General features: G+C 41.5%; 5 protein-coding genes and 1 long non-coding RNA gene across 10 annotated transcripts; 3 read left to right on the forward strand and 3 right to left on the reverse strand.

Moving 5' to 3' along the window:
* Positions 1–3,127: 3,127 nt before the first annotated feature.
* Positions 3,128–9,568, reverse strand: LOC147050947 (immunoglobulin superfamily member 3-like). 2 transcript variants are annotated; one of them, XM_085920245.1, is made up of 10 exons: positions 9,476–9,568; positions 8,508–8,873; positions 8,015–8,434; positions 7,096–7,500; positions 6,520–6,885; positions 5,926–6,300; positions 4,677–5,057; positions 4,198–4,605; positions 3,672–4,067; positions 3,128–3,568 (listed from the first exon to the last, which is right to left on the reverse strand). In XM_085920245.1, exons 1-10 carry the CDS (start codon positions 9,543–9,545, stop codon positions 3,348–3,350), a joined length of 3,408 nt encoding a protein of 1,135 aa, XP_085776371.1. In that variant the 5' UTR covers positions 9,546–9,568; the 3' UTR covers positions 3,128–3,347. The 2 variants fall into 2 exon arrangements, with proteins under 2 accessions (XP_085776371.1, XP_085776370.1); XM_085920244.1 differs by having other exon boundaries at positions 7,096–7,503.
* Positions 9,569–10,740: 1,172 nt separating this feature from the next.
* klhl6 (kelch-like family member 6) lies at positions 10,741–14,384 on the forward strand. The gene is made up of 7 exons (XM_085920246.1): positions 10,741–11,117; positions 11,469–11,634; positions 12,107–12,556; positions 12,665–12,902; positions 13,291–13,493; positions 13,602–13,815; positions 14,080–14,384. The coding sequence occupies exons 1-7, from the start codon at positions 10,876–10,878 to the stop codon at positions 14,382–14,384; spliced, it is 1,818 nt and encodes a 605-aa protein (XP_085776372.1). The 5' UTR covers positions 10,741–10,875.
* Positions 14,385–14,954: 570 nt separating this feature from the next.
* On the forward strand, positions 14,955–20,169 carry LOC147050949 (CD48 antigen-like). The gene is given in 8 exon segments (XM_085920252.1): positions 14,955–15,033; positions 16,546–16,614; positions 17,614–17,670; positions 17,964–18,254; positions 18,555–18,803; positions 18,916–19,056; positions 19,173–19,225; positions 19,346–20,169. Coding segments are annotated over 7 exon segments (909 nt in total). The 5' UTR covers positions 14,955–15,033; positions 16,546–16,565; the 3' UTR covers positions 19,415–20,169.
* A 1,072-nt stretch (positions 20,170–21,241) lies between these two features.
* On the forward strand, positions 21,242–24,538 carry LOC147050950 (uncharacterized). Of its 4 annotated transcripts, none has more exons than XM_085920250.1 (7): positions 21,242–21,422; positions 22,001–22,291; positions 22,449–22,697; positions 22,784–22,894; positions 23,012–23,065; positions 23,184–23,324; positions 23,410–24,538. In XM_085920250.1, exons 1-7 carry the CDS (start codon positions 21,368–21,370, stop codon positions 23,892–23,894), a joined length of 1,386 nt encoding a protein of 461 aa, XP_085776376.1. In that variant the 5' UTR covers positions 21,242–21,367; the 3' UTR covers positions 23,895–24,538. The 4 variants fall into 4 exon arrangements, with proteins under 4 accessions (XP_085776376.1, XP_085776373.1, XP_085776377.1 ...); XM_085920247.1 differs by having other exon boundaries at positions 23,178–23,324; positions 23,410–24,537; XM_085920251.1 differs by having other exon boundaries at positions 22,784–22,888; positions 23,410–24,537.
* A 24,649-nt stretch (positions 24,539–49,187) lies between these two features.
* LOC147050951 (uncharacterized) lies at positions 49,188–52,868 on the reverse strand. The gene is made up of 2 exons (XR_015067290.1): positions 52,615–52,868; positions 49,188–49,556 (listed from the first exon to the last, which is right to left on the reverse strand). It is a non-coding gene; the product is annotated as an uncharacterized LOC147050951 (long non-coding RNA).
* Positions 52,869–55,513: 2,645 nt separating this feature from the next.
* On the reverse strand, positions 55,514–100,728 carry anos1 (anosmin 1). The gene is made up of 14 exons (XM_085920148.1): positions 100,481–100,728; positions 91,195–91,242; positions 76,027–76,089; positions 75,335–75,557; positions 71,174–71,358; positions 70,531–70,660; positions 68,294–68,499; positions 66,226–66,370; positions 65,082–65,234; positions 61,876–61,964; positions 59,653–59,824; positions 58,970–59,190; positions 57,872–58,013; positions 55,514–56,491 (listed from the first exon to the last, which is right to left on the reverse strand). Exons 1-14 carry the CDS (start codon positions 100,685–100,687, stop codon positions 56,433–56,435), a joined length of 2,043 nt encoding a protein of 680 aa, XP_085776274.1. The 5' UTR covers positions 100,688–100,728; the 3' UTR covers positions 55,514–56,432.
* Between the last annotated feature and the right edge of the window lie 9,448 nt (positions 100,729–110,176).

The following is a 110,176-nucleotide window of genomic DNA, read 5'->3' on the forward strand; positions in this document are numbered from 1 at the left end:
TGCATGGATCTATTTGATATGACTTGGTCCTTCCTACTGTGTGCTCCTGCATATTTAGACTAGGCAGGCAAATATAAGCAATCCCCTAACGGGCTGGAGCTGATTGGCAGGTATTTCAAAGTTTGTATTATTTCTTTTCCACTTCTCATGATGTTGCCATGACAACTTGAAGGTAACAGGAAATAGAGAGCGCAGGGATGGGGGTGGTGGTGGTAGGGGGGGGGCTGCAACACGAGAAGAAAAATCACCCATACAATAGCTGATGTGGTTGAACAGGTACAAAAACAAAAGAAACAGGACTGGGTAGAATGCAATGTTGAAACTGAAGCCAGGATAATGAAGAGCTACGGCATCCTTATCATCACACTGCAAGGCACAGCGTGTCAAACCTTCACACCATTCATGATTTAGGCCAGGGGTGTCAAACTCATTTTTGTCGCGGGCCACAACGTAGGGCCAATATGACTTTCAGCGCCTTGTATTATATACAGTATAGGCTACACAACAAAGTGAGGTATAACTGGTTTTGAAATCAGACACGAGTAAAAGACTGTTCCAATATTTTAAAAAGAAGAAAGGTCATAAAAATTGCTAATTATTTCTTTTTTTTTTTATTAAGACAATTTATACTTTTAATATTGACACATTAAGTCAATGCACAATTTGTCTTTATGGGCCACATAAAATGATGTGGCAGGCCGTATCTGGCCCCCGGGCCTTGAGTTTAACACAGATTATTTTGGGTGTTAGGGGAATAAAAATACCAATACATGGATGACACTAGCTAAAAAGGTGCTCTTTGCATTTGTGATAAGCAGTGCAGTGTTCTTCTGGCACAAGAAAGATATCTGTTTGCGCTGCCTGTCACTATCAACATGAAGATAACGTACATTTTTCACGGGGGACAGGACATGGCAGAAGCGGCTTACTGTTATCCGGGACACTTCACATCCACGGCAACAGCACAGCCAGAAAGTCACACTAATGTTCAAACATGCGTGAGAGATTCTACACGGAGCGGTGACAGGAATATGATAAGTGGACAAGTTCTGCTCTGAAACACTGCTGAAGCTGCTCCCCAAGGGGGCACTGTGAACCAACCAATTGTTCTTGTTTCAAGCATCATGGGCCCGTGCAAGCTTGTCGAGAGCTCACTTGACAAAGAGCAGAGCAGGCTATTACTTAATATTGCGCCATTTAAGTTGTTTTTATTTTGTACTCACCAGCTTCAGCCAGCAGCTGCTGGGGTGTCTCTGGGGAGAATAACAATAATGCAGCCTGGACAAGAGAAGACAAACTGCCCTAACTAGTTTAGAGAGTTGCATGCAGTCTGAGTGGATATGTGGGGACGAGGCAATCCTAATGAATTTTGGCTTGTATTTTTCTCCAAATGCTTTGACTGTAAGCGCTGGTGCTTTCTAAAATATATGCGAAGTGGCCCAACCACTTTGGTAGCTTACATTGTACGAAGATAACCAATTACAGATAATAAAAGATAATACATTTGAAAACATAAATACCCATCATAGCACCCAAAACATATATTTTACCACATCATGATAATTTGCTCCATAAAACTGTATTTTACAAATCAAATGCAATATTTTGCAGTCAAAGAGTGCTACAAGTCAAGTTCATGCTTTTTTTTTGTCTGCACAGCTATCAAACATTATATACAGAGGAATATTATTATCATTACCACCACACATCCAGTATTTTTTTATGCATTATTCAACTGTCAGGTGATCATTGGTGAAAAGCCACACATATTCATTTTGCCTCTAAAAAGTGACATTGACAGGCATCGCCATGGCAACTATTCCTCTGGTCAACTTAGAAATGAGTCTGACTGTAAGGAAGCCACTCGAAAAGCTGAGATGATTCACACTGGACTGGCAGACTCCATAGTCCAAGATATATTTCAAAAGATGAGGATTTTTTTTTCCCCTTCCTTTTTGTATGTGTACCTTGAGGTGAATCATACGGAGTCATCAGATGAGAGCTGTTCCCTGTATGAAAGTAATTTCAAGGCTTGGCCCGTTTCCTCAAAAGAAATAAATAGCTTCTATTCTAGTCTCACTCACAGATGGGGCATTAAACTTTGATAAAGCTGATGCAAGGAAAAACTAAGACCACTATATTTTTCTTAAACTCATCCAATTCCATTAAATGTGAACATCTGGTATGATGGAACTAAATGAGCATGTCCTTTATGAAATACCATTATAGTAGAAAATATACATTATATGCTTTTGAGAGGACATTTTTGCATTTAAAAAAAAAAAAGTTATTTTGTCATAATGTGAATTTAATTTATTTTTTTCCTACATTTGTGTTCACAGTGTTCTGTTTCAAACACAATTCATCAAGATGTAAAATTTTGTTGCAGGTTTTTTTTTAAATACCACATTGAATTCAGTGTAATTTGGATAGTTTTCTGTAAATAATATATAGCAATTAAGAATATGTGCCTTTCCACATTGCTTGCAAAGCTAATAAAAGTTGAAAGTAACAAATGCAGGCAAAGTCCAAAACTTCCCTGCGCCCCTCCATTTTCCCGTAGCTCGTTTGAAGAAAATAACCTGCCGAGTCATTCGACAGTTTGAAGATGTCGAATAAAAGTGGGCTAAGATTGTTTACCCGAGTGGAAATCCTTCAGGCGGGCATTTAATCTCACACTTCTTGTTTCATTTCTGATGTCGACTGTTGCAGACAGCCGTAACAGAGAAATACATTTTACTAGGAAAGCACTCGCACCCTCTCACGCACACAAATCTCAAAGTGCAACTTTGGTTTTTAAAGTTGAAACGCAAAAAAACGGCAGCTCTCCTTTTCCAGTGTGTGTTGTTAACAGTTTTTCGGGTCATATGTCGAAACGCCGTCTGACCAAATGTTTTGTACTTGCGGACGTGACAGATGCACGTCAATCCAGACCGCCAGACCACAAAGTCAGCACACATCCCAGTCAAGTTGGCACATCCTTCATTCAAAGCAATATTTCATTTAGACCGCAGATGCTTCTCCGCACCCAACAGATGAGCAAGGAGTCTGCTTTATAGTTCACGCACACAAATATGCATCTGATTATTTTGAAGTTTTCGACAAGAGAATGTGATATTTTGTCATTTGGCACATTTTTTTAATAAGTATGAAATGTTATGGCATTATTACCGCTTATTTGAGTACATTTCTTTAAAAATACTGTATAGATTTTGTCACATTTGCATTGGGCCCATTTTTTATACATTTTGTAGAATAAAAAAATAAAACAATTCCATTCCCCCAAAAAATTCTATCCATTACGCATTCAATGTGCTATACAAATATGACTATTGACATTATAGTATTTATTCCATCTCTTGCGATGTGACTTCACAATCGACACAGGGTTTTGTCTTCAGTTGGTGCTGCTCCACCCACAAAGACTGACCTGGTTTCTTTCCGCAGGTTTTGGCCCGACGCATCTTGAGCACCAGCACAAATATGACCAACAGTGAGCAGAGTACAACAGCCACAGGAAGGCCGAACCACATGCGTGAATGACATCCTGAGCCAGCTTCATGTTCTCCTGCAGAGACAGCAAAGTCACATGACTCTCTCGGTAATTTTATTTATATTCCCAGATTTTTTTGTTTCTCACAATTATGACTCATGATATCAAGTGAAGTTACCTTGCAAATAGACGCTGACATTGGAATAACCGGAACGCTCTACTCCAGCTCTCCTCCAGCCGTGGGAGAGAGAAGGAAGCCACTCTTCTACCTCACAGTAATAAAGACCACAATCCGAAAGAGTGGGCTTCAACACGGTGAGGCTGAATTGGTTGGGCAAAGCGTGACCAAATCTCAGTTGCTCTTGCCTCTTGAACCCAAAGTCTTTTAAAGTCGAATTTCTATACGATGTGAATACAGCGTGACGTTGGGTGTCTCTCTTCTCCTGCCAAAACCAGGTGACCTGGAACTTGGATTCCAGGCTGGATTGTTTGGTGATGTAACACATAATGGTGAAATCCTGTGATGTGCTCACGTTAAAATCCAACTCTTCTTTCATGATGGACAGGTTGTTTTCTGTCAAAAGGTAGCAGGAATGATAAAAGACGGTTAAACTAAATGGAGATTCATGTTAAATCTGCTGGGATAAAGTTTATCATTTATTTAGCCTAAAATAATCCAAAGCAGTAATAAAGGGTGATCATACCTGCAACGTTCACAGACAATATGATGGGACCACCGTCAACCGTAGCCTTCTGCTCCCAGTGGCCTTCATGCCTGAGTTGGAACTGCTCCACCTGACAACGGTAGGTCCCACTATCCCTCTCGTGAATTCTTTGAATTTCAAGATCGAAGCTGCTCCATTTGGGTCTGGAGAGACGAAGTCTTCCCTGCAGGCCGTTAAGACCCGTTCTCTCCGGATACCTTACTAGGCCCGTATGATCGAGCTCCAAAAGCGATACCGCAGAAAATCCAAGCCTGGTGTAGAACCAAGTGACTTTGTAGAAACAGGAATTACTGGATGCACCTGAGATCAGCTCACATTTGAGATAGACTCTGTCTCCTTCTTTTACAAGAACCTGCTGCTCTTTGCGATCCAAAAGGAGATCATTGGCTGGAAGACGGAGGAACCCTCGTTAATCCGGAACAAAATAATGTGGGTGCATGAAACAGAAAAGATCTCACCAGGCTCAATGAGTGTCAGCTGAACAGTTCCAGAGACTGGGGGGAGATGGTACCATTCACCACGAGGGTCTTGCAGCCACTCGATAACCTCACACACATAAACACCTTGGTCTGAAGTACGAGAATCCCGAATGGACAGCTCAAAACTAGGACCGTTGGTCTGCTGGCCGCTGATCCGCTGGTTTTGGTCCACGGTCGACGTTACTTGGGAGTTTCGATCCAAGCTCAAGATAGTCACATTTTGGGTCTGTTGCTGTAGAATCCAGGTGACGGCGTAGCGGGAAGATCCAGAGCGAGATGAAGTGACTAAGCATTTGATGGTGATGTCACTGTTGATATTTCTTGTTAAGGCAGGGGTGGGCGACAGAATGAGGTCACTCACTATAAGAAAGGGGAGTGAACGAAGAAGTTTTATCCAAAATTGATTTTTTTTCATCGCCATTGTCAAATTGACATCTGATGAAGTCATTGATACTTTTTAAATGCAGGAATATAATTTTAAAAATCACAAGAGTAAAGAATGCTTTAGAATAATTTATATGTAGCTGAAAAAAAATCCCTTTGCTCATCGTGCTTGCAGCTGCGACAGCCAGGTAACGTTTGCACAACATCCCCATTCTGGACTCACCACATGCTTAAGCATTGTGGGAATTTGCGCTGCTTGAAAATACCAGTAATCACAGTCCTCGTCGTGTTCAATGGAATAAGTTGCTTCTTTTTTTCCCCCATTTTTACCAAAGCTGCACATTCAGAAATAGAATACAATATTAATCAATTAAGCCTTCAAAATGATTAGGACAATATAAAGTCCCATCATTTGTGGAAGACATTTTCTCCCAGCTGTGCATAAAATGGTTGGTTGGGTTGTCCTTGAGTAATTCATCATAAGATAATGGCTAGCCTGCTCGTAGATGATAGTGTGCTCTGCTTTTTGCTGTCAAAAAGAGCATGTGTGTGCCATTAATCTGAGCAACAGAAAAGTAAATTATTCAGACAATCCCTCAATGATTGTGTTAACTATATCTGAGTTTCCACCAGGTCTACCTTGAATCTAACGTCGGCATGCTAATTCTCGTTAGCGTTTCTTCTCCCTTGGACGTCATTTGCCTCAAGTATTTTCTTCTTGACTGACATTTCACTCATTCAACAAAATCGAAAACCATCATTTGAGCTATTCATGTGGTCTTTTTAATCGATCTGCCTTGGTCATATCAACATGGATTCACTTTTACTGAGAGAGTTTACTGACCTGGGTTCCGCACCATGACCGTGAGCAGGTTGGATGGCGGTAGCTTCTTGAACACGTTCTTCTGGAAAACGGACACCCGACACTGGTAGCTCCCCGCCTCCCTGTGGCTGGCACCATTGATGAGAAGGTAGTAAATCCTCTCACTGGGTTTGTTGTCAACCTTAAGGTGGTAGCGTTGCTGCTCCCCAGACCAGCTAATGGCCCCATCGTAGTATACGCTCAGGATGTTGTCTAAGGCTGAGGTGCCTCGCTGCACGCTCCAGGAGAGCGTCATGGTGAGACGTGGTGGCCCTTTGACACGGCACATCAATTCCACGTTGTCTCCAACAGTCGCAACGCTATTGCGGCTGATCAGATTCACACCCATAAAAGAATCTGGAACACAAAGTGTTGGCGTTGGTAAGAATGAAGAGACAGGCTTCATGATCTGCAGTCTATGAAAACCTTGATGTAAACCATTAGACAGCACCAACCATTTGATGCTGTATCATGTCAGCGGGGTGCCAATACAGCAAGTAGATGACATTCATAAATCAACCCAGCATATTGGAGAGGTTGTCCTGGACTTGCGTGTGTTTGTGCTTGAAAACTAACCCATGGGGGTCACCGTCAACATGGTCGTCGCTGATTGGCTGTTGATCCTGCTGTGACTGTTCCATTCAGAAACCAGACAGTGGTACACACCCGAATCGTCAGGCGTGATTTCATCCACCTCCAAGACAAAGATGCCCACCGCAGGTCGCTTAACTCTGACTAGATTCGAGAGCTCGACAGCAGGCGTCTCCGTGACACCCTCCTGACTCAGACCGATGATGTTGGCCAACGTGGACATTGGCGCTACTTTGCGCTGCCAAGTGACAGAGAGCTGGTCCTTGAATCCATGCACTTTGCAAGTCAGAGTCAATGCGTCGCCTTCGTTGACACGCACGGTGTTTTGCATTTCGACCGAGAGTCCACTGGCTGCAATGGGAAGACAATTATACGTTGTGAATCCGCCGTAGTTGCATTTTGACAATATTTTGATTGGCTGCCACACTCTTATTCAAGATAATCAAATTGGAGGTCTTGATGTCCAGGATATTTGTGGCAAAGGTTTTATCATTGGTGATAAACTTCCTGAAAGCAGAAACAGCATGGGCCCAGCCTCTATTCTGGAAATAAAAACATCACCTGAAGCCGAGATGCTAACGAGAAGGGAGTTGGAGTCTTGGGCTTCGCCTTGCACAAAGCCGCCATGTTGTCTTTCTTGGGGCCACACTCTGCACATGTACCCTCCTTGGTCTTCAGTGCTGACAGGCTGTAAAACAAGATGGTAATCTCTGTCCCCGATCCTGCTGGCCCTGAGTTCTCCTTGCTTCTCTCGCAGACCGTACTGAGTGTTCACAGACAGAATGCCCGTGGGGCCTATTCGGGCCAACTCGACACCTGCCCGCAGCCAAGCTACAGAGAAAAACCTCTCCAGCTTCTCTGTGTCAACACTGCATGTAAGCAGCAGCTCCTGTCCCTCCTGCAGAGATGTCTGCTGAGCCGACAGTCTCACCACCACAGAGACCTTGTCTGTTACCAGCTCTGTTTCTGCTGCAAAAAAGAGGAAAAAAACGTACATAGCGACATGAACATCACACCACACATCCTGTCAAGCCAATGTACGTAGAAGAAGAGCACAAATCTAGATGTCAACTCATACAGGATGTCGAACAGATGGTGTCATCTATAGCCCACTGAAAGGTGTTCCTCACAGAACTGTCCCAAAACCATTGCTATTTAGCGTTTACATAAAGCAACGTGTTCTAAACGCCAGTGTATGATTTTTATGTAATGCATCTTTAACTTCTTTCTGATACTCTCAAATAAATATGGACCAGTCAAGAAATGAAATTTTATAACAATTGATGTCGTATCTGCGAAACAGACATGCTCGGTTAATTGAAGTCTTTATACTATATCGTCAGTCGGACATTTGTGAATTATTGTATGTGTTGGTGGTGTTGGCGAGTGCTTGCTCAAAAACAGCTGGGATTGATTTCAGCTCACCTGCAACATGAGATACGAAGTGCTATAGAAAACAAAAGGATGGATGTTTCGGTACCTCTGCCTTTGACAGCTAGTGTAGTCTCCTCTGCAGTCTTCTGCGTAAGCGAGTACCAGGACAGGTCTGGATCCTCGATCCACTCTTGAGCCTGGCAGTAGATTCGGCCCGAATCCGATGGCTCCAAACGGTCGATCGTCAGCCTGTAGGTGGCCTCTCCGACTTTATCCAATCTTATGAAGCCGGCTTTGTAGCGCTGTTGAAATTCTGGGCCAGGCCTTAATGTGAAGTCTCTGTCCAGGGAGACGATGAGCTTTGCATCGTCATCGGCACTCTCCTTGCGGTGATACCAGGCTACAGACAGGTGGGTATGCTGGATGGTGTTGCTGGAAGCTTGGCATGTTAAAGTGAGCGTTTCATCCTGGTTATAGCTCAGCGAGGTGGAAGTGGCAGACGAAACGCTCAGGGAGTTGTCAATCACTGCGGATACAAGAAATTATTGAAGCATGATCATTCTAACAATGACAGTATTAGATGGATGGCAATTGATTACCTTTAACAATGGTTTGTACACTGTAGATTCCATCATAAATATATTCCGGGTTGATCACCGCACAGTCGTACTCCCCTTCATCGTCTTTCTGAAGACTTTTTATCTCAAAGAGGACAGAGTTGGGTGATACATGTGTCAAAGTGATGTCGTTGCCTCTCTCGCGGTATATACTGTAACTAAAGCTTGGGTTTCCAGAGCTAATGATGTTCAGGACCATTGCATTCGCAGGCTTGGTGATGCGGAATTCAAATTCCTTCCTGGAGTTGACATTGGTGAATCCGCTCGTGTTGCAGGATATGGAGAGCAGAGAACCCACTACACGGTACAGAGGTCCTGCCTGGATCTCAGTCAGCACTCTGGCATTTCCTGAGTGGAGCACAGAAAAGAAATTTAAATAAATAAATAAATAAATAAATAAATAAATAAATAAATAATATATATATATATAGAGAGAGATAGAGAGATAGAGAGAGAGAGAGAGAGAGAGAGAGAGAGAGAGAGAGAGAGAGAGAGAGAGAGAGAGAGAGAGAGAGAGAGAGAGAGAGAGAGAGAGAGAGAGAGAGAGAGACTCACTGTCTACCCTATATTAAACAAGTAACAAATTATTTTGACAAAATACTCATGTAAAAGATAAATAGGGCATAAAAATATAAATCATATCTCATTTTGATTAATCAAATCCTGTAGTTAATAAAGTTTTTTTGATGAACAATCAGTTGAAAAAATAATTGAAGAATTGATTTAAAAAAATAATAAGTTTGAAAAATATCTGAATTGGACATATCTTTGTTTCAGTAATATGTATATAAGAGTTTTATATAAATGTTTTATTTAAAAAAATATATATATAATTATATTGATGATTATTTATTTATTTATATACTCACACTTTAAATAATCTACAGAATTGTCAACACGATTCCTCACTAGAGTCTATTCCAACTTCAGGGATGAAATGAAGTACATACCGTGGTGCAAAAGTGTTGCCATACACAGAAGCAAACAAGGAGTCCATGAGTAGAAAAGCAAGTGCAACATCCTGAATCAGCTTGTTGACTGTGTCAAAACATAACATATTGTGCCTGTATGCGTCCCCACATCACTTTAAGTGGCTTCTGCTTACTGTTAGCATCTTACAGGAAGTCTCAGAAACATCCTGCACAAAGCCACAAATTGACCACAACAATACGCAAGTCTGATTGTCACTCATGTCCCTTTCTAATACTGTACAAAAATCTGTCTAATGTGCTATTATTTGTCATCTGCATTAGGTTGGATTTTTTAAATTATTTGTTTTGTCATAGGCTTCCTTCATTACCTCAATGCTGAGGTGATAAAAGGCAGAAAATACATAAGTACATACATAAAAATACATAATAATAATAATAATAATAATAATCTGGAGTTAAGACTCATCAGATGACTTGAAAATTTAAATGGGACATTTTCAGCAAATGCTGCAACGATATACTTAATAATCTTGCAGGCTGTTTGTAATGACAACAGTGGCACTTAGTGGGCAAGGAAGTCAATCGCAGTACCAACAAAATACCCAACTGAAAGACATTTATAAGATATTCAGGTATCACAGTTACAAAAGTAATATGTACTTTATAATAAAAAATTGAAATGGATGATGTGACTATACCCCTTGTAACTGGAGCAGCAAATAATATATATTTTTCTCGAAGTAATGAAAACATTCTATGGTCAACAATGGTTTTGTTAAAAAAGACTAGGTCATGTAACATATCAACATTTAATCAGTTTTACCAATAAATAAAATACAGTATTTGTTTGTCACATTATTTGTCACATTCATCACTGCATAAAAAGAATAGTCTGCTTTTGTAATTTTACTCCTCTATATTATGCTTTATATTACAACAGCATCAAGTATTTGTTTTACTTTTATTCATCATAAGATATTGGTAAATTAATTAATGGAAACATTTAATACAATAGATTTGCCTTTATTATGAAGACAAAAGAAAAATAGATAACTATGTGGACTATAGAATAATAAAAATAAAATCTGATACTAATCGCATTTGACACACAAATTTAAAATATATAATCCAGGCTTTTGTAGTATACTTTTTAAAGACCTCTATAGTGTCTCGAATGATTTGTCCCCGTGTGTTAAACAAAGGGGGAATTTTTTCAACCTTAGCAGAGGAAGTGTCTAAAAACAAACATTGCAACATAACTAAGTTGGTAACAACAGAAATAGGAACTTTGCAAAGCAGCTGCAAGAAGCAGCAGCACACTTACAAGAAAACCACAGAGGTATATTTTGTGCATTTTTTTTCAAGCAGTGCAGGTGCACACCCGAAGAGAAGTTTTGTGCAGGGGCTTCAGAAGAAACATGAGCGACTCACTAGAGAGGATGACAGAGTGTCCCTTGTCTCTCGCCGAGGAGGACTCAGGCCCAGATAAGGAGTGCGGCACAGAGTACCGCTGGGAAGATGGAGGTCTGCCCGCGGCACTGCAGAGAGGCATGGAGGACTTGAGAGTAAACCTCGAGCTGACTGACGTGGTCGTGTGTGTTCAAGGACATGACTTCCCTTGCCATAGAGCCATTCTTGCTGCGGCCAGTCAGTACTTCAGGTAAAAGAAGAAGAAAAAAAAGGGGGAGGGGGTATAATAATAAAAGCTAAAGGCCCTTGCACTGTTTTCATGGTGAATCATTGAAATGATCACTAAACTAGGTCAATTCTCTAAGACCTGCTTCTGATTGGCCTGCTTAGCATACTTCACATTTATACAAGTGAAACTGTCGAGATGGAATTTTAGGAGAATTCTAGGGCCAATTCCATGGATGGACATGACTGCAAACTGCTACAATTCTGAGTATGGGAAAGGCCTCAAAAGTGCAATTTATCTGCTCAAAAAAAAAAAAAAACTGAGGACATGGCAAGACTCAGTCGGCAATGACTTGATGGATTTTGCTGTGTTCAGGGTCATGTTCTGCAGTGGTTTGAGAGAGAGTCGAGAGGAAAGGGTGGAGATGAAAGGACTGGACAGCGAGACAATGCGGACTCTTCTGCAATATACTTACACCAGTCGGGCCCTCCTCACTCACTCAAATGTGCAGAGTGTACTGGAAGCAGCCAGTCAGTTTCAGGTGAGCAATACCTAAAAGCACTACTGGAAGACAGTATTGTGATGTAAACACTTTCCTGTTAACTGTCAATTACAGCTACGTCAAAGGGTGAGCAATAACGATGTTGTAGTTGTTGTGATCAGCAGTGCGATACAATGAATAACTTCTTTAACCCTATGGCAGTTAATAAATGGAAATATGTTGATCAAAACCTTGTTTGTATATTATTACAAGATTTATAAAATACTACAGCTGTAAAAATGTATTTCCTTTCTGTCTAAAACAATATATTTCAAGCAATGCCGTAATTCTGATCCATCACTCACTCAGTTTTTACTAGTTCCCAACTGGTAGCGCAAGATCATGTTTGCAATACAAAAAAGGAAGTAAAAGTTTCATACTTGTGTAACAAAACAGGTTAAGTTAGGGCATTTTTATTTCTTTATCCTTTCTAAAATTGCTGTAATGTATTTGTGTGTGTTGTTTCTCGTAGTTTTTGCGTGTGGTGGATGCATGTGTTGGCTACCTGAGCAGATCCCTACAAGCGGATACTTGCATTGGCATCCTCAACCTGGCGGATCGCTACGACCTTTGCACTCTGAAGACCAAGGCTCAGGACTACATCGCCTCTCAGTTCTCCCAGGTGGTCGAGCAGCAGGAATTTGTGGAAGTGGCGGCCGAGTCACTTGGGAACATCCTGCAGAGGGACGATCTGGACGTGAGGTATGAGGAGTGTGTTTTCGAGGGCCTCATGCGCTGGGTGAGAGCCGAACGGGACGAGCGGCGCCACTTACTGGTCGGGCTGCTTTCGTTCGTGCGGCTGCCCTTGTTGGAGCCGGCGTACTTTGTGGACAAAGTGGAGGGTGATGAACTCATCCGCAGCTGCAGCGAGAGCTTTCCTCTGCTGCAGGAGGCCCGCATGTTTCACCTTTCCGGAAGGGAGGTTAGTATCAGCACATGGACGAAAGCAGGGGTGTGCAAACTTTTTCTTCCAAGGCTGCAAAGGAATTGTATGTGATCACAAAATTGTTCTTTATATTACTTGCTTTAGGTGGTTTCTGAACGAACCAAACCACGCATGCGCCACTTCCTGTCAGAGGTGTTCCTCATCATTGGAGGCTGCACCAAAGCTGACTGCTTCATTTCCACCGTCACATGTTTGGACCCACTCAGACGTAGCAGGCTCGAGGTTGCTAGGCTACCAGGAACAGTCATGGAGGAGGAGGCTCAGAACAGGAAATGGGTGGAGTTTGCTTGCACCACCTTTCGCAATGAACTCTATATATCTGGTGAGACTGTAGTTTGTATATTTTTAACCACTGCCACCAGAAACTGTTGATTTTCAAGAGACAGGACAGCCCCCACAAAACTGTCTGGAGATATTTTTTTCTTGAATTATTTGACATTTAAAAAAATAGTCAGCTTCCAACTTTTTTTTTTTTCAACGTTTTGAGGAAGGCTCTTTCGTGTTCCCAATGCAGAGTAAGGTCCAAAAAAAACATGGTGTGGTAGAGCTTGCACAAAACCAGAAAAAATAGAAAGCAAGCAGGCCCATTCTCAAACCAAACATCAGCACCTATTTGAAATTTTCTCTGGGTGAATGGACAAAAATTGCCACACACACTGCATACAGCATGTGAGGCACGTAAGTAAAATGTTTCTTGAATGCTCCTGTAGGAGGTAAAGAGACCCAGACGGATGTTTGGAAATACAACGGTGCTCTGGACAAGTGGATTCCAATCGAGCCTCTGACGATAGGCCGATGGCGGCACAAAATGGCCGTCCAAGGCGGGAGGGTGTACGCACTAGGCGGGTTTGATGGCGTGCGTAGGCTCGATTCCGTCGAGGCCTATGACCCTTTTCACAATCGTTGGACGCAGGTAAGCAGGGACTCAATTTCACTCTCATAGTGGCCTGAAGGAAGCAAAGTTAAATAATCCTGATCATGTATCTGAAGACAAAAAAATATAGCTTTCCTATCGGTGCAGGTGGCGCCACTTGCAGTGGGTGTGAGCTCCTTTGCTGCCGCGAGCTTCGACAGGTGGATCTACGTGATCGGTGGCGGGCCCAACGGAAAGCTGGCGACAGATTTGGTTCAACGTTGGGAACCCGGAACGGACATTTGGGAGCGGCGGGCGCCAATTCCCATCGAAACCAAGTGCACCAATGCTGTCAGCTTCAAGAATTGCATCTATGTAGTCGGCAAGTTTTGAGCCTATATGTAAACATTAGACCACTGCAATTCATGTGGGACAGGGACGGAGCCCTGTTGTACACATTTTGGGGGTATTGCCTTTATGAATAGTTTAAAGTCTAGATATACCCCAAACTATGATCCCAAAACACTTAAATACCGTTTCAAAGTCATATTGTTGTAAACAAAACAACATTGTACCTAAATTGAAATTTACAGAAAAGGCAATGTGCTCATTCAATGAAGGTTTGTCCTCCTCTTTGTCCCCACAGGTGGCGCCATGCACAGCATATATTGCTACACCCCTCAGTCAGACTCCTGGTCCGTTGTTACGGGTCTGGGGGATAGGGCTAGCTGCGCCATCGCTGCCTGCAACAACAGGCTCTTCATCACAGGAGGACGCGATAACAAGAACCACGTCATCTCCACAGTCATGTGCTGGGATGTGGATGAAGGAGTCTTGACAGAAGAATGTGCCTTGCCTGTGGGCGTGTCGCACCACGGCAGTGTTACACTGCTGAAGTCCTACACACACGTGCACAGAATGGCACCTGTGTCTGACCACCAAAGAATTTGAAACGAATGACATTGGGTGTCCCTTTAGCCCAGCGAGAAACTAAATCTTGGAGCTCCTGAACTCCACTGATTAACCCTTTTGTTGGAAAACTCCATGCACGGACATCATCATCTCGGTACCTGGGCTACGGACTTCAATTGAAGTCAAATCATTTCTTTTCACTGACATGTTTTGGTCTAAACACTGTTGTCTTCTGATTAATAGTCATTTGTGGATTATGAATTATTAAGCCGAAAAGAAACTTTTGCTAATTAAAGTACTTATATTGTTGTCCGTGAATGACAACATCCTCTGTGGAAAATGGTGAACTGAATCCGACTGTGGTTTGTGGACATTAATTTTGTTTGTGCTGTTCTGAGAAACCTGTTGCAATAAGTATTGCATCCAAGATGCAGATGTGTTTTTGTGTGTCTGAAGAAGAGAAGAGAAGAAAAGAAGAAACCAGGAAATGTTCTATAATTGCAACTGGTCCAACCAGTCTGCAAAATGTTGCATTTCTATTTTAGGTGCCTCAAACACCTTTCAGTGCCAGTCAACAAGGACCAGGAAAGGTGAAAGGCTTACCAAAAACTCAAAAGCTCAAAATAGATACCTGTCATGGTTAACCAATATAGTTTGGTTAGTGTTTTGTACCATCTCCTCGCTTTGGGTAAGTTCTGTCATTTCTTAATGTTTACCTTTTTTTACTTGATTACTATAAAACTGCAAATGTTCTCCTAAATCAGATGTAGATTTTGATCGCTTTGTTGATACTTGGACAACTGAAACAGTTCTTGTCTCATTTGCGGCAACATGATGTCATACCAGCAGACAGGAGTTCTTTTTAAATTTTTTCTTTATATATTAACCTAGCAAATGTTTTTTGCGGGCCACCTAAAAATGGGCCATGGGCCGTAATTGGCCGGTGGGACACAGTTTGGACACACCCACATTATGTAGACGTGCAGATTGGGCTGTGTTACAAAAATAAATACGAAAAGATTTGCACTTTACCCTGATAAATACTAAGAGGCAAAGGATTTGTTTCACTCCTAATACTGGATGGTGCCAGTTGTCCTGGTCAATCGGAGTCTATTTCTTTATTTATTGGGTCACACTGTAAATTCTGGCTATAGTTATTTTTCTTAATCTTGAGTCTTTGATTACAGCTCATGTGGTAGTCAATGTTCTTCATAGAGTGTGTTATGGTTTTACTGTAAGCGGGGGATTCTAAAATAATGTCCTCCTTCATGAATCTTCATGAACCTTTCTGTTGTGTTGTGCAGAGAGTTCATTCTCAACAATGATTTAACATGGTAGGAAATGTAAATATTAACATTCAACACTTTATTTCAACAAATTTCAACCTAATCCACACCACATTCTTTATAGAATGTTCAATATGTTATGGTTTTACTGTAAGCGGGTGATTCTAAAAGGGTGTCCTCCTTCATGAGGAAAATAAATGTCAGGAATCTGGTCCCACTGGGCAGTGGCGAATCCAATGTCTAAGTCCTGCTGGTCACTGTGGCAGATTGAATTTTAGGTGTATATTTAATTGTAGTGCGGGAAAAGGCCACAGAGACCCTAGATGGGCCTCGCATCTTTTTAGTGTTTTTATCAATTGAAACAACCTAACAAGAAACCAGGAAATAATTGCAGTCAGGAAGACTTGTCTAACCGGTCTGCATATATGAAAGCATTGGAGTTCTTTCTCAGGTGGTTGAAACATCTTTCAGTGCCATTTTGGTGTCTACCAGGTGAACACAGACAAATATTTGTCAGCCAAGAAAAATAAACCTTGCTCTTGATGTCAATTTAAAATTATTATCAAAATTACCACCTTTCATGGTTCATCGATGTCCATTGGTTTTATTTTTTAGTTTCCTCACTTTGGGTAAGTACAGCCATGTTTTCTATTTGTATTAAAACCTCTGCGGTACGATATTCTTAAGTCAAGCCAAGTCTATTTATTTAGCCCTTAATCACAGAAATGTCTCAAAGGGCTTCACATGTCCACAGCTGACATTTATTCTCGACGTCCCCTGATTTTAACCCGATGCGCACATATAAAAAAAAAATCCCTTCCTATTGCAAGTGACTGTGGTATGAATTTTACCAGAAATCACCTGTTAAGTGAAGGGTAGGCTTCACTTTCAAAAACTTTGTGTACTCATTTCAGGTGAAAGTTGATTGGGCGCAATGAATCACAGATATCTATGGATGTTTTTGTTCAGCAGTTTTGTTTCGGGTAAGTTCTCTAATTTCTCAATGTATTCTACTTGAATGAAAACTGTTAATATTCTTAACATTGTCTAAAATGGACAGTTTAAGTGGGTGTTTCTAAAATTGAGCCCAACATAGTGACAGAATGCTTTATCAAAATTATGACGACTGAATAAGACTGAATGAAAAGAATTTGCCTGCCTGTGCCTACGATCAAACACAAAAACATTACATAAGACCAACTCCGCTGCAAAATAGACCCATCTAAAATTTAAACCACTTTATGAAACCTAATTTCCAGATGCACTTGGTGGCGAGGCCAAAATGCCCATTGAGGTCATGCGTGTTTAACGACAGAAATAAATATAGTAGCTCACGCACGAATCGCTCACATTAGCACGAGACTGATTAACAATTAACAATCATGATAGAGGGATAGGAACAGAAGGCAAAACAGGAGTTTTACTAATTGTTGTCATCATCAGAGTAGTCATTGTCCTTGTGATCATCATTAGGGTCCTGGCTTTCCGGGCAAAATTTAAAGACGCATATACAGTGTTCCCTTGCTATAGTTGCGGTTCACATTTCGTGGCCCTGCTGTTTCACCAATTTTTTTTGCTTTTATTTAATTGATTTCATAGGAATGATGAATGGCAAAATGACTTTTTAGCCATAGTCATGCTCGTCCCCTTCTGGGGTCAGAGCACGCTCCTCTCATAGCTCGTATAGCACCTCGTATTTATTCATTTTACATTTTAAAAGTTAAATTTCTTAAGAGTACCAAACATTTAGGAAAAGGAGCTTGTAACATCGGAGTACAGCCGTAAATCCCCCCCAAATCTATAATAAAAATAATAATAGTAATAATAATTTCACTTATATTGGGCACGTTTTGAGACGTAATCCCCACAATAGTCAAAGGAACACTGTATACATAAAGAAAGAAACAAAACAACAGTTATTATCTTAATACAAACGCATTTTTCCACCAAGAAATTAAAACTTTGTATCTGGTTTCTTGCAGAATCTTTTGAAAATACAGAAAAAAGGATTCCAGGAAGTCAATGTTACACGCCTGACGGTATGTCACTTTTTGTAGAGTTAAAAACAATGACTACATTTATTCAAGTAACAATGAAGTTCATTTTCAGTCGAGTTGATGGTTGTAACACTTTTCTTATGTAAATTCCTCGAGAGAGCATCAAAAAGCTGCAGCTCAGGTTCACTGCTTCGATTCAATTACCAAATGATCAACACACTCTTTCCAAAATAAGATATAAATACTAGTTATTGTTTTTTTACTATCCTGCAACTGGCTGGCTGTTTCACGGGAGGAAACCATTAATGCCTGTCTGTCTCTGTCTTTCCATCCAGCATCCCAGGATCTGAAGTAGGTACTCAAGGGTCAAGAGATAAACTTTAAGCCATCCATCCCTGAAAAACCTGATCAAATTATCTGGGCCCATGACGTTAAAGGACATGTGGTAATATTTAACGACAAGGGTGAGGACATTTCTCCCTCATACAAGGACAGGATCATTCTGGATCACAATACTGCAGAACTCACCATCAAAAACGCCACATATGAAGACAATGGAAGTTATATCTTAAGGCGGAAAATAAACAATGAGAAATGTGACTTAAAGTACACAGTTGAGGTTATAGGTAAGTATATCTTTCCATTCATAGTAGGTTGATAGTTACTGTTAACTGTTACTTTTCTTTCATTACACTTTGTGTATTCTGGCCAACACCTTTTAAGTTGGGGACTTTTAGTAGCCAGGTAGTGGACTAGCATTTCATCCCCAAACTAGTTTTAACGTCTTTTTGTCCACAGTCACGCACAACTTGAAATGTGACCTTTGGTTCACAATTTTGTCTTGGAAGAACTAGCGTTGTGCCATTTTTACTGAACTTTACATTTGTATGCGTACCTCATAAATTTTATATGATGTTTGTTTGCAGACAATGTCACCAAACCCAACATATCCTGTAAAATGGTCGACCAAAACCAGGCATTCCTTGAGTGCTTAACAGAGGGCAAAATTGATCCTTTAATAAAATTCAAGTGGCGCTCACACGGAAACGAGCAAATTCAATTTTGTCCAATTTTGAAAATAAATCTCAGCGATGAACAAGATGCTTATCACTGTGATGTGAGCAACCCTCTGACCAATGAAACTGCTTCATTCCTCGCTAAGGACTGCGTCCTTAGTAAGTATGATCAACATAAATGCAACTGGAATGGTCAAGCAGTGTTTGGATTGAATTTGAATCATATTTTGACATTACCATGAACTGCTATGGATTTTTGTTTTCTGTGCAGACAAAATATCACAAGATAGATTTCCCATCTCTACTGATAAGACACCACTAATAATTTCCATTATGAGTGCCGTGTGCTGCTTCGGTGCTGTGTTCAGCTTCATTCTAGGATACATTTTTCGCGGGAAATTTAAATGTTCAGGTAAAGAAAACATGACACACCAGCCACAGCAATGTTGATTAGTACTTCAAATGATCATAATACAATTTACTGCCTTTTACATAAAAATATATTCACAATTTCTCTCATTTTTGCAGAACTTTTTAAAATTATACGAGCAAAATGTTTTGAAAGACAAGAAACCACAGAGGTATATTTTATCTGTCCTGTTTTTAAAGTTGCATTCTAATATGTGGGACTCCAGACTCCTATTTCCATGAAAGTGTTCTTTCTCTATACTTGTTTTTAATTCCTTCTGTTGCTGTTTTAGGTCTCAAGTCCCAGTACGGCCAACGAAATGCAAACCTTATTCAATGCCGCCAGTGAGACGGAAACATGATCATTCTGGTGTTTTTGGGATCTAGCAACGATGAGATGATGAATGAAAGCTAGATACAGATGGCGTCTTTAGCCTCATTGCTTACTGGTGTGTATAATCCACAGGCGAGGACTAGTGATGAACACCTCTCCCAGACACGAGAACTCGATAGTTAATAAAGACTACGACTTTTGACAGTGAGAACGTGAGGGGTTCGGGCCAAGCAAAGAAATGAAGCGAAATTACAGAATGCTGTAGAAACTGTCCAGAACTGGGTGACTCCATATTCTTGAAGGAAAGCTAAATATGTGAACTATAACCAATCTAAAAAAGCTGTCTCCTATGATTCACATATGTGAGCAATATAAGATATAATATTTATATTTATTCCCCATTTTTGTTTTTTTTAACCCCTTTTTTTGTATTGTGAAACACTTTTGTAAATTTTTTAAAGTCAAACTTACTTGCAGAATCATTCTCATTTATTTAAATATTTAAAATATTGTTTATATTATATTATATTGTAAATAAGTTTTGGATTTTTTCTGGTAGTTGTTTTGATTTTGCCTTATACATGATGATTGATGTTTGAGAAGATACTATGTCAGTGCATGTCGACAGTTTGGACTGTTTGAAAAGTGGATTTTGTGTTCAAATAGCTGACTATGAATATTCCTTGTTGCTCTTTTCTGCAGATTGATAATTGGCTGTTGTAAGCACAGTAATACAAATATGGTAAGACAAGTGAACAATAAAGTGTCTGAAGTGAATGATAATCCAGTAGTTGTTTTGCTTTGTATATGACTGCAATGCTTCTTGAAATTTTGGACTGTACGTATTTGATGTGTGGTTTCCAACTCAGCCTGTCCTCTATTGTAACCCCAAGAATTTTGTTTTCCTGCACCCTTTCAATTTCAGTCCCATCTATTTCTATCCATACCTTTATGTTTGCTGTGACTTTGCCAAATAATGTTAACTTGGTCATACATACATTTAATGGTAATTTGTTATAGCATAAACATAGTCTCCAGTGCAATATTTTAATGTTTCTATATAATGTCTCTGTATACATTTTTATGTGTACGGTTTGCTGTAAAGTGCGAATGAAAAACAAACAGCTTAAACTAACTCTTATTGGTTTAACTGTGTGAGTGAGAATGAGAGAAACTGCTAATTAATGTTTTTATGATTATTATTATTATTTTATTTCATTTTTTTGTGTGTTTAAATAATAATCACAAAGGTATCCCAATTCAATCGGTTTGGACAGTAAAAAATTACATATTAGTACATTAGGCACAATTATGCATAAAAAATGACTTGAAGTTAGGCACAATTACATAAAAAAATAAATCAAAAAAAGAGTTAAAGTTTACACGGTAACCTGTGAAGCGAAGAAGCAGGTTAAACTTTGCGTGGCACCATTAATTGAATTATGGGAAAATGGGCATTAACAATGAAACGGTGAGTACTTTTACTTGATTTTTGTTTTATTCAACTATTTATACTCTTTCAAATTGACAAGTACGTTTCTGCTATTTGTGGAAATACCATTCAAAATATCCAAAACTCATGGCATTCTGTTGTCAGTAGGGGTCAGTATTTATCCGCCTGTTGACATGAACATAAGCCTAACGTGTGTATATTAATAAATGGGCTTTAAGAAATTATAAAACGGCGCAAAAATAATATCCATTTTTTTATTTCCATTATATACCACACCCGTGTCTCATATTTGGCGTTTTTCAGTTATTAACATTCCGATGGGTGCTCTTATTGTGAAAATCGACTGCGCCTAAATTCAGGTGTCCTATTACCTGGGCTGCACAACTCCGGGGGAAAAATACACCTTAGCGTTTTTTTAAACACACGCTTAATGGTTTTGATTGCGCCTACAAAGAAAAAAAACAATAAACATTGAGTTACAATGAAATAGTTTTGAGGGAACGGTGAAAGTTCATTTTGTGTTTACTCATGGACTACCAACGCCTTCTGGTTTATTTCTATTTCACAAGTGCTTACAGTTTCGGTAAGTTAAGTCGTGATTTGTGATAATCAAGTAGGAAAATTCACAGGTTAGTATTGTATTAGCTATGTAGTGTGTCCAATTTTTGTTGAGTGTGCAAATAATTGTTTTTACTGTCAGGTGTTTGCAAAATGTTGCCTGCCTCTATTACTATGTAATACGTGGGGTCCAAAGTAATAGTACACAAGTTCATTTACCACTGTTTATGACAGTATCAAGGCTTCACAGCTCTAACTTGACCATGCCATTTTAAATAAAGGATCGGACAAAGAATAGAATAGAAAGTGGTTGGTAAGAAAATAAGTAAATTTAAGCAATGACAGCGTGATATAAAAATGCACTAATAAAAACAAATGTAGTGGAAGAGGTAAGAATGGATTTAAGATTTAAGATATACGAAAGTAGATTTAAGCAAAGAAAGGAAGAAAGCAAGCCAAAACGATTGTGAGGAAAGAAAAGACTGTAAAGAAAGCGGTCAGGAAGGAAAAGATGCCTGGAAAGAACATGGAAATGTGATAAAATATTTTTCACAGGTGTACATATTTTTATCCTGGTATTTATTTCCTCCCCTCTTCTCACAGTATGTGCACAAATGACATATTATGCACTACAAGGTGAAACGATCAACTTGGTGCCATCCATTTTCCGACAACCTGATGAAATTCTCTGGATACACGACAGCAAGAAAGTGGTTTTGTTTGACGGCATGGAGGAGTTTGTGTTCCCTCCCTACGAGAACAGGCTCACTCTGGACTGGGCCTCAGCAGAACTCACAATCAAAGACGCCTCATACGAAGACAGTGGAGACTATGAACTGGAAGTCGACATATACAAGGAAGTGCATCGTTCGAATTATAAATGGCAGGTTATAGGTCAGTATGCACATTTTAACACAAATATTGAGCACTTGCATTCCATCTTGATGAATAAATAGTTTGTATTAGATTTGAAATGATCAACAGAATAAGTCTGCCATGAAGCTTTGCAGTGAGTATTCATTCACTGTACACGGTATGCATTTGTTCCCAGACAAAGTAACCAAACCAAGCATATCCTGCGAAATGGCTGACGCAAACCTGGCGACGCTTGTGTGCTCAACTGATTCCAAATATCCCCGCTTAGTAGAATTTAAGTGGAGCTCAGGTGGAAAAAAGCAGCCCGGTCCCAATTTGACAATAACCCTCGAGGATGAACACGATGATCGAATTTACCGTTGTGACGTGAGCAACCCTCTGACCAATGAAACGGCCACGTTTGCTGCCAAGAACTGCTTCCTGGGTATTTATCACCCAATTGTGAAATTGAAATATTCATATGGTGTTCGAACATCATTTGAGTTCTACGATGTTTGTATTTCTGTGCAGACAAAAAAAATTCTGCTCGACTTGCCATCATCCTACCTGTCATTTTTGCTGTCCTCTTCATTTTACTCATCATGTTGGCCTGTGTATTCCGCAGAAAACTTCAAGGTACAGGTAGAAAAAAAAACAGAACCTGACATACTATCTCATGAGAAAGCTTGTATTTTAAAATTACAATCTTAGCGCACATTTCTGTAGCGACAAAGAGTGGTAATTTTTATGTTCTTTCAGCATGTTTTGAAAATACAAAGAAAGGTGTTTTTAAAAGACGGACTACAACGGAAGGTATGACTGAACTGTTGTAACTTGTTTTTATTATTGTGAGTGACTTAAGGTCACATTCTAATCGGCTGTTGTTTCGATTCACATCCGTTAAAGTTTATGTTGTCCTTACAAGTTTCAGGGTCCAGTCAAGGCGACGAGACCATGTACTTCCTGGGGGGCTCACCTACGCTTCCGTCCAATCAGAGGCTGCGGCCTTTTCTTCCAAGTGATTGGATTGATTCTGCTAATGGCAACGAAGACAAGCACGACGCAATAAATGGTAAAGATGATCATGCTCTGTTTTACGATCCATCTTGTTTTTGTGTTTTAATCTACTTTTAATTTGGATGATTTTTATGTTTTAGGGTCTAACAAGGAGATGACTGGGGATGAAGGTGTGGAGTCTGATGCGGCCACTGGCCTCACCACTTCCTCCAATCCACCTCATGCCCCGTTGACCTCTTCTGACCTGAACACTACGACTGAACATGAAGATAACTCATCTCAGCAGATCTCGGGTGACGTTTCAGTGGAAATCATGAGTGAAGTTGACTCACCTGAAGATGATAAGCATTCCACCAGCTCCACAAAGGAGATAGATTCACGAGAAGAAAAAGAAGAAGATGGTGGGCAGGAGCCATTTTCAGCCATTGCACAAGGGGAGTCGACGAGTGGAGGTGAGGACCAACGGGAATTGAGCACATCGGCCTCTGAGGACGAAACGCAGTCAGATAGTGAAGATGATGATACCATGGCAGATGAGGAACAGAGTGAGACTGAACCACAACAATCTCTGACTGAGACACCACACCATAGGAACAAAAATACAACTGAAACTCAGGGCTCATAACCTTTTTCAAGCAGGTTTGTGGTTGTACAATTGAAAAAAAAAAAAAACATCATCTAAATGAACTGACTGTCTAATATTAAAGTAGAGATGATCACACTGACAAATGCAATATAATTAAGATGTATATACAATTTAACATACTCAATAATTCAAACTGCCTCATTAGACTGATGTTAAATAGCTGCGTAAAATATGCTAACTTTAAAAAAATGTGTTTGAATACCAACGTTTTTAAATTGTAAATACTTTTTTTTCTACAAAATATTTGTCATTGACCAGCCAGAACCTGACACTTGGGCTGCATCAGATACTGTACATTTGAATTTTAGAGGGAAAGTCAAACATTTTCTTTATAATATGTTCTGGACAACCCCACTAGTTTACACAGTGTTGTGATTTGAATTGCGTTTGTGGAATATGAATTTAGCAGGGACATCCAAATGTGGACGATCATTTTGGCTTGTATTTACACTGTCGACTGAAAATGACATCATTGTGCCTTTGGGCTCAGGTCCAATTTGCACGCTGACCCCCTGAGTATAACTGTGGTGGCTTGGTCGTGGATTACTAATAAAAAAACAGACTGAAATCAGAGGCTCAATACTTTATAAATATTATATTTTTAAAAAGGTTCAAAACCATTGCACTTCCTTTTCTATTTTGAGATATATATATATATATATATATATATATATATATATATATATATATATATGTATGTATGTATATACTTATATAGGCGTACTGAAAGAGTACCCTGCTTTCTGAGAGCCAGATATCTTCCAATGGAGCCAACAAGTGTAATTACATAATTTTATCATTAGGGGGCAATCTTTGTCAACTTCAAGTTATAAACAAGTCTGAGTTAAGTTAAAGTTAAGTTAAAGTCTGAGTTAGAGAACATTGCTAAGTAAATTGTAAGAGTGTGATATCTAGTCAGCAGGCCTATAGAGCACCCTGGCTCACAGTAGTTGGTGCCACTGACATGTTTCATCATGTCCAAAGGGAGGTTACCTACTCTTCTCAACTGTAAGTGCAAGTCAGATCAACAATGTAATCTGTATTTGTAAATAAAGAAGCAGTTGGGTTGCACACACTGCTGTCTGACAAGCCTCTGCAGATTCTTCAAGACAGACCCGCCCCATGTGGGAAAAGTCACGCATGATTAGCTTAACCTTTGAGTCACCGAGGAGTCTGTGATCTGCTACCAGCTGACCTGAGGGATCAGGGCACAAGCGCACAATGAAGACTATCATGTTTCAGTGGTCAAAACAAATACCACGGGGATATTAGATTGAATTAGTTGTGGCTCTCCAGTTGAGAGTCACAATGTGGTTCCACTGAGACCCAGCGGGAAGGTTGGGACTGATTCCATCAGCAAAACCTTTCTTTGTCCCGATATATCGTCACTGTCTGGTGACATTGGTGTACAGTACACTATAAAAACTTCAAAACACTGTTATGAGTCTGTGCCCTGGGATTGGCCTGGCAACCAGATCAGGATGTACCCCGCCGAGACTGCTGGGATAGGCTGCAGCACGCCCGCGACCCTCGTGAGGATAAGCGGTTGGGAAAATGGATGGATAGATGTTACGACTAAGTATGCGCACATTTAATAATGGCTTCCTACAGGAGAAACTAGTGGGCCGCACATGGTCCTCTCTTATAAACTTAAGGTACAATACACCTTCCATCGCTTATTGTCATTATTGAAACGCGTCACTTCATATTAATATTCGGTTTATTAAAGTCAAGTGAAGGCGAAGAGCTATTGTCCTTAAAATAAAAGGAATGAGTGAGGTATGTGGGGCACGCAATTCTTAGGCCACACCAGAATAGGCTAACAGTAGTTTATACTTGCTATACTTAGTACTTATACTTATTTGCTAGTTTATACGTACTTGCATGCTCACTGACAATCCATGGTTTTACAAATCAAAATGATCCATTAAAAAAAGCACAGCGGGAATACAACTACTGACGTGCAATTATTTAGACATTAAAATGAAGTTATAATGAGCAGCCTTATTAGCCTCTCGTCATCATATAGTAGTGGCAGTAATAAGTCTTCTTGTAGCGGGTCCAATTACAGGTTCCCCCTTCTGATAGTTGAAGTCCTTAATGGCCTTGTTGCACAAATATAGTGTCAGGAAATGAAGAAAAATGGGCCACCATCCATGCCTATTTTATACCATTTTGATTAGCATCCTGCCTCGTTTAAATTGCCTCCCCAGGGGTGCTTACGTGAAATCGAACAATATGCTTGGCCTAACTTCTCATTTATTTTTATGCGACGTTCAGGCGGAGCCTTGGCATTGCTCCACCGAGGAAGCCTCGGGAGGCCGGACAAATCAATGAGTAACAACCGAATACTGTTCTTCCGTGGGGGCCCCCACTAATGTGCGACACGGCACGCAAGGCGCCTACTGTAATTATGTGGACAAACTAGTATGGTGGAGAAACTATATAATGGAATAATATCCCTTTCTGTGTCAATAAAGGTCCTCTGTTAAAACACATTATGTCCCTGGGCTGCGGGAGTAATGCAGTAAATGTTTGTCATTTTCATCATTATAACAGCATTAAGTCTCCCCTCCTGGCTGTTGACTTTTTATGACCCAGGTCATTGTGTACTGTATGATGTTTCCTCTTTCAGCGGGTCATCAAATAAATTAAATCCATCCACTGACATATACATTGGAATATCACGACAGGGTAGAAAGAAATTGAGTGCAGGAAGTAGAATGGTTTGACTGAAACTGATTTTAACGACATCCAATAGAAGGAGCCACGTCAAATGTTCTGGTTTTACAAAGATAACACCAAAGTTGTGATATATACAGTGTGTTATAAGCAATAATGCTATAACTATTATTAGGATAAAAATATTATGTCATCTTGCTGACAGGGTGGACAATGAGTGTGGACCTTTTTGGCTTATGACCTTAATAAAAATGAACAATTTGTGCATCGGTTCAGCAGAATGGACAGGCTGTTTCTAAGATGCAGTAGGATTCAGTTTGTTTTTGTTTTGTTGTCATGTTTTTGCATGCGTCTCTCAGAAGGTTGCACTTCAAAGGCTTGTCAGAGCTTTATTCGAACAAACTGCCTGTCAACAACGTACACTCAACATACACTCGCCCATGCACTTGCAGAGCCCAGTGCCGTTCTCTTGTGGTGGAAATTTAGAAGACTTGTTTAGTGGAGCACTTGCCTCACATTGTCTGATCAGAAGACTAAAGGCAATCCAAACAGGAATGAAAGTTACAATTACATCATCAGTGATTCGCTGGAAGGCTAACTTTAAGAAGTTGTTGGATTTTGTTAAAATAGGGTGGCGTAATTTGTCAAGGTGTTCGTGAGGGCCTTTATTTATTAAATGCGGATAAACGTTTATTTTGAAGGTACAGCTATAATTCGATTGTCATAATCGTTATGATAAATGGCAGGATTTTTTTGATTATGAGACACAAGGAAGCGCATTGAAGTCTTTTCATGACAGAAATAAATGCCCACTCTCCTAGCTGGATATTTGACAAGCTAACGAGGTAGCGGGAAGCCTATAATGTTTTACTTTTAGCCTGCCATGTCGACTCTTCTGGAACCAGATGGAATGAAACTAAGGATCTTATCCTAAATGATATTTTATCTCATAATCATGACAAAGAACACATGTCCAAACATTAAACAAGTTCTTCCGTCAAAAAGAAGATACTTTCCAAAAATAGATCGCTCATGTCATGATGCAGATGTGGCTGCTTCAGATTTTCATGCCAATCCAATGTTACCAAAACACAATGTACAACACCATTAACATGAAAGCGAAACGTTACCAAAACAAGATGTACTGTGTTGTGCTGGTGGTTCAGTTTGAACCACCAAATGTTCTCCATATGTCTGGCATCTCCCCTGACCCCTCTGATTTCAACAGGCTGGGGTAGATAGAGCGTTTTATTTACAGTATCACAACAGGAAGGTCACATGCATAACCGAAACGAAGAGAGATGAGCATCTCGGAATACTTCAGTTACTGCCAACAGAAGACTTAGAATGGTGTTTCATGAGGAAAGCACAGCTACTCTTAAAGATTTTCTCTCTAAGAGCTTCACAACAAAAATACGGTTGGAATGTCTCAGACAAAAGATAGCCGTATGGAGGGCTGTGTTGTCAAAACTATCCGGATAGTCTTCACAATACACATGCAGAGGAAACAGAAGCAGTGTAATATGCAGGGATGACCAGTAGGTGGCGATGCCACTTTGATAAGAGACATATCCTCGGTCCTACTAGCTATCTTGTCATTCAGCTCAGACCAGGTTTCCAAAATAATAACTAACTCTCCTGGTGGAACACTCGCAAAGAACAAAACGGACGAGAACAATGCTAATATTGTTTTTATTTCTTGGCATGCACCTGATTGCTGAGGATGAGGAAAGAAATGTTGTCCAGAGAAGATGAAGGCAGTAAGAAAACGAAGCATTAGACCAACTGGAGAATGAGGATACTAATAAGTGAGTGTCCGGAGTTAAGGTCCTATAGCAGGTTGACATTGGCACGTGTTTCTATCTTTCCACCTACTCATCCATTTTCTGCTTGTCCTCATTATGGACACTGGTGAGCTGGATTCATACCAAATGGATCTTGAGTCTTCAATCGTACGCAGGTCCCTTCTCCCAAAACAACATTTTTTGAATCAGTTTTTGGTTGAAAGCGGTAACCCATCCCCTTAAGGTTTACCAAATGGTTTGCATCTTCTCAGCTCGACAGCGTTGTCACTTCTGTTTCCACACTCTGGTGGCGAGTGAGTGATTCATGTTGACAGCAATGCGGACTGGGCCACCGATCAACTCAAAAAAAAAAAAAAACCTAGGTGAGATTTTATACACGCTTGAATGTTTACAGTATGAGTCTTGGTGTGCTACGGAACATTTGTGTCTGCATGTACTTTGGGATCTATCGTTCCACCCTTGGTGGGCCTCTCTCAGCCAGATGGATGGTCTCAACCACGTGTCAGAGAGGTGACAGCTGGCTGGCCTGGCCTCCCCTGGCCGAGGGTCTGGATCCTGTCTTCTGACAGCTCCTGATGGGTGACACATCGACTGCTCCTCCCCCAAAACCACACCCATGACGTTGCATCACAGAAACTACTGCTTCGTTGCTGAGAAATCAATAATGGGATTGTGCTAAGAGTAGTAGCTACCCTACCTGCGACTGAATAGTCACAGCATGTTTTGAAAACGTCATCAAAAACCAAAACTTTTAACAAGCTCTCCTGTGAAAGTCATAGATTAGACCTTCTTGTTTCACTTAACACTCAGCGGCCTTACTGCTTGTTCTCTGGCTCTTTGTCGTAAATTGATTTGACTTGCTGGAGAACTTCTGTGGCTGCATTAACCTGAGGAGTGAGCAAGGTGGCAACAATGACTTTGTAATGCCTCAGTCTATAGTTTCAGCTCCTTTGCAGCAAGATGGATGCAGAGCTGTGACTATGTCTTAGCAAGGCTGCTGGACTCCATGTTAATGAGACAGCTCTGCGGGGATGAGGGGGGAACACACACAGAGCGACTCAGGAGATGTCTGCCGGCCTCTCCAAGGTAATTCCTTTAAATGAAAAGCAGACCACATGCTAGTCATTGTTGCATCGATAGGGTGAGTATGAATAGTGACAGGGTTATATTTTCCCACCTTCCCGTGTGCTTATTATGGGGCTGAAATGAGGAGAGCCGGCGGTATCTTGTTCAGACACTCCCCCGCCGATGCACTCTCTCCCCCAATTATTCGGGATAGAAATGACTGTCACACGGGCAGCATCACTCAGTTTTGGTCTTATCACGGACTTTTTATCCATTTTCCTAGGTAGGAGTTACTCTAGTTTCTATGTGCAGCATTAGGACACTGGGAGGAGACTTGTTTGGAGGCTTTTGTTTGCTCACCTGGCACTTTAAGGGAGGATCATTAGGAATTCCCACAAGCCAGGTTCCAACATCAGATGGTGAGCGTGCCGAACGAGGGTTTGCGTCAGCCATTGCTATCAAACGAGTCCACATTGGGATTTGTAGCTAATAGGCTTTTCCAGATGTTCTCCCATGAATTTGATTGAATCCAACACCTTTTTCAGGCCACTGTCCAGCCATAAATCATACGTCCACGTGCTGCAAGGAGAGAATGTGCCTGGATGCATAAGTTACATGCTTGATTCATGAGCTCAGCGTGATTTTATCGAGGACTCACACGAAACAATTAGCTGTTACCCTAACCCGAAGGCCACAGATCTCTTAAAGGGGTTTTAAGTATTCCCTTTATAAGAGCTGAAGCCCCAACACCAGCCTTGGGGACAGCAGATCTTTATTAGAATGATTTTTGTTTTATGTGGTATTTTTGGATGACAGTCACTGCGCAGTGTTAGAAACAGTTCATGGCTTTATTTGGTCGTGCAAACAGAGCACAATTCCAACTGTCCGACTGCGGCGCTGAACAGATGTTCTGATAAAATGCTGTCATCCATCTAGTGTGAATGTACTGTGTGACCAAGGTTGTTAATCTCTTTACTACATCAGCCATTGGCCTCTGTCCAATTGCCAAGGCAGAAAGAGGTCTCACAGAGAACCTACCGTATATGCTCAAATAGTGGCCCAGCATAGAGCTGAGCATACTCAACTGCAATAGAGATGATAGGTGTAGCCAAAGTGAGATCCCAATTGGTCCATATCAACCACACAAAAGGAACCACTGCGGTGAGAAGTCATGAGAGAAATCTCCTAATAGGGTCCCTTAGTAGAAATGAAGCAAACTCATCACTCAGAGCTCACAAAAAGAACATCAAAAGAAGAAACTGAAAAAAAACAACTGAAGTCTCTGTTGTGCGGATGTGGCTTCACCACTGACCGTCGCACGAGACACCATACAATTTATTCACACAACACTTCAGGGAATGCTCATGTTTTAGCATAGCTAGTTTTCGCTAGCTAACTGATTGTTGTTGTGGTTGAAAGGGAGTAATTCACAATTGCGGCAGACATTCCATTGATGGAATGACGGTGACCAGTTCCTGTGGGGAGGGTTGACCCATGCCAAAGAACAAATGCAAACTTGGGCCAGATTTTAACCATGCTCAAAAAATCTGCTGAAACAGTCTCCACAAATCATTGTTCTCGGACTTTTTACATGATACAGTGAAGTTTTGGGGGTGAAAGGATATCAGCCGGTGCTTTTTATTACACGCGCTCCCACAAAATCTTATGAATCATCGAGGATCGTAAAATGAAGGGGATGGAGGGGGGTTGCTTCTAGAGACACTAACGTTTACGACACTGTTTTGCCAAATAGCTCCCCGCCCATGTGCTGGTGTGTGAATTTGAAGTTCTGCTTAACAGTGTAGCTGTTTTGACAACCAGAGATCATTTGTAGGGACTTCTCCATTATGGTCTTGTCAGCAGTATCCGCTTCCTGAATCTTCTACAAACATCTCCACTCATTATTTTTAATTCCTTTTATGTCCTAATTATAATAGATTTATAACTGTTTCAGACATGAGCAAAGTGGCTGGCTTAATTTTCAGTCACCCACACAGGTTATTGTTGCTATAATTGCCTTCTTTACTTTGCTTTTCCATCATTAGGTAATGTATTTTAATACATTCATATTAATTTGTCTAACCTTCATCCACCAATTTTAGTCAAACCAGAAAAAATAAAGTCATGCAATGTCACAAAGTAATTATAATATTTCAAACTTAAAAAGTTTTGGGGAGCGTGATGTCAACGTTGTGGGAGAACAAAATGATCTAAAATCAACTTTGTTAATATAAATGTGCTGAAGCACAGATGAGAGCAGCACAGTTTGAAAGCGACTGAGTCACTGTGCCAAAGCACAACGTGACAAAGCTGGCCCAGTGTCACTTTGCCCTTTTGTATAAAATAACATAAATGAAACAAAAACAAGGAAATGTAATTCAAGGAGACGAGTTAAAAACACATCAACATCCCTTATCCAAACTATGCACAACAAAGTCTGTTTGGAGTTATCCAATAAGTCTATTCAAAGAACTCAAATCGAGTTTGTGTTTGGATAAAATGCCAAAATGTATAAGGGAAAACAAAATTAACATATTTCTGTGGGCGGCCCTATGACTGATCGGTCGATGACCAATCTTGGGTATTGTAATCTTCCTTTCCATCCAAAAATATCTGAGATCAGTCTGCAGTTCCCACTTGCCAAACTAAAACTCAACATGAATAATTCCTTATGTTCAACTTTTTTTTTTTAAAGCGGGTGTATTGTCAAGGCACCTGCTAGCTTCTTTGCCAATTTGTTAGCTGTCATACCAAAGAACAAAGTCTTCTCCAAAGAGCTGGATAAACTTTTTTTCTTCCATCATACAATGGAGCAAAGCAAATGCTACATTTATGATGCCTGCTGTGTTGAAAGCTGTGCATGGTCAGTGCTGAAAAGAATTTTCCATATTCTGATGACGTGTGTGCAAGTACACACATGTGCAAGCATGAAAGTGTGATACTGGCATGTCTTGGATGACGAGGTTGGATATCGGACACTTTGAGGACATACTATAGTTCAATAGTGGCTGTAGGTAATCCAGTTACATGACGGCTGGAAGAGTGATGATAAATTACATATAGTACAAGCTAGGAGATAGAAATGAGGTCATGTGTTGCTCTTTCTTCATCAACGTGGAAAGTCTAAGACTTGCCGGAGGGTTTTGAGCTCACGGGAAGACCCGGTAAGTTTTAGGCAGCAGTTTCAGAGGCACATGGCAGCGATCAGGGCCGTGCTCCCGATACGCAAACGATACGCGTTTGCGGCTCATATTAGCCGGGCCGCGAGCCATCGAGGTTTTCAACACTTGTAAATTGAACGTGGACCGTAGCAAATCCATGAAGGTAATGCAAAAAGAAGTTTGATGTGCGCTTACCGCAACTAGGAACACTCTAGGGAATGACGCAAAGTTGCTTTCGTGTGAAGCAGCAGATTTTTGAACGCTACATTTCTGCGCCTCATAACCAAAGTGTGAACCATTTCGGTTGCTTGCAAAGATGACAGCGAAGGAACACAAAGAATTTGGAACAAACACTAAAGAAAAATTTGACTAAAGTCTGTGGGTTTCAAAACACAGTTTTTATGGGAAAACTTGCATGAATAAAAATGTTTTGCAAAATAATACTTTGCCTTATTTTCTGGTCAAACAGACTCCAAGACATTGTGAGAAGCTATAGTGTGAAGCAGCAAACTTTCCTTTATTGTGACTTCTACAATCATAGCAACCGCCATCACGGATAATCAATCACAGCATTTCAACATTTGTTAGCAGTTGTACTAAAATAGTCAAGACATGAATCAATACATATAGATGCATGGCCATTCAAGGCCACGTAGCTTCTTTTTAATCTAGCGCATTTCATACACAGGGTGCTGTGCTTCACATAGTTACAAAATAAAATACAAGATTTAAAGGACAAATACTTTCAGACATTTTGAAACAAACTAAAGAATTAAAAAGTAATTTACTAAAATATCTAAAAGAACATACGGCGCAAGAAGATGATTAAACAAGACGTGAGTTCTATCAGCAGATATGGATCTACTCTTCTGGATATTGATCGCCTTTTCTGTTTTACTTGGACATTCGCAACTAACTGCTTTCATTTACTGAATTACTGATATTGAAACACCATGAAAAGCCAATGAGGGGTTTATATTAGCATAATAATTCTTGTAGCTCGCCAGGAGTTGACAATCTAATATTGACTCGCTTCATCGGATCGAACTGTCTAGTCAAATTTATTGCAACAGCTCAGTCATTTTTGTTCATGATCCTCTGGACATGGGCCGAGTCCATCCCTAGGAGCATTCTTGTCTCAAACAGTACATTACGAATGTCTGTTTGAAAAGTTCAGACAATACATCACAATTTGTCCTTGGTTTACCTGGAGATCTATTTGACCAGATGCATTCTTGTCTCCAAGCAGATGTTTTCATCCTTAACAACAGCTCAGTCTATTCATACACGATTATTAAACAGTTTCTGTTCTAGGGGGATTTAATGTCATTGGGAATTGTTTTTGATGTCTTTAAACTGTGCTGTGACGGCAACAAAGGCTTGAGTCCTTGTCTTTGTTTTCTACTGATTAGATTGTAAACACGTTTTTTGCCTTTGTCACCGCGTGACAGGTCTTCATTGCCTTTGTTGACTTGTTAGCGTCCCAGCATTGGCTCTTTGTAAGGTGTCTCTGATGAAAACAAGGCTGCGTTTACTGTCATCTGCAGGCTTTCTGGGAATAAAGCAGACTTTTTTTTTCTTCTACGTCAATAACAAATGTATCTTCCTAACTTTAACTCTGCTTGTGGTCCCGCCAGCACATGTGCTTCCAAGATGTGAGCGCCTCTTTTTGTCTTCCTCTCGCTATTCATTCCAGCCTGTCCTTGTCCCTGTGTATCAGGCTTCTCTGCAAAAGAACTGATTCTGTACTTCCTCTAAGGTCTCCATGGTGACAGAAGGTGGCATTGCCAAGGTCTTATCTGTTTGGCTGCACCTTGAAGTTGCTGGATATCCTCCATGTCCCATTACATATGTGTTCTGGAATTAATTTATCTTTGAGATTGTCATAATGGGTTTCCATTAAGGTAACTCAAGTCTATTCTGGACTCACAGGCTCTGTTGCTGTTTGTCCATGTAGCAACTGTAGACTAAATAAAGACACTATGATAGAGGTTGTGTCCTGTGCCTTAACCCCAAACAAGCCATTTACTAAATCTACATTGGTGTACATTTGTAACTGACTGAACCCAACTACACTGTATATATAAATGCATATTTTATTTTCGGTGCATCCTTGTTTCTTGTCATTGCTGTATGCTATTCCCAAAGTCATGCTGTTAAAAACTAGAAAGTTTAGTGCTATAAGAAAATGCACGGTTCGATGAGTTTAGAACAGAAAATTTAATATTTGTTTATTTGTGTCATGTCCTCACCGGAGTCACTGTTGACTGGAGCCTATCTCAGGTAACTTGAGAAAGCAATCCTTGATCAATTGCAAGGTTTGTTTAGACAAACAGTTGAGCTCTCCATTTACAATGATGGAAAGTCAAGGCTTTAACGAATCGAACTTACATTTGATTTACTGCATGTTTCAAGAGATCCTGAACTGCGATTCAAACTCAGAACCTTTTGACTGTGCGGCAGATTTTCTAACCAGTCGGCTATTGTGCTGGATTATAAAATAAAAATCGCATGACAAATATTTGGTTTCTCGTAATTGCACTTTTGTTTGTACATTGTCCCATTAAATTCCTACTTTACTCAAATTGCTTAGTGAGACATGAATGTGACTCCTACCGGGTGTTAATGATCAGCAGCGAATAATGATTACGTTAAGATATAACCAAGCTGAGTCTGAACTTGTAACGTGCCGCTCGTGGACCTCACATTTTGCGCCTAACAGCTTGGCAAGGTTACCTTGACGTCTCTTCCGAGCCAGCAGCGAAGCCCAGAGCAGCTGACAATCATAAGATTATACCGTTATTTATTCTATACAAATTACTTGCACATGTCGAGCGCTGCCTCGCCCTCGGGGTTAAGACCTCATTGGAGCTCGTGGTGGGATGGAAACAGAACAGGTTGGTTGAGTAATAGATCTACTTTCAGTTCGCCGCCACTACGTTACTTACTAACGTTACTCACTAACGTCTCCCGTGCGGCGTCTGTTGTGTTATCTCCTGGCAAGATCCGAACACAGAGCCAAATGATTTCCAGAGATAGGCCTATTGCAATGTTTCTGCTTATTCTTTTCCGTTTTTGAGCATACATTTAATGTCAAGTTACAGTCAACACAGGAGTAACCGGACGGAGCATGCTCACATGGCAAACAATTACATTCAATGTCATTTTGGCGGCTTTGAGCTCAAGGGGAGCCACTGATGGATTGTGTTGTTTCCATATCAAAAGAAAGGCCTTGGCTTCAGGATCACTGCACTTCAATGGTGGGTGTTGGATGTGTGACTGATAAATGAGGAAAATGATAGGGGGAAATAGTCCTGTGGTGCTACAAGGCCAAGGTCCAGATGTCTTGTTGCTGACGCTTCGGGGGCGGGTTGCAAGACGCCGGACGGGCTGACACTGTGGCCTCGGCAGCACCCGGCGCGCGAGAAGATAAAACCTGCGGCAGCCGTCGGCATTCATCACGGGCCTTGTAAATGTCAAGGCAGTAACTCCTTGAGACGTTCATCGAGGTGAATCCAACCAAAAATTGGTTGCTACCCAAAGTGTCGCCTCCTGCATCGGCGACGGGAATCTGTTGTGTGGATACGTGACTTGAGCACACATTATTTGTTTTAACAGCCCCACGAAGGGTATTTATCTCCTTTACTTTGGTTTGGTGACCAAATAATATTTTTTTTTAATTTTATGGTAGAAAGTAAAAATCTATTCAAGCCATCTGGACCGGGAATGTTTAACACAATTTTTTATAATAATGTAAAAGACAATAAATGACGCAAACAGTAAAAAATGTCGACTCACCTTTGAGATTACTGGAAGGAGAGTCTCTACATATTAAAACTAATGGCAGTTAACATTGCGACATATGATCCGCTCAGATATTATCGTCATTTTTTTTTTTTTTTTTTTATGTGTGCTTGTGGCATTCAAATTGCAGTCAAAATACGCATATTTTGCTGATGCGTGCTCAATATATTTGGAGTATTCTGGAAAATAATTGGTGGCAAAACGTATCTTATTTTCCCTTAAGGGAAAAGGCACACGTTCAATAATACATAAAGTATCTGGATTGTGGCCCTTCCACTGAAGCCCATTCTTATTTCAAGCATTTTCTTTATAACAAGCATTCATTCAACGATAATTCATTGAACTTTACTCTTTCTCTGAATACAATAAAAGTGAACTAAATAGCCAAGTGAGACTTGTTTTCCTGTGAACTATGAACGTTTGTTCATTGTAAGCCATCTGTCTTATTGCTAAATCCCACTGCCCTTTCAAGTTGTTTAGCTCATTTCCTACGCGTAACGTGATTCCGAAATTCCGAGATATAACGATCGGCACTTTGATGTTTTGGTTTTTGTTTGGAAATCCAGATCCATTATAAATGGACATCAGACAAACAAACACATGGCAGGCTTCCCCGGACGTCCTTGGAGGCTCGCAGAGCTCCGACGGAGACAATGCTTCAGCCTTCATGAAAGGGAATAACGAATCCAAGAGCGTGTCATGTGCTCGCACTAGATCCACAGACTTGGAAAGAGTGCACAAAATACTCATTTCCCAGCATTTGGACTTGGAATTTTTTAACCCATTGCACAGGACATAAATCGAACCTTTCTAATCCTGTGATGACTTGAACACAGTCTAGATGACCTTTCTTATAAAGTCCTTTAAAGAAATATTCTTCCTTTATAGTCCTAAAATGTCTGTGGATTATTTTCATTTGACTGCACTGTGATTTTCACATTTGAGTGCCGCTTTGAGAGATGATTTCATGCGTGTGGGCTGTCCAGACAGCCTGGCTCGCACCTCTACTCCTTGCATTTGAAATATAAATGAGTTTCTTGCTGAATCCTTGGAGAAACAGAACTACTACCCGGTGTTTAAAAGAAAAACAACCTTAAAGATTCAGCGTTGAAGTGCTCTATTCTAACTTCGCATAACACTGGCTGGAGTCTTAGGGATCCGAATTTTTACATACTGTAACTTTGTCTTTTTAATTTTCTGAGTAATTAACACCCCTTGTTAAAGGTGTGTTGCAAAAAGCCAAAGAAAAATCACCTTAACTTCTTGGTAACCATTGGAACACGCTAGAGTCTAAAGGAAATGGGGAAAATGAAACTTTAAATTTGCTTCATGAAGCACTTGTGTGTGTGTGTGTGTGTATAGAGTCCTCTCGATGGCCCTCATTCAAGCTTCATTTTCTTATTACTAATAAATGTCTTCTTCTATTAATAAGATGAAATAAAAAGCCAAAGGAAAATTTTGAACTTAACTGTAGCTAACTTCACTGATGCCTCACTGAGGTTCTGGGTTCAAGTCTTAACTTCGGCCGGCATTTCCGGTTCATTGTCGACTCAAAATTGCCCAAAAGTGCAAATATGAGCATGGATGGTTATTTTCCCCTTATCTTACAAGTTTATAAGGTACCTAAGCTAGTTGGGATAGGCTCCATCCACTATTGTCGAGAGGATACAGCATTACGGAAAACGAATGAGCATTTACAAAGTACGTAGAGATGTTGTTAAACTGACAATATGAAAGAGATCATGGGCAGGCATTCCACATTCTCCCAACCTTAGACAACAAACAAAAAATAAATGTGTCTTTCATGCAATGACAAAAGGCTTAATGTCAATTTGGTCACTCTGGTATTTAAGAGTCTTCTTCCTCTTTATATTGCACAGGCGTCACTGCCGCAGCTCCTCCGCCCTCATAAACGCATCCAGAAGGGAATGATTACTCCTCAAGATGTGGAGATGCGTTTTTTTTGTTTTGTTTTTAGAAGCATGACAGCCTGTTCTGTCTGACAGTTCTCTCGATGTTGCGAGCCATCTCCATCACCTACACCCCACCCCCCACCCGCCATTTAGATCAGGTGTCCCACCCCCGCACCCATTTTTAGTGTTTGTGGTTACATGCCCATGTTCCTTCTTATAAGAACATCAAGAATGTATCATCAGGAATGCATTTTCACCCGACATAGGCGCCTTCTCGTACATTTTTCAGCAAGCCAATTTGTCCTTGGATTGTGAAACATCAAGGATCTAATAAATCAGGACATTTTTTGTGCTGATATTATTAGCGGTACGAAGTGTGGGCTTTTGGGAAAGGATTTTTAAAAAGATTTATGAGGTCAATCATAAGAAATAGTTTTATTCTCTATTTTGTGGTCATATTCTTTGGAAAAAAAGAAACGGTCCAAGATGCAGGTTTTCATTAAAAATCAGACACATGACTCAAGTGATTTGTTTGATGGCTCAAGAAAGCCTCAAAACCAGTCACCAATGAATACTTTACTCTTATCTTGTTTCTGTATCTATTGGAATCATTCAATATGCTGATGAAGTATGGTAAAAACTCAACAACGCAACAATGGACATTTATGATGTAGGGAGTAACAGTAAATTAGGGTTTGATTTAAAAAAAAAAAAAAAAAAAAAGGCATGCAAGGAACTTGACAGTTATCCAATGACTCGACAAATTTCTATTAATGTCATTCTTGTTGTCACTGAACTTGACAGCATTGAGCCAGTTTGGTTTTTGGGCTTGATTACCACAAAGATCTTACAGTTGAATGCCTTTTAAAATCAGTTGGTTTCTGGATTTGACTAAGGACCAGCATAGTTCATTAATTGCTCATTAATAAGTGCAATGTACTTGAGGACAAGTGGAATGTACTGCTTGGCATTCCCTCTTAACTGATTTGCTCGGAAAAGAAGTAACATTAGCGGTTGGGAAATTGAGCCTCATCCATGCAAACTTTAGCAACGGCACAATTCTTATTCCTTCTGCTAAGTTCGCTCTCTTTGCTTTTCCATCTTTCTCTGATGGGCACGCACTCATGTCCAATAACAAGGCGCTCTAAAACGGGCCAAGTATTTTTAACTGCTTTCAGAACAGTGCGATTGATGTGATGGGAAAAATACGCCATTTAACGATATACAGTATATTTCTACAAATGAGTACTGGAGAGTTCTCTGGATATATTTTGAACCAAATACCTGAATGAATTTTACAGGGTCTTCAAGGAGAAATTAATTAACTAAAGATCAGAGGGAGCAGGAGGAGTTTTAGCACACACCATATTCACTTAAATTGTATCAAAATGTATGTCTACGCATTTCACATCAACGCAAAACATTTATTTTCATTCTATTTTTGGAACCCTTCCACGATTCTCTCCTGTCAGCTTTGGGGAGGAATGCCTTGGCTTCATGGCTACAGACATCATGAGTTAAAACATGACAAATCACTTGCAGCGGTAAAAAAAAAAAAAACAGTCCAACGATGGGACTACGAACACGCCAGAGGTTTTATTTGATTGTTGTGCCGTTTCCAGGACTCCTCGAAGAAACTCACACACTTGCTCAGTGATATCCATCATTCAGTAAGTGTTTGTGGAAAGAAAGATGAGATATCTCGTGCAGGAAAACTTACTTTAGCAGACAATTCATGGATCTTTATTTTCCCAGCATGGGCCACAACCCAGATTGCATTGGTGGTGTTTGGCTTAAAATGAGGCTGGGTTTTGTTTCCAACAATGCAGTTTTTCTTTCCTGCAAAGAGGTTCCAGTGGGATTTTTTTTCACACTTACGAGCACCAATTTAGGCAGTGACCCAGTTTATACCAGCAACTAAAATACTCAGCAAATCCACCAGTATTTCATATCAGAGGTTAAGGTCGGATTAGAGGACCATTATTTCAACCCCGTTTAGAAGTGAAGTGGATCCTTTAAATCCAAATGGTTTTCCAGGGAAAAAAAAAAATCCATTTTATTTGCGTTTTTGAGGAAATTTGGTGCAAAAATTGAGTCAAGATCTCCTTGTCCTCCTGATTGTCGCCGTCCAAGTCTGTACAAGTATTTGATACATCCCACCAGACACTGGCACTGTCTGAAAAGCACGGTCGAATAACTGATGGCTCAATTTCCACGTCTCTGATCTGAGTCCACGTTCAAATGTGTTGGTTTCTTCTTTTCATTTTGTTGGATTCTGAATTATTAGGGCTGGAACCAAATCGGATATCCTCAGATTGAAACCAAGGCTGTACCAAAAGTACTGTTATGTCACTGATGTGCCAATTTGGATGGATGTCCATCTCTAGTGTCAGTTCTGTGATTGAAAGTTGAATAGTCTAGGGAGCACCCTGCCTTTTGCTCAAAACTAAACTCGGATAGAATCCAACTTTCTCGTGATCCTGCAAGGATAAACGTTATGGAAAATTGATGGATGTGTCTTTATTGTTCAAGGTTTGCTTTGCTGTAGAATTGTCATGCCGTGATTGACACTTTTCAAGTGGGATTTGAACGAAGACAAGGAGACCTGGAGCCAAAGGCAACACCGCAACATGGGGTGCATGTTTCAAATGAAGCGGCGTTACCGTGATTTTCACTGAGTGGTGGTGAGGTAAAATCCATAGGAAATAGAGTCATACTTCCACATGCTGTCAGTCAGGTCTTTATTTACCAAAAGAGTGATCGGATGGGAAATTTGTCTTTTCATTCCATGCGTGTAAGCTTGTCCTCACAAGCCAAACACACTCCGTGAGGTGGAGCTAGAAATGCAAGAGGCATGGTAGCTGCAAGAGCATACTTACTGTAATGAGAAGCAGACAGGGAGAACACTTAGTCGCCATTGTTTTCCGCCGGTTTCCCGTCTCAGCCCCGGTGGACTACACGGCCATGAATATGTAAATAGGGACGGTGCTTCCTCTCTCCATCAATCAACCCCCCCATCTGTTCAATTAGTGGAGATCTTTTACCTCGCAGCTGAGAAGTTCACCCTATGTGAATATTCCAACCACTGAATGAAAGCTGTATGAAAGACGATAAATACACCACACAATTCCCAATGAATAAATCAAATCCTGCTGCCTTGTTGAAAAAGAATTCAATTTTAATTCAATATTCCAGCTCAGATTTGGAGATCTTCTCCTTTAGAGTATGTGCCAGGAACACTTTAAGGTTTAAACCGAACCACTAACCCAAAGCGTGTGAACTTAACCCTACCTTATCTTAAACCCCTAATCTACCATAACCATATCCCCCAACCCTGGGGAAAAACCATAAACCCAAAAACAAAGCTGGCAACTTAACTTGCCATGATCACCCCCAAAGACAGTCTCTAACTCTAACCCCAAAGTCTAGCGTACTGTCACTCCGACCCTCCGACTATAACTGAATTCTTTTAAACCTAGTCCTAAACCAGACACTCTCTGGGTATGCCACAAATTCGTTTTAGAGTTTGCAGAACCAATTGGGTAGAAGTGAAAGAAAAACGCTGTTGGCAGAGCTGTTTGGCCAATAAGAGAACAATGATGCTTTTTTTTGCTTTTTTTTTTTTTCAAAACCACCGCAGCATCAAGCGGCAGGGAGCGAGAAAGTGTTTGACTCTGACCTATCTGCTGCGAACATAAACCAGACGCATCAGACATCGGAGTGCTATTCTTGGCAGTCCACACAGGTCAGCTCTGAAGAACAAATCAAGCCGCAGTTCTTAGTCTCTGCAATGATTGCTTTTTGAATTATGGACTGCAGCTTCCTGTTCATACTTTGATAGAAAATAGTTGTTTCCTAAAAGAAAGGTGCTACGGTCATAAAAATACAGAAGGTCTTTTCAACGACACATTTTCTTCCAATTCAGATATAGGAGGGAAAAAACTCTAGAATCGGATATCCTCAGATTGGAATCAGGTCTGTTTCAAAAGTGGATAAACAGATCGACTAGACCCTGTCAATGACAGCCTTACGTAATCTAATGACACAGATCAATTATTTCCAAGCACATCAATGTTAACAAGGTTTCTTAGCTGTGGTAAAGCATAATTATTACATAAAGTTATAAAAACGCATTTATGATGGCGCACATCTGTTATGTTTCATTACGTCATACTCCTCTTGATGACACTAACTTTGACACTGATCAAAAATTCATGTACAATTTAGCGCAATGATTTACTACCTAGTGTAACTTTAACTGTCTTTAGTGCATTAATTAATTATGAGAACGATGAGCATTAGTACCGGATGTGGTACCGACAATAGATAAATGGGTGGAGCACTTCAAGGGTGACTTTCGTGGGTCTTGAAAACACACTCAATTGAGCATACAGAAGGTTCTGCATGTCAGTCAGTTTTTTTTAGCTAGCACTCAAAAAGATCTTCACATACTTTTGGATTCCAGTCGTAAAACGAGAATACTAATCATTGAGAAGTCTGAAAGTATCTGTACTGAACTTTGGCTGAAATGAGCCTTTTCCTTTGTCTTCTTGATTTTTTCTTCTATTCATAAAAAATATCATTGTTTGGCACGCTGCTATCTGCTTCTTCGTGCACCTGCGGCCTTGTGTAACATTAGCCGCATTAATGAGGCTTCATATTCCCATGCACGGGTCGTCCCGTTGCTCTCTCATACAAGGCTTTTTTTTTTCAGTCTCTTCCAAAGGCATAAATCACCACGTAAAAGCATTTGAAAGCCAATCCCGCCAGCCACTAAAACGATGACGGTAAAATATCGTCGGAGCTGCAAAGGAATCTGCAAAGCATTAAGGCGCCCCGGTTAGCTCGGAGGCGCAGATGAAAGGCTCTGGCCTCATATTGAAAGAACTGCCAGGGAGGTGAAGGATTCTTCTCAGGAGAAATCAAAACCAGTCTTTGGCCTTTGGCACAGTGACAGTAACTCACCAGGCCGTCAATCCCTTTTAATCAAATTACTGTGATCTATTTTAAAAAACTGGATGACATAAATCGGAGGGATGACTTGTTCCCGCGATGCAAGGGCTGGTTTCAATCTGTGCGGGATCTCATTGTCTTTGTACGGTCGCTTTATTTACTGTGAACACAACGCTTGGATGTATTACTGGGGGGGGGGGGAGTTGGCACGTCAAGTAATTAGAGAGGAAACGCATGTAGTTCAGCTCTAATTAAATTAATTAAGCCGTCATTTCCCCTTGATGAGCTACGTCGATTTGAAAGGAATGGCGTGGTTTCGCAGAAATGATTGCACTTTCTCTCAAATCCTTTTGGATGGAGTCATCAAACATCGATCAATAATCCCCCCCTCAAAAAAAAAAAAACACCCACTTACATATACTGACACCAGAGAAAAAGGCAGCCGAGCGATTAAAACCAGACTTTTTATGAAGTGACTATTTGATTGGAAAACCAAATTACTCTTTCCTGTATATGATATTGAACTTTTTGTCTCTGTGGAGGAGTAACGTTGAATTCATAAAAATGATTTTTTTTTTAAATTTTTTTTTTTTTTTTGAAATCTTACTTTTTCTCTCTTCTATTGAACTATATAGCTCCGGCTACTTGTGTTTTTATTCTCAGGTGTAGTGAACAGTTGCTTATGGTGAGATGATTGAAGGAATTAACTGGGGCACTGGATTTAGATAAAAATGATTTCATTATTTATCACTTGACTTTCTGTTCCCCTTTTTGTTCTTGTGTTGTTATATTTTATTTTATTTTTGATTTTGTAACATTGATTACTTCACCTCGAGCATAGTTTCGATCCTGCTAGCTCAAGGTTGCCTTACTTCACTTTCGATTTTTTTTTTTTTTTTTTTTGACAGGCTTTTTAGTTTAGACTCAGCCTGTTATCATGGTTTAGAGAAGCCTACAAAGCGCGGTCTGCTCGGAACCGCACGAGGCGGGGCCGCTACTCACTTGTGGTTTTTGGTCTTCAGTTTTTGTTTTGTTTTTAGTTGGTTTTGTTTTTGTTTTGGGGTATCTGCGAGTAATAATAATTTCAAAAAAAGGCCTTGCAGTTTCTAACTGAACACCGCCGATCCCTGTCACAAGATTTGCATTATGATGGTTTAAAATCATTTGATCATATTTTTCTTTAAATTCACTTCTGGGGCCTTCAACTCCAACTGTTGTCCAAAAATAAGCCAATACATCTAGATCTGTAATCGATGCATTTAAAAATAATGGCCTTCACGTGTATAATAACAGTAGCACATAGCCAAATAGTGCACAGAGGACCTCACGATGATCTATGTCTGTAACTGGATTCATGTGTGCATGTAAGGTACTGAGTGAAACAAGGAGCCTTCAAAGTATGAGCCACCATTGTGTCGCACATGATGAAAAGCAGACTATCCTCAAAAAGTATCAGATAATTAGCTGATAATGTCATTCATCCAGATGACTGGGTGGTGTTTAACAGCCTCCGGCCCCAGAAAGTTGGCTAAAAGTAGAAGCTCGTCCCAGCTTTTGCATGCACGCCACATGTTTTCGCACCTCTCGAGTATTATAAACTGTCACGGTGACGATAACCTACTCGAAATTGCCAGGACTGTCCCGCATCTCACCTAAATCTCAGAAGAACAGTCACAATAACCTACTCGGAATTGCCAGGGCCGTCCCGCATCTCACCTAAATCTCAGAAGCACTCAACACCTCGGGACAAACGGAACCGTTTATGTTTATAAAACTGGATAAAAAAGCAGCGCTAGCAATGGTGCAAGGGAATTTATGATAGGATGTTTCCTCCACTTGACTTTGTGTTTGTGTGTTCACGCTGTGTGGGTGGAACGCTAAATGCATTTACATGTGTTCGGACTCACTCACACCGACATAAAAGTATCCCCGTCCTCCCTCAGGTGCGTCACGGCTCACATTGAGTTGCAAGATTTATCTGTTGCAAAGCATGATGTCTTCATAGGTATGAACTGATCACATTATTGGGGCATTAAATCAAATGTAGACTATGTTGCCAGCTCAGTGGCCTAGTAGTAGAGTGTCCGCCCTGAGACTGGAAGGTTGTGGGTTCAAACCCCGGCCGGGTCATACCAAAGACTATAAAAATGGAACCCATTGCCTCCCTGCTTGGCACTCAGCATTTAAGGGTTGGAATTGGGGGGTTAGATCACCAAAAATGATTCCCGAGCGTGGCGCCGCTGCTGCTCACTGCTCCCCTCTCCCCCAGGGGATGGATCAAAATCACATGGGGATGGGTTAAATGCAGAGGACAGAGCCCTTTGAGACTGCTTGTGATTTAGGGCTATATAAACTTGACTTGATTGATTGATTGATTGATTGATTGACTATAAAAAATTTGTTGCGATGGAAAATAAATTACAATAGTTTGTTTGCTTTGTCCCATTTCTTCCTCTAAAAGAAAATAATTGCTGCTGTGATATGGAACATCTAACTCACAGTTTGAGTAGTTTTACCTTTTGATCTCAGCTACTTCGACCATTCTGTGTCTATTCATCCAGTAACCCATTCCTTTGAATGGAATAAAATTCTTGCGTTGAAGTACACAATGGTGGCCGGATAATTTAGTTAGTATTAAAATTAAGACCGGTAAAGGCACATTCTGTAAATAGTACTTTGATCTCAACTATTTCAAACGTATACACTGTCAGAATCATTCAAAATGAATTGGGGCCCTTGCTTTGACAAATTAGAATAATGTTTAAAGATTGGAAAGTGCAGCACTAACAAGAAACTAAATCCTGTGGAGTCACTTTGTGGCGACTACAACCACTTGCTCACATCCATTTTTGGATGAGAGTAAGAAGTTTCAAGCGGCATGACTCACAAATGCAAAAATGAAACGAGGTGAATTTTCAATCTACAAAGGTTACTATTTATGGTTTTGGGGGTTAAGTGTGTGAAATTTAACTGTTGAATGACTCACACACTTTATATTTTCGATTCTTTTTTTGCTGAAATCTTCCCAAATGATGGAGTGCAGCAAGCCGTCGCTGGCAAACTCCAGAGACGTCCACGCTCTCACTGTGTTTGACATCATGTTTGTTTCTAATGAGAACCACATGCCCTCTGCATCGGCATTCATTTTCATACCAGCATTAAAATAAAACAAAATAGAAAAAAACTTGAAAGTTACTGATTTAAATATGTCCAGACGCCTCGGAATGCTACAAGGGGGGGGGGGGGGTGGGGGGGGGCTGCTCGTCACTGTTACGATCAATGGGGTCTGCGATTATCAGGTTTTGAAATACCTAATACATACCTAGAAAGCGTAACACTCAATAATAATTCATATGTTTTAAGATAAATATTTAAAGGGAGGAAGAAAAAAATATGACTAGAGAAATGAAGTGTCCACATATGCAGAATTATCACCTGCCACCATTTAAACTGCCTGTGATAAACCCAAATACATTTCAGATGTTCTGGTAGGCTTTTGTAGTTTTATGCTAAGCTAACGCTGACTGCTTTCAAACGGTTCATAATTTCATAGGCTTTACAAGACTTTCTATCTGTGAACTTCCAGATGGGCCTGCAAAGAATTCAGTTTTTACTGTCATGCAAGTTTCTTCGGAGCGACACCGGAAGGCGTGATGCTGAAACGCAATCGGCATGGAATAGTCGCAACTTGCCGTTTTTACAACCCCTTTGGATGGCAGGTGTGTTTCTTTTATGAACTTTCACACTTGCAGATGTGTTTGCTGTCCCTATAACTGGCAGGAAATGTCGATGATGAAAATGTCTACTGTGGATTACAAGTCAACTCAACCTCTTGACCTTTCCCTCGTCCCAAAGGCCTCGAGCTAGGCTCTTGTACCATACCCCCCACCCGCTACGCCGCGCATGGTGAACTATGAACTTTGTCTTGCCTCAGATCATGTCTTGCCTTGGTCTTAAAATATGGTACGAGGACCTCAAATGGCGTCCTTTAGTTGTACACGGATCACTGGCCATGCAGTTTAGTTTTACTTCAGATTTCAATAAATTTGTATTTTCTGTATTTTGCGTTCTGGAGTATGTCACATCTTTAAAAAAAAAAATCGTACAAAAACCGAGACCAGGAACAGTAAAGCTCGGACTCGCACCCAAAATCCCTATTCACTAATCATGGGTGTGTTTGGACATGGGCTCCAAACACGTATTGCCTCACTCTGAGTGCCACAAAAAAAGGAGTGCCAGTGCAGATGGAGAACAGTTCAAGCACAAGCCGCTGACTAGTTTATAACATTACTGCGTTTTGAAATTAACTCATTCAGTTCCAGCCCAGTTTCAAGAGATGGTTGACGTCTATGGTGGTTAATGGTAGTGAATGATTCAATGGGAGGCCATGTGCTCTGCCTCAACAAACAAAATCTCCCAGAGTTAATTTCCAAACGTATGTTTGCTGCATTTTGGGATATCAAGTCCGTAACGGCTCATGTAGCAAAAAGAGCGGGAACGGAAAGCACATCCAGGCTCCGAAGGTCCAAACTTCATTAATTAGGGGCAGGTCACATGGGTCAAAGTGTGTTTTTTCTCAGGAAAGCACATTAGGGGGATTAACACTAATCCGAGGGGATTATAACCCGTTATCGGGCAGATGGATAGTACTTTCCTAGAGGATCACCTCACTTTGTATGCCTGTGGTGAGGATGTTTGCTTTGGAATCAGGGATTTGGATAACGGCTCCTCTTGTGTCGTTTTCTTTGTCAACACAAACATGGTGGACCTCTTGCTTACCTTTGACCTGAGCTCTTAAACCACAATTGAGGGAACGTTTTCCTATCAGGCACCAGTTTAGTTTGTCTAAAGTCCTCTGAGGGCCATAACGCATTCAGGGGAAAACAATACGATCAAACTACACTTTTTTTTTTTTTTTAAATTATGATTATTATGATCATTTTGTAGGTTAAATGTTTCGCCTCTTACTTCTGAACTTTTCTCTGAGGTTTTATTGCTTTTAAAATTCCATGGTATGCTGGTTCAAATGTTCTATGGTCCACGGGTCATAGGTTTCCAACCCACGTTGTAGGTTGATGGATTGTGCGGTTGACACTTTAACCACAGAACTGCTTTTATACGACACTTATTCAAAACTGTGGTTTTCTAAATTGTCAATTTAATCCCTGAATGATTATTATAAATGATATAATTAGCATTCAGCAATTTCATGATGTCTTTAACCCTTCTGCTTGTCATTGGGAAAATAATTTATTTTGGTGATAATTCAAACATTGTGAAAGGCCCAATTTATTTCATATAGTATCTTCACTACACGAGCATAGTAATAATAACTGTAATTAATAACAACATTTCTGCAATGGGATATTTTAATGACCTAAAGTATAATAATAATAATAATAATAATAATAACAACATCATCATCATATGTACAAATAAAACCTAACCCATTAATAATAATAACAATACTAATAACTGATAATTTTTTACATATACTATTTTACTGTGTGCTTTACCAATTGATTTTCTTTTAAAAAATGCACCTCGTTTATGCCATGTATTAAATATTCACAAACCACTTTGATAGGCACACAATACGATAGTTGCCCAATAGAAACGCTGTATCCTCTTACTAAAATGTGTCAGGGTGTCTTTGTTCCACTTGACCTTCACATTTTCAACAGTATGATTCCCGCACAAGAGAAGCGTGATGTTGTGATATTCTGCCTCCCACACAACAGAAAAACGCCTCTTTCCCTGCAACGCAGTCCAACATTATCTTCACTGCCAGGAATCAACACCTCCAACAAGCTGTCTCTGGAAAGGAACACTTGTGCTGGAAAAATACTGTGTTTGGTTACATCACAGTATGATGCAAAAGAAAAATGATTGTGTAAAGTAAGTGGGCGCCTTATATTATATATGTTGCCTGCGTTTTATCCACTCGAAAAACAAAGAAGACTTAAAGTGTGTGATTTAGTGGATTTGTTTTGATCAATTTATTATTGAAGAGTAATGTTCAAAAGCAATTTCCCTTTAGTATCATCAGTCTCACGACTGAGTCCATCTTAAAGGAACAAATCGGAACGTGAGCACTGATCTTTTTGCCGATAATGCATCGCAGAATAACGTGTCAAGCGTATTCTCGGGTCCGTCCACACTCTCTCTGGTCTTGATTAGACTTGCACCGAACATCTTTTCGGGCCGACACAGAGCGCCTTTCATGTTGTCCCCCCGCCTGGTCCCACTCAGCAGAGCCTAAACAGAAACACGCCGCCGCCCCGGGCAAGGTCAGATTTCTCACCTAACCGCAGCATTAAAGGTACATTGCTCTCCCTAATGGTGGCAGGGAAGGAAGAGGAGGAGGGGAAAACATTGCAGTTATTTTTCATCAATCTCACAGACAATATATTCCATCTCATCACACCCAGAGTGGATGGATGGTAAATGGATGGAGTCCATGTGGTTGTAATCTGCAGGGAACGTCTGGCTCCGCTTTATGACCTGAGAGTCACATCAGCCTTTCAAATCATTCAGGTTATGAACAGTGTCAAGAAAAAAAAAAAAAAACAGACCTCCACCCAAGGCTAAACAATCCTAATTTGGATTAGCACCCGGTTGTGCTCCCATTGTTGTACTTTGGAATCCTCACTGAAATACTTTCAATGAATTACATTTTAATCCAACTCAAAAGATGTGTGGATTAAATTACATAGTCCATATAAAAACTATACCAGTATAAAATAATTGTATTTAATTATATTTCAATGTAACAAGTTCATTATCTATAAAGGTTTATGATTCATGCATTGTTGGCTTCATCAGGGATATTTTGTTTGCTACTTTGTTTTATTTATTTTTTATTCTTCATTTATTTTTGTAAAGTAATTAGCAGCCTTAGCGCTTATGCTCTTTGCAAAAACAAATGAAGAATTTATACCATATTCCAAAATTGCATACATACTGTGTGTGTGTATGTGTATGTATGTATGTGTACACACACACACACACACACACACACACACACACACACGCACACATATACATATTTTATATATAAAGAATTTTACCATGCTTTCATCACCAGACCTAACTAGCAATACAAGTTAATGAAAACATCGCCCAATGTCCCGAATTTTTATTTTATCCTCCACCTGAGTCTGGCATTCAATATACATTCACCATATAAATTTAGTCACATAAAGTTAACTTTGCATGACATAGTGCAAAAATATGAGCTCAAATCACTGTTCCATTTGTTGAACTTCCTATTGAGGAGTAGCGTTACAGTCATTGCTTTATAGGGTGGCCCGTGTTTGGCTAACGTCTATACACGGCTCATTGCAATGCTAATCCGCAGAAACGGCTGGCTGTGTGTGTGTGTGTGTGTGTGTGTGTGTGTGTGTGTGTGTGTGTGTGTGTGTGTGTGTGTTTTGGGATGTTGTGTAGGAGAAACGGCATAGCTTTGCTAAACGCCATTGAAAGAACTGGCTGCCTCTGTTCTCTACAAATCAAGCAGAAGGGATGGATGTGCGTGGCCAGCGGCACGCCAAACAAATAATCCAGCAATATGATGTGTTTAATTTCCAAAGCCATATGCCCTGCCTGACTTGTCCAATAGGAATGCAATGTCATGAAAAGTGAATAAGACCTGCTAACATTGCACACAAAGCATTTGCTTTCACTGACCTATTATGGAGTTGTTGCCCCCCCCCCCCCCCAACCCTTCCCACCACTACCACGCTCCTCCTCCTTCTTTTTCCTTTACAACTTCTGAGACTTGGACATCTTGCAACAAGCCTCAAAGCAGGCTGGATGCCCTTTTTGTTTGGAGCTTTTCACACTTGAGGGAAGTACTATTTGCTGTGTGCTGAGAGGGAACTATGTGACAGCAATGAAAAGAGAGCAAAACAGAGTTGGCCCACACAGCTGGGAGGAAAAAAAAAAGGGACTTGGCAAAATATTGGCTGTGCGCCGAGAAAAGAGAGCAGGCTTAGCATAAAACTACCAAGTAGAACTAATCATCTGTGACATAATAGAAGTGTACATAAACAAGATTCCAGACGACTGAGTGGTACCGCCCAAAACATTGGATTTCCATCCAATTCGGACCATTCGACCTCTGATGACCCATGTTTGAATTTACAAACAATTGTGCCTATTGGAAATAATGGAAAGTGAATTGATCTTTTTCTGTATTAAATGCTCAATGCTCCTTGTATGAATTTAGCAACTTTAAATGGTCTCACTGAAATACGGTGAAAGATAATGAAAAGAGACGTCAACATGTGGCCCTCCACATATACATGAATTTAACAAAAACACATCTTGGGGCCTTTCATACATGCGCAAACCTCTGGAAGCCCTATGACCAATGTAGAAATACAAGGAATAATAATCATTGGTTAGAAAATGTAAAGAACATTGGAATTGAAAACTCAACAGGATAAACTCCAACTGCTGCGTTTGGATACCTTTGCCGTGATTGCAAAGGATTCTGTTTAACGTCATCGTAGCGCTCCGTTGTTCTCGGAGGCTTCGTTTGGCCTCAGTCTAAATCCTCCTTGGTTCACGGTTTGGCGCCGCTGTTATGATGTTTGGACGCATGTCTAATCGAGCTCACTTGGATTGATTCCTGATGGCGTTCTTGTGTCGATGAACTGTATATTTTTTTAAAATATTTATACGTGGGAGGTGGGTGAACAACATAAAAAAACAAGACGTCCTCCCTGTGACCCAAATTCAGGTGCAGTGGCTTGAACCTCATATTTGCCAATTAAAACTCCTTTTAAGCAATTCTTGAATTATTAGTTCATGATGCAGAGTGACGTCTCCATGGATGTTGAAAACAAGAAAGCAGATTACATTACATGTCATATAAACACGTTGATTACCAAAAGGTTGAGACATGACATGTTCAATTGAGGACAAATATCGTTCATGTTCAAACTGCTTAACCTCAATGTTATTTGGTAACTGCCATCTTTTTTTTCTTTTTTTTTTTTCTTGTATTTAGCAGTCCAACGGTGGGTCATCACCCTTATTCTAAGAACTCTTACCATTCAATCTTCAATATTTATTTTTTTTCATTTTGCAACGCTCTGTTCATGTTGGAGCTTTTAAAAGGGAAATCAGATAGACAACATTTTAATTTATGCATATTGAGTCTCTGGAGTGCCTGCCCACACATCAAGTGCAAAATTAAACAAGTACATATTATATACCTTTTCTCTGTCTATTTCTGAAAACGCATCTTGCACCTCTCTTAATAATATGCAATGTCATTAAGTATGAATGACGCTCTCAAGGCACTCACATTTATTTGCTGATGAATCAATTTTGAAGTCGTCATTGAGTCATTGGAAAACCCCTCGCTGCATATCGGGCCTGGTGCGTGATAATCAGCTGTCACCGGGAATCCATATTTCAGGTGAGTCTTCTGGTATTGTCTGTGAAATGCAACTTTCTTTTTTCTTTCTGTGCATAGGCGTTTGTGTTGCTGCGCCTTCCTCCACGGCACGGATCCTTTCCAAATACGTCTGCTGATTAGTCATTTTTGCAAGCTTGCGTTTTCACACCTGTAATTTGACATGCGTTTCGCGTGCCATTGATTGTTTAAATGGAAAGAATCCGGTGGCTTTTCAAAATAAAACAAATTTCAGCCGCGCCTAATAAATGAACAAAAAATACACGAGTGATTTTTTTTTTTTTGTCATTTTATTGTATTATATCTTTTTTATTATTATGATTTCATTTGTGCGGTCCAATGTGGCTTGCAGTGGTTGGAGAGCTCTGTGTTAGGAAATCTGTTGAGTTGTGGTAAATGATGGAGTTCATTTAGCATGTATTATTCTGGCTACACGAGCACTGTATAAATAAGTTTTTTGGGCTTGATTGAATGCCTGTCTGTGAGGTAATGTGGCGTTTTATTGCTTTCTTGTATCTCGCCACAATGGTGTTAGTAAAAGGCTGGTTACTCTACAGTTGAAGGCCAGTTTGTGTAATGGGTACCATGGCAACAGTGTCCAAAAAATAGCAAAATAGTACATTTTTGACAGGTGAGCATAAGAGTTGGGCATGAATATAATGCTTTGTGTAGCAATGTGTTAATTGGGGTTTTATGTATTTAATAACCAGCATTTTTGGAATTTGACATCTCAAAAGGCCCAGGTAAGTGCTGAAAACCAACAATAGATCTCCTGCTATCCATCAGGCAGCACCATTTTAAAACTAGTCATGAGTGTATTTGTGGATATTACTGCATGGGCTCCGAAGCACGTTGGAAAAATGATGTCAGTAAAAAATAGTTTGTTGCCGGATCTAGAAACGTGAAGACGCCGCCATCCAAGGCGAAGGCCATAAATCATCAGCATCCACAAACGCCGCCGACGTCTCTCTGAGCCTGAGCTCATCTGAGATCCTCTGACATAAAATGGAAAAGTGTGCCTTGGCCTGAGGAGCCCACGTTTCAAATTGTTTTAGTGAGCGCCGGTTAAATCAGGCTTGTCAAGCGCTCCAGGCAAATGGGGAAAAGGACCATCCAGGTTATCCAGGCAATATCTCTTTGCTGTGAGTGTCTAGTAGGTAAAGTCACGTTCTTAGCCATCTTATTGGCAATAACAAATAACTGCAAAAAAAACCCATCAAGGCTTAGTCACGTTGATGCAGCCAACACCTTGAATCACGCTGTTTTCCAAAACATACATTTTATTGGGATCATTTTGGAATTTAGACCAAAAGAGGAATGTTATGGTTTGACTTTTCTTTTCAAATGACAATTCCTGTTTTGTTTGAGATCTGGCTAACAAAGGTTGTTGGTGTCAGAAGTGAACCATTAGCTTTTGTGAAGAGGCTTGCCTTTGGAATAGGGTGTCAGAAGTAGTAGGATGGTTTGCTGCATGAGTGGTCTTTGCTCAAGTACCTGGCACTCTGATGTCTTGTCACTGTCGAGTTTTTTTTAATTTTTAGTCAAAAGACCCAGATCCAGCTCTAGATTGAGGCTATTACTCATCAGAGCAGAGTGAAAATGGAGTGTGGGATAATTATCCATGAAGCCATCCTTGGTGTGCCTTTGCTGAAAGGAAAGTGAGTGCTGTAAACTCGGATAGCATCGTAGAGTTGTAACAAAGTGACAGAGATTCCTGGGCAAAATGGACAAGATTTCCTATTCAATAAACATAAAATAGAAATATTACAATGGATTCAGTTAAAATTAACCTTTTTTAAGAAAGACCAAAATATAACAAATATAAAATAGTGTTAGAGTCAGTGTATAGTCTTATCATATCTGAGGGACTGTGACTCACCTCAAGACGTACATGCTAGTTATCGTTCTCTGGTTTCCATGGCAATTAGTGTCTGAAGTGGAACAGAGACAGAGCATGTAATCACGAGAAATTAATATTACTGAGCCCTTTTGTATTGTGTTAAAATTGATGTTTTTCCAGCCACGAGAACCAAGATTCCAGTCTGGGTTGACACTCTTATTCCTCATAGTTTCGAGACTAGTGTCAGATGTGAGATGGTTCACCTAAGCGTGGGAATGAGGAATCTGTGTAGGATATTGGGCTCACCTCCAGTGGGAGGATGAAGTATTCCTCTTCACATTTTCAGAAATGGGACAGAAAAGCTACCATGTGCGAAATTGGTGTAACATATAGCCAAACATCCTCCTGATGAAACATATAATATTATGCACAAAAAGGTTTGAGAGCGAGAATTTAAAACCCTCCTAGACGACTTGAGCAAAACCTTCCAGAAGAATTAGTCACATTCAACCATTCACTTCTGCACTATAAAGACATGACCATGAGACACACAAGAATCCACAAGTGGCAATTTTACCACTACAATACAGGCAAGACTCTTGAGACTCAATTCCAAATTTTATTTTCTTGTAAACATTTCCACTCTCCGGGTTTACGAGGGCAAAAGGCGACCGAGCGTAGGAGGCATTTAGCACTTTTCAAACACACTGGGGCATTTTGATGAAAGGTTGCCGGACCTCTGCGGCGCTAACTGCGCTGGATGACCTGTTTATTTGGACTCGGAGGGCGCATGTCCTCGGCTCCTGGAGCCATCTGTGAATAAGATGCCACGGTGGGGTTTTTGTGAGCCAAAATAAGCATCAGTAACGGCCAAAGAGTTCAGCGCAGTGGGGAGGCATGTGTTTATTTACCGCTCACACACTCGGACTGAACAAACAACACAGAGGATCTGGTTAAGGATTATTTTATTACTTCGCAGTTTGTAGTTTCTACCATGGAAAAATAACATGTAACATAAGACTGTATTTACAATTCCATTTTTACAAAGTGTCTTTACAAGATTTGTGTTGCTTCCCGAAAAAAAAAAAACATTCAAAAGTGATACTAAAACACACAGAACATCCACATCCACACACATCCAAATCAAACTGGAATACACACATAAATAAATATAAACATTCACTGACTGTTCCACGACAAACATTTCTACAGCCAAGATGTACAATGCATCATTTCCACACGTTATAATTTCATTAATAAACATTACATAGTATTCCCAGTATAGTTCTTTGTTAATCCGTTAAAGGAATATCGCTAACATATCGAAAAAGGACCATTTAAATTTTTCTTTTTCATGCCAACAGAATGCAAACGGTCGCCATGCAAAAGCTCTCCAATTGAAGCGCATTTTTAAAAATCGAATGGACTACATGCAATGGAACTATGTGACATATTCTGGATTAGACAACCGTGACACCAAACATCGGTCAAAATAAATAGATCTCGTGCTTTTCTTCGCAAATCAACGACGTACATATTGGTTTTTCTGTGTTCGCCTCAAACTGTACGTACACAAGCTGCTGTTGTTGATGACTTCCATATTAGCTGCGTACTAACAAATACACAACAGTAGACTTTGTAGTAAAATTGTCAAAACTGTACACCGGTCTGACGTGGTGAGTCAGAGAGGTTCCGAAAAGGATGTCTTGTGATGCTTTCAAAGAAGAGGACTGTTGTTTCATAAATGGAAAAGGGAGTGTGGCGGGGGCGTCGGTTTTTGGGACAGTTCACGTTTCCACACTTTCTTTCCGGATAGTCTCTGACAAATGGGAAGGAAAGAACGACTGGATTTGCCTCACTTTACGACTCAGTGTCTTTCGACCGATGGTTTCTGGTGATGGGAATGGTGTTGCCGGAGTCTGGGCCCTTGGGGGCGGGAAAAAGGCACAGATTAAAGCTGTGAAATACGCGACACAGGATTCTTTTATAGAGAGGTTGAAGGACATCGGAGTGTCCCAAGATGCTATTGCACCGATACAGTTTGGCTATGAATCTCTTCAAGGCAATGTTTTCATCACACACAGGACTGTTGGTCAAGCTCTGACCTTGCGGGCTTATTCGTTTCCTGTTTCATGGCGTCGTTGAATTTCACTGCCATTTTCCACCCACACACAGTGAAGCAAAAGTCCATTTTGTCACATTTTAATGTTGTCCCATCTGTGTAGTAAAATGTTTCTCTACATTCCTTGAGCCATTTTGTGTTAGAAAAAACAAAAAACGTAAGGAGAAATGAATATATTAACGTAGCTATCATCCTGTCTCAGTTTACTCACAAATGCACTTTGTGTAAAACCTGAGCCAGTTTCCTAGAACTTAATCTGGGTGATGTGAATGACAGGTGAATACAAAGGTTAATTGTACCTTCTGCCCCTTAGTGGAAGAGAATTTAATTGTTCTGTCTCTCACTAATGGTCACTGGCATATAGATGAGTTATACTACATATACTACATAATACATTATTTGCAGTAAATAAATATTGTGCTGAAGCACAGTTAGCTTGTACCAATGGGTGTGTTAAGTACCAGTATCTAAAACTTCTACTAGTGTCAAAATAATAATAAAGTGGATCTACAAAGTTGTCATTGGATAGCATTCATGTGCTTTTGTTTTGTTGGATCAAATTCTGTTAAAATGTTACAATCTAGTGACCTCAGCGAGTCGGTGAGACAGTGTTGCCATGACGACACATTCATTCTCATAAAATGCCAGCGTACCATCCAAAAATGTCTGAAGTTCTAGTTAGAATCGATAAATTCAACATATTGCAGTTAGCATGTCACATTGCAGACTGATATATGTATAAAGTCTGACAATAAAAGTCTATTGTCACAATCGTTCATGGACGTACGCAAGGCTAATCTGATTTAAAGAGACGGGGCCTGTTGCAATGATTTGCGACGTCGCATTTTTTTGGCCTCGCATCAGACATGGGTTCGTATTCGTTTGAATTTTATATGACAGCTTGGAAGTCAGAAGAAGTACTGTGCTAATGAAAATATGGACATTCATGATAATATTTGCCTGTATTTTTTTTTTTTTTACCAAGATGTTTACGTCTGGTATGTAGTCTGTAGGTTCCGTCTCACTGCAATTCTCAACAACATAGATGATATAGAAAACGGATGAACGGTTGGTTCCCAAAAGGGCTAATCATCTTGTAGTGCGTCATTGATCTGATAATGTTGAAACAGCTTGAAATGTTAATGGTGGGAAGAGCCTGATGTGAGAAGTGAGCTCATACTTACGGTGTTGATTGACTGCTAATACGTTGGGCGTCTGGAAGGTCTTGACAGTGGCGGGGCCTTCCCCTCCGCTCGTTATTACTTGCACCTCCAGTCTGTAGTAGGTGGACGGCCGCAGGTTGGACACGACCAGCAGATTGTGATCCTGCCGAGTGACCGCAGAGACACGCAATCAGATGCAATTCAAACCAAAGTTGGCAAACAGAGGGGACTTAGACAAAAACAAATCACAGCTTTCATAAGGCCGCCTCGCTCTCGTCTCTGCAGCCGGCTCGATAAAGCGTGCGGTGGGTGGCGTTATTTATAGTCGAGCTCAGGAGGCTGGGAGGCGCAGATAGGCGCACCGTACTGTTGAAGGAGCCAGATGATGTCAAAAAGCCGTTTTCTCTTTCTCGCAGAGCATGAAAGTGAAAAGACGCAAAGGCAGATGAAACGATATGAGAGTGTGAGAACAACGCCGTCTCGGAGCTTTTCCCGAGCGTCTGTCTGCGCACAAGATTCATGAAAGGAAGGCCACGGGGCGTTAACCTAAAGCCAGCCTCGACACTGAGAAATAAAACACAAGCGTTGGGAGCTTCTATCTCACGGAAACACAAGCGACTTGTTTCACGATTCATCGTAGCTTCTTATCGGAGTTTCAAACACCCTACAGATTTCTTGATTAATCGTATTCAGCAATGTGATCAAGGAGTCTCTAGTGCAGATCATAATTTTACCGTATGCGAACATTACTTCTGCTCAAGGGGTTTGTGGACTGTTAGAATTTGCAGACTAGTGAAGTGATTCAAACGCTGTTTATAGATTATGATAAATTTTTGAAGAATCAACTTCCAGTAGTTTAAGACCGTGCGCTTATAATTAATTCATCATTCGGGGCTCGTTTCAAACCCATTTGTTTGTCTTTGGTTCAACAGTCTTGACATTGTGAGTCACTCCACAATTTTAAATACCAGTAAATCGGGGGATCGTTTTTTTTTTTTTTTTAATGATGCAACTGAGACTCCAACAAAAACTGAGTATATTGCTAACTTGTTGGGATAAAAGTGTTACCCTGGAAACTAGAGCTGAGCTATGTGACAATTTGGCGGTGGTATTTCTTACCGGAGGCAAGATTTGGGACTGGGAAATGATGCTGTTGGGCAAGCTATTCTGTCGACTCTCAGTGGTGATTTCAGCCCAGGTGACTTGAAATCCCGTAATGCGTTGGTGGGCCGCCACCCGAGACACACGCCACAGGAAGCTGCCGGAAATATTTCCTCCGTTGATGGAAAACGTTGCTGTCAGGTTTTCGGGCTTGGCCAAAACTTTGGGAAGTGTTGCAGCTGTTTGAGGAAAAAAAAAAATTAGTTTCTTGCCAAGTATTCAGTAGAAGATTGATACCATTTTAGGTCGGTATGCTATCTATAAAGCAAAGGGGAATCACTAAATTACATTTCAAACTTTAATAGCACCGCCAAGGACGGTGTTTTTTCATCCATATCTCTGACGACATTTTGCAAAACCTCCATCAATCAAATCTGCGATACATGTTTTTGTACACTGGCCTTGCAGGAGGTTTGCGCTCCACAGAGATCCGTATAAACCGACACTTGTTACGTGCCAGACTATTTCTTGGCTCAATCAGATTATTTTTTTTTTCCCCGGTGGCAAGAATCCCAAAATGTTGAAATCTTGTTTTGATAGTTTATGGATTTTATTTCATTACCTTGATTGAATACACTTGCAGAGTTTAATTGCTATATCAACAATAATCAGATGGCTTTGTCACATATCTAAATACTTGCCTCCCTCTCCCAGGCAGGGGATGTGTTTGTGAGTCTTGCTCCGGATGGTAGCGCAAGACGGCGTGAGGAAGGTGATGCTCTCCTCCTTGGAGCGTCTCTTGGACTTGAGCATGTGAACCGTGACCTTGTACTTGCAGGAGAACAAGAGGCCCGGGAGGTTGATGTAGTTCTCCTGAGCCAAGAAACACACCATTGAGTCCCGTTGATGACTTTGACATGACATCGGGGGTCACGTCCCACCGAGCCTCTGAGATAATTAAAAGCGCGGCGCCAAGACGGATCACATTCCCGCTCGGGCTCAGAACCTCGCTTTCATTTTTTTTTTTTTTCACTATGATAATTCGGTGGCCAGACCTGTTTGTGTGCCATGCCAAATAACACGCACTTTCAGGGTGTGAATTCTGGTGGTTTGCGTGATCAAGTGTGAATATTATCAAACCTAAACTTGGAGCGCAACCAAAACAAACGGACTGAGACCACTTGAACAGGTCGGTCTCGGCCCGTTTGTAATCGAGCCGTCAGTTTAGCTGAGATTTGAAGACAGCACAGACCACAAGACTCAAAATGTAGACTAGAAAGAATTGAAATGTCAGGAATGTTTTGGTCACATTCAGATATAGCTAGTGCTGCATCTGAATACATCACAATATTGTAGTTTCTTTTTAATAAAAAAAAAAATCCAATTAATACTGTAAAAATTTATCCAACAAGGAAAATGTATTTGGCGTAAACCTATTTCTTTTTTTAATAATTTTCAAATGTCTTGAGATGGTGAAAGGTTTTGGCTTTAACCTTTCACCATCCATCCATCCATCCATCCATCCATCCATCCATCCATCCATCCATCCATCCATCCATCATCTGAATTGCCAAATTGTAAAAAATAAAAATGAATGTGAAATATTTAAATCTGAGTCTATGGAATCTTTAAAGTGAGTTTAACTTTTTTTCTCTTTCTTTTAAATTAAGTTCTCCTAACTAACTTATTACAAAAGCAATGCAACTGCTTTGGTCCAGACCAGAGAACCAAATTATTATAAGCAGATCCTCAAACATTTTTTGAATGCAGCACCCAAAAAAGTGCATCTCTCATCTCCTTTTTACAGAAATATCGCTGACGTATGAATTATGATCTCTCATTGGACAAAAAGTGGCGCTTCAAGTTGAACAGGGTGCTCCCTGTAGAGGCGCCGTGTACATTTCTCTCTGATACCAAACAGCTTTGATTAAAAGTGAATGAGAAAGACGCTGCGCTCACATGAAAGCATACGGCTGGAATCCTTCCCAGCCAACCTATAGAAGCAGGATGTATATTTCCTAGCAACCACAGTCGGGCTCCCCAAAGAATGTGTTGATTGGCCAGGTCTCTGCCATCCTGTATCAGCCTGAGCCCAAACAGCACTCCCTCACCTCCCTTGACTCTCTAAAAAGGAAGCCTGGAGTGGAGGCTCCTTCAATGCTGTCCTCCATTCCCGGAACATTTGCTTTATTAAATGCCTTTTATTGGCCATCACCCCAATCGCCTGACCACAAGACTGAATTAGAGCGTTCACAACAACAGCCATTGATTTGCCGAGTGCCATTGGGCTTCGGGTTCATCGAGTGGAAGATTTGTCCAGGCTAAAGCATCAAATAAAAACGGGAGGGGTGAGGGTAGGGAGGCACGTGTTTTGCATCGCACAGAGCTGCTGATGAGGCTCTGCCTCAGCAAGCTTGGCCAAACTTTTTCAGCACAAGACGAAAATTAGAATTTGGTTCCTTTCTGGAATCCAAACAAGAACTAAAATGTTATTTGGCAATAATCTGCATGTCTGCTTAGAAATTGACCCACAAACCATTTTGGATTCCAAACCAAATTCTTTGGGAAACCCTGACTTGGGCTGAATTGATAGAACTCCAATTTTTTTGCTCCCAAATGGCACAATTTGAATATGGCAGCATCACGAGAATGAAAGCACAGATCATTAAATAAGGTCAAAATCTGGTACATTAAATTTACAAGGACCATTAAATAAGGAAAATGATTGGAGACGGCAGTCACTGCAGTAATGTTAACATTGCCGCATTTAAATGAGTAGGTGAAGACTCCAGAATAACTGAATAGATATTTGAATTATTCAGTAATGTTGACACTTTTTGACATGTTTATATCCATTTTGGACGTATGAGACATGTTCCAGGTGTCACGTTGTAAAAGGTGCAAAATAGCTGCCGGAAACATACCTGCGTTGAGGATTTTTCTGGTCCCCGCGTCTCGTTGTGGTGGCAGTACTCAGGCATCCATTGGACGTGGTAGCGGTTCATTCCAGGCTCTGGAATGTTAGATACGAGGAAAAATGTTGAAAAAGAAAAACACATCCAAAATCGCATAATAGTGTTGTTTGTAGTTATTTGTAGCACGGTAGAACTGGCAATCAACAGCAGAAAGCATTTTTACTACTTTTTTATAGCAAAAAAACATTGCTGTTTTAGTGCAGTGGTCTGGAAAAAAACAAGTAATTTGTCTGTGGGAATGAGCTGTTTTCACCGTTTTTACTTTTAATAGCGTAAATGCTTGAGAGATGAGTCAATAACAATAACTTTTCTATTGCCAGTCAAAGTGGAAGTGGCTAACTTAGAATAATTCTCTTTTTAGCAAGATGTCGAAAGTTGCCCCATACCCCAGTTTTTGCATTCTGACTATTTTAAATGAAACATACAAGATATTTCATTAGACGGGGTGAAATGATTAAATGACAACACTCCCATCTTGAGATCAAGATAACTTATCGCCCTCTTCCTGTTTTCTAAAAGCAGTCAAAACTTTTCCACTTAAAAACTTTGCCACTGATTAAATTTCTAAATCCATGCATTGACGCACCAAGCCTTTTTTTTTTTAGCCAAGAAAATGTAGTCCCCCCCAACCCCCCACCCCCCCTTTGTATGTTTTTTTCTGCAGCTGCGTTTTGGGAGGAATCTCTAAAAGGCCACTTTACACCATTCATTTGGCAGCAAACGCACACAGTTAGCAGCTAGCTAGTAAGCAGAGCGAAGCGTTTAACAGCCGAAAATCTTTCCAGATACTTCCTCCGGGACTTGGTAGAGACTTAAAGCAGATCTAACAGTACGTAAATAGTGGACAGATGCGCACGGACGACGGCGTAGCAGCTGTTTGCTATCAAGTTGGCAAAATGTCAGTTTGAACACCAAGTGACTAAAAAATAGGATAGTAATCCTTCTCGGTACAGTCGAAATGACCTTAATTGGACACATTAGCCTTCGTAAAAGAGCTCTCATGAGCTCATCACCGGCGTGGCCCTCCTCTAATGTTACCAAATTCATTATTCATTCAACTGTGTCGCTCCAATGTGTGCAAAAACGTGTCTGATTAATAATTGAACAACGCTGCGTTCGCCTTGCAGCGGGGCCGGGGTTGCAGCGGGGAGATAAAAGGGGCCCTTTGAAGGCTTAGATGCAGCGTTGGCACCCGGAGCCCTTTAGCTCTTTGGAAGCAGAAGAGAGGAATTACAGGGTACCAGGAAATAGAGGGGAGGGAAGAAAATAAAGAAGATATGGTGTCTGGCACTGAGAGAGGATGACATGTACAACAAGGAACGGGAAACGAAAAACAGGTACAAAACAGAAGCAGCTCTCGAGACATCTGCAGTGTTGTGGTTCACTCGGCTGACTTCAACTCCCAATCTGTTGTATTTGTTTTTGTGCCGTATGATCAGACGTGTCAAATTCAGGTCCTGAAAGTAGAAACCCTGCCGCAGTATGGTTTTAGCTACTGGTGCTAATCAACTGATCCGACAGGTTACCAAGATCTGATCTGAACTATTGGTTACCAGACGGCTCTGGCACCGTCCAGCCTTTTGTTTGGGTGCGAACCATATTATCTGATGAAGCATACCCTATACTTTGCTTTGGTGTTCAAGAGACAGCCCAAAAGCTGAGCATAGATTCAGTTCTGTCTCCGTATATGTCTAAAATGTTCCTTATGGATTTGGTTCCAGCTCCTTGTGACTGTGATATGACAAGACCTATACAAAATTCATGACTGGATAGCATCAGTTGTCATTGCCAGACTGACGCTGTTGGCATGTCGGGCAGACAGCGATATATTATCTGATCGAGTCCACAATGCATTCTGCTTTGCTGTTCTACAGACACAGCAGAAGCCCAGTGATTCAGTGATTGAGTGTATGTGAGTGTAAATGGTCGTCTGCCCTTGTCAAAGGTGTAAAATGCCTTTTGCCTGGGCTAGACTCCAACTCACCCATGACCCTGAGCACAATAAAGAGTATAGACCGGATGGATGGAATAAGTCAGAACAGTTGCTACCAGACTGCCGACATCGCCGCCGTCCTACAGCCTTTTGTCTGCGTGTTGGGCGGACAGCGATATATTATCTGAACGAGTACACAGCGCACTATGCTTCGGCATTCTGGAGACACCCCAAAGAACCGAGGTGCTTTGGATCACGATGAATGAGAGTTTAATCACGGTCCAGTTAACCTGTCCTTTCATTTTGTCTGTCACACAAACCAGATGTCCCCAGGCTACAACCATCTTTGTGTTTACAGTAGTAGAACCAGGCTTGCCGGAGCCAAAGACCGGGGTCATCCCTCAAGTCTAATGAATGGCAGCGGCACATACTGTACACTGCAGACGAAAAGAAACGAGGAGCCTGGATGAGGATTTACAGTGTTCTCTAACACAGTGATTCCCCGGCTGTGATTGATCGCAGTTAGCGGCGCTCCAAGCCAACCTTTGCGAACAGTTCTGGGCCGAGTCCATCTCCTCGCCTCTCTCTTCTGATTCAGCAGTTGGTGTCTCACCAGGCCTTTCCCTTCAAGCCAGGCTTTGCATTCTTGACTCCGGGATGTAGAGTTTGGCTTGGCCCATGACATAGATTAGTAACAGAACATGGAGCAGCCAATGGGATTTGACAGGTTACCCTGAGAGCGTTGCTTTCAAGGCTTCCATATTTCCACTCCGGTATTAACCCAAGACTTGGGAAATGGACGCCGCTGGGACAGGCATGTCTACGCGGGCAAGCCTTCCCGTGCCGTGTGACATCAGCTCTTGCAAAACAAAATGGAGCGCTACAGTGCCTAAGCGGGGATCTATTAAAGGCAGCTGTCAATAAATCCCATCGTACAGCTCCCTCTCGGAGTGTTTATTGTTCTTTACTAAACAGTGGCTCTGCTCTGCCAGTCCGTGTGCACGTTTTACACCATTTTTTCCCTCCCTTTAGCCCTCACACAAAGACACATTGATTCATTTAGTCCATCTAAACAATCAGGTAACGATGAAGAGATTCTTCCATTGTTTGGCTGAAAAGAGCCAAGCATAACACATTATTATGGCATTCATCATTCCAGACCTTAACGGGGTGCTAATGTGATTTTATTAAAGCCATAAATCAATACAGATTTTGTTCATACCTCCGCGGTTCTTCCAATAGACACGAACTTGCAGCTGGCCATCCTGGTAGAAGGGCGTGCCCACCTCCAGCGGGCCAGAAGGTCGCTTTGCCTTGGCTAAGGTTGGTCCAGCAAGGGGTATCTCTTCTTTCTTTGACTTGTGCCCTGATTTTACTAGGGAGAGAAATGAGAAACGTTTTCTGCTTCTGCAGTTGAAACAGCACATTGATTCTGTCATGGCCGCAACGTGGCGACACAAAGACAACACTTTCCTTGTCAAAATCAAGCTGCTACAACATGTTCTTTATGTGGCGGAGCTGGATAGGTACCAACAGGCTTGAGTCCAAATGCAGCCAACTTCAATGCTACATAAAAATGTGCATGCTTGTAGCACTGAGGCTTAGTCTGTCTGCTAACAGTTAATAAGAAGAATTTTGTGCAAGCGGAATGCAAACAAACTTAAGGAAAACCGACTTTAGCGACGGATCAGCAATATCACACAGAGCGCAACTTACCCGTCGCACAATAAGCCGATTCAGTTTGCTTTCCAAATGTCGCGCTAAATTTAGTTATTTCATGTTTTATAAATTTTCATTCTAGTCAAGCTCAACTATTTTTGATGTCTGATATCTCTTTGTTTTGTTCTTTCGTTCCCAGCTTTCACTCGGCTAATCTGCTGTTTGCTTAGAAATGTCAGTTTGTATTAAGCATGCTGGTCTCAAAGTAAATTACATTTCGCAACTATGGTGGGGGGGGGGGCGCATTAGGGGGTGTATATAAAAATATTCTTTACCAGACGTCTTCTTTCCCTCTGACACAAAAATTATCTGGTCTGGACTTGTGTTTTTTTAATGGATTGCTATTCTTAAGTTGACATGTACTATATCCTTTTATGCCGTGCCTTGCATTTGATTCTCAAGTTTCAATTTCTTGCAATGTCTGACTCTGGGCATAATCAATCAACTGTTTTATTGATTGTGTAAAATTAATTGTGAAGACCTGCTGGTTAATATGCAATCATTCTCGTTGACAGCCATATGCATGACAATGAGTGCAACCAATTTCTTGGACAAACATCAAACTCACAATGACATCGCCTAATGGGTGATAAAAGTCGAGCAGCTGAAAGAACAGATAAATATTATCCAAGTCCCGTGGTGTTTACCTGATTCTGAATTCTGGGTGGTGCTGAATTGCAGCAAGGCTTTGGGACTCTTCAGTCGCACCTGTCCCCAATAAGTCACGGCCTGCAGCTCCATAGTGTAACTGCTGTTGACTTGCAGGGCCTCCAGGTCCACCCAGCTCTGAGTCTGTGACGACAGAGGTTGGCATTTGAGTAGTGTCGCTGAAGCTCTTTCTCAAATGCTTGTCACCATCTGAGCTGAGGCTCAGCCTGTGCCAAAGCGAGGCCTGCGGGAAAGCCCTTCTTATGAAGAACACATGTGGAGGCCTCCTCGTGGTGAGGAGATAGCCACCGGGGCCTCGTGAGAGAGCCGTGTTGTCACAGCCTCCCAGGGTTTCCATCCCCTGCTTGGCTTTCTTGCATTCCAGCGGCAACAGTGAGCCTTGATGAGCTCTTGTTATTGACTGTGTGCGTGTTTTGACATTCTTGGGCCAGCAGGGTGCTTTGGAAGACCCCAAGGTGCCAAAGTGGAAATCAGTAGTACATGTGTCAATAGGTGTCTGATGTCTCGACTCTCAGTGCCGCATCTGCTCTTCATTTTGAAAAACTAATTCAGAAGAAGATTCTCTGCAGGTGTGTATGTGTTGTCTAGACTAGCAGGTTTTGCACGTCTATCCCTAATGAAATGATTTTCACGGGCGGAAGCGAGTGGAAGTCTTTGCTGCATCTGCATGTACTCAGGCACTTATGTTACATTTTTGGGGAATCAAATAGTCTGTAAGCCATTTATTTTAAGGGTAATGATATAAGATGAGTTTCAAATGAAACTGATTCTGATTTTGGGATCGCTGCAGTTTAAACAATTTAAATTGGCAGTTCTAGTTCTTTTAGAGGAAATGTCAATTCCTGGCAGGTTTTCGCTATTCACAGCTGGGTTCAGTCGGTTTTCTAATCTAATAGCAGTTGATTACTCTGTTAAAAGTCTGTACAGCGGAACCTCTAAAGAGTTTTACAATCAAACTATTGAGTTCCAACTTGTTCTTATAGCAAATATTTTATGACTTCGTTAGCCCAGGTTAGTTAGCTAAAATGCATTTGACGACGCAATATTCCAAACGATGTACAATGCAAACATTTCATTCCTAAAGTGGTTCGTCACAGTCCATTTGGTAGCCGCAACCAAGAATTCCAGAAAAAAATGAAGTGGAGTAACTTAGCAGAAATGTACACAGCATCTCAAAGGCTGTATAAAAATGTCAAAGAAAATAATTTATACTGCATGTAGCCATGGATTTATACTTCTCATTTACTAGACCGATTTCATATACATTTCAGCAACGCGGTTGTAAATTATGAGACTTGGCAAAGTTGTACAAAAACCTCCACAGTGATCGACGCACAATAGAAGGAGGAATGTGCTGAGGTATGAGCGAAGGATGTCTTTAATTTGAGAGGAGGGGGCGACTGATCTTTTCAAGGCCTGATCATTGAAGACAGTACAGGGGGTCCTCAGTTTACGATATTTTCATTCCTTTGGCGGCCTGTAGTCTCTTAGTCGTAGGGAAATATTACGTTATGAAAAACACTTGTAGGCATAAAATAAGTACGGCATTACTGTCATCGGCTACAAAGCTCCTATACTCTTTCCATCCTAGTTGATACAGCAATCACAATCACACCATTGTATCTGTTTACCATTTCTACTTGGGTGTTATAAGCGCAAATAAAATGCATCCATGTCATAAAGCCACAGACACCATGAGCAACAGAAGGGATAAGTGCCAACAAGACATACAATAAATAAAGTCAGAGAGCAATTTTTAGCATCCTGGTAGCCTCTGTGTCTGAAGTACAGTAAATAACGACCCAATCGTAGTGGAAAGAGTGAATGAATCACAATTAATGCGTCCTCCTTCAAAGCATAACTGGGTTGAAGGGCTTCTTCAATCAGTCAGCGGAAGGAAAAGCAACAAACAGAAGAGCTGACTCTGTTTGTGATTGATGACTTTGCATGCAACATTGGAGAATCCCAAGGAGGGGGACTTTGAGTGAGATAATGTCGGAAAGCGAAAAACGAAGCGGGGAGAAAGGACTGGGAGGGAGCGTTTACCCCGTTGGTGGTCTTTCTCCTCCTCTTCTTGGACGGAACCGTCGACTTGGTGGGCACGGTCCAGCTCCAGAACACTTTGTAGTGATGTATGGGAATGTCGGGCTCCTCTGGCAAGCTCCAGTTGAGACGAACTGTCACCAGGCCTTCATCACCCTGCGTCACGTTGGTGACACGCAGGCTGCTCGGGCGTGGCGGGGCGGACGGGTCTGGAGGACGAAGGAGCAAACGCTGTCACGGGGGTGACAAATTTCACACATCTGCAGACATTTAAAACGTCGAGGTTCTTTCGGGCGAGTCTAATTGAAGGTGGAGTTACATTTGCAGCCAGAACGCCTTTCACCACTTTGGCTGAGGAGGAGAGGGGTGACTGCTATGACACTTTGTAAAGTCATTAGCCCTCCGCTGACAATGCGCCGTGAGATGTTATGACAGGTGTCATATCACGACTACGACAGCACTAGTGGTCAGGGGTTAACAAACACATGGCGGCCAGCCTTGGCATCGCCGTGATGAACGTGCGAGCCGAGTCCGTGCGCTCCCGCTGCTGTGCCGCTGCTCACTTTTGATGTCAGAGAGAAAGCGGCGATGTCTCTTGCCGGCAGTCTCGTAAAGTAACGGACTACAAATACTTCATGATTGCACCTCAGTACAATTTTCATAGTCTGTACCTTAATTAAGATTTCATCTCAGAAATTTCTTTTTGCTACCTAAACACAGTAAATGTCAGATTTTTACTCAAATTATATGTAACAAAATGACCTTATAGTCTACCAATCTTTTTCTATTACTATACTAGTCCTGTATTACTATACTCAACTATTGCTTTCGGGTACTTTATACGAGACTGCTGCCTGTGCGGCTATGTCAGAAAGAGAGACAGATCAAGAGAGAGCGAGAGGCAGGGCCACTTCCCAGGCCCCAGAGCAAGGGATAATGAGAAAATGACTCCTCTCTCTCTCTTTCTCTCTCTTTCTCCTTCCCTCTGCCACCTGAAACACATTTAAGCCACTCCAAACACACACACTGACACATGGACTCCGCATACCAGCTGACGTTGGCGGTGCAAGACAAATAAGCCTTCCCTTCTTACAAATTGCCTTAACAAAAAAGTGTAGCAGGAGCAAAATTGCAATCAGATGATACGGGGCAGGCTATGTAAATAGCGACGCTGTGACCGAACGCCCGGGAACTCATCAGAGCCATGACAGCTCCCATCAATCTATCAATGTCCTGCCACTGATTGGCCTGATTGGGGATCACTTTCTATTCCCCCAAGCGGAATTCCTTTTTTCTATACCTGTGCCGCGCTCCGTCGGAGCACCATCCACAATGCTCTGTGGAGCACATGTATGATGAAGGATTGACAGTGCGGGTCAACACATACACAGGCAACACACGTAATACCAGACACATATGTATTTGACTTTGGAATCGAGTCTCTTTAAAGGACACGTGCCTTTGGATACAAAAATATTCACAAAAAAGCCAAATAATTGACAACCCTACCAAAACTAAAAGCCAGGTGGTTGTAAGATTATCCCGAGCTTTCCACTGTTCAACATTTTTTTCTTCATGAAAATTTGGTTGAGAAAGCAGCTCCTAACTCACAGTGCGCTACACTAATCTACGTGAGGTATCTAAATTTTAAAAAAATAATTCAGTGTGCAGCTCTGCCAACACGTCAAACAAACTTGTTCAGTGTCATAAAACGAGGCAGCGACATGACGCTAATCTCTAGCAAAGATCTACGGCAAGTAAAACAACGTTACGTCACTTCACTGGGAGCCAAGACTACACTTAAATTCATTTGGAAGCTGAAATATCCCGTCTAATTTAGACATATTACATTTAAGGAAGCGGGATGGAGGGGGGAAACCCTCTTGTAATTGAATTTGGTAATGAAAGGTTTTGAGCACTCGAATGACTTTGAGTATATTCAGTTTCACTTTGAATTTGTTCATCTCATTGGCAGTGAGTAAGTACCATGTGTACAGTTGACATGTTTTTAGACAGTGGAGGCCTAAACAGCAAATCAACATCAAAGCAGTGAGTAAAAACAAAAATAAATGTTTTGATTAGAAAAAGCAAAAATGTAAATCAAGCCAAAAGCTCCACCTGCTCCAAGGTCTTAAGCACAACAAATGGAGGTCAGTGGGTGTCAAGCAGGAACTGACACTTGAGTGCGTGAGACCACACAACCAGCACACATAAACATGCATGCAAATGTACGTACGCACCTCTAGCGGAGCGGAAGTGTTTACTTGGCGCAGTGAAGCCGCGGGTCCCGTGCACATTGACTGCAGCGACTCTGAACTGGTACCATCTGCTGGCTCTGATGTCGGCCAGTTGGACCCGCTCCTCGGCGGTCTGAGGGACAGATGGGGAGAGAGAGACCGGCAGGGGGTCAAGGTTTGCGTTGGGTCAGAGTCTCTGTGCGAGTTTGCTGCCACATCAGTCATCCGCGTGTTTCTCCTCCGTGAAACTTTCAAAAGACGAGGTGACTTTGAGGAATGGACGACTGTGTGGAGATGTCTGTCACCACGGCAATGCAGTTTCACAGCTGCGGCATGCTACGGTGACAAACTAACACTACCTTGAGTTTACATTTCAGTTTGCTACGGTACAGTTCAGTTCAAATCAGTCAACCATGGACAAGTTTGTTTTGCATAGCGCTCATTTGAGTCACAGGTGACCTGGAACCTATCCCACCTGACTTGTGTCGAGTTGCTGGGTACACCACCAGTCAGTGCCAAAGAATGGTTTGTGATTAGACATTTTTAAAATGGTAAGGCACAGATATAGAAACTACAAATGACAAAAAGACTGCCGGGACCTATATGCCATACGGGCCAGGGTGAAATGTCGGTAAAGACTTCGTACCTGTGCAACGGTCTCCCACTCAGTAGCATCATCCTCACTGGGGTGAATACCAAAGTTCCAGCGCCGCTGCACCACGTAGAGAACGGGTTCCACCGAAATGTTGAACTTGGAGGACCAGCGGATCTCCAGCTGACCCGAGGGCAGCTCTGCAAACACCAGCTCCTTCCTCGGCTTCAGAGGAACTCCTGCGGAAAACAGCGGTCTGGAAGTTAAACGTTGCGTTTTATTCATTTGCGCAAAACACACTTCAAAAATACATAAAACGCAGCACGGGCGTTTGAAAACGAGACATGATCTCACTGCAATAGTTGGGATCCACGCTGAGGGTCAACAGCTTCTTCTCTTGACTGTGACAGGTTGTGACACTTTTGGCCGCTGCGGTGTGTTTTAGTAGCTGCGAACGTCAAAGTTCACTCGCGTCACTGTTCTTTGCAATTGGCCTTTGAGTTGAAGCCGCAGAGTGGATGTGTATGTGTGAGCTTCATTAAGTGCAGGAGGTCAGACTAATGCTCATCCAAGACTGAATTTAGTGCTTCTGGAGTAGAAAATAGGAGCGGTGATAATGAGATAGTGATTGGACTACTTGGTCAATAAACTGTCAAGCACTTTAGAACGTTACATTCGAAACATATTGACTGCATCAGTCGGAACGATTAACAGATAAAGGAGAATGATGCTTTCCTGTATTTACTTCTCTGCACGTTGGTCATGGTCGAGATACAATTTTTTTTCTTGGGGGGGGCTGAACTATTGATCTGTCTGGCTTTGAGTCCTTGAAATGTTACAGTGATGATTACAAATCTGTTCAACAAATGATGGTGGCTACTCTATGTGAGTACGAAAGATAAAATAACCAGGCTAAGGTTCTTTTCATAACTTTTCAAACAGCAAGCCACTGTATGGTATCAGCTCAAAACTATTTTTTTTTCTTATTTATTATTACCAAGTCAAGCCACACTGAGACGAATAGGATAGTACCCGGTAGTACCGCCAACCAGTGACTTTTTTGGCCACAGTGATGTTTTAGCAGCTGCTCACTTGCATCACTGCATTGAGCCTTGGACACGCTGTGCGGAGAAAATGTGAGCTTCATCATGAGCAGGAGGTCAGCCATTAAGTAAAATATGAGAGAGACGGCTTTGGGATACGGGGGCAAGGACTGGACCACATTGAGAATTTACACCACTTATATCGTTTATTAGCTGGACACACTTAGAAATTGCTGCTACCTATTTTCCATAACAAGTAGAGCCATGTCGAGACAAGTTGGTAGTATCATGTAGTACCTCCAGAGATTTCTGGCCGCAGTGGTGTGTTTTAGCAGTTGCTCACATGCATCACTGCACTTGCATTCAGTCTTGTAAAATCTTTGCAGGGTAAATATAAGCTTTATTAAGTGAAGGAGATCGGTGTAAAGCTCATCCAAGGCTGAATTTGCTGCCATTAAGTAGAAGATAAGAGCGTCAGCTTTGCTGATAATGAGAAAGGGATTTGACCGCATCGCCAATAAGCTGTCAAGCCCGTTAGAACGTTATATTGGATCACTTGCGTCCAAGGCACGTTGGAGGCTACCGCAGCGCTTGTTGGTGGGCAGCGTGATCAAGACCGTGTTTTGACTTCACAGCATTTCATCTAATTGCATCTCATAAAATGGGATTGGATGAACACGCTGGAAGATGAAGAAAGGGCCCCTTGAGCGCCATGCGGTGTCTTTTGTTTAGTCGCTATGATAACAGCGTCGTACATGCGTACAGCTGGGGGTCATTGTTCTGCGGTTTCACAACTCGGCGGCTTGTGTGTTGTTTGCGTGCGCCGCTGGACCGACGTGTCACATTTCCTGCGCCACGACGTGCGCCTGGCTAACCGCAGCATTCCTCCCTTCCACTCCGCCTTAGCTCATCTTCTCACAAAGTCACCCAAGTCCTCCTGCTGCAGACACACAAAACCACACCAGCGCACATCTGTGCTCGCAGCCTGGCTTCTTCCGCAAAATGTGGGAGGGTATCAAATGCACTTTCTCGCAGCTTTGCGCCTTCCAAAGATAACTTTAGAGCCGGGCTCATTCCCAAGAATCACACAGCGTTCATCTTTCAATGGTCCCGCATGCTTACTCCAGGCACCATGATGTAACTCTGCTGTCCGAGGGCCATTTGGGTGGGGGTGGAGTGGTGGGTTGGGGGTCCATTCAAGTCAACCGTGCCAGCAATAATCATTTCCTCCACTAACACACAAGCTGCCGTTAGGACTGCGCTAATCACGGACAGTGAAAGACAAACACTATGTCGGCTGAGGATGGCAGATAAGTTAATAAACGTTCATTAGATTTCACTCAATTTAATCATTTGGACGTCTACATTTTACGCTCCATTTTTCCCCATTATATTCATGTGAGAGATGATCATTCGGGTTGCATCAGTATAGGGCACGGATGACTACAATGTAGCCTTTCACAGGGTGTGTGAGATTGAAAGTGTAAAGGCGGTCTGTTATAATGTTCCATCCAACACTTTTGATACCACTTTTCTGCATTAGAGCTACTCCCTGAGGTATACCCTTGACTGGTCCCCATCCAATTGCTTGGACCATATAGGAAAACAACCATGCAGCATTCATTATAAAGTCTTCAATTAACCAACCATGTGTGCATTGGGAATGTGGAGAGGCGCCATGAAGTAAATGTTAATCAGGGAAAGCAAGTGAGTGTTGCCAAAGAAAACATCTGAATATACATGAGTTCCGTGGTTGTGTGAATACTGCAGAGTGAGCTGTTGTGATGCACAGAATGATGGATAAAAACATCTGGATTTTGAACTACTGCAAAATCTGTATTAATCTGCCAAAGAGGCTGTCACCTTGGTATATTAGTATGCTAGCAGTTTTGTTAGCATTTACCTTTTGTGGGGGTGGGAGTTAAAATAGTTTTTTTTTTTTTCTTCTTCTGATAAAACAAACTAACAAAAACATGTAGAAAGCTCATTTCAAATATCTGCAGGAGTTTTTGTAGTTATTTTATACCATTGGTACATTCAAATTGTTTTACACCAAGCTATTTCAAATGAGCCAGAGTAACATGGAGTGTCATTGAGGTTTTTTGAGGTCTAGTAAAATATATTGAATATCACACATTCACAAAATATTGTATGTTTTTCAATAAAAACACGACCTTTGTTGGCTATCAAATGTCCATTGGGGGTTCCAAAATGCTCAGGCACACTTGGACACATCTGAGAATGATCTCACCAGGGGAAATGCTCCATTTCACTCTGCTTGTGTTTGCTAATAGCTTCCAGCATCATGGATCATCATGGCGATGAGTCCACGCGCATACACATCACCCGCTTGTGCACACACAGAAACAATTATACCCTTTAAACCATGAGCGACTAATTAGACCTTTGACACAGAGAGGCCACAAGAACAATTTCACTGGAACGTCGGAGCGTAATGTTGGCGTAATTTTGTGTAAACGCGGCGGCGACAGCTAGCTGTCACGTGCTCCCTTCAATGACGGCATCGGCGGGCCCGTATGTGAAGGTCTCCAAAACACATTGGATGGTTTTCATTGACTGGGGTCACTGGAATGTTCCAAGGTTAGCGCTCTTTTCATCTTTCCACATTAACATTCTGTTCACCTTTTGGGGGCATGACATCCACCACTGGAGCCTCTCTCTCTCTCAAGATCTTTTTACCATCTGCGTCCATACGCTCACATTCCAGATCACGTGCACTTGCCGGTCATTACTGAGCACAGGGAATATGTGTGCACTGTTGCCGCGGCGTGATTAAAAGCAGGCCATTGCAGCCGCCGTCCAAAGATCGATTGCCCGCTGTGTTTCGATTTGGCATTGAGTGACCGACGACAACAACAACGTGCTGAGAGCGGATGTGCGATGGTGTGTCAGTTAACAACTCAGCACCCTCACAACTCACTCAACCCACTCAAGTGACACAACTTAGCTGTTGGTCAATATGAGTTGACCATAGGCTCATGCAGTGATTACCATATTTTCTCAAATACTCAAATCTATATGCAATCAGTGGAGAAAAAAATAATAAAAACAATTCTGTTGAATTTGTATTAAATGTGTGCCACCAAACACGATGTATCCCACTAGACATGGTATGGATTTTTTTTTAAAAGGGTTGTTTGCTTTCACTTACCTTTGTACAGGTTCTTGGGGACCTGACAGGTGTGGCCACAACCATTGGAGCAGCATTTTTTGACGGCCGAGCACTCGCCGTCCTCCTCGCAGCTTTCCACGCAAGCCGCCGCAAAGCCGCTGGCCTTCTCCGGGGCGGGACAGTCGCCCTGCTTCACGCCCTCGATGGACTTGAGGAACTCGCAGCTGGTGAGGCATTCGTAGTGCTTCTTGGGAAAGAGGGGCTGGGAGAAGGAATGTTCTTTGGATTAAATCTCGATGGAGTAAACAATTTTAATTCAGACGTAGTAAACATTATAATTTGCATGAATCCAACCTTGACTAGTCGCTCATGACAATTTTGCTTCTTAAAACTCCTTCACTGCCATTGACAGCTATAAACGTCGAAGATTAATTTTAACAGAGCTGGCAGTGAAGGAGTTAACTTAAATTGTTTGCACAACAGGAGCTTTGCGATTATTTGCAAACATTGCCTGCTGAACCCTAACCGAACCGACTGCAGTAACATTAGTCCGCATGGAAAAATGATTCCTGCGAAACTTTGAGGCAGAGATTTTACTTCTTGTAATTCAGTTATGCGAGTTATTCAATTAAACGTAACAGCTCTACCTCAGGCTGTTCCTCCCTGCGCCTTGTGGCGCAATGTGCTCAATAAGGCAACACAACTACTGTTTATATCAGCGAGTGATATACCTCGCATAGATCCTGGCATTGGTTTTCCTTCAGGTCCCAGGATTCCTTGCAGGGCTCCAGGCACTGTAAAAAACAAAATCAAGAGGACAGGTGTCAGCGACATCAAAAGATGTTTGATTCCCAAGGCCACACACACGCTTCTTTTTGCTACAGATGCCCCGCATACCTTGAAGTCTTGATAAATAGTCTCTATCGTAAAGCAAACACGGTCGAGGTCGGTCTATTATGCGTGGACACGCCCTGTCTCTTGTAATCTAGTGCTGTTTGGATTCTTATTGATGTAGTCTCTGACAGATTCCTCCTTCATTCCTTAACAGCACAAAAAAAAAAAACCTGTCTGCACTTCATATTCTTCACTCTTCCACTTCACCTGCTCCTCATTTTCATTTCATGTCCGGACTTGCTTTTGTCCATATGGCACCAGGAGCAAACTCCTCCCCTTTTACCGGCGGCTTCAACAACACACATTGCTTTCAAGTTCTTGGGATTCCCACATGGAAGACATTGACTAAACAGTTGGCACAGGTGCAGGATAAAATGGATGTGGCAAGAAGCCATTTTGACAAACATAATGAGATGATAGAATTTAGAAAGGCGTTTGATATATCAGCTCACCCCAAATGAATCGAATTCACTCAGAGTGATTGTACCCAATAGAAGCTGGCAGATGCGACATTAGGGGAGGGTGTTCACATGGGACCGGGAAAGAGGGGGGAGAACCTTCTCTGGTGCCGAGGCCGCTGTGAAATCACACAAAGCGCTGCCAGACTGCATCTGCGAAACGACCAGAACGACCCAAACCGCAGCGACCGCAGCCAAAGCTACTCAATGCACACATGCCTCATCTTAGCATCTTACCATCTTAGCGATGTGACACTGGGACATAGCTGCACACATTCTTGATGTGTGACACTGCCATCATTTGAGATGGGGTGGAAATATGCTTGCTTTGTTCAAAAAAAACTTTTGCATTTTTCTGCCTTTTTATTCTTTTGGGGTCGCTGTTCGATGAAGTCAGCCCGACAATTTTCCATCTTTGGACATCGGATCGCTTCTGCAACATGATTGTGTAAACGGGTATGCATTTTTGACTACACACTAAATCTGAAGAGCATTTGTTTGAGAACTGCGCCCTGTCAAACACTGACAAAGACCACGATCCTGGCAAGCTAAACTAGGATGAGAAGCGTGTCTGAAAATAAATATGTACCTTGAACTCCTTGCACCACTTTGAAAAGAAATAATCCATTCCCAGAAGTTTTGGGGGGGATCAGTTGTAACTGGTAAAGCACTGAAAAGGAACTTTGACTCCAGATTTCCCAACTAACTGTTTTGTCACTTTCTGTGATTTTGTTTGAATGAGAGCGCCAACTGTGTAGACTACATTGACCCTACTGTTTAAAATTTCATATTTCATCGAGGGGTGGCGGCAACTCATATTTATGAGCCATTAATTCGCTCATTAGGCGTCTCTGTTGTTATTCTGCCATTGCCAGTGAAAAGTTTATTTGCTTTTTATGGAGTTGCGAAGGGCGGGCGTATGATGAAACATAAATCTGGCTTGTGGAGGAACGCGCTACGAGCCCACGCCTGTCAGCTCTCGGTTCCGCTCCACTCTCTATGGGCCAGGTGGTGGGTGTTTCACAGATGCTTTTTCAGAGATTTTTTTTTTTCCCCGTCAATATAGATATATGGTTTTTTACAATGATGTCATACATACAACGTGACGCAAAAGGACCAATGAGAGGAGACGTTACGACCTTGCAGGAGTTCCGTAGTAAACTGCCGTCTAGCCACAAACATTCAACACACCAGACATCAAATGTGCCACGCCCTCGGGGATTGGAAGGTTGTCGCAATCTGGCAACCAAGGCAAAACGGCGGCTGCATCTAAAGGCCACTCTGCCGGTAAGGCGTCCGCATTGTAAAGCCCAGTAAAGCCCTCCAACAAATCAGTGAACACACACACGTAAGCCCAAGGATCAGGCTCATTTTACTCATTGAAAGCTCTGAATGCATTCCTTAGCCTTTTTTCTTTGGGCTGATTCCCCTTCTGGCTCCTCACAATTACATCCGTACAAGTGAAAATAGATTCATCAATACCTCGACATGCTTGCGTGCCAAACAGGATGAATTAGCGGCGGATATAGCAACACAAGCCTTTTTTTAACCTAAAATGTCTTCTTTTAGTCTTCAGTGTAAAAGGTTCCAATGAAAGCACATACAATGGAACTCCAATGAAGATGAACAAGACTAATTGGAATTGGCACCAAACTGTACAGCATCATTCAGATCATTTTAGTGAGAAATGTGAGAAAGGAAAAATAACAGTTCCAAGTTAACGGTTAACAAATTTGTCATCATGAGGCGACTCAACATTAGAGCAAAAGAGACATCAGCTCACCCCACAGGTGTGCTTCAACCTGTCACATCTGTCAGCCGTTCCCCTATCCCCCCCCCACCTCGATCATGGCCCCCATCTACTTCCCAACATTTAAGGAGAGCGAGAAAGAGAATCGCGTCTCGACGACAGATGTCCTGCCAAAGCAAATATAAAAGACTGCGTACGGTTACAAAAGGTGCTGTCATCAATCAAGAGCCTGATCGCTATTTACATAGTTTGATGGGCAGTCTAATCCATGGCAACAGTGCCAACAACAAGTTTGGGAGAGGGCCACAACGCTAGTTGCCGCAAGCTCTGCACGCCCTTTAAAAGCATTTGCGCACAGGAGGAGAACTGATTGATCGGAGTACACTTGCAACATAATGTAAACTTTATACTTCAACTGCACAGCCTTTGACAAAAGTCAAGAGCCTAAATGCTGCGAAAGAAATGACAGAGCCACACAGTACAAGGGACATTATCGCAATAATTTCCCACAACACACCTGATACACAGGTGTCAAAATGTATCGATTAATCAACATTTGCGAACATCTGCCTTTACTTTGACCATTATTCCTTCAGATATTGCAATTTTTCAGCGGTGTTTTTACTAAACAATACCAAATAAGCAGAAATAATGGTTAACAGAGTAATCCAGGAAAATGTTTTATACATTTTAACACAAATTAAACCGTATCGGATTATTCGATTAATCGATGAAATCATCGATAAAAGAATTGATTCTAAGAATTATAACAGCCCTAACCAGATGACTTTCCATAGCCGCACACTAATGTAGTTGGGAGTCACTTTGGATGGCAAATCACCCGCTCCTTAAGTACCATCTGTGTGAACTGCTCAGTGGAATGTGTTTAATTATCCAATGGCATTATGCGCGGACAAATTTTACCCCTAAAAAAAATTATAAGAAAGAAACACTGTGTCTGAGAAGTAATCAGGCTCTGGGAGTTGTTTCTGTGCTCTTCAGCAGTTAAGTCTTGACAAAAGCATGTGTGTTGTTGTGTGGCTAATTTCCCTTTTGTCCTCTTATCTGCCTCTCCCCACCAGTGACACACTCTGCATGGTTAAGTAGGAACTTCCATAGTCGGCTTTCAATCCCCATTTCACGCTGTAATAAAATGTTGTGGTGGTGGTTAAGAGGGCAAGGGAGGGGGGAGGGGGTGATGAGAGAGTGAGATTGAATGGCCACTGACGTCACAGCCCATCTTCGCTTTGAGGCCAACTGAAAGGGGGACTAGGAGGGAGGGGAGAGAAAAAAAATCGGGGTGCGTTAATTGTGCAAGGAACTCACACGTGAGACAAAAATCTCAACTGAGTTAGGCCGTTTCACACTCCCATTGCTCACCTCCCATCTATTGACCCATCTAGGAGTCGGTGGCACACGGATATTTTCTTCACTCACTTTTCACTCTATTTCTCTTTCATTTGGCTGTCGCCGAGACACTACATCCCTCATTCCCCCCATTTAATCACCCTCTCAGGCCACGTCCGCTCTAATCCAGTTTTGAAACTCATCTTTCTTTCCCGGTTTCATCCTTCCATCTGCATTAAGCTCGTGTCGAGCAAACGAATGTTTCCAAGCGTCTCTCCAGAAAACGATACTTTTGACAACCGCAGGCTCGTGTTGCTTTTGCGGGTACATTTTCTATCATGTGATATATCTTTCAGAGCCACAGCCAAAGTTTTTTCCTTTGCCAGCTGCAGTATCTTTTTTTTTTTTTTGACCCTATGGCAAGTCACACTTGCAAAGGATATGTTACACACATGTTCTGGTGTCACTCACTGAAAGACGTTGTTCACAGCCAATGGAAAATCTTTGCGACTGATGACATATTTTGCAGCATTGTGTTACCATTTTGGCAGTTGTCGGGAGTACAACCAATTATGCAGCGATTATATTTTGCCTTTGTTAGCATTTTCCCCCCCTAAATAAACGTTTGCTTTGTTATAACAATACAAGCAAAATAATCATCCCAATTTGCGACAGGCAGATTGAACGAATGTTAAAACTAATTAGCGGAGGAATTCGTTATGTTTTAGCGGTGCAGCTGCAATCTCAGCATGCCAGTCACTTGTTCCATTTCTCGCTGAGAAGACACACTCAGCGGTTTGACTGTTTCTCTTTCAAACACGACAGGCGGCACGGTGCACTTCGAACCGCCTTTACACGATTCGTTCTCCATTTCCAACGTCAGCTTCTTGGTTTTATTTTTTTTACAGGTCAAAACACCCTGACCGGATCGAAAAGTATCGAGCGGCAAGTGTTCCTCAAGACGTGAATGAGTGCAAAAGGGCTAGCGGTGTTCCCGTGATGTCCCTCTGGAGTCCCGTAAAGTTTCAAAGGAGCGTTATAGGAGAGCGAGTAAATCAGCGAGGCGATATCGCCGCGTTAGAACGTCTAGACATCATTTCCTCCGCCTTACGTGATGTTCAAGGTCCACGAGATAGCAGCACTTTCCCGTCTGCGCAGGTGTGCGTGAAGGATTACGTAGGCTAAAAATGATTAACAGACTTGAGATGTGACTTTGCAATAGGATATTCAAAAGGAGCACTCGTTTCAAAGAGAAAATGGCTTTTCCAGCTCTGGACACTTGATTAGGTACACTCTACATCCAATATGTGTCGAAAACATTCTGCCATCCATCTATCCAATTTCGATGCTTATGCTTGTCTGGGGTGAATAACATGTCATATATTAAAAACCAAAACGTTCAGGTCCTGATCTGCAGATTGTATGGAAATGAGTCCAAAACAGATCCTTATCGTGTAGCAATATCCTGCAAGTCCCTCTGACATCTGAAAGGAGGCGTTCTTTATTGCTCAAGCAATACAAAATGTAGATAACTAGGTTTAATAAATGAATTCTCACCGAGGCCGTTTCCAATTTCCTCCTGATGACTAGCGGCAGTTACCACCAAATTGCCGAGTAAATTACGGGTGATTCGAGGAATGTTTGCAGTAAACTCTGCCGGCGTCATAACTCTACAATGTTTACACAACACGGACGTTTGGTCGAAAATGTCTAGCTCTTCAAACGGGTGTTGCTGGGCGGTGTTTTTAGGTGGTTGTAGACACGATTTGAAGCATGACTTGAATTATGCCCCAAGCACTAGGATATGTTTATCATTCTGAGGAATGAATCACCTTTTTGAAAGCCTCAACAACTTGAAAAACTTGTCAATATTTACAAACGTGTGTAACCTGGTGTATGTAAGAAAATATGGTCCCGTATAAAAGAACCCAGCTCAAAATTAAACAGGAATGTTAGTTTGAAGCGGAAATTTAGGGTGGATTCCAGGACCTATTCTTGGGAATTTGTTCAAACGAGCTTGATACATTTTTCTCTATGTTGGCTAATGTGGGCGGAGCAAGGCATCAAAGTTTGATGGTATTTCCAAGGCTTTATTATGTTCCAAGAAAACAGCACCTGGCGCAAGTTTTTAAGTGAACATATCCATCATAACAGAGCTGACAAAAAAAGTCTAAAAAAGACGCCTAACCAAAATTGAACAGAAAGTCAGCCATTTTGGGCAAACTGCATGGGTCTTACTTTGATGATTTCCAATAAGAGAATTCCCGAAATAAGCCCCAATCAGAAAGAGGTATCCTAGCTGGATGGGGGACACTCATTTCTGAAGCTTTTTTTTCCTGGGCAGTCTAAAGTTGTTGGATTATGACATTTTGAGGAGTTGAAAAGTTTCACGTTTGATATATTAGCTTCTGATTCCCATTTCACCAATTGCCAAAAAAATTTTGTGGATGTGTCTATCATAACAGTATTTACGAAAAAATCTCAAGGACTCATTCCCAGAATTAAACAGCAGGTCATCCATGTTGGTTAAATTCCAAAATTCTCACTAGGGAAGTTGAAATGATCCCCAATTGAAAGCAACAAACAAATTGATGACACGAAATTACTTGCTCTGCCAAATGTGGGCGAGCATGGCATCAAAATTTGATTGTCATCTTGAGAATTTGCCTCCGAAAAAAAAAAAGAGGCTGCGAGGGCCGGTTCGCCGCTTTAAATTTTTATTGACGTGCCAGAGAGGGCGCAGACAACAAAGAGGGCAGAAAGTGAAGTAGAGAAGAAGAGGAGGGGCAGTGACCACATGAATTATACATTCAGCCCACAATCAGAGGTGCCTGCCTTATTTATGAGCAGGAAAGCCCACACAGCTCGGCCCCACTGGCGCTTTGTCCCCCACTTAATACTTCACCGCGCTTAAGTTTCACCCACACACCTCCTGGGCGACTCCTCTTACCCCCATCTCGCGTTATCGCCAGTCGGGCGACAAGAGCTCACATCCAGTGGCCGTAACGAGAGCCCGGCTTATCACCTCTCTCTGAGCTCGGTTTACATTTCATGACAATTAGACTCAACAGGACGTATCCATCCCGTGAGGTCAGATCGATGATAAGGAGGCCGCTTGGTCTTCGGCATGGAAACGCCAAAGCCCATTGTGTCAGATCTATCCACGACACGTGATTTACGCTCTCCGAAACATTGCGATGATAGATGCATGGGAGCGAGAGATGAAAACGATCACGTGGAACACTTCTTCCGAGCCTGGGGCCATTTATTGCGACTGTCAGAAGGGCCGATAATGAACTGGCTTCATCCACGCGGAGTACCGAATAAATGCATCACTGTCACGGCAGCCGCTGAGGATTGAGCAGATGGCAAAACAAGATACACCGAATGGACATAATAGCCATTACGCCCACAGGAACTGAGCATGGGAGGAAAATAGAGCAGCTTCCACCCTTATCGCAAGACGTTTGACAAGAATTTGGCGTGCATGTAGAGCGGCCATTCATGCAGAAGATCATTTGTTCGCTTCGAGGTCACTGGTGCTAGATGACGGGGCCTGGCTTTGTTCTAGTTCAATCACGATAGGTCAGACTGTTGCGCAGATGTCCTGTAGGTGGCGCTAATGTGCATTGCAAAGTGGATGTCAATAGCCACGCAAAAGTTAATCCACGGTAAAAATCCTCCATCAATCGTCCAGATCTCCAGCTATGCTTTTCCTTTCAGATAGTTTCATGAAAATGTTCTCCAAGATAATAAAAACATATTCTTCCTAAGTGATTTGTGGTTGCCAGATGGAATGAAACTTAGTTTTTGATTGACACTGTTCAAGATAGGAATGGGCATACTAATCCGTTTACGTGATCCTGAAGGATTCTGCTCGATTGTCTTTTTTTGCTGAGACATCGCGACAAGAGTTCAGAACTGAAATAGATAGTTGTTTGCAGTTATGTCAAACCTCATTGTGACTTTTTTTGTACCCAAAATGATCTTCGTATTAGTACCTTAGACTGGGCTCGTTTATCTCATTTTGTTGTTTATATGCCTAGTACAACTCAAGGTACATTTACTTGGACAAATGTAATGATGACAACAAAATAGCTTAAACTTCAATTTAATGCCATTTTCCTCTATTTCTAGATAATAACCAAAATCACGTACATATGGTATTTGTCCTGCCCAAAATTGTCCTTTAGTGATACCAGGCATTAAAAGAAATTCAAGAAAACAAGACTTTTTCTCCATGACTGCATTTGTGCCCTGTGATGAACTGGCAATCACTCCAGAGTATAGTCTGACTTGAGCACAAAGTTAGCTGGGAGACTTGCCGACTCTCTGCGACCCTGAAAAGTATAAGCGATATACCAAATGGATGGATGGCTGGAAATTTTATTTCATACAAATGTTTATAGCGTGGGTACATTTCCAGGCAAAATGCATCATTACCCTGGAGATGTCCAGCGACAATCCCAAGTCTAGATAAATTGGATTTTTGAGTTGTGCAGAAAAACAGAGACATACAAATCATGCTGGTTAGAAAAACAACCCAGTGTGGTGTCCCCTGATGGGATAAAACAAACGAGACAAACTGTCATCCTGTCCTCCATCATCGAAAACGAAACGAGGCCCGAGGCTTCTGTCTGGGCAACAGCATGTAAGAAGGCATGGAACGCTGTTGGAAGTCGGGAGGGGTCTAATCCCACGCTGCAGACACATTCCATCACTATCTCCATTTGTTTATTCACGTCGCAGAAACACTTCGAATCCACTAATCCTACTTGTCCTCCCAAGTTGGGCTCCTGGCAGAAGTGGCAGCTCAGTTTGTCAGGATCATTGTCAGAGCGCTTCAATGCATTCCATTTGCTCAAAAGGTTGAAAGCGGTTCATTTTAAGAGCAGATAATCGAGCGTAATTTGATTTTTTTTTTTTAAACAACGAAAAGAAACACAATTAACTGAAGCCCCTTTCTAAAAATCTTTGACATTGCCAGTTTAATATCATTTCAAACATTACCCTTTAAAATAAATAGCTAGCATATCAAGAGAGCATGTATTCTACTCTAGGCACATGTGGTCAAGACTCTCCAGTAACAACCCAGGCTAAACTGGGATCCTCAGAAAGAAACAAAACTTATCTAATGAGGTCTGGTTTCAACATACTCCCCTCACACCAATAACACAAAAACTGCAAATAGGTGATTGTTAAGGATTGGTTCCACAGAAAAAAAAAAAAACTACTAACACTTTGTATTTTCTTGCAGTCGTGGATACCCTGTGGCACCACAGTGCCTCTCACATGTTAGTTTTGGTACTACATTAGATATTTGATTGTACTTGAGACTCACAATTGACGATGCCATTATGTCATCTGGAGTACACTACACATATTATAAGCAGTTGATGCCAGATTTGGTTGACTCGTCTTTTGTAGGGTTTCACATTTATTTGTAAAAAGGATGTGTACCCCAATTTTAATGTAAAGGCATAGCTGAGAATGAAGCTGAATCTTAAAGAATGTGACTTTTAAGTCATTCTGCTGCAACAATCAACCTAAAGTCAAGGGTCAAGACAGCTGTCGATGACAGAGTCTTTAACACACGCACACACTCACACACATTGTTTCCCTGATCCTTAAAGCATCCCACATCAATGTTCAGGGCTACAGCAGCTGGGATAAATCGGTGAGCTCGCATCTGCCAAGCACATCAGCTTTAAGATCCTTCCGAGCTAATCTTCCCTACGGCGAATGCGACCGTCGACGCTTCAGTGGCAAAATATCAACAAACTGAACTGTATATTTTTGTCACTGTAGCGTGCCAAAAATGGGAACCTGGACAAGGACGAGCACTGTCGCCATATGCGTCAATATTCATCATGCGAAGATGAATAAACACCCGGATGACAACGGATTGTCTGGGCAATGGGTCCAAAAGAGGATTTCACCGCAGCTTTCATTGTAATAATCCCACAACGGCATTAAATCCCTTTAGACATAGAAAATATAAGGAACGGGGTCATCTCAACGGTGTCTGTAAACACCCATGCATGTTGTTTGGCCCTCTGTTAAATAATCGATTTGACCAATGAAGAAGTCTGAACTGCAAACTGTGGTCTCATCATCGCTTTTTTTTTTTTTTTTTTTTTTTTTTTTTTGCTGTGGGGGGTTTCCACTTTCTGCCACCCACCATGTGAATAATGAGCTCTACATATAGCAGCCAATGAAGCGACCCCCTCTTTGGCCAATGAAACTTAACAACCATGTCCAGATCAGCTCCTTCCTGCTGGGACTGACCAGCCCGAGTTTACACTCCTGTGCCCACCCACCCACGCACACACACAGGCTTAAACTAACACAAATTAATCTGAGACTGGATTTGCATTGCATGTGTAAAGTACCCAATTTCGATTTAATGCCCGTATCCATTTTGTCCTGCAACTGGCAAAGTCAAAGCAGATACTGAACACAAAAACCCCAAATATAAATCAGTCTGCTTTCATGAAGGACTGAAGAATTCTAATATTTATTACTTTTGAGAGCCTGAAATCAGAAAATCGATTAATTTTGACACTTCAAGAATCCACCCACTCAGTGAATATGATGGGACACCACAGTGACAGGTGGCTCCCCGGTCCAGACAGCCCTAGGAGGTGTCGATGCCGGTAATGTGGGCCGACACGGCCAAGTGAGAGCGACGTCTGGGGCCCTGACTGGACCAAAAGGTGCTTTGAAGTGCGTTTAAGCACACACTTTATCACACCTTCGCACCGCGTTGCGGGATATACGACCGGGCCGCCAGAGATGACTTGACCACACAAATGTCTCGTAAACGGCGCTGACACACTTTCCAAGCTGCCAGGGCTGATTCCTTCTCAGTGGCTACTACGTCCCTTAGTTGAGAATAATTGAAGACTCTGCTCCTCGCAGACACTCAATAGAGAAGTTCAAGCTATTTATTTTGGCGTGAGAAGATGTGGGGGTTGGGAGGATGGTGGGCTTTGAGAGACACGTCCTGAATGAGACACAGTAGCATTCCACAGACTGTTGTTCAATATTAAGCACTTCCAAAGATGTTCTCACGGGGGTTTAGCCGGAAATTGTGCAAAAAGTTACACACTACCGAGCTCAAAATTCTATAGCCAGGAACACATGCCAGAAACATGGTGGACTAACTTCACTACAGATTTCATATTTTGCCACATTAATTTGAGCTCTTCTCAATATTTGAAATCACTTAGGGTTGGGATGTCTTTCATCAAAGATAACAAATCACCTACCATGCCACCCAAAATAATTAGATGCAAAATTAACAAAAGTCCCCAAATTATGGTGGCTCATTTAGTACTAAATTCAACATCAAAGGCTCTTGGGTGCACGTGAAAGCTTCCTATTCATAAAGTGGCATGGGAAGTTTTGGTAGAAAGTGGAACATATCCATGAAAACTGAGAGTAGACAATGTTCTCTTCTGAAGCTCACCAGCCCTCTCTCTCTGCAGACTCTTTGTAAATAAAATGCAAGGTACGGTAAAGTCATCATCCCTCAAGTCAAGGTTATAATACGAATGATGTTTTAATTCTCTTCATGGCGACACAGTATAACTCATGGAGAGGCCAGTCTCGCCGAAGAAACAGCACGCCACCTTTTTGTTATGAAAATGTCAAATAGATTCTTTATAAAGGACAAATACAGCTTTGGCCCTGACTTCCTCAGGAAAAGAGGTGGAAGCTGAATCGGACGTGTGCTTTTGAAAATATACATTACTTTGGCGCGGCATTCAGTTGCCTTGGCCAAGCGCTTTAAATTAGAAACAGCTAGAAGCTGTGTCCTTCTGCTCGTTGATTCACTTTGGCGCGACTTTAGAGACTAAAAGATTTTGAAAATGGATCTCAAAGTTGACATTTTTCAATATCGATCGCAGCCAATCAAAAGCGGGCTGTCATTACGTGCGTGCCGCTCAAGATAATTGGCTTGACAAAGCTTCTCCCGTGAGGTGTATAGTTTCTGTGACAAATTGCCAACCCAAATATGAGCGGTAGACTACACAAGATAAAAATGGCAAAATTTGTCCACGCTAACTGAGATTGAACGCTCCTGTGCAGACTGAGACTCCATTTATGGTCAGCTATTAAAAGAGGGATGGATGGACGTCGAGGCTAATATTCAACTCGCTGCCCCCGGAGACCTCCGGCTTTTCGGTCATCTCGAAGCAGTTGGGGAGACAATAGGTGATAGAACGAACTTTGTCCCCCTCGCTCAATGGACTTGTGACGGCACGATAAAAGACCCCAAATGCCAAATCGCTCCGCTTTGCAAAGAGAGCAAATTAGCATGATAATAGAAAACCGCTGCGACTCGCCGGACACCGCATGCGAGGTTGACCGTGATGACTTTGTGGAGGCGCGTGGAAACAGGAGGCTCGGGGTTCCTAAAAAGCTGAACAGATGGAGCGGGGAGGTCACTGTGTCTTTTGTCTAAATTATTAGGCAGCTTCTTCCTGACTTTTGCTTCCCTCTGTGGTGGCTGCTAGCTGGCCTGGCCTCGTGTCCCTTCCACCACCCCAGGGGAACCACCGGCCTTTGTCCCCTCTGTTTGACCGGGGGGCTCTTCATGAAGTGAAGAGGCTAATCAACGACTGCAGAGCTATTCACAGATTGCCACTGTACCGCATTTGTCACAATTGTTTGCAAACAGGCCCTCAGTGAGAACTCAAGACACTTAAGCGTGCTCCTGTTTGCTAACAAATATTGACTCCAGGCCCTGAATGAAGCCCTGGCTTGCATCCTGATGGGCCTGGGATGCAATTAAACCCATTAAAGCAACATTTGTAGAGCACTTGGTTATTTAAATGCAGTCACAAGTTACACACAAAGACGTGAAAAGCATTTGGACTGTTGCTTCGGTTTGGGCACCGTTCCGCACTTTGGATTTAGCAGCTTGAAAAAAAAAAAAAAAGGGCCCTTTCAAAAACAAAACTGCCGAATGACGAAGGAACGTCGAGTGCCAAGAGTCGATATTGGCCATGGGAGTGGAAAGCAAGGAATCGAGAGTCTTCACAGCGCCGAGGAGGTTGGCCTCCGCTGTTAACTTTAAAGTACTCAAGGGGACACAGTAGGATTTAAGAAATAAAAGGCCATTATTTGTTAAGGAGGCTGTCAGGCAACATGCTTTTCTTTGCTAAATTACCATTTTACACACCGATGAGGACATTTTATTGGTCTGCCATAACGCACTAGATAATGCAGACGATGCGTACACGATGACAGCACGTCACTGTTGTGGCAAAATTTCATTTGGGAGTCAGTGCTGGGAAGTAGCCACAGAATTGTACTTGGAAAAGCCTGAGAAAAAAAGTGATATTGAATATCTCTGGAATAATTCTTATTTATTTGAATAAATTGCAACAATAGTTCACATAACAAGAAAAATATATTTTCATAGCTTATCGGTAGTGCAGCATAAAATATGATGTAAAATTTTTAAATATTCCATCTTAAATAAAATAAAAAATAATAATAAAAAATCCCAAATCAGACTTAGTGTGGGAATTGCACCATATTGGATATAATTGACTTTTTACTCTTGAAATTTTGAATTCAAGTAGAGTATCTGAATCAGTATTTCTACTTTTACGACTTATTTTCTACTCAAGCACAGAGTGTGAGTACTTTTGCCTCCTCAGGTAATTCCAACGGTGCTTTTGCGAAGGAAGTTGCGCCGAGACATTGACTGTCGCCAGCTGTGAGGCCATGTTTAAGTAAGTATGCCCGCCACTGTGCCTTTTCCTGCATTTCCACTTAATTAGCATCATTTATTGAGTTTCTCAGCATGAATGCTCTGGAGAGACGCCAGTGAGGGTAAGAGGGAAATTTGTTTAAGGAAAATGAAATCATACAGTACACACTACAACTTTGGGTTTACCACATAGTGCGTATAATGTGACAATGCGAAATGCTCCGCTTATTTGTACAAGAATTTATTACAATTTCTTAACCCCAAGAAAATACACTGCAGTGATTTAAAAATATATGTATATATTTTGAATGAAATTAATCTTCCTTAAATACTTTTTTTTGCTTGGCAAAATGTGTGGCACATTTTTGGACTGTGTTGGGAAACTAACGTGGCTTTAAAATAGTTTAATTCAAGCATAATACAATAAATCTAGTGATGTATCCATTTTTGCATTTTGATTTTTGCACACCTCCCTATTGTTTTCTTTTACGTGCAGCAATGATGGTTTTTGCATAGGAAAGAAAAAAATATATTTGCACAAATTGGTGATGTGCAATTATGTCATTAAATCTAAAAGCGTTTTTGCAAAATTATGAAACTGACACTTTTTGTTCAACAAAATAAACACATCAAATACATTTTAAAGCAAAGCAAGCACATTTTTTGACACTTGCATGATGTTTCAATGTTACTTCACAATAAAGGTTTTATGATGGTGACACTTTCATAATTGTCAGTGGGAATACTGTATTGCAAGCAGGCAACGTAGTGTGCTAGTGATCAGCATGTCTGCCTCGCAGTCGAAAGGATCTGAGCTTGACTCCTGGCTCAGAAAGTGTGTGTTTCCCCCAGGGTATTCTGGATTTAATCCCACATCCCAAAACCATGCATGTTCATTGCCAGCTCTAAATTGTTCATAGGTGTGAATGTCAGTCTGAATAGTTGTTTTTGTGCGCTGTGATTGGTTGCCCTCCCGCTCCCCTAATGAAGACAAGCCGGAAAGAAAATGGATGGTTGGCTACGACATTCATGTAACAAGGGTGTTCTGTTCTCACCGCATATATTTTACACATGCCCCTTAGCTGACATGAATTTGTATAGACATTCATTTATAGTGTAAACTCTGCTCAGCCAAGGCGTTTTATTTTGAATCTAGGCGGGCCAAACAAAATTCAATTCTGCTTTCACGCTGTGTGAGGAGATGAGCGGCTCTGACAGCTCTAGTGGGCATTGTTCACGTTTCATAAGTTGGACCACGCTGTGTAGCGTTCTTAGTATTCTCGCTCAAAATGTCTCCGAGGGCCCTGTCAACAGATCCAGACGGGCCCTGTCAGCGCCATCTTTTCAGGCGAGCTGTCAACAGCAGCTTTATATCAGACTTCTTCGCGAACGAGGGCAAGAAACATAAACAAGCCCTGGTGGTGGTGGGGGGGGGGGGGGGGGGGTCGGGGGAGCTGTGTGGAGGGGCCAGGCAGGACAATGCATTCTTATCCACATTGTCAAATAACAAGAATCCAAAAAACTCAACATGAAATATTTGGAATCATTTGAAGTCTGGATGGTGAAGATTTTTTTGGTTTAGCGTCAAAATATCTGCGAGCGATTCCTGCAGGCGTGACTAAACTAGTCCTGCCGTGACTCCTGCACTTTATGTCGTATTATCCCCTCCAAGATAATGAGGCACGCACGCGTCGCGTTCATGACAGGAGTGAAACCACATTACCTTGGAGCACTGCTTGTGATTCTGGCACCACACCAAGGATCCGTTGTTCTGTGGAGAAAAGTAGCACCTGTCATCACACCGCATGGACTTATTAAAAGATTAAAATGCACTCACAATATTGCTGTCATAATTAACACATTCTTTAGGGCGCGGGCGCCCAAATAGTGGGTCGGGGCACAGAAGGATTCTGTTTTAAGTTTCAAGTCTTGAACATCAGAGAGTCACCCGATTCTTTTTTTTATGAGATCAGTATACCGACAGATGAATAGATAGATAACTTTGAACTGAAAAATGTTTTCCTATGAATTTGCAAGGAGGCGACCAACTTCTGGCCATCTCTGTGAACTGAAGTATATAATTCTTCTGCAATAGTGGTACCTCTCACTCACGAGTGTACTGATTTATGAGTTATTCCAAATACAAACCATCACTCTGATGATTTTTTTAACTTGAGTTGTGATTCAGGTTCAATCATCAAACGGTGGCAGGAAACAACAAGCAGCCTGTACTACTTGCAGCAGCAAGTAGACAGACAATGTAGCAATACTCACGAGCACATATTCTTTATCCTCTGTAAAAAAAAAAGACAGCAGCTTACAGAGTCCCTCAATTGTGCAAGTTTTTCTTTATTATGAATGTATTATACTCTGTCAGTTTTTTGTTATGGGTGTGGTCACAGCACAGATAGAATTAAAGTCGAAATAAATAAATCACTTTTAAAAAGTATGTGCTGTTTATCTGTACTGACTCTTAGAAATGTATTGCTCCATTTTGTTTCTACTGTCACCAGATTTTTTTTTTATAACAAAGAATAAGAACAAAAAAACGAAGACGACTGAAGACATGTAATTAAAGCCATGCCGCGCTTTAAGCCAAAGCCTTTTGTGATCAACTCCCATGCGGCACACACACACACACACACACACAGAAGAAGTGCTTTAAGTGTGTGTAACTCAAGCAGAAAAGTGGGGTCAGCACTCCAGTTCCCCGCAGGGCCAGCCTCTGGTCAGTTTCAGCCCAACGCAGCGACCTCGGCTCCTCTTACGAGCCGTTTGATCTCTCAACAGACGTCCCCGAGGTCACCGAGGCGGGAACTGATGTCAGTGTGCCTGCGAGGGCTGCAGATACCGACCATTTCCCCCTAATTGCGCTGGAAGTGCCACCTTGCGTTCGCGAGGGTGGGGTGGGGGGGCAACATTTGTACTCAGTCTTGCGCTGGGTGTTGTAAATATGTGGAGAGCAGCGGGTCATTTCCTGACTTCTATCACTGTGAGGAATGAGGCTGTCACTCTGGGCCCGGCTTAATTGCGTTTGCGTGGTGAGCGCTAAAGAGGCTTCAGATGGAGTGGGCAGCCGATGCACATGAAAGAGAAGAAAATAACGAGAGGGACGGAAACAAAACATGTTTTTGGCCTCGCCGGGTGGTAAACAGGCGCCGTAAGAGGATTTGCGGATGCATACGTTGAATTGATATTAGCGCAAAGCAGATTGAGAGCAGCTAGGGTTTTAGGTCACGCTTGTGTCTCACGATACAAAACTGTCAGGTTTCTTCCGTGAAAAAAAAAAATCATGGCATGAAAGTCAAGCCACACAAGAAGATGCAAAATTGTTGCTCAAGAAATAAGCATGAAGAGTCCTATTCTACTTACTGCCACAGTGAGGTGAGTCGTGTCAATCAACCCATTGAACATTTGAAGTGGACCAGCTGCCTAATCCAAATACAATATGAATAAACACAAATGACTTCCATATCAACAAATCCTTTCATGATCCATTCATTTTCTGTGGTCTTTCTCATTCCCATTTAAATCGGGTGTGTTGGAGGAATGAATTCTCATACATGCAGAAAAGTGACACTCGAGGACTGGACTTTGACACTGGTGCTCAGAAACTCAACTTCTCAACGCATTCACTACAGCAGTCCAGGTAAAAATGGAACTTTGACGTCTATAGGCGTCAATGGCAGTGAATGAGTTAATGAATTTGAATGCATCTTAAAACAAATCTAATTACAGAGGGTCCTTACTTTATATATACTGGTCCTGACATACGACGTTAGCATTGACTGCACAAGGCTGGTATGGCTGGTTACGTCACTGGCATGTGTTCTTAATGGTAATTACTTTTGTGCCTCAAGGTAATAGCTCTAAATCAGTGTGTTGACACCTCATTAAACACTTTTCATACATTAGTTTTTGTTGTCATGCGATGGTTTGATTACATGTGCAAGTCCAGGCAAGTGAGGAAATCAAAGTCAAAAAAGTCAAAGTCCGCTTTATTGTCAATTTCTCCACATGCCAAGGCACACAAATAAGTAATAATCATTCTCTTGCCACATAACACGAGGTCATTTGATCTATTGTTGAATAAAATTCAGTCGCTTTACCCTTATCTTCGTCTTATTTGATACGCCGGGAGAATAGGTCATAAAAACATGATGGAAATTTTCAAATTGAAGTCATAAAAGGACTTTCATTCCAGTTAATAGCCTGGATCGGACGTTCACTTGTGGACGTTCCGAGGCTGTGGGATTCAGCCAGACTTGAGAGGGTCGGCAGGCGCAAAGTCTGCTCAAGTTCAATGTCAAGTTCAAAGCCGTTTCCCACAATGTAATCCAGAAAGAAAAAAATCCCATGAGACCTTTGGAGGGAACTTATCATTAAAGGGTTTTAATTTGACATCCAGTGCCAGTAAGTGCCGAGCCTTTAGAGTCAAGGGTATTGGTCAAATGCCTTCAAAGGAATTTGTGATTGTATGATCATGTCTCTAGAGAATCTCTTTCATAAAAAAAAAAAGAGTGCAGATAAAAATGAAAAATGCATGAGTGAAAACGGCAAGGAAATGAAGAATCTTCCTTTCATGGGGTAAAAATGAGCACCAGCTCGGACGGGGCATGCATCAACTGCTTGTGTAATACAACATTCTGTTTGGCCAAGCGTTGATTAAAAAGTGAATTATTCCTCGCCAGTGCATCGTTCAGTTTGGTAGGGGGGGGATGATTAAATCGCTGTTGGTGCTCACTAACTTATGAGGAATGATCAATACAAGCGGTCTCAATCTGCTGTTGGTGGCAACTTGTAAATAAGACCCTGACATGTCGACTGGAGGCAAACACCTCCGCTGGTAATTTATTAAGACTGTCATGACTCTACACCACTTTCAAAATCATTCATCCATTGTTTTTTATTGTTTCTAATGACTTCCCTCATCCATCAATAAAGCAGTGACAGCACCACATCCAGGGATCCACACAGGATCTAATTTGGTTCCGTGACAGCATCCCTGAAGCAGAGAAACTCGGCAGGATGTTGACCCAGCTGTCCAGGGCTTGACCCCACCATGTCAGGGAACGACGGGGAATAATTATAGGTCGGGACTTCATCGCCCTGACTCACCATGACATTCCTCCATAGTATGAACACTACACAGCCGGGACGACTGTCAAGGACCCCAAGCGGTGAATGTTTTCCAGATATCTTCCGGTGTTATTTGGGGCGGTCAAGGAGATGGAGGTCTGGTAGTTTGTTTCTGGAGCTGGTGGACTGGTGTAAACAGCGCATTTATCACAGTGGTACACGGCAGCGCTTGTCAGCTGAGAAGTCAGAGCAGGTGGCCAGGGGCGTGTTGCATTGTCTCCACAACCGGACAAAACCTCTTTTATCTCCAGATTCTACCTTTTGAGAAACTGTTGGCTTTTGTTCCCTGCGGGTTTGAATTGAGTGACTCGGTTTACATTGGAAGGCCATTATTTGAATAGGATTTATGTTCGTAGGCGTTAGACTTCAGATTCTTTGCAGGAAGTAGAATGAGAAAAGGACTTGAAAGGAGAGCGGTGTCCAGTGTGTCCTTTGTCTTTGTTAGAGGGGTCCTCGGGCAACGCCAAAATAACACGCTTAAGGGCACATATGCTGCACCTAAATAAAGGCCCACAACTTTTAGGATTTGTGGAGCTTTGAAGTACTTGGAGGTCCATCTACCTATTATTACCCAGGATCCTTGTGTCTTCTGTCAATCAATTGGTTCTTTGGCCTTGCCAAAACTACAGACCACTTTTAATTGAAGTCAGTCATCTTCACAATGGATCAGACGGTCTTACTACTTAGCTACAACACAATCAAAACATTTCTCGGTTCTTCTAAGAAGGTTCGTAATTACTCTCATCACATTATTTTCCATCAACGTCCATGTAAAACAATATTACTCAGATTCAAACTGTTGATCTACAACTCATTCAACAAAATTAAGTCATCTGGAGTCTTAAAACAGTAACATAACAAATGTAAGTAATCTGAGAAAAACCTTTAAAAAGCAATCCAGATCCACATTGCTTAAATTGAATCAGCTTGTCCTTGAATTATACCAAGGAAGCTTCAGCCCAAATTTCCTTGGAATAGGCTCCTGATTTATTGAGCAACATCTGAGTTTTTTTAAAGATCATCATGCACACAGAACACCATCTAAGCATAATTAATCTGTCCTTGAATAAAAAAATTAAAAAAAGATACGGTACATACCAAATGAGTTTCACAAAAGCCTATGTTCAATAGTGCTGATCCAGGACATGATCAGAAGGCTTTGATATTTATTTGTCCTTGAGTCCGAACAAACATCCATTTAAATCTGTTGACAATTTATTGAGCTGAAAACAAATCCCATTTTCACAGATCACAATCAAACGTTAATCAGTTCATCCTGTGGTCCACCATACTCTTAAAAAGCTTCAGACCAAATGTCAATGAAATTCTTTCGTAACTTTTTGATCTCTAGATTTCCACACAATACGGATCCAGAAGACAATCAACCGCTATACGAAACTGTCAAGATTTCTGTCCTGAATATTAATGATAATATTAATCACCGGGCAGGGATTTGATGTTTATGAAGGTGCATAGTGAAAATTTGGAAAGAAATTTGTTGTAATCAGCACTAAGTAGAGTTTAAGTTGTCTCCAGTAAAGCTTCGCTGTCTAGTCGAGCGTTTAAATGTGACTCAGATTTACAAGCGCAAGTGCTATGCTTTAAAAATGGTTACTGGGAGGGTGGGGTGGTGGTGGTGGGAGGGGGGTTCTGAACCACATAGACCCCCATTCATCCGCTGTCTTCAGCAATGAAGACCTCCAGACATGAGACTAACCCTGGTGGAGGTCTGACTTAGACTGAAACCAATTTTATATCAAAGGCGCAAACAAGGACTAATGGTTCTTTCCGACGTGTTTTTATTTCTTTCACTTACAAAAATAAAACATTCAATTGAATGTGTCAAATTTTTATGGCTTTAACAAGCACTTGACTGGACACTCCTTGGTTTTTTTTTGTTTTGCTTTTGCTTTTCACATAAATAATCGACTACAAGGCTGACACTTTCAGAAAGCCCACTTAGCACATGCCTCCCAGCTTGCTCTCAAACATTTGGCTAATATTTACAGAATGCATGGGTGTTGCCCCACTGTCAATTATACCGGGGGTGACAGACTCCTAAATGCGGAGAGACGTGTCAATAAATCTGCTTCTCGCGACCGCTATGACATCACTAGCTCGTCTACAACGCTGGCAAGCGACGGATGAAGCGTACTCGAGACTTCGTTCTGACATTTAAAACAAAGATTCAGAGTTGACCGCATTGGGAAAAAAATTGGCATCTGCAAGTGCTAAATCCTCAGTGTCAGTCCAGTGAAGATGATTCAGAGAATGAAAAACAGATCTTTAAATTACATGTGAAATATCTCATTCAGCTAAAGCACGAGTGACACGTTCTATAGATTAACAGTGACATTAAAGAAGACAGATTGTGGTTGTTGTTTTTTTCCACAATTTAAAACAGTTCCAGTGATTATTGATAAAGAATAACGAACTGCAGAGCGATTAACTACGTGTCACACTGATTCTAATCACTTGATTTTGTGGAGCCGTTCCATTTCTTACAAATATGTATTCACTTTAGTTGGACTGGGGCAGAAATAGAAAAATACTCGTTTTTTTAGAAGGTGATAGGCAACAAATCTAGTTATGGTGTTAGTGGAGACTACAAGAGAGCAGGATATTTTCAGCCCTCTGCGTATAAATTGCAAGGTGTAACTTAACTGTATTAGCATCACAATGTTAATATATGCCAACAGCAGCCCTGTTTAGCTTCAAAAGATCACTAAGATGTATTATTATTCCGATTTGGCTTTGACATGATTGTGTTTCTGTGCCGTCATTTGACAATGCCAGATTGAGAAGCCAAGCTGCCAAGTCATAAGTCTGGTGGTTATTAAGGAAATTAGCCCAACTTGTTCCATAAAAGTGCAGCAGTGCAGAACACATGTTTAAAAATAGCCCGATAAAAGATGTACTTGTTTTTTATGTTCACAACAAATGGGAAAGCAGACTGCGCAAAGCAGACTTCTTCTGTTGGTTTAATGTGTAAAGGTGCTCCACTTCACATATCAAGTGACCCCCAAATTAAGAGCTTAGTCATTAGAGTAGCAGTCAGAGCAATTCGCGCGCCTGTTAGCGTAATGAGATCTCGTGCCGTTGGGAAGCGCATCCACCTGCAGTTTGCGCTGACTCTTGCAGCAGCGCTACATGGCAGCTTAGCACGTTTAGCGCAAATCAGGCGCGGCGTTTAGCAGGAAGGTGACCTCCCTGCAAGAAAGACGGTGGTGGCCCTCCACACGGCGACATTTGTTGGCATTTATTGGGGGGTAGAGGGCAAGTGCCATTTGTTTTTGCAGCTGACAAGACCATGAGGAACACTCAACACACACACATTTCTACATGAAAGCAATGTGCATTCATTGCATATGATCAACACTGGCCTTCTATTTTTAGAGGCGCTTGTGCTGCTTTGTTTATCCCGAGTTGCACCAGTCCAATGCACCTAACGTCTTTCAGTTTAGACTCTAAAATAACACAAAGATTTGTAGTTTGAAAACATTAAGGCTCCAACCTGTCCCAATGGCAATACAGGGTAATTCAGAGCTACTCCAGAGCAGAAGATTTGGAAAATTATAAATCAAAAAATGTCTCTATAAGCTCAAAAATGTTTAGCGCTTAGTTTCATAATTGATTAGTTGTCGATTAATCGACATCTTGTGCGATGGAAAAAGGATGTATGCCTTGAGTATTGTTTTACTGTCTATCTATTTGTGTTGCTCCATTGTTTGTGTTCCAATCTCGTTATGTTACAACAGTGACATATATGCTAATTTTGTTAGCCCATCTATGGTTTTTGCACTGTGGGTTAGCATTAGGCTAGCTAACTACTATATCTGCAGGACTGCTGCTTGTGCTGAGGGGGAAACAAATCAGCCAAAAGTCATAAAACAAATTGGTCACAAATCACTAAGGGTGGGGACGGATCGACCCAGGAACATACCTTTTTAATTACTTCCAAATCGGAAGAGGACCTGCGTCCTGGAACGACTGGCGTAGGACCAGAGAGGTTCTACGCTTGAATATTTGCAGTGCACAAGGGGGAAGTTCCTCGATCAGCTATCGAGCCAGCCGGTGGCTGATTTAATGTCGTGACTTTGCAAACCCAAGGCAGTCATTAAAAAAATAACTTGGACAACCCCACGAACAAATTCTCGATATTTCTCGCCAAGTTGCGCTTTAATAAGAAACACAGTGTCCTCTGGCTGTGCACCGCCACTTGTTTTTCTCTCTCCCTCTCCTCATTACTCGAGTGACTCCTTCACTCATCATGTATATTATCCCGCGTTTAGAACCACTGCCACTTGTCCAATTAGCGCTTTCATAGTGACATCAAGACAAAAGCCTTGACCTCTTGATTAATTAGGCCTCATTACAAATGTGCCCAGGTCCGGCGACGCTTTCCCGACAATGGCCCCGACTTGGACGGGGGCCTTGCAAATGCAAATGCATCGAGCATAAAGAAGAGGCGAGCCCGGCGGACAGACAGCTGAAGGATCAGCGGCCGCTTCTTTTCTTCGCCGTGTCCCCGGGAGAGAACAGTGAGACCGCCGGAGTGTGAAAAACAACTTGTGACACCACACACTGACTCATGCGCAGAATGCAGCTACTTTACACCGGCGTCCCTCTGCGGGAGCCGCAGACTAGTGACAGCATCCCCCCTATGAGTATACAAGACAAGGGAGTGGATGGAGGAGGCGTGGGGGCGGGGGGTTGTCTCACATCATTTAGGGAGGTGTTGACGTCAACCTTTAGTTGCTTCAAAGTCGTTTTTTCCCCTCTTGTGTTGATAGAAATAAAATAAAAAAAGCATCCATGGGATTCAGGCTAGAGAGCAGCAACTTTAAGGGTTGTTTAGTACAAACATCCTAATTTTTTTAGGGTTGTTTTGATCAAAACAATTGGGGGGGGGGAAAGGTCGAATTGGCCCAGAAAATTGTCGGTCCCTTTTTGAACCAAATTGGGTTCATTTTGACCCAACTGTTTTTAGATTTCTGCTTTATAAATTGGGTCTCGAATAGAAGTTAATTCCGTAACTTTAACAAATCATAGCGAGTAGGAAAAGCAGGTATCTCCAAATTTAGTAGCCAAAATTCACATAAAAATGCATTCAATATGTAAATTCATATGTAAATTCTATGATGATATTAAGAATCCATATGTGTACAAATGTGGGTTTTCTGCGCTGGTGTGAATGTACAAGCTTGACAAATTAAAGAGAAAAGTGACATTTTAGAAACCCTGATTCATGGCATTGTCATTCAATGAAATGCATGTCATATCAAAGATTAAACAATGTTTTATACTACTACTGCAGATGATATAATTGCATCATTTACCATCATTGGGTTTACCTGTTTGTAAATAGAAGAGAAAAAGGTTCAAGAACACCTGGAATACTTGCCACTTAAACACATTGTCCAAAAGTATGTTTAGCTTCAAAAATCAATAAGTGCAGAGAATCTCTAGACCAATGTATGTACGGCAATGCATGACATAATTTATTACGTTTTTTTTCAATTGGTTCTTGAGTGGAAAAACTTTGAGAAATTTGAAGAAAAATGATCTCTTTGATGGGCTGCCCACCAGTCGAGGGCGTACCCCGCCTCTCGCTCAAAGTCAGCTGGGATACACTCCAACTCGAGGGATGGATGGAGAGAATTTTCTTGATATCTGGATATGGAGTGAAAAGCATCCTCCAGATTTGTTTTTACAAATCCGTGACAGGTGAGTTTGTTTACGTTTAATGGGTTGTAGTCAATGCTTAAGCGGTGCAGTGCGTAAAACAAGAGTTAATGGGGGTTTGACACTTGGCGTGGACGCACATTCAATTTGCCACCCAAAAGAACAATCGCGCATGAATAGGATACCTGCGAGTGCTTGAAGAAAGCGGAGATGCGCGTGATGTGCAGGCTGAGGCATCGCGAGGCGCAGCGGGCTCGGTACACGCTGGACGCCGCCGTTGCCGTGAACGAGTCGTCTTGCCTCCTTGCGCCCACGCCGCCGCTCCGCGTGCTCGCCAGCACCGTAATCCATACGCACAGGGCAACGCACGCCCGCAGCTTCCCGAGGAACATGGTGCTCGCTGCTCCGCTGTACACGAGATGCGCTCCGCTATGCTCCACTCGCTGTGCTTGTTTTAAATCCCTCCGCGGTTCGCGCAGTACTGACGCGCAAAGCTGCAAGCCGGGAAACTAAACAGTGAAACTTCAATTTACACACTGGGGAGGAGAGGGGAGGGGATGGCAAAAGAGGGCGGGGTCGCGGGCAAGCCTGTCCGGGGATTGGTGGGCCAAGTATTGATTGACAAGCGCAAGGAGCGTCGGGCAGGTGGATTACTGGCAGCGCGCAGCGCAGACTTGGCAATACAGTGAACCCCGGCATATTCGCGGTTTGGCATACAGCAATGACAATCAAATAGAATTAGAAATTATTAAAAATGATAATTTTCTTGCTGCCGGCCTTGGCTACTTGGTCTTACACTGTCCCCCAAGAAGCCAAAGCAGGCGGCAACAGCAACAATTGGAAGTTATGACAGTCAAGTGCCCAATTCCTGGTGTAAATATGATGAGCACACTTGTCCTGTAGTTGTAAGAACAAAATAATGAGTGAGGGAGGAATTGGAGGAGTGAGAAAGGAGGAAAAACAAGATTAACATTGGAATATCAATCAAAAATTCATAATAAATCAAAACTAATATCACGTCAAACTGAATCAGGATTTTATTATGACAGCATTAGTTCTCTGGAGAGAAACAATGACTGCTGTTCTTGAGCAGTTATGTTCAGGTTTGTGTGGGACTTTTGACATTCACTCCTTAAAATGACAACTTTATTCCAATAACATTCTCTCGTGCAAAATACAACAGGAAGACAGTGTACGTGATTCTTTTTCCACTTTCCATTCCGCTGCCTTCATAAGTCCAAAATGGACAACACGTGAGACCTGCTGCCATCTACTGATGACACGCAACACACCAGAAGAAGAGCTCACAGTCTTCCCACATGGCCTTTAACTTTTCCCAACATCCCAGGGAAGCCCTCTCTTCCTCCTCCTCCTGTCGCTTTATGTGTTTTCCAATGGCGCATGGAAAACTATTAAAAAGCATCCTCCTGATTAAAATTCCTCAAGATGGACTCCCGACTTCTGGCACAGTTTCATCGCCTACGGTAAGGAGAGAGTACGTCAGAAAAGCTCGGAAAAAAATTACTGGCTAATTTATTAGGGCCCGACGGAGGGAGTGTTTATTTCGGAGGTTTATGAGACACTTTTGTCAGTAGAAAGAGAACTTCCCCGAGCAAACCGTGTTTTTCCAATATTGTTTTTATGAGCTTTTATAGGTAAAATGCACCCCTTCATGAGATGTTGGCTTTAATCGCCGTGTCCCGTATTGACTTGTTCGTGCCAGATAAACAGTATGACACGTGGCTAATCAAAATGGTTAACTCTATGCAACACAAATGTGAAATTCTCTGAAATAACTTCTACAAGTATGTTTTTTTTTTTTTAAATAAATAGTTTTTGGACATAGTAACCAGTAGGGTGGCCTGGTGAACTGATACTTAAAGTTAAAACAGTACAATACCACATCTTATTAGTATCGTTTTATTTTCAACTATGTGCAGTTGAACAAATAATGAATAGCAATGAGCGTAGCTTTATACTTTACACCTCAGGCTGTGGCCACTCTCACAGCAGCGCAACCCTCCTTCTGAATTCTGTGGATAATAAATCAGAGGGGTGGGGGATAAGAGAAATATGTCCCTGTTTTCACACATCAATGTTTTGTGACAACTTTTATGAAGCAGTTTTTATTTTTGTCGAGCAGTTGAATTAAGTCATTTTTTATTTTATTTTATTAGGAGGGTTATAAAAGACTTTTTTCAATCCCCCATTTCTGAATAAGAATTTAAATGTTTTATGTTTTTGCCATGACATCAACCCTAATGGCGACAAAATATCCAGTTTTGCATTTGAGTCAACAGTAAACAAATTATAAAATGTTTACTCCCCCCCTCCAAACATCGCTGTTCTTCCAAACACAACTGTACGGATCCCAGAAATGCCAACCTGAGACATTCTTCGTTGCTTTCCCAGGTGGTCCGAGAGAAACAGTGTAACTTTGGAGAGGGAAAGATCCCTCACTACTCTTAAAACCATTTAAACACGGAAGTGTGTGTACCTTAAAAGCAGCATGATGGCTTAATGTCTTGCCTTATTACAGCCATGTGTGCTCAGGGGGTTTATAGCACATGCTGAAGGAAACACATTGTCTGTGTGCGGTCCTCATGGTTCAGACTCTCCACGCCATGCCTCCATCGGTCGTGATGGTCTGACCTGAGCAGGGCTGATATTCCCTATTACAGACAACATCACAACACAAATACAATTAAAACCCCCAAAAATCAAACCATGTCCTTCAATGGCACTCCTGTAAGCATTTTCCATAGAATCTGTAAAGTGATTTTTTTTGTTCCGGGCTTCAGGAGTTGCCAGTGTAAAACCTTGATTAACAGTGCAGATAATCTTTTATGTAAAACACCGTTAAACGTCTTACAAGTGTAACAATACCTTGACCATGATATAACAAAAATACAGCAAAACTACTCATCCTTGAAGATGTACCAGAGCGCCCAATACTACGAAGTTAGCGTTGGGCTTTGCGCAACTCGCGTGGCATCACCATTCAGTCACTTGTTCTAACTTGTCTAGACTAGTAGCACTGTTATGGCTTGCAGCCAATTTGTTACCTCTATTTACTATCTATCTGTAGTATAGTCTATCTATCCACTCACTAGTTTTATTTTTACACTTGTGTAGATGCTGTATGACATATTTGACATATTTTAAGTGACCTTCATAACATAATACTTTGGCTGTCTTTGACCATGTGCAACTTTACTACAACCATGTCTCTAATCGCTCATCATGCACTTGCAGCAAAACAGCAGGCCAACGCTTGCTTGCAGACGACTTCAAAGACTTTTACGTCAGTGGTGGGCCAACGCACTTGATATCATCAAAATGATTACGTCTAAAGAGGCTTTTGGCTTCCAATCTTGTGAGTTATAGTAATTGTGAGAATGACGCTCGAGGCCAATCAGCCGTTGTCGACACTAAATTAAAAAGATCCACTTCTTCCATTAATGCCGCAGATAACATCTGCAATTGACAAGTTTGCACTCATGGAGCTTTCATCGCAAGCCAAGTCGGGAAAAGTCACATGCAAGACATAGTTGTGTGTGCTTGGATTCCCTTTTTATTCACTTGTAGGTCGAATAATAAAATAATTACAGGACAACCTCCTCTTAGGACTCACAGACATTTTGAGGGGAAAAAGTTCCTTGGACACCAAGGAGATATATATATATATATATATATATATATATATATATATATATATATATATATATATATATATATATATATATATATATTATATATGATTTATTTTATATATATATATATGATTTATTTTATATTATATATAATGTGGATTATATATATATATATATATATATATATATATATATATATATATTATTATTTTTTCTATCATATGGCTTCTGATGAGAAATATTAACATGTAAGATATGTGAATCAACTCATGACTTTCTCACTTTAAGATAGTTTCACAATGTCCAAATCAAAACATTGTCTGTACATGATGGCCACTATTTATAGCATAACTGATTGTTTCCTGTGTTTCTATTGTTTCCATGGGGGAAAAAAATTACAGCTACAAAAAAATCTGAGGTGGACCAGTTTCCTGTAGAAGATTGGGTTTGACCTCAGAAATTCAAAGTTATTCCTTCTTATTTATAACACAGCTCCAACCGAAAGAATCACATCATTGAACAAGCATCAGACTTGCAAATACAGCTCCATTATAAACACATAAGTGCTGATTTAGTCCATTTGCTCTCCCTCTTTAGCTCATTCATGTTTCTGAAGCTGTGCTCTGCTATCCTTTCAGGTGAACCGTGAGTGTCAGGATGTGTCCTGGAATTATCCAAATATTGTGTCTCCTTTTCACAGCTTTAGATAGGCTGTCTGCCCGCACAGCTGCTCTTTTGTCCATTCATTTTTTTTTTCAAGGATATTTGTCTTGCACATGAGGCTGGAAAAATACACTCCTCATGGACAAACTCCATTTGAGGTCAGTATGGACTTTCTCTCCTTGTCCATCTAGCATAACAATGTGGCTTTGTGAAACCATGTGGTCATTACCTGGTTTTTACAAAGAAAAACATCCGCACTTTATTGTTAAAGCTATATTGTGCCTTAAATTGACATAGTGATGGTCTACTGGCAGTTCACTATTCCACAGTAGTTATTGAGCCAAATGTTATGGCATACATTATATATGATGTGAAATATTATTGGCCGCAGGTTGGCCTTGTGGTTCACACTTACATTGACACCTATGGACAATTTAGAGTCTTCAGTGAAGCAGACATGCATACTTTTGGAATATGGGTAGAAACCAGAGGACCCAAGGAAAACATATGCAAACCGAGCAGGAAGACCTCATCTGGGATTCAAACCTGGAACCTCAGAACTGTGAGGCAGAACGGAAACGTTTCTGAAATGTCTAATTTGCTAAAGTTTTATAATTATTATGATAAAAAAAATATTAATGTGAGCACACAGATTATAGTAATAATTGTCAATGACTATGGTGATTATCAACAATGACACAATATTTTATTTTGACAGATCTCTGTTTACAGCATTCCTTGGAAACCACACCACTACGTTTTTAAAACATGGCTGTGGGCTTCTCATGTAGTCCTTGGGGGCTACCATGTCGGTGACCAATAATCTCGGAGGGGAAATCTAAATTAAAGATATATACCACACGAGGTAAGGATATTTGAATATGTGAAGTACAGTATTTAGCCGCCAGATGGCACTGTGACCACAGGGGGAAAAAATCATTAATGGTTTCTCACACAAACACGCGCATACAGGTTTTCCAGGGGATGATCCAATATTACCTCAACAATGGAAATGTTTTTTTTCTATTTTGAAGCAAACAACGCCTATGAAAAATAGAACACATTTTAATATGTGTGTGATCTGGTGCCGTTTCTTTCTTGTCTTAGCACTTTTTCCCACCAACTGTTATCCTAGGGCGTTATTTTTTTGAAAGTCCACCATTAATTTTTATAGCACTTGCGGGGTCACAGGTTAGAGCCGATCCCTGGTGATTTGGGACAAAAGATGGCGTACTCTTGCTAACCAATCACGGGGCTCAAAACATTAAGTCCTATGGCCAATTTAAAACATGGGTGTCAAACTCAAGGCCCCACGACCCAGATGTGGCCCACCAGATCATTTGATGTGGCCCATTAAGAAAATAACATGGTCTGTTCGTTATTAAAAATAAATAGAATAAGCAAATGTACAGGAAATGTTGATGTAAAAATATGACGAGATGATTATACAACTGACATATATACATTTATAATGTTTTCACAGGCGTAATGATTCACTGAGGGAAAACGTACCTTGAATGTGGATTGCAGCCAAAACGATTTTAACACCTTTCTAATTTAGTCTTGAATGAACCAGCAAGCATGTTTTTGAAATGTGGGAGGAAGCCAGTGTACCCAGAGGCCAGTGAGTTCCCCTTCAGTGACTCACAGTGAGTAATCATCAGATTCATTTTTGTGGAGGTGAATGCCATTTTTTATAACTATACGTATACGTATGTCCTCCATGTCTGTCCCTATTGGCGTAACCTTAAGGTCAGTGCAGGGTGAATATGTTTGTGTCACAATGATATGTTTGTTATCTGTAAATGGAGTCCCATTACACAGCATTATGGCGTCCTGACAAAGCAAGGAAGCAGCATTTATGCCCTTCCCCCAACTATTAACACTTCTATATACAGTGTAAAAAAAAAAAATGTGTGGGGGCTGGGTGATTCATGTAACACCCTGGTTTCAACTGAACCAACTGAACTTAGCACCATTAACAGCGACACAAAAGAATGACTTGATGTATCAAGATGTCATCATCCGATTCAATTATTCATTGAATACACGGTGAAAGCTTTGCCGAGCAGGAACATATCGAGGTTATGACTCACACAATGGTCTCCATGGAAACGCTTCTGTGATGATCGGTGTAACATGGACCCTTGAGGAGAGGAATGAGAGGTTCTGGCTAGGAATAAATCCCACAAAACAAATGCGCTGCGAATTAATACCAGTTTTAGGTTTTAAAAGAAGATCACACAGTATTAAAATCGTTGTCATCAGTGTTCATTAGTGAGCTTAAAAGGTACAAGGTGATATTTAAGCCTACTAACGCTGTGGGTTTTTTTTTTTCAGCTACGGCATGGGGCTGCTGTTCTGTATTTTTTACTGCATGTGTGCTAAAGAGGCAAGAATCCTCTCTAGAAGACATAAAGCACATTGTCCACATTTATCAGCTTCAGGACAAGAAAAGACACATTTTCCCATGATTATATTTGAGCAAATAATGACTACATTCTTTACTGAAATATGAAATAGAATTATTCCAATCCCGTTTCAAATTGTTGCCATCATAAGACGTTTGCAGTCAGTGCCTAACTGTCTAAAATCAGCAAAGCAGCATAAAACCGAGGAATGGATAGATAATTTTGTTAGTTATAGTTAACTCCCAAAGTGGTCTCACGGTGCCTACACCTTGGTGTGTTCCTTTTCTTATCAACTATAGTTTCATGAAAACATTTAGTTTGGGCGGTAAGGCCAAGATAAACGTAAATAAAGACAAGGCTGAGGATGAAAATAGCAGCCGCCTCAGGGGGAATTCCGACAGAGTGATTTAAAAGTCACTGTAAGAAGAAAACATTGTAAAGTCATCGGCTGCCATTGTAGCGCAGAGGGGGGGCAGGGAGGCCCTCGTTTGGCCAGGTCACCAACCCTTGACCTCTGTCCTCGACCCTGGAATCTCTGACATCTGTCAGCTTTTTCCCGCCTTCTTCTACACCCTTACCCTCCCCCCCGTGCTGTCAAAGGAATTTGATTACCGCAGGGTTGAGGGGCGGGGAAGAATGTGGCTTCCTAGTAAGAGGGAAAAAAAGCCGGGGTGGGGAGCCCTTTTCAAGTCCTCCGAGGGCCATACTACTTAACCTAATAACAGAATTCCCAAGATTCTTTTTTACTTACTGTACCAAAAAAAAAACATAAATATGTATATACTAATTTACTTTGGTTTTATATAAACGTTCAAACATAACTAGCCTACTTTGTGGAAAAAATAAAATAAAAAATGGATAGTATAAACTGATATTGTATTGTATTGTCCATGAAGTGATTGAAAATACTTTTATTGCCTTTATAAAGGCTGCCTTTTGTCTTCCATCACCGGCTCTGCTCTATAAGTAGAAACGGCTGGAGTTAAAAGTTGTGGTAGTAGTAATAGTAGTCTGCTCCTGGTCGTCATGGTAACAAAAATAATACAGGTACTCACGATTGGCCCCGCAGTCAGTATATGAGCTGGGGTATACAGCTGCTCACATGCATGAGATGAGCCCAGCCCCTTCAAACAAAATATGATATATTTGACCAAGCAGCAAATGTGCGAACATAAATAGCATGCAGCTGAAAAGTATAATGCCAAATCACATGGTAGCAACATCATGTGCTTCCAGTTAATCCCTCTGCCGCAGCACATACGCCCACTGGAACCCACTCCACATTGCAGTAGGTACACTTGTAATTTAATCAGAACCAATACATTGCCTTTCTCCAATAATGGTCATAGGGGTTTTTATTTCACGTATAAATATTGGTATCACTATTATTTGTGGTCAAGTGGAAGGATGCGTAGGCTCTCCTCAAATGGCTTCAATCCTTTGTCATTTTTATTCCCCGGCTTGCCCATACTCCACATGTCTACAAAATTTGGTGAATAATTTACAGTATATCTGATAGGTCTTTTTTTCAAGGTCCTGAATTCCGTTTCACTTAACCTGAACTCTGATAGGTGTGTCTACCATGCAAAAAACCCTCAAGAATTCAAGATGTAGAAAGTCTTCCGTTCTGTTTTAACAAGGCCATTATCAGCTCATTGAAATTGTGCTTTGTTTATTATTACGCTGCTTCGCAAGCTAGTTCGCTGTACGACATTCGCAAACCTGACACCAAAACTCACTACTCGTAATTCTATTAAGAATGATATTTGGAGTGCCAAATGACAGGCATATGTGCACGAAGATCAGTACATTTGAATTTACATACACGTATCAAACACTCTCTTGGGCCATATAAGGCCCACGAGCCATATGTTCCTCACCCACGAACAAAACAATGGAAATGAGCTCCCTTCAAAATAGCTCGTTATATAAGAGGTGTGCATGTTTGCTGCAATCCTTTCTCTTTCCTTTGCTATTGTAAAATAATCTGGCTATTTTTCCCCGCACTCGGCTTGGCTTTGTGTGGAAAATGAGTGTGTGTGTGCTATGACATAACAGTGCGCCACAGAAACCATGTCTAGCCGCTGGAGATGGGAGCAGCAGGGGGGATGGGAGCTGTCGTACATTGTGTACACAAAGCTCACTCTCTGCTCACTCTCCGATGAATGGCGTCCACACACACAAATACTGAATCACGAACAGACCCACTCTCATTGCACTCGAACCAGAGGCAACCCAATCCATCGTCAATGGATGCAATGAGGAACAGTCATCCCCACACTGGATTTTCAACCCCCCCACCAACGCCTTCCCTTCCTGGCCCTAATAGCTCCATAACTGTCTCGCGCCACCCTTCCCCCACCCTTACATATCACCATTGCTCCCCAGTGCTGTCTAGAGAGGTCATGTGACCTTCATCAGCTTCCCCTCAGTGGGGGAGGGGAGGCACATTGAACCTGTTCTTTGTTAGGAGGTCAGCCCAGACTCTGGCAGGAAGTGCTCCAACCGTAAGTCACCTAATAGAGGCGCACAGCACATATTTCAAGGGTGGGGGAGGTGTGTCACGCGTGGATACACGGCAAACGTGTAGATTTAGGGAAGTCATGCATGCGAGTTGAGTAATAAAAGTTTGATCGTTTCATAAAGCAAGTGTCAAAACAAAATGATGATGACGTACGATGAAGAACCGGTAGAACGGTAAATGTCAAGGAAATTATTCATTTACTCTTGGGAAATTGGCATTTTTCCCAGATGTCATACCACAGCAGAATATTTAAAATGCAAATACTAATTTCAAATATTAAGCATGTCCACTATTATTATGATGAAATAAATACACTCATATGTGGATAATGTTTATAAGTGCAATCAAATTTTATTTCCGTGACTAAAAATGGCCTTGCAATTAGCCATGTTTCGTCATCATTTATATATTATCCATACAAAACCTTGAATTTCCCCTAACACAATTAATACATATTTGATTGTGTGGTGCTAAATAGAAATATATCTAAATACCGTATTTTCCGGACTATAAGGCGCACCTAAAAACTTACGATTTTCTCAAAAGCCAACAGTGCGCCTTATAGTCCGGTGCGCCTTATATATGGACCAAATTCCTAAAATTTATACTGGCCCGAAGCATTGTGTCATC

This window comes from Syngnathus leptorhynchus, chromosome 9 (genome assembly GCF_054491065.1).
Source record: "Syngnathus leptorhynchus isolate UIUO chromosome 9, UIUO_Slep, whole genome shotgun sequence".
Classification (NCBI taxonomy): domain Eukaryota; kingdom Metazoa; phylum Chordata; class Actinopteri; order Syngnathiformes; family Syngnathidae; genus Syngnathus; species Syngnathus leptorhynchus.

Bases quoted from the DNA above. Each gene is read 5' to 3' on its own strand.
- LOC147050947 (XM_085920244.1), bottom strand. From the start codon at position 9,545: ATGTTGCACTTGCTTTTCTACTCATGGACTCCTTGTTTGCTTCTGTGT. The intron at 6,886-7,095 runs GTGATGTTTTTA...TTCCCATTGCAG, and splicing joins CGTTAGCATCTCGGCTTCAG to CCAGTGGACTCTCGGTCGAA. The intron at 6,301-6,519 runs GTTAGTTTTCAA...TTTGTGTTCCAG, and splicing joins GTTGACGGTGACCCCCATGG to ATTCTTTTATGGGTGTGAAT.
- klhl6 (XM_085920246.1), top strand. From the start codon at position 10,876: ATGAGCGACTCACTAGAGAGGATGACAGAGTGTCCCTTGTCTCTCGCC. The intron at 11,635-12,106 runs GTGAGCAATACC...TGTTTCTCGTAG, and splicing joins AAGCAGCCAGTCAGTTTCAG to TTTTTGCGTGTGGTGGATGC. The intron at 13,816-14,079 runs GCAAGTTTTGAG...TTGTCCCCACAG, and splicing joins GAATTGCATCTATGTAGTCG to GTGGCGCCATGCACAGCATA.
- LOC147050950 (XM_085920247.1), top strand. From the start codon at position 21,368: ATGGACTACCAACGCCTTCTGGTTTATTTCTATTTCACAAGTGCTTAC. The intron at 22,895-23,011 runs GTAGAAAAAAAA...ATGTTCTTTCAG, and splicing joins CAGAAAACTTCAAGGTACAG to CATGTTTTGAAAATACAAAG. The intron at 23,066-23,177 runs GTATGACTGAAC...TGTCCTTACAAG, and splicing joins AAGACGGACTACAACGGAAG to TTTCAGGGTCCAGTCAAGGC.
- anos1 (XM_085920148.1), bottom strand. From the start codon at position 100,687: ATGTTCCTCGGGAAGCTGCGGGCGTGCGTTGCCCTGTGCGTATGGATT. The intron at 71,359-75,334 runs GTAAGTGAAAGC...TGTTTTCCGCAG, and splicing joins CCCCAAGAACCTGTACAAAG to GAGTTCCTCTGAAGCCGAGG. The intron at 59,191-59,652 runs GCAAGTATTTAG...TTCCTCAAACAG, and splicing joins CCCCTGCCTGGGAGAGGGAG to CTGCAACACTTCCCAAAGTT.